Genomic DNA, 144179 nt, shown 5'->3' with positions numbered 1-144179 from the left:
AAGCCACAAAGACTGCTTGGGAGGTTTGGGAGTTGTAGTCTAGAACATTTTTTCCAGAACCTTCTCCTCAATGGTGGCCTGCAGCTTGTGCTCTGGGCAGCTGGGCTGGCAGCACCCTGGGAAGGCAGCACCCTGAGCTCACAAAATGGGGAGTGGGATAGGAGAAGGTTTGCATTCTTTTTTCCTTTAGCGGGGCCTGTTCAGGAAAAAGCCACCAATTCCAGCTCTTAGTGGAGGCTAAGAGCTCTGTCATCCCAGGAGGAAACCTCCCATCCTTTGAGATGAAACTCAAGTGTCACTTTCATGAAGCTTTTCTTTAACTCTGACCCTTGAGAATCCTCTTTTCCTCTTCTCAACACCTACCATTAACCCACTCCTCATTTTGTGTATATAACAGTGTCTAAACTGTGGATCAGTTATGTTTTGGTCTTATGTCCTTTATTGACTGTAAGTAGCTTGGGGACTGTCACGATGTCCTACTCATGTTTGTGTCCCTGATCTAGCACAGTGTCTTGCACATAGTAGGTGTTCAATTGATATTTAGTACATACGCAAGAAAGCCAGAGAAATGCTTTGTCTTGTACCTGGAAGTTGAAATTGATTTATCTTTGAGAAAGTGTTGCTAAAATTCTAAAGTCTCACTTATCCAGAATTGGGATCTCTTACCTTCTGCTTGTTCATCCATCCCTCCATCAGTCCCTCCATCCATCCAATGCTTGAGTCTACTGTGTTCCCATGCTAATCACTGGTTAGTAAGATGCGCAAGGGAACCCCTGTCTCTAGTGTGTGTCTATTGCCTAGAAGTCCAGAGTCTAAAGGGGCAGAAGATAAGGCAGAGAGTAATGACAACATACTATGAGAAGTGCTGTGAGGAGGGGTGGCAAACTCAGCTTTCTGACTCATCAAAACCCAGTGCTCTCTCACCATAGATTTTGTCTGCTGCTGTCCAGCTTCTTAAACTCTGCCCCACCAGCAAAACTTTTAAGCTTTATATTCTATAGGTTATATTATTTTAAAAATATTGCTGTGTAAAAATGTGAAATGTTCTACTACTGAATATGTTTTTTCCCAAGTGTTTACATATATCTAAAGCAAAGGTGATCAAATGGGAATTACAACACAATGTGAAAAGCAAACTATTTAGGTTGAATAACCTCACTCTACCGTTGAAACTTTTCAAAGGCTTCCCTTTGCCCTAAGAATAAAACCTGCAATGAGGTCTTGCCAGGACTAAAAGTTTCCACATGATCTGGCCCTATCTGCTTATCCTTCCCCACCGTCCTCTTTTCTCGGCTATGCTCCAACCAGGGTGGTCCCTCTGCTTGGTTCTCTTCCTCCATCCCATAGCGTGTGGGAGGCGGTGGGGTGCAGCCTACAAACTCATCAGAAAAGTCTTCCTGACCAGTTTATATAAAGGCATCTGCCCACCATTATTTTCTATCTTAGGAGCCTGATCTGACCACAACGTGCAATTATTTCATTTCATCACTTGTCTCTCTTGTTCTCTGAGCTCCACAAACTGTTCTGTTCACCAAGTTACCCGAGAAACCCACATAGTCTCTGGCACCTGGCAGACCTACTTTATAGATATGTCGTGAATACATGAATGTTAGGGCAGCTCACAGAATGTTAGGGCACCTGCTTGGGAAGGGAGGACTAACTAGGGACAAGCCGCTGCAAAACCCAGGAGTGGAACAACAGCGCCACCAAGTGATCAGTCGCCATATTACCTAAGGCATCTGTTTTCCTGAAATCTGCATTAGAGGGCTGGCTGTTTCTGGCATTTAAAGGTGAATTGTAATCTACCAAGCTTGTTTATTTCCTTTACTTAAAAAGAAAAAAAAAAACTGTTCTTACTGTCCTCAAACATCTCCCACTTCTCCCCCTGCACAGGGCGGGGCATTTGAAGGCTTTGAGGCTAGCTAGCTAGGCAGACTTTGGGAGTTGCTATGGTAACTTTTCCCTTTTTTGCTAATGGTTTGGAAACCTTACATTTTCAAATCTGCGTGCTTTGAAAAGATCTGCTTGCATCTACTTTGTTTGTCAAGCTTTGCTTTGATTTACTGTATTTAATTTGCTTCACCTTCTAATTTGTTAAATGACATGTTATTAAAATTCCCCAAGGAGTCAGCAGAAATCTGCACTGCTGAGAGACATAACTGCATTCTGGAAGCATCGGTGATTCACATCTGAGCACCCCTCGCAAGGTCTGGAAAACCCATTAGGTTGTTACTGCTGAGCTGTCGCGGACAGAATCAGCGCTGGCCTGGAGTCTGCAGCCGGCAACTCCAGTTTTTGGGTGATGCTGGACAAGCCTGCGTCACCTCTTCATTCCCTATGCCCATCACCACCTCTGCTGCTCTGCCCTCTGCGGCCAACGGTCCTCCATACGAGGAGAGCGACCCTGATTGCTCATCGCACCTGCTTGTTTTGTCTCATTAGTCACCCCGACAAGGCAGGAAAACAGAATGTTCCGTGCTCAATTAGAATGACGTGAAAATGCATCCCCGAGGTCTGTCCATCACAGATATGAGACAAACATAAGCAACAGAACATGCCATTAGGCGGTAATGGCCAGAGCAGCACCTCCATCTCAGGACTGAGGAAACAAGGCTGATTTAGAGAGGCCGTGCGGTGCAGGACGGCATCCCTGCAGTGGGCAAGGGAAGTGCTAAGTAGAGGAAATGCTGGCAAGCAATGATTACAAAAAGGCTCCTAATAGAGATGGAGCTGTGAGAGCCTCCAGGAGAAAGGCAAAAGTAAACATTTTTTTGCATTGTGAGAAAAATAAATCTCAGAACCCTCTTAAACATTAGGAAGCAGCTGTAGGGTCCGTCTTGTGCTTCGAGTAAAAAGGGAGGCGATTTCTCTGAGCAAAGACCAAAGTCCCAGTGCCCTTTCTGTTAAGTGGCGTGTGTTTCCACTACCTCCCCATTTTATTTTTCAACAGAGTATGTGGTAGTTGCGTTACCTGAAGGCGTGTTCCTTGGAAAAAGGAAGAAATCAAATAACACAGAACTGTGTGTGGGAAAAACGAAGGCTCACTCTTCGTATCCCCTTTCTACGCACCTCTATGTAGGAGGTCCTCTTACTAGTTGGAGAGTTTTCCAGATATATAGACTTACCTATACATACGTAAATATATGTGCGTATATGTGTACATATACAATCTAGGCTTAAGGACTCAGTGAGACCGTGTGCTATTTCTGGAGTGCAGTTTTAACTTGGGGTCCAGTTTGAGTGTCAGGCACAGACCTCCTTCTTTGGGTGCTCCTTTTGTCTGCCCCCCTGAACCTGGCTCTCCCACCCCCTGCCACTTCATGCTGATCTCCCTACACACCATGCTGGGTCTGTATATCCTGGACATGCTGTTTGGATTTTGTGCTCGCCTTTCTGCCACCTTCCAGGTTGTTTTTTGTTCTGTTTTGTTCTGTTTTGTTTTCTTTTGTTTTGAAATCCCAGCTCTGTTACTGACCACGATACTCCCCAGAATCATTCACTTGAGTAAGGTTCACCTGCCTTCTTTATCTTCAGGGTCACAAGAGTCTCACTGAAGCTTCCATGATGTCTCCCTATCTTCCAGTGTGACACATAATTCCAGCCGTCTTCCCTAGGGTGTGTACATGGACCCTACCCCACCTGAGCTCTCTCTTCACCAACTCTGTGATCTTCCTGCCTTGATATCCAGGCTTGGCTCTTTCAACATTAGGGTTTCCCAGATTTGGATAAATGAAGGGCACATCCATCACGTACACACAATTTACCTGGTTGGCATGTTGCATAACAGCCATTGTGGTGAAGAGTAAGATAAGGGGAAAAATTGTTTTTTTGTCAAGCTTGTCCCAGTGGCTTCACCATCAAATCATTTTGCTAGTTGCTGCTAAGTAGAATTGGGATCTCAGATGGCATTCACACCTGCCTCCCCATCCCCCACGTACCCTTCACAACACCCCCCTACTTTTTTTTTTTAATTTTTTAATTTTTTTAACCTATAATTTCTTCCACATTGATTGAGAAAGTATTCACTCAGGGCATAACCCTGTGATAGGCACTGTGAGGGATATGAAAAAGCCATGGGGCCAACTGTTTTAAAAAGGTGTTAATTGGATTTTCCCCATATAAAACCCCCCATAGCATTTTATTTCCTAACTCTGCTTCTCACAGTCAACTTCATTTGCCCATTTAATGCAATTTGCTTCTCATGATAAGATTCTATTAAGTGATTATTAAGACATTCAGAGTTACTTCAGCCAAGCACATCTATAATCATTACCTACCTCCTGGGGGTGATGCGAGGTGTAATTAGTTAAAGCTCACCATTACCTCCCAGAATCTGGAGCTACAAACAGAGACCACATCCACACAGCCAAGCCTGGAGCCCTGAACGTAGTGTAACAGCAGGACCAACACAGCCTGGTCACATTTACATATATTGCATAGATCTGGGTTTCACGACAGTAAATGACTGATCTGTGGAAATAGATAGCATACCAGAAGCTGGCCATTTCTGTTATGTCCCTGAGGGTTGATTTCTTTTGGTTACTAAACCATATTATATATTATCCTAATCTTCCTAATAATGAAGCACTGGACCAGGATCTAAGGCTAAGATGTTGAGAAAGGAAGTCACTGCCCTTAGGAATTCATAATCAGCAAACTACACATATGGCAGTCAACACTTTGGGCAAACTTTCACATTAGCTAAAAACCTAGCTGGTATTAAGGGAGAGTGGGAGGCAAAGAGAGAGGGAGAAAGAGGAAGAATTTGCCTCTAAGTGGTTTAAATACTTCATTGATGAAAGTACTTGAGACAAGTACCAAAGGCCCCAGGGCTCCTAGGCTCTCTGTTCTCTCCTGGTGAGTCCACTGGAAGATTAGAAGCATTTAATTAGAGGTGGGGGGGGGGGGGTGAGGGGGGACTGCTTCAGTAGGCACACAGACAATGATGAGAAAGGACATGGGTGAAATCCCTATAATAAGGGATCAGGATGACTAACTGAAAAAAGAAACATGAATTTGCGGAGCAGTGTGGTGCGGGCACATTTAGTATCAGGGCAAAGAGCTCCACAAACTCCAGCAGCCCCTCAGGGTTTTCTTTGCATTACAGCACAACACAATCATTTATTTCATAAGGACCCCAACACACTAAGAAAAGGTTACAACATGGCTGCCAGGAAGGGGAATAAATAATAGAAGGTGATTTTCACCAAAAATAAATAAATAAATAAATAAATAAATAAATAAATAAATAAAATAATAACACTATGTCTGGGAATTCAAATCAGTTCTTAAAATGATTAAAATCGGTTCTTCACATAATTCTTCAATAATTAAATGCAGGAGGGCAAGTTGTAGTTCAATGCAAAGAAGTGTTCTCTCAAACTATTAGCTGCCCCTCAGTGGATTGGGTGACTTTGCGAGGGGGTGAGTGTCCTATGGCTTAAAGGTGGAAGCAAAGTGGGGACAGTCACTTATGGGGAGGCTGCCAGGGGACTGCAGATGTTGGCTTTCCACATGTTTTATATTGTCTGAGAGCTAAAAAATGTCTTTTACATTTTAACATGCAAATTGTAAAAATGTCCAGAGGTCTGTTAGCTTTTCAGGGAGAACTGTTGCTACATGTTGCTTCTTGACTTGTCAAGCCTAAAATGTTTACTGTCTGGTACTTTACAGGAAAAGCATGCAGACCCCTGCTTTAAGGGATTGAAGTTCCCCCAATGCTGAGGTGCTGGGATCTGAAGCACAGCTCATTTTCTGACAAAGCCTCATCCAAGTGGCAAAACTATCTCACTGTGGAGTAGAGCGTCCCTACAGGAGACAACGGACTGTCTCTGGGACCAAACTTGGATCTAATATTAGGGAATACGTATGAGGATACACAAATACTGCATTTCCTCCTTCTCTCCTGTTTCCTGCAAATTAAATTTTATACTTTCAGATTTTATTTGTTGGCTGGGAAGAAAGGCAACTCAACGAGCTCCCCAAGACAAACGTCAGGAACAGGGCGCATCAGAAATAGAAGTAACAGAAACCAGATTTCCCCTCCCGTCAGTGGAAATGGGATACTTCCCAGGGCATCCCACATACAAGGGCTGAGGGTCCCTGCACCACCCTCCAGGGAGTTCCTCCAGGGAAGAAGGTAGAGGCCAAGGCCAGGGAGCATCATGTCATTTCTACTCTAAAAGAGAAATACCCTTTAGAAAATGTCAGTGCTCAAATTCCTCTAATTTTTTTTCCTCTTTTTTATTTTTTATTTTTTTTAACTTACGAAGATGCCATCTCCACCTGTTCTGTCTTCGCTGAGGGATTAGCAACCCTTGAAAGGCTCTGGTCTCCGGGCCTGCTGGGGGCAAGAAGAAAAGGGCTCGTCTTATGACTATCACAGGTGTGAGGTGACAGTTTCAGTAAGTCAGTAAGATTCCTGGATCTCCAGGAGGAGGAGAAACAAAGAGGGGGGAAAAAAACCTCTGACACAACCCAGTTAATCTTAGCTTAAGGTAATAAATTCCACTGCTCAGAATTTGAGCCAAGAAAACACCAGTCTTCAGGGGATTTTATCATCTCCAGGGACACATAAGTGTTTCGTGTTGGTTTTTAAAATGTGCACGCGTCTGTGCATGTTTCTTAGCATCAATGTGCCTAGACAATGGCAAGTCCCTCTGGGCACAACAGCATGCAGTCTGCGACATTTAAAATCACACATTGTAAGTATTTTTAATTGCCTCAAGCAATTGTGCGTGCGCACGCGCACACGCATGCACACGCGCGCACGCACACACACACACACACACACACACACACACACACCAGCTCGGTGCTCTGTGACTTCTACCGCTGCGTCCTCCTCTGCTGTATGTCAGATTACAGGGCCACGGAAGCAAAGCTGATTGCACAAAAAGGGCCAGACTAATGTCACAAGCCCTGCATGGATTTCTCCAGGTCTTTCATTACAGAACCCTGAGCACAAAAGGATTATTGTTATGCCACATTGAACTACACGTTAATTGTGTGGCCCCAGTCACTCCTGAAACACAGTTTTCACCCATCGCGGCTGGTTTCATTGTGACTGTTTTCATAAGCATCCGTGAGAGAGGCTGCAGATACGAAAATATCTTTGACGGAGAAACGGTGGCCAGGAGCCTACAAATCGCTTCACTCGGAGGGTCCAAGCCTCCCTGTCCCCTGCCTCCCCGCTTTCCCCTTCTCTTTCCGCCCCTGCCCTTCAGCATCTTTCCTCTCACACACACACAACCTCACGCCTCTCCTGGAGAATGGACTTGGGCCACGTACGCGATGAGTGGCAATCTGGACGAGCACATGTCCTCTGTCACAAAATCGTGTCTTCCATCCAAGCCACTCTCGTCCCCGCCCCTCCTTCCTGAGGTGCTGCTTCACAGTTAGAATTCAGCCCAGAGTGAAAAGGTGGCACTCAGCAGATGGCTGCCGGCGGTACCTTCACGCAGCCCCGACGCCCACTCCTCAGCAGAGAGAGCCAGGGAGCGCCATATGCTGGAGCTGCTAACATTGCCAGCAGAAGGGAAGCTTTGTTCTTTTGTTGGGTTTCTTTTGAAAGGGGAACATAAATAATACACACCCACTACTCCTTCCCCAGCAATCTGGGCAGAGTTTACCGGCAGTCCTGGCGGGGGCTCCAAGTGCCTAAATGGCTCCCTGAACACCGCTGGGTACGAGTGCTGGCCTCGACCAGATGGGTTAAGTCTGATTAATTGCCAGCAGTAAATAGTACCCCTATTGCTTTTCTTCTATTTAATCAGTGAATGAGCTTTTCGCTGAGACGATCATGTTCCCCTATAAAAATTAAGACCTTTGTTTTCTTCTCACAAAGTCAGTGGGAAAAATGGCCAACCCTACCGCCTTGATAAATGTGTGTGTTGCAGAGAGGGGAGAGTGAGGTGTGAGGGCAAGGAGGGGGAGGAGAGGGGAGGGGAGGTCCCAGTTATGAATGCTTGGAGGGGTGGGGAGGAGGGGAGGGCTGACAGGTGAGGGCCTGGAGGTGGGGGGAGCGGAAGGCTGAAATGTCAGGGGAGGGGGAGAGGAGGGCTGAGGAGGGCAGGGGTGGTGGAGGGGAGGCCCTAAGTGTGAGTGCTTGGAGGGTGGGGAGGAGGGAAGGGCTAAAGTGTGAGTGCATGGAGTGGAGAGAAGGGAGGTCTGAGGTATGAGTGCATGGGGGTAGAGATAGGGGAGGTATGAGAGCATGGCGGGGGTGACAAGGGGGGGTGCTGAAGTAGAAGCACACTGGGGTGGGGATGGATTTCCTCCAGGCTCTTGAGGAGTATCAAATGAAGGAGCCTGCAAGTCTGTTCTGCCATCAGCCAGCCAGGCTTGTTTCTCTTACAAAAATCCTACATGCTTCTCAAAGTCACTCATTTCAAGCTATGAAAAGTGTCTGAAAGTTCTGAGAAGGCAGCACAGCCTTGCTCAACACCTTATCCAACAGTGCCGGGCACATCAATTCTCAGTAATAGCTGTTGGATAAATGAATAAGTGGCCAATGAATGGGTACTTTGGGGGTTAAATTCTTGATAGCTTATAATGTTCTGGGTTTTTTTTTTTTGAAAGTTTCTTTCTTTCTTTTTTTAATTTTTTTTTTTAAGCAATCTCTATCCTCAACATGGGGCTCAAACTCACGACCCCAAGATCAAGAGTCCTATGCCTGCTCTTCCAACTGAGCCAGCCAGGTGCCCCTGGAAACACGTTCTGTATGTACGTATGTGTACTTGCATTTACATGCATATGTATACCAAAAGGATCTAAAATAATCTAGCCAAGGTAGTAACAGTGTTTAGTAAGATTTATTGCTAGTCTCATGTTTTTCTTGCGTTACTTTTGTTATTAGAAAAAATTAGCTTCGTGTGGAAAAGGAAGGAAAACATGTAACATTAAACAAACCAAAACAATTTCAACCACCGCCATTATCGTAATTACAGTTTACAAGAAACTTTGAGTGGGTGCCACATATCAGACACTGTTCTTGAATATCTCATATGTTACCTCACCTAATTCTCATGACCACACTATTAAGTAGGAACTATTATTAACCCCTTTTATGGAAAGGAAACCAATTAATGCAAATTATTTATGTTCTAACACAGTAGGCATAATGCAAAGATAAACAAATGAATACAAAGTACAATTTATAACACCTTCCCCAAGAGTAGCGTGTAGCTGACAACTAGGCCCTGAGGTGCGACCAAGGTAATAAAGTCCCCGTGAATCACAGACAATGCCTGCCTCGCTGGGTTTGAGAGTAATAAATGAGATCTGGAAGTCTCCAGCACTGCCCCTGGCTCTGAGCTGGGACTTAAGTGAAAGTCAACCATCAGTCCAGTCCCCCCAGCCCAGGTATCTCCTGGACCCTTTGGGGTGAACGGTATATCTTAGGCCTGAGCTGCAGCATCTGGAAACAGGAAGATAGACCAACAACAACAACAACAACAACAACAACAACAACAAAGTAAACCAGTTTGAGATGAGGCCAGGCCTGTGGTTGGTGTTTTATAGTGGTTACCTCATCTAGACAGCCTTTCTAGAAACTCTACCCCTGCAGTGGTAATTTGTAGGGACCCCATTGCCAGCACCGCGACAGCAATGGGATCTATGCAAACACCATGAGACAAGACTGTCAAGTGCCTTCGGAAGCACTGAAAATCATGTTCCGTGCCATTGTAGTGTAAAATGGATTTTATCTGAAAAAAAAAATGTCTCTTTCAAAGTCGGTAATCTATATATGGTTGTCACCTCCATTAACAACTATTTGTAGAAAGTTCACGGATCATGTACTCAGTGAATAGGAGAGACAGCTGTGAGTTTTTATAGATGGTGGAGAGGTCAGGAGACCAAGTTAATTCTGACTCTGCCGCTCACAAACGGGGTAAACCAGGGCCTCAGTCCCTCCACCACACCGCAGTGGAGGTGGCTGTGTGCAGCTGCTTCTAGTTATAACATTTTGTGAGTCTGAGCTAACAAAGCCTTCGGAAACAAAGGGGCAGCAAAGCTTCCCCTGTGGGCAGGGGCACATAAGGAACGTGCACCGTGCACTCATAAAGCCCAAGCTCTGGAATGATGGGGCTGGTCTGCACGTTGTTCAGAATAGACTTCTTAGAAAGGAAGAGCGTGAACTGGGTTTCTGTGGGAGTGGAGGGAAAGACAGCTTCCGTTCAGGTGGAAGGGGATTAGAGAGAGGAGCCTGGGAATAGGCTTTCCTGCTTGGAAAATAGCAAGATCTGCTCCGCGGGGGCAGAATGTGCAGTAGGGGTGTATGTAATAAAAAGAGGAAGACCCTACAGTGAATTAGTTCAGCAGATGTCTGTGGGGCATTAGCTGTGGGTGGGGAAGAGGCTGATTCTGACATGACAAGGGGCTTCTCCAGATCCCTGCTCTCAGGGAGCTTACAATCTGGTGGGTGAGCCTAGGGTAGAACAGGTCACCAGTAGCCTCCAGACTCATGGGAGAATGGAAGCAGGAGAGGCACTCCCACAATTCGGGAAGAGGCATCTAGATCAACGTTATCAATCCAAGAATGAGCTGACCATAGGCTTGGTAATGTCAGCAGGGAAGGAGGGAGATGACGGGATTACACCATTTCCTTTAAGATATTTGATTCCCTTCTCTGGGTCCACCCTGTGCAAACCTACCCATATGTTGCAGGAAGAATTACCTTTTTTTCTTTTTTTTAATTTTTAAAAAAATTTTGTTTTAGAGAGAGAGCATAAGTAGGGAAGAAGGGCAGAGGCAGAGAGAGAGAGAGAGAGAGAGAGAGAGAGAGAGAGAGAGAGAATCTTAAGCAGGGTCCATGCTCAGCATGGAGCCCAATGTGGAGTTCAATCCCATGACCTTGGGATCATGACCTAAGCCAAAAATCAAGAGTCGGACAGGCAATCAACTGAGCCACCCAGTCACCTCAAGAGTTACCTTTTAAAACACAGATAGCTTTGGGTCTCTCTTCACAAACCATCATCAGCTCTCATTTGCTTCAGAAAACTCCTAGTATGGCATTCAAAGCCCTTCACAGAATGACTTCAGCCTATTTTCCTAGTCGTATCTCCTACCCCATCCTCATGGGACCTGGATTATGCCAGGAGCATTCTTTTGATCCTCTTGGCTGTTTATGCTCTTGCCCCTTTCTTATGGTCTCTATTCCCTCTTTCCCTTTAAAGGGCCAACTGAAATATTATCTTTCCCAGGAAGATATTCCCTATCTTACAAATTCTCGTTAGCTCAACAAAACATCCCTTGTATCCCTTTTGCCCCAGTGCCTAGCACACTGCTCTATACACATAGGCATCCTACTGAGCTAAAGCCTCAGATTCTAAAGGGATTTGGAATGAAGTTTCTAATGGGGGGGCTAATTTGCAGACTGGAGTTTCATCTTGCGTGGCAAAACTTGTCCCCTGACGGTGCAGAGAAGGATTTTGATGCAACAGTTTGGTCTAGTAGGAAAAGTATGGTGGTTGATTACTGATGTCTGCCACTGTCACAGGAGTGGGTGGCAGCATGCATGCCATTTAAAAATTATTTCAGGGGTGCCTGGGGTCAACACCAGTTAAGCTTCTGGCTTCGGTTCAGGTCATGATCTCACGGTTCATGGGTTTGAGTCCTGAGTCGGGCTCTGTGCTGATGGCTCAGAACCTGGAGCCTGCTTCAGATTCTGTGTCTACCTCTCTCTCTCTCTCTTTGCCCCTCCCCTTCTTGTGCTCAGTCTCTTTCTTTCTCAAAAATAAACATTAAAAAAATTTTTTTTAAATAAAAATTAAAAAAAAAGATTTCACTAGAAGCTTCCAAAGGACACATACTTCTTTTTTTTATTGTTGTTAATATAACGTAATGCTGGTTGTTTATATATATTTTTTGGTCACCATAATATGTTCATGGTTGTCAGGAGCCAGCTTTTCAGCTGTTCCCTTCCAATGGACTTAATCGACATTTGGCCCCTAGATTCATGGAGGCTTCCTCTTGTATAAAAGTTTCTATCATCCATAGTTCTAGCTAAATAATGAGAAAAGGATCTTAAAAACAAAATGCAGTTGGCGTAAATACCTTCCACTGATATTTGGAATTATGAAGGCATTATTATTATTATTTGAAATCTTAGTTTTCGATATTCTGAACCTCCAATGCTGCTGGTTATCTGCATAGCCAATCCTGCCTAATGCTGTCCTCTACATTGAATTAATAATGTGTTCTGGATGCTTAACAATGAAGCATGGTCAGATTTTCATCCAGCAATTCAGAGAGCAAAATGGCTCTTGCAATAAACCAGATCTACCTCTGCCCATCCTTATCTGACTGAGTGCCCACAGCATGGGAATTTGTGCCGGAAGCTGGAGAAGAGTCCCCTTTGTTCAGACACTTCCGAATGAGGCGTCTAACCTGAGTCAGGCAGTGCATGCAGGGCCCTGTGATCACAGTCAACTCAGGTAAAACAAGGAAAACTCCAGAGCTAAGGTTGAAAGCAGGTTTAATGCATCCTGGGTATTTTGTCCACTTTCTCCATGGGCTCTGAAAGTGATTATCTTCCCAAGCAGGGAACAACCACTGCAAAGGAATGCAATCGTTGTAAAGCCCAAGGGCACACAGCTTTCTCTAACCAGAAACAGGTTTCACAATGCAGAGAGGACACCTGGGATGTCTCCACTGCCAAGGGAGAGGGGAGTGCACCGGAGGGCACCAGAAAAGGTCCAAGATGCCAACACTCTGCTGGAAGGGAGGCGGCTGCCATTTGAACTAATGCTTTTGAAAATCTCCTGCTGGGGGAGAAACAGGGAAGTGCTAATGGATGTAATGAACCAAGACTCCCAGGAAGCCAGAGAGAGATGGGGGCGGGGGGGGGGGGGGAAGAACGGTCCCAGTAGCTGAATCGTTTAAAACTAGAGCAAGGAAAACACTTTGGAAGAGAAGCACACTGGGGCACTTCAGTGTGATCCAGGAAATGGGCAGAAGCTCCGAAATCAAAAGCTTAGTTATCAGCCCTTTAGCCCTGAAAGAAGTTATTTTGTGTATTTCCAGCACAGAGACTAGAGGTGGGTGCCTGGCTCCAATCAGGAGTCTCCCACATGCTTGGGGAAAGGGTCTGGCATGGCAAGGATAATTTACAAAGGTAGCCGGCAGTGGAGGGGAGCACAGAGGGCACAGGGCAGCTGAGGCTGTGTCCTCACACAGACCCCCTCCCTGCCACATCCACGGCACCTTGTCTACGAGCATGCAGCTGGATCCTTGCTCCTGTCTTGGTTTCCTGTAGCTGCTGTAACAAACAACACAAACCAAGTGGTTTAAAACAAAACACATTCATTCTCTCACGGTTCCAGAGGTCAGATGTCCATGACGGGTCTTATCTGGCTAAAATCAACGTGTCAGCAAGGCTGCATCTCTAAGGGAGTATCCACTTCCTGTGTTTCAGCTCCTAGAAGCTGCCTCCATTCTTTGGTTCATGACCCTTTCTTCCGTCTTCAAAGACAGCAGAACGTCATCTTCTCTCTCTGAGCCTCCTCTTCCTGCACCCTTTTCCCTTATAAGGACCCTTGAGGTTATATTGGACCCACCTGAATAACCCAAGACAATCCCGCCATCTTGAGATCCTTAACTTAATCACATCTGCCAGATCCTCTTGTCAGTAAGGTAACATTCACAGGTTCCTGGGGTTAGGACTGGGTATCTCTGGGGAGTCATTATTCCGCCTACCACGTCCGCCCGCTCCCCCACCCAGCACCCAGAACGGCACAAATTCCGGGGTGAAGGTGAGCCAGGTGGGACCAGGCGATGGCATGGCTGGCCTTCTTTACCAGCCGGGCTGTGTGGCTAACATCTCTTTATTCTAGCACTTTTCCCACTGGTCCCGTCTAGTTCATGGTCACCTTGACTCCTGAGCTGCAGTTCCTGGAATAACCTGGCACTTCTGCATCTTCCAGGTAGACAATTCACAAGGAGCTTGGACCCTCCGTGCCCATACTCCTGAGCCTGCCCCCCACCCCCCAGGCTCTTCCTTGTGATGCCTCAAGTTTGTCTCCTCACCTGGGGCTTGGCAGATACAGTGAATGAGTTATTTTTCCCACTCACTCTTCCTTACCCATTTGCTAGAAGAAACCCCTGAATCACCATGGCTAAGGGGCATTTGAGTCCTGGCATACTTTTTTAGAAATTAAAATGCATTTCCCAATGAAAGCAGAATTAAAAATTATGGGGAGGAGAAATCACTGAAATTGAATGTACCTTGAGCACATTACATGCTAAGCCAGTTTGTTGGGTGGCCAAGATCTGCCCTTCACCTTAAACTTCATTTCAGTGGCAAAACTTCTGCTGAACAGCAGACATTTATTAGCCATCCCTGCTTGCGTGCCAGTTTTCTAGCTGCTGTGCTGAATTTACTGTCACCACACTGCCTGGTCCACACTCATGCCTCCACTATCGTCTGTTCACTTGCTCCCTTCCCAGGGATTTTATTATTTCAACAGTCACTTCCGTTCCATCACGATGCTGGGGAGATACTGCAGATGCCTCTTGCCTTATAGAAAGAATGGACAACATCAGACCTCAATGAAAGGCTGATGGAAAGAGCAGGGAAATACAATTAATGGGCAAAGTTATTAAACTCGATGCAGTCTTGTATAGCAGATGTGGGTGATTGAGTCTGGGCTCCAGATCAGACCTTCCTGAGTTTTAATCCCAATTCTGCCATTTCCAACTGTGTGACTAGAGCAAGTATAAGTAAAAACTCCCCACATCTTGGCTTCCTTGTCTGTAAAAAGAGGTAATGATAGCACACACCCAGCCCTGTCTTCCTTGCCTGCCTCACACAAGAGCGGAGTATAACAGACACATGTTTTCCCATCCCCCTTTGTAGCTGGAGATGATACAGTTCTGGCCAATGGGCTGAAAGTGGAAGTCTCCCAGGGAGCTTGGAAAAATAGTTTTCTCAGTAATAAAAGACATGGGAGGAGTTTCTCTTACTTTTCTCTCTTTCTGCTTTGGATGCTGTCATTTGAGAATGCGATGTTTAGGGCTGCTATACCCATGTCACCATGAAGAGAAGGTCAGGAGAACATAGAAATTCTCACCCATCACCCTGGCACCACTGAGCGGCTCGACTACCCTGGAACTGCTCACCTCTCCCCTTGTGAGACAGTTAAATGACTCTAAGGTTTAGGCCACTGAGAGCTGAATACTTGGATAGAATCCAAAGTCTTGTGACTTAAAACTTCTTGCTGATACAAATGTCTGTCTCAGGGGGATCATTGTAAAGATTAACTGAGATAGTGCGTGTCAAGTGCCTAGCACAAAACTATCATTCCATAAATAGTAATAATCAATACATGGGGGAAATTAGGATCTATAGTTATTTGCTTTTTAACTTCCTACTTTTCAATATCTCTAGCTCACTAATTTATGCTTGTGCTGAGAAATACAGTGAGGTCTCAGAGGCTCGACTACATTTGTTGAGTGGTTTATATCCTTATTTGGGCTCCTGGAATAGGAGCTCCTCAAGGGCAGGGGATGTGTCTAATTCATCATTAAGCTCCATGCCTGGCATGTAGGATGCCCTAAGTGAATGTTTTTGGGTGGATGGATGGATGGATGGATGGACAAGTAATCAAACCCCAGAGTCTTTGCAGAATACCCTCTTACCCATCATCAGGCCTGGAAGCTTCTTGTCTGTATAATACCAAAACCTGGACATCAGACTCTTATGGGAATCTGGCATTTTTTATTTTAAACTTGTAACCAGTGATGTTTTACAATCTACCCAGTGAGGTTTCTACCCGGGCTAAGAATGCAATTGAGTATTCTCCCAGCCCAGCATGAGCAAACTTGTCTATTGCTTTGATGGAACACTTAAATTTACCACAGGTCCTTTATATAATAGGACTGTTTTTTATCCAAGAGGAAAGAAATGACTTGCACGGAGGAGTCTTAAGAAAATTGCGTACTACAAAGTAAAAGTGATGATTTTTATTATACCCACAGGACTGCCCTCTTCTCCCCACCCCCCCCCCCCAAAAAAAAAAACGTTCACAATAACCAACTTCTGTTGGGACTTCAACGAGCCAAGATAATCTGATGTCTATGGCTATAGTTATTGTCTCATTTGCTAAAGAGATTGCTAAATCAGGGAATAGATGTTGAAGCAAGGATTGAGGAAAAATGTGAGATGCTCATACCATGCTTCTGATCAATTAGCCCAGACAATATCACTTTATCACTTGTTCTTCTCCTGCATAGCCTGCTATCCCTCATCTATGAAAATGAATCAGGATGTGTGTGTGTGTGTGTGTGTGTGTGTGTGTGCTTTCACTCCATTCTTACCTCCAAGGTTTTTTTCTTATGCATTGAAATTCTGCAGGTGAAGACCACCAAAGAGATTTCATCCTCTAACTTTTACATTGTGATGGTCAACAGAAGTCACCACGTTTTCCTCTAGCTCGTGTCTTTCCGTACTCCTGTATCAGTAAGGAGTTTCTATTTATTGCTAATTCTAGACTGGAAATAATGTTTAATGAATATATTGTTTGGAGGTGGGTGGTCTAGCCCTGGTTTGGTGGTTCTGTGGTGTCAGCAGGAACTGAAGCTCTTCTATGTTTCTGTTTTAGCATGTGGTTTCCACTTTGAGGCTGCCCTATGTTCCAAGATTGGTCACGACTCCAGCCATTAAGCCTGCCTTCCAGATAAAAAGCAGAGGGAAGAGAGGAAGAGAAAAGGAATGCATCTCAACTCTTTTTCCTCTTTAAGGAACCTTCCTGGAAGTTCCACCCAGTAGCGTCCATTTATATTTCATTGGCCAGAAGTTAGTCATTTGGGTATAACTGTTTGCAAGGGAAGCTGGGAAATGTAGTCTTTTGGCTGGTGTGTTGCCACCCTGCATACAACTTGAGCTCATTATTAGGGAAGTAGGAGAGGATGTATGTAGAATAGAAACAGTCAGTATATGCCTTGTCTCATCTTTACTTTGCTCTTTCACTCCCAAGATCTATCTGAGTTCCGACCTCTGATCTGTTTTGGGTTTTGTTCTCCCTTAAAACCAGTGTGGAACTTTTAATGTTTATTATCTATTCCCTGCACAGAGACGCCACTTGTGGTGTTGTTAGTAATGTATTTTTTTAAAATTTTTTTAACGTTTATTCATTTTTGAGAGACAGAGAGAGATAGAGCATGAGTTGGGGAGGAGCAGAGAGAGAGGGAGACACAGAATCTGAAGCAGGCTTCAGTCTGCGAGTGTCAGCACAGAGCCTGATGTGGGGCTGAAACTCACAAACTGTGAGATCATGACCTGGGCTGAAGTCGGACACTTAACCAACTGAGCCACCCAGGCACCCCATTAGTGATGTGTATCAATCAGAACAGACTGAGCTATTCCATTCAGCTCAATGGTACTCTCACTTAAGACAGAAGCCTAATGCCTCCGGGGTAACCTGCCATTATTGCCAACACCCCCAAAGACAGGTACAGAAAGAAGCAAACAACCTGTTAATTGAGCCGTCTTACCATGTCCCACTCGATCCTTCCAACTAACATCCCTAAGAGGTAAGTGCAATTATTAATCTTCATTTTACAGATGAGGAAATCAAGGATCAGAGAAGTTAAGTAAGTTGCACAAGATCACATAGCTCTGAGGAGAATCTGAACACAGATGTGTTTTATCCCAGAGTCTTTCCTACTGTATATTTAAATAACTTCTGCACTGTCTCCCAAAAATGAAACTAGGCCCAAACCGGAGCCTACAGATGTGTGGGGTCTTCCCCCAGAACACACCAGCCCAGCGTGATCAGGATTACTAATTTCAGAGGCTCCTTTGGTCCTTGGCCAATCTGCATGACGGAAGGAGGAGGGGCAGTGAAAAGGTTCACCACTGGTCTGGTCCTCAACCTCAGTGCTGCCAAACTTCTTTGCCATCATGGCACATGTTAAAAAGTGCTCATTTTTGTACAGCATGGGGTAACAGAGGTTGATCCAGGCCCCCTCCTACCAGAGGTGGAGGAGCCCACGTCTTGTCTGGCCCCATGTTCTTTACTTATGCCGTCTTCTCTGCTGGGAGCATGAATGTCCTTTTTCTGTTCCAGCCTCCAATCCAAGACCCCACATTGCGCATTGCACTTAGTTGGCCTGTCTTTTCAGCCTCCTGCTGTCTGTGACAGCTTCTTAGTCTTTCCTAGTCTTCCATGACCTTGATACTTCAGAGAGCACCAGGCAGTTATTTTTGCAGTGTCTCTCAAGTTGGGTTTGTTTGACATTTTCTTAGAATTAGTTTGAGGTTATGCATTTTTTATCAAGAATGCCTTAGAAGTGATATGTCCTTATAGATCAATGGAACAGAATACAGAACCCAGAAATGGACCCACAAATGCACGGCCACCTAATCTTCAAAAAAGCAGGAAAAAATATCCAATAGAAATAAAAGACAGTTTCTTCAGCAAATGGTGCTGGGAGAACTGGACAGCAACATGCAGAAGAATGAAACTGGACCACTTTCTTACACCATACACAAAAATAAATTCAAAATGGATGAAAGACTTAAATGAGCAACAGGAAACCATCAAAATCTTACAGGCGAAAATGGGCAGCAACCTCTTTGACCTTGGCTGCAGCAATTTCTTACTAGACATGTATGTCTCTGGAGGCAAGGGAAACAAAAGCAAAAATGAACTATTGGGACCTCATCAAGATTAAAAGCTTCTGCACAGCGAAGAAAGCAATCAACAAAACTAAAAGGCAACCAGTGGAATTGGAGGAGAGATTTGAAAATGACATATCAGATAAAGATTAGTATCCAAAATCTATAAAAAGAACTTATCAAACTCAACAACCAAAAAACAAATACTTCAGTAAAGAAATGGGTGGAAGACATGAACACTTTTCCAAAGAAGACATCCAGATGGCTAACAGACACATGAAGAGATACTCAACATCACTCATCATCAGGGAAATACAAATCAGAACCATAAATACCACCTCAGACCTGCCAGAATGGCTACAATTAACAACTCAGGCAGCAACAGATATTGGCAAGGATGCAGAGAAAAGGGACCCTTTTGCACTGTTGGTGGGAATGAAAACTGGTACAGCCACTTTGGAAAACAGTATGGAGGTTCCTCAAAAAATTAAAAATAGAACTACCATAGAACCCAGCAATTGACTGCTAGGTATTTTTATCCAAAGAATACAAAAATGCTCATTACATGGGGCGCCTGGGTGGCTCAGTCGGTTGAGCGTCCAACTTCAGCTCAGGTCATGATCTCACGGTTCGTGGGTTCAAGACTCGCGTTGGGCTCTGTGCTGACAGCTCAGGGCCTGAAGCCTGCTTCGGACTCTGTGTCTCCCTCTCTCTCTGCTCCTCCCCTGCTCACACTCCGTCTCTCTCTCAAAAATAAATAAAGATTAAAAAAAATTTTTTTAAATGCTCAAAGGGGCACATGCACCCCAATGTTTATAACAGCACTATCAACAATAGCCAAATTATGGAAAGAGCCCAAATGTCCATCCACTGATGAATGTATAAAGAAGATGTGGTATAATATATAATAGAATATTACTCAGTGATCAAAAAGAATGAAATCTTGCTATTTGTGCCACGTGGATGGAACTAGCGTGTATTACGCTAAGTGAAATAAGTCAGTCAGAGAAAGACAAGTAGCATATGATTTCACTCATATGTGGAATTTAAGAACCAAAACAGATGAACACAGGGAAGGAAATAAGATAAAAACAGAGAGGAAGGCAAACCATAATACACTCTTAAATACAGAGAACAAACTAAGGGTTGCTGGAGGGGAGATGGGTGGGGGGATAGGCTAAATAAGTGATGGGCACTAAGGAGGACACTTACTGGAATGAGCACTCGGTGTTATATGTAAGTGATGAATCACTGGGTTTTACTCCTGAAACCAATACTACACTGTATGTTAACTAACGTGAATTTAAATGCATGAATTCTTTTAAACAGTGATTTGTCCTTCTCAATCATACCAGGGGGCACAGGATATGGGTATGTCTTAATACTGGCGATGCTGACCATGATCCTTTGGAGAAGGTGATGTCGGCTGGATTTCCTCACTGTAAAGTTATTGTTTTCTCTTTGTAATTAATAAGTGTCTTGGCAGAGATACTTTGAGACTACTCAAATAATGTGTGTTTCCCTTCAAACTTCTGCATGGAATTCTAGCATCCACCTGTGGATCTTGCCTGTGGTGTTTTAAGGTGACTTTCTATGTCCCTCATGTCCCTCGTGTATAATTGTAATTCTTCTGCAAAGAAGATCTGTCCCTTCCCCATTTATTTATTCATCGATTTATTTATATTTGTATTGACTCATAGTTATTTCATTCTATGAGCTATAGTCTAATATTACCATTCTTTATTTTGCTCTCAAACTGTTACAGCTCTGGCTGTTGAAAACTCTTTCATGTTACTTCCTATGCCTTTTTGACATGCTATTGTCCTTTTGAGGTTACTTCCTTACTTCCCTGCGCCACCCAAATGCTCCAGATTTCTCCATTATTTTCCCTAACTCGGTTCTACAATCAACCACTCTTCCAATGGGCCCTGGTTCCTTTCATTGGAGAATGGTTTTAGAAAACAAGATCTGGATGCTCAGTAGCACTCTCATTATAAGATAATTTAGAATAGAAATATGATTCCAATTTTAGAGATAAGAAGTATGTGGATTTGTGAGGTTGCATGATTCCCAGTGTTACACAGGGCAGATCCTGTATTCTGAGCCTCTCTACTAGTGTAAATGCTTCATTTATTAAAAACATGAATTACTATTTGGGAAAAAAAGTGCAGATGTGCCAGATAAATGTGATTTCTGGTTGATGGAATGTCATATAAAGTAGGTTTATATATAAAAACAACCTTGGCATAAGTGTTTTTGGATTGACTTTGTTGAATGAATCATCATTATCATCAAATACTTCTTGGTCTCTGTGAAATATCCTATTGTTCGTGTGCTTTAATTCCTTTCCAGAAAATGGTAGGGGGTATGTAAAGTAATAAAGAACATAGAAAAAAATGCGAGGGCAGGTTCACTTTTCGGATCCCCATGGTCTTGGATGGAAACGTGATGGTGGGGTTTACCCTCTCTTTGCCATGTTGCTTTAGTAGGCCAGGAAACCAAGGCTTAGGAATAGGGACCTGGGTTTGGCAAGTGGGAGCAGAGTGGAGCTACAATTGAGGTCTTCAGGCTGGATCCCGTCTGCCTTTGAGCGTCATTATCTGAGCAGGACAGGATGACAGTATCCCCAGTGAGCCTGGGTCGGCAGGACCACAGACAAATTTTCCGTACCTTGTGGCCCAGGCCCTTGGGCCATCTGAGTGGCCTGTCTATACTGCTAGGAAGAGACCTAGCAACTCCGCTCTCTTCCTGTCCCTCCTGTGTTTAATCCTCAATATTGTAACACTTCCTGCTTCAGTCAGTAGTGGCTAAGAATCCAAGACAGCATAGGTAGAGAAAAGAAAACATGGTGGTGTGACTGAATGAGATTGATCCAGAGGTAGATCTGATCTCTAATCCCAGATTTGCACTAACTGGTTGTTTACACAGGCAAGCTCTTTTATCTCTCTGAGCTCCTCTTACCTGGTCTTAAAATGATAGGGTCGGACCAGATGACCTCTTAGGCCGCATCCTCCTTTGAAATTCTTGGAAACTATAAATTCCTTTTCAGAATTTCCCTGAAAGGTGTTTGGGCCATCCCCAGGCTCATTGGTAGAACTCTGGCGCCATCTAGTGGCCAACCCAGAGGACTCTTTCTCCTAAAATGCTTTCTGCTCTCAGGTCTCGCCTCAATTGAAGCAAGAGAACAAAGCAGGTTCTGCCCTTCTTTGCAGGAGTGCGGCAAACTGCCAGACCAAGGAGAAACACATATTTAATTTATCTCCTAGGAAGATATTTTGTGCAAACACACTGCTACTTCCTATGGCACAGGCTGCGGTGTGGTGGGCATGTGGTTACAAAGCCAGGCTCCTGATGTCAGGAACACCCAGAGAGGCGCTCTGATAAATGCAACCGGGAGGCGATGTGTTTGGGTTGCTCCCTGTGTGCTAATCTGTTACCCGCTGGTCCTTATGCTTTCGGCTGCTCCCCAGTTAACACTCATTAAGCATGCATGTAGTGCTTCCATCCTGAGCCTTGGCCCTGCTGTCAGAACCCTCCTCCAGACATCTGCAGCAGAAAGAGGATGGAAGGACCCCTTGGGTCTCCTGCTGACCTGGAACAGCAATCCTTCCCATTTGGAAGGTCCCTCTGGACTTTCCCTTTTCCTGACGTTCTCATCTAAATGAAGATCACTTCTGAAGTCAGCCTGACCCCAGGCTGAATCACCTGAGTCATCCTTGGGCTGTGGTGCACTTATCCCACACATCTTGGCATTTGCCAAATGTTGCCATTAATCCCAGAATGACAGCCACTACCTGATGGCTCATTGTTCCTCTCACGGTAACTGCAGATCACCTGGAGCCAAAAGCCCCAGATCTTTTGCTTTTAGTTTCTATATCCTGGCGAGGCAAGTACAAACAGCATTGTTGGTGCCCCTCATACGGGCAAGAAAAGCAAGGACAAAACTGTGTTACGTGACTCTCCCCACATATGCAAATAGGGAGTGGCGGGGTTACAATAAAACAAAGGAGTTCTGACTCCCTGTTCAATTCTGTTTGGAAATTCGTTTTTCATGGTCTCAATGAGGGGCCGTTGGTTCATTAATTTTCACCACAAACACTATTGCGAACCATTAACTGCCTGTACCTTAAAATTTTTTTTAACGTTTATTTATTTTTGAGACAGAGAGAGAGAGACAGAGCATGAACGGGGGAGGGTTAGAGAGAGAGGGAGACACAGAATCTGAAACAGGCTCCAGGCTCTGAGCGGTCAGCACAGAGCCTGACGCGGGGCTCGAACTCATGGAGCGCGAGATCATGACCTGAGCTGAAGTCCGACGCTTAACCGACTGAGCCACCCAGGCGCCCCTGCCTGTACCTTAAATAGCTGTGTGTGCATGTGTGTGTATCTGTGTGTTTCCTCTGCCAAGCAAGACAATGTGGTCAGTGGGTAGAGAGACCATTGGGTTGGGGACCAGAAAAGCTGGGTTTTTGATGTGGCCACTGCCAAGATGGGGGGCCTGGGAAGTCACAACCACTGAGGCTTTCATTTCCTTATCTGTGAAATAAAGAGAGCGCATTTCTGATTTGGGGTGTGTTTCAATATCTTTAACCCTGGATCTATCCAAATAAAACAATTCAGTGAGGTTACCTTTGCCTAGTAACTAAGTATCATTCACCTGGCTAGTCCAGATTGTTCAGGTGGGTTTATTGCTTTATTGATTTTTAAGTTTTTTGTTTTTCTTTTCTTCTGAGTGACCTGGCCTGTTCTTGGTACAGAATTCCATTCTCAGGTTATAAATTCCTTTAGGACAGCAATGGCTAATAGGTTTCAACTTGAGCGCCCTTCAAGTCAGTGAGCAATGGCTGTTGGGAGTTCTGTGTGAAGGTTTCTGAGACCATGTTCTAAGGCTCCATGGGATAGTGGTTGGTTAGCCATGCCTGCAGTGGGCATGGGCTGGGGAAATGGGGAGGGTGAGGGCTGTATCTGTGATAGCAGTGAGGAATTTGAGAGGGGCAAGGGGAACCATGCCCCTTGTGCCCAGAGGCACAGAGGTCCTTGGAAGTAAGAGCTGGGATGGGAATCCAGGCCTCTTCCCTTCAAGTTCAGGTACTTCCCACCTGGTTTCCCTCTTTATTGGTTGCTGGCAATCAGGTGCTTAGAAGATGCTTTTTGATGACAATGACGACGACGATGATGATGACACTAATGGCTGTGACAGCAGGTTCTCTGCCCGCACAGTTGTGTGTACTCCATAGATGTGTTTCTTCCTTTCTGCAGGAGAGAAGAGCGTAACCCTCGACAGGAGATGGGCCAGGTGCCTTTCATAAGTGTTCCAAAGGTTCATGTCCTCCTTTCTCCTCCTGGCCAGTCCCAAGAGAGACTCCTGAAAGATAATGCCTTGCACAAGTGACAGGTAGCAGGTGGAGAGGATCCGGAGGGGAGTGGAGGGCAGGGAGACAATGGGGCCAGCCTTCTTGGCCTCACAGAGGGGCATCTCAGCGAACAGCGATGGCCTGTGGCCTCCCAAATGGCAAAGGCACGGTCCCAGCGAGGTCCACTGTGGAGGGGCTCCCCGCCCAGATGGACCTTTTGTACTGTGAAGGAACATTCTGTGTTCCTTGGCTGGCAGTGAGCACTCAGCCTATCAGCCTCCCCTGACTGCACACCAAGGGCCCTGATGGCTTCCTCAGGGGCACCCTGGAACTTCTGCCTGGAGCAGATGCCTCGGCTTTCTGTTCCCACAGAGCAGCCTTTCCTGGGGTGGTCTATCAGTCTTTCTCCGCTGGGAGGCAGCCACCTGTCCTGAGCTGTGCATGGAGCCTCCTCACAGGGCCCAGGAGGGAGGATGCTGCCTGGGTGGAGGTGGTCTGGCTCCAGGCATAGGAGGCTGGGGGCCCATCCCCGGCCCTGGAGCCTGAATGCCCTTTTGTTTGCAACGAAATCAATCTACCCTTTAAAAAAGCATCCAGTGGCCAAAGTCCCAGGTAAAAAGCCGTGCTGCTGGGGTGGGGGCGGGAGGGGCAGAATTCCTCAAGCTCTGTGGGCCTCGAACCGTCTCTAGGAAAGGCCTGGGCCTGGCTGGCAGTGTAGATGGGATTCCCCCCAACACACACACCTCTCTTTGCAGGCAGGTAACTCCACAGTGAAGAATAATAACCAAAGCCATGTCTCAGAGCTTTCAGAAAAGGGGCTCTGGATCCTGGCTTCAGGTTTGGGAAAGGCCTGGGTTTCCTGGAGCAAAACGCCTTAGAGTCCACCTCCGGACATCCTCTCCTAGGATCCTCCTTAGGTCAAATGCAGGACCTACCCAGCTCCCACCTGACTCTGATCTCACAAAGTAACAGCCTTCACGGGCCCGAGGCTGACTGGCCAAGAAGTCCAACGATAAAAGAAACCCCGTGGGTACTCACACTCCAAAGTGCCTTGTCTTTCTCCTGCAAGACTATTCCTTTCTTTGCCACCATCGGTTTACATTCTTCAATCAAGGAAGCCCCAAGAGGCCAGAAGCCTGCAACACATGGTATGCTTATTTCCATAGCAGGATTATCGCCACAGCGTTAGTAACCGAACATAATTTGGGTCCTGAGGGAGTTTACTTGTCAAAGGTGAACTTGTTCTCCATCGGCGGAGACATGGCCCTAAGTTTCTGTCTCCAGGGATTCCATGGAGGTCCTTGCGCGGCAGGAGCAAACACACCATTGTTTAGGCTAAGCTGAATCCCCGCAACCTGAGCCATCCTTACTCTCAAGGATGGATATGGACATTTTTGGAAGGATTCCTGATCCAAGCGACCATGTCAGAGTTCTTTCTACACCTGGCCTTCTTTCATGCATTTCTCTGCATTTTATTGCAAGGCAGAGGCTGTCCCTGTGCCTGTAAACACTCCCTGCCATCCTCAGGAGGAAGGGTCCTCGGACAAATAAGTGAACAAGGTTTTACCGAATACTATGTTCCAGGCTCTGTGCCAGCCTCAGGGAGTCCTGTGGGTCCTCAAGAGCACTTTAGATATGGGGGCAGGGGGAATCAGTATAAAGTGTTACAGGTGACAAGTTAGAAGTAATTATTGTGTTCAGTGGGGAGGGCACAGAGTAGGAGCCAGTGTTTCCTCTGTGGGTAAGGAGATGAAGGGAAGAGGGTGGGAAAACTTCCCCCACCACCTGCAATTGTTTTCGAAATGAAAGTCACAACGTGGAGCTCTTCTGTATACTCTTAAATCCGCGTGCCAGGCTTCAGGCCTCGTGGCCCCGGATGTCTGCCTGCCCAGCCTGGTGGGGCCCAGCATCTGGGGCATGGTCAAGTTCTCCAAGTTCCAAGAAGATGGGTAGGACAAGATTGTCAGTATCCTAATTTCCCACAGTGGGAGGTCTATTTGTCCCTAAGAGAGCATAGCCGTCTGAGGAAAGGCCAGTCCTCTGGCATGGTCTTGCCCAGGAAATCCCAAACAGATGTTTTCTTCAAAAGGAGCTACGTTTATTTAAGAAATACTCTAAGTTCGGGCTACAATCAATCAATCAATCAATCAATCGAAGAAGGAACCCATCCATAGCCACAGACCTGAAAAAGGCCCAGGAAATCCAGCTAGGTTTGTCAGCGGGCCACAGAGTTGTGATTTCACATGGTATGGCTAAGGGAAAACAGCTGCCCTGAGCACTTCTGGGCCTACCTCACATTATCAGTGACAGTCTGGGTTCTCCATGCACCCAAACGCATGATTGCATTCATTCACGCACCCTATCCAGCAGAGTTACCGTAGATAGTTTCGTTATATAGCATATATATTAACATGGAGAAAAATGTCTACACCACAGACAATAACTCACAGCTAAGGACCAAAGACGGCTTCCAGAATCCTTACCTTGCCAAGCTCACTGCTCAGTGTGGATACAAAGAAGCTCAGTTCTAACACGAAGTATCGGAATTGCAAGGTCAAAGGAGTTCAAGGAGCATGCTCTCCTTTTTGCTATTTGTTATTTTATTTAACTTAGTCTTCCCTGTAGCTTAATGTCCCTGCTCTGGGCAGGCTTTGGGAAACACACATCTGCTCATTGCAATCTCCGAAAGCACTTAGAATTTAAAAGCCTTGCACTTTGGTGAAACTCCGTGCTCTTCTAAGGAGCCTCTAAATCAGTCTCCACTAGGGGTTCTGAGGTGCCTTATTATGTCCAATTCGCTCTCTATCCGGATCTTAATGGGATGTGTGAAACCTTGGTGAGGCAGTGCCGGAATGTTTAACGCTCACTGCCCCTTGGTTACTCTGGCCTCCCCTAGACAGAAACTCTTTGTTCACATAGCCCCATCATGTCTCCCCAGCAGGTGCCATCCACGGGGCCATAACATCAGGGACACAGGTTGCTACATCTCAGCAGCCACCAGGTAGAGCCAGGAGCAAAACCTGCTTTTGTTTTTGCTTACTGAAAACCGTGATCTGAGCTGTGTGCTGCATTAAAAAATAATTCGCGAGTTTAAAAGCAGTAAACTATCCATGGCCACAGGTTACTTTTAAGACATGCTCTTTTTCCTTGAGGAAGCTGCACTATCGGTAATGACTCCAGGAGGGAGAGAGGGAGGGAGAAGGGCGGGAAGCAGACCAGGGAGGGGAGCTCCCGCAGCAGTCACTTCAGGCTATAATTTCCAAGCAAAGAAAATGGCTGAGCCGGTTCAGATCCCCTCCAGCCTGGATTGCTTTGCTCTTCAGGGCCGCAGGGCTCACTGGAGCACAGCTCAGCGCCTCAGTGGGTCAGGCCTTCTCCACTCTGCTGGAGGCTTGTCCCACATAAACAACAGCGCCCGTGCCTGACATCTGGTTTTAGGCTGCATCATTATCTAGAATCCTAATCTGTTCAGAAGGGATGCATTATACTCAGCTGCCTGCATTATGCATTTACACGGTCCCCTCCACACGGCAGACACCGCTCTAGGCACCGAGACCTCAGAGGTGAACCCAACACGGTTGCCGTCATCATGGGGCTGATGTTCTTATGGAAGCAGCCAGACAAGAAGCAAATAAACACATTAATATATAATATAGCAGCTGGTAGTGATCTGTGCCATGGAAAGCATAAAGCAAAGGGGAAGGCTATGGGCTGCTCTGGGTGGGGTGGCCAGGGAATGTCTGCTGACGAGGCGGCCCTTTGAATAGGGAGTCCTGAATGGAGAGCATTTCAGAAGGAACAGCAGGTGCTCAGCAAAAGGAAGAACCTGGCAAAGAGCACGGCAGACACTAAAACCAGCTGCTACTGTTAAGTGCTTACTATGTGCGTAATCGAGCACTTTACATACACTATACACTATGTGCTGCTTTAATGCATTGTCTCATTTAATTGTCACAACAGTCCTATGACCCAGGTAGAATTATTCTATTTTACAGATAGGAAACAGAAGCTGAAGGACGACCTAATTTGCCTCAGATCACATAGTTAGGACATGGCAGAGTTGAGGCTTGAGCCTGGGTCTGGTCTCAGTCCAAACACCCATGTTCCTAACCTTTAAGATATCGTGCCCTATGCTGCTGTAGTGGAGAGCACTCCCAGACCCACAGGGCTTAGTGTGGAGGAAATACTTTTGACTGCCAGCTGCATAGAAGATGCTTTGCTCATCATGCAAACCGCTTTCTTGTATGATTGTTTTCTCTCTTACTTAGAAACATTGTCCAGACAAAGTTGCTTTTTGGGTGGTCTCTTGGGTCTTTGCTGCTTCTCTATTCTCTTTTTTAAAAAAAATTTATTTATTTATTTTTGAAAGAGACAGAGACAACATGAGCCAGGGAAGGGCAGAGAGAGAGAGAGAGAGAGGGAGGGAGGGAGGGAGGGAGGGAGGGAGGGAGAGAGAGAGAATCCCAAGCAGGCTCTGCGCTGACAGCGCAGTGGGGCTCGACGCGGGGCTTGAACCCACAAACCCGTGAGATCATGACCTGAGCCAGAATCAAGAGTCAGACGGTTAATTGACTGAGCCACCCAGTCGCCCTGCTGTTTCTCTTTTACAAGGCAAGTGTGGTTGCTACCAGGATGCCCACGAATGCCACTCTGGTTCCCACCTTTATTCCCGGGCTTCCTAGGGGTGCCACAAAGTTGCAGTGCTCTTTCAAGAACCTGGCATGTGGAGCTCAAAAGTGTAAGACTGCTTTGTTCTTACGTTAGCCCTGAGATCAGAAGTGATTATCAGAGGACAGCCATCTTGGTGAATGCCTCATCTAGCAGGACCACATGGACACAGTGCGGTTTGGTAGAAAGAATACCAATTTGGAATCAGTAACTCTGCAATTTTGCAGAGTCAGACCAAAAAAACCAAAAAACAAAAAACAAAAAACAAAAAACATCTGCCTGATCCTGAGCAGATAAATCAGTAATTTTCTCAGAGCCTCAGAGTCCTCATCTACAAAACAGGAATGATCATGCCTACTTCTTTCTACCCTTTTCAGCAGTGACAAGAGAGTATCCCCAGGAGAATATGCTTCTCGTGAAGGAGCTCCTTCATCCTTCCCCAGAAGAGAAGAGAAAACACAAACAAAGAGCTTGGTGTGGAGCTCAATTCCTGTCTCCTAGATGTGAAAAGCCTGAAGGCTATAAAATCGCCCTGGAATTCATCCACACCCAAACAGTAGTTTTGTGTGTTGGCTCTTCTACTGCCTTGGGGAGGCAAAGCAAGGCCACTGAAAGATCTCTCTCCAGGGGCGCCTGGGTGGCTCAGTCGGTTAGGCATCTGACTCTTGGTTTTGGCTCAGATCATGGTCTCACAGTTCCTGGGATTGAACTCCGCACTGACAGTGCAGAACCTGCTTGGGATCCTCTCTCTCCCTCTGTCTCTGCCCCTCCCCTGCTTGTGCTCTTTCTCACTCTCTCAAAATAAATAAATACACTTTAAAAAATCTAAAAAAAAAAAAAAGAATAACTTTTAAAAAGACAGAAGTGGAATTGAAAGCACCCTGAGTCCAGATGAGTGAGAAACCATCTCAATAAACACATTTTGGGTTTAACAAGCCCAAAATGACCCCAAATACAAATATGCATGGGGTAGCTGTGGATGTGATTAGTGGTTACGGTATGGATTTTAAGCCAATCCCTTTGAGTTCGGACGGTGGCTCGGCCACTTACTAGCTATGTGACTTCAGGTGACTTAATTGCCATCTCTGTACCTTTATTTCACCCTTTGTAAAATGGAGAATAGTAGTACCTACCCCAGATTATTATGAAATTTAATAAGCAAACGTGCACACACACACATGCGCGCGCGCGCGCACACACACACACACACACACACACACTAGTCCCTGACAAATTAAGCAACATTTAAGCTTTGGCCATTATTATGAGGAACGGACCAGGTTTAGGGAGGAAAATTCCAGGCCGTGAGAAAGATGCTATCACTTAATTATCCAGGGAACGGCATTCCCTAGGGAAAGCAATCCAAAGTGTACCAGGAAAGGCCACTCCACTCCGTGGCTGAAGATGCGTGGTGACTCCTGGTTGGGTACGGATGAAAGCGCCGCTCCGGTCCCGGAGAGTAGGAGGGATGTTAAGTGTATGCTGCATTGTTGTTAATTAATTTCTCAAGGGCTGCAGTAATCAGGAGGCTCATTAATGTGTTTCAGCCTGCCTTTCATTTAGAGAACGAACGAGCAGTAAATGTAAATGCAGTGCACTTAGAAACCTTAGAAATCGTTCCGTGCTGTAGCAGGAGGGGGGAAACCCTGCTACGTCTCTAAGGAAAAGAAAAAACCCACAAGGGCTTCTTTAATCACATGAGAGAGGAACAATTCCAACCCAACAGCAGCAGAAGCTCCCTGTGGCTTTTCAAAATATTATCATTTGGACCTGGTTGTCCCTTTGCTCTTGTACAATGTTTAAAGATGCCATGCTCTATCCATATTTATACTCTCCCCAGCAGGGCGCTTAATCCTGACAGGCAGATTCCAGGGGCCAGGGCTTGGGTGAGCCCCTGCAAAGGATCCGCCCTAAGCTCACAGGGATGCATGGCGGAAAAGGTCCCCAAAGGCCCCCCCTACTGGAGGCTTAGCTGTTGTGTCAGGTCGGGGGCACAGGCCAGTGGCTTCTCTAATTCTTCGAGGCCAACCTCAGGGTCACATGTGCCTTCTTCACTCTAATCTTGACCTCCCCTGAGGAGATGTTTGAAACTGTGCCAATTCCTTCTCTGAGTAGTGAGCATGTTTCCGAAGAGCCCTTTCACGGACCTGGACCCCTTCTTCCCCAGCTATTCCTAGTAAATAAATAATGTGCGTAGAACCGCGCCTCCCTGATAGGAAGCCCTCTGTAAGTGTTTATTATTCTCATTGTGATTCTTATTGTTAACTGCTGGCAGACAGCGAGCCACAGGATTTCGGGGATTCTGTCCCTCCATTTTTCCACACTGGGCTTCCTCATAATAACTGCTGTACAGGTGGTCACAACCCACCATAGCATCTTGGATTGTGACTTAGACCTCCGTCCTCCCTCTTTCCCCATCCTCATCTTTAATCCACTTAGGTTGGTAACACCTATTCTCATTTTTACCCTCCCCCAGTGTGCAGAAGAGGGCCGGGCCTAGGTCTACACGGCATCTCTAGAGTAGGACATGTCTCCAGTGGGCATGGAGGTTAGCCCACGGAAAGCAGAGGTTCCCATGGAAAGGGATGCCAAGTAATCTGTGACACACCACGCTCCTCCCTGGGAGTCACTTCACACCCATATAGCCCCACTTCCCCCTACCCCTATCTCTCCCAGGGGAACCTGAACATAAGACCCTCACTTGGGACCCCAACCAACCTTTCCTCTTCAGTTCAGTTCAACAAGCATCTATTGAGCACCTATTATGTGCCAACCTCTCTGCCAAGCGCTAGGGATACAAAATGAATAAGACACGTCTCTATCCTTAGGGAGCACAGAGTCTAGGGTTCAGTCACACCCAGAAACGCCACTGCAATAAATGGAAGCACAGAGGAATCTTCCTGAAGGAGATGGGGCCTGACTTGGTCATTAAGGACAAGAGTCTGAAGGAAACGGGTGATGGGTGCAGTTTTACAACTTATTTGCTCCTTCCAGTACTTGCCCAGAGGGAGCCTCCTGAGAACACTGAAGAGTCGAGCCTTTATAAAGATCATGGTTTTATACTCTGGTATTCCAAGATGTTCCCGGCCGTATGAGACTCACGTTGCTCCTTGGTTAAACGAATTCGATAACGGATATCTAATCTTGAGATATGGGGTCGAATGTTTATAGGGTGAAAATTTCAATCTCTACTTTAGTTCCTAATCTGTAAATAGAGTTTTTACTTCTCTTGAAATTCTTTCTCTACCATGAAGCTTTCCTATTAACAAGGGTTTGTTGCTGCCTCCTGCCTTTAACCCCCTATCATGCAGTGCCACAATTGGGAACATGCCCCAGCATGTCCTCGGAGGACATAGTCCTATTTATACACATATGGGTCTATATCCCAATTATGGCCTGGACCTGGGTCAGCTTCTCAGATGCAACATGAATCATGTTACAACATAAAGAAGAATCTTAGTTCCAGGCTTTGACATAAATTGGGTCAAGGCTGAAGTTCAAAATGTTTATTGCAACATCTAGTTTTAAACCCGAATCATGTTTCACTTTTAAGGTTTTTTTCCACATTTTGGGGGGCCTGGGTGGCTCAGTCAGTTAAGTGTCCGACTTCAGGCTCAGGTCATGATCTCATGGTCCGTGGGTTCAAGCCCCGTGTCAGGCTGTGTGCTGACAGCTCGGAGCCTGGAGCCTGCTTCAGATTCTGTGTCTCCCTCTCTCTCTGCCCCTCCGCTGCTTGCACTCTGTCTCTCTGTCTTCCAAAAGTAAATAAACATTAAAAAAATTTTTTAATAAATTAAGGTAGAATGTCAGGAAAAAGAATATAGGCCACAAATAAGAAATAAAAAGCAGATACTAGACTTAAATCCAAATACACTGAAAATTACATTGAATATAAAGAGTCTAAACATGCCAATTAAAATGTAGAGATTGTCAGGGCACCTTGGTGGCTCAGTCGGTTAAGTGTCATGATCTCACATTCTGTGAGTTCAAGCCCCGCATTGGGATCTGTGACGATAGCTCTTAGAGCCTGGAGCCTGCTTCAGATTCTGTGTCTCCCTCTCTCTCTCCCTGCGCCTGCTCACACTCTGTCTCTCTCTCCCTCCCAAAAATAAACATTAAAAAAAAATGTAGAGATTGTCATAGGGTGCCAGGGTGGCTCAGTCAATTAAGCACCTGACTTTGGTTCAGGTCATGATCTCACAGTCCATGGGCTCAAGCCCCGCGTTTGGCTCTGTGCTGACAGCTCTGAGCCTGGAGCCTGCTTCCAGTTCTGTGTCTCCCTCCCTCTCTGCCCCTCCTCTGCTCATGGTCTGTCTCTCTCTCAAAACTAAGTAAACATTAAAACCATAAAAAAAGATTTTTGCTACATTTTAATGATTTTTCTAAAGGTGAAATAAAACAAAGGGTAAATTGCTTACACATGCTCTACATCTGGTAAGTTCTCAGTAACGTTGCGTATGTTCATTACTATTAAGAGATAGTTCTGCTGAGGACTCAAGTCATTAATACCTCTAGAGGTGGACAGAAATTTATCTGCTATGAGAAATAAGCTTGGCGTTTTCTTTATGTATATTACGTTGGTCTCACTGAACTCTCGTATTGTTCTTTAATGTTTTGTGCTTACATCTGGGCCTCCTAATTAGACTAAAAGGAGTGTGAGGGCAGTGATCTTAGATTTCTATTTTATTTCCCTCACAGCACTTAGCACCATTCCTTGCAGATAGCAGACACCCAGTAAATATATCTCTATGCATTGATTGGCTCTACAAGGCTCTCCAAATGAATATTAAAGTACCACATATAAAATATAAAATACCATAATAGTTGGCATCATCCGCTCCATGGTCCCTTTCGTTGTCACTGCTTCTCAGCTCAGGAAAATGAGTAGGAGGAGGGTCCTGGGTGAGGTAACAAATGCAGAGGACTGTAAACTATCCCGGCTGACCGGTTCACACACCTCAGCTTCTCACTGTGTCTCTTTCTCACACTATCCACTGTCCCTGCGGGCTCCCTATCGTCGCTGACCTCCAGGCTCCCCGGCACCAGATGCGGCACCAGTTTATTGCACTAAGGTGCAAACAACTTCTTCAAAGTTCAGGAGAAACCCTGGAGAGGCGGCCTGCCTCCTAGGTCACCCGCAGCAAGCCAGGGCAAACTGGGTTGGCTCCGTCCTCCCTTTCAAATAATAGGCCATTCAGTCTTTGGGAGAGAAGTGAATCAGCAACCCCAGGGCCATTCTAGCGGCCCAAAAGGCTGCCAGCTGGACAACCCGCTTCAAACAACCAATTAGTATGAGCACCACAAGTTGATTTGAGCAAATCCAGGCAGCTCTCCGCGCAAAAACTAGAAGGGCCCACATGTCCGCATGGAAAATGAAGTTGTTTCACCTTCCCTGGCACGGTTCCACTCCAAGGAACAAGCTTTATTTCTCTCAAAACTTGGCTTCCCTTGACTTGCCAGATGAAAAATGATGTGAAGTTATTGAAATCATCTGCTAAGGGAAATGAATCCAAGCTCAGTGAAAGAGGTTTTGCTGCCAGCCTGTCTTATAAGCAAAATAGAACGGTGCCACCAGGTGAAGACAGTGATTATTTCAATGAGCAATTGTATTAGATGTAGAAGGTAATGAGGAATAAAGATGCTGGACCCAGCCCAATGGTTTGCTACATATGCTTCTCTTTCCTGTTCTAAGGTAGCAAATGAACGGAGTGAGTTCAGCTGTGGGGTGATAGAGGCTTCCCCCAATGTGGACTGACTCACAATTCATCATTCGCTGCCCAATGAAGAGACAGCACAACCCTGGGGAATCCGCAGACGTGAGATGCCAACAGTGCCTGTCCCACCCTCGATCTAATACTGCCTCTGGTACACAGTGACCCTGGAGGAAAATGGCAAGCCGTGAAGTGGGATGGTGGTTAGGGAAACGACAATTGACAGACATTTTTAACTTTGTTGCTGAAATGAAATAAGGAAATCCCAAGGATCTGGAGAATTTTTGTTCAACTTCGTCTTAGGCCATTCTTTTGATTTTAAATAAATGCATTTCTGGAATGGGAGGAAGGAAAAGAGAGGGGGTGGGACATAGAGCGACAGCAAGGGCCACCTTGTTCTGGGAAGACATCGACCAAATTGGGTTAATCTGGCAGAACAGACTGAGGCAGCTGATAGTCTTTTTGCAAATGTGGCACATTTGAAGTTTCTGCTTTGATTAGTGCCTCTCCGTGTTATCTGAAAAGCCTATCACGAAAGCAAAAACTGACAGTATTTCAAGGAGTAATTGACAATTCCTTGATTAGAGTGAGAGATTTAACACACATTTCTTAGTAATTGATAGATCAAACAGCCAAAAATATTCAGTATAGTTATAAAGATTTTGAACAACATAATTAACAAGTGTGATGTGAAGGACTTATATAGAGCACTGCACTCAACCACTGGAGAATACACTCTCTTTCCCAAAGCACATATTACATTTATGAAAACTGATGATGAATTAGGGCATAAAGCAGTACCAAATTTTCACAAATTTCAAAGAACCAGTGCCATAACATTGCAACACAATTAAGTTAGAAATCAGTAAAACTTACAACGTAAAGTCTCTACACATCTAGAAATTTAAAAGCACACTTAAAATCCAGAGATAGAAAGCAGCTTGTGGTTGCCAGGGGCTGGCAAGAGAGGGGAATGGGAAGTGACTATTTATTTAACGGGTACGGGGCTTCCTTTGGGGGTAATGAAAACGTGTTGGAACTCGATAGAAGTGGTGGTTGTTACAACACTGTGAGTGTACTAAATTGTACACTTCAAGTTGGTTATCTTTGTATGGATTTCCAAGTCAGTAAAAAAAAAAGTGCTCGTTATCTCCGTGTTTAAATCCTAACCAAAGGATACATGGGTGAGACTTTTTCAGGCTTTAAACCTATGACATGTACATTTTTCTGTACAGTATGTATATATGTTTATATTTTCTGTGTTACGCTTCAATAAAGAATTTAAGAATGAAAAACATCAACTGAATGAAATAATATTATAAAGTTTGAAAAATAAGAACTGCATGACACTATACCCAAAATTTACGGTAAGTAGTGAACTCACTCAGAGCAGGGAAATAAGATGTGGCAAAGGGTGATGATGAGGTCTCCAAAGTACACATAAAAGAAGACACACAGCTGTAAATGTTTCTTTCGAAAAAGAAGAAAGGTTTAAAATGAACAAAAAATGCATTAAATGTAAGAAGGGAGAAACTAACAGAATATTCCCAAAGAACGTAAAAAGATGGAAATAATAGCCTTAAAGAAACAGATAACAGATACAATAATGATGATCAACAAAACCAAACACTGGGTCTTGGAAGAGCCTAACCCCTGGAAAGATTGAATAAAGACACAAATAGGGGCACCTGGGTGGCTCAGTCGGTTAAACGTCTGACTTCGGCTCAGGTCATGATCTCAGTTTGTGAGTTTGAGCCCTGAGTCAGGCTCTGTGCTGACAGGTCAGAGCCTGGAGCCTGCTTTGGATTCTGTGTCATCTTGTCTCTCTGCCCCTCCCCTGCTCATGCTCTGTCTCTCTCTCTCAAAAATAAATAATAAACATTTAAATAGATATATGTAGAGAGAAGGCATATATAATATTAGGAATGAAAAAGAAGAATACACAAAGATCACAAATATAATAGAAATATAAGATAGAAAAACCTTATGCTAATAACTTTGAAAATGTACCTTTTAAATGGAAATTCCCCCCAAAATACTTACCAAACTGACTCTAAAAGAAACAGGGCGTGCCTAGGCAACTCAGTCATTTAAGCACCCGACTCTTGATTTCAGCTCAGGTCCAGATGTTACAGTTTGTGAGTTCAAATTGGGCTCTGCGCTGACAGTGAGGGAGCCTGCTTGGGAGTCTCTCTGTGCCCCACCCCTGCTCATGCTCTCTCTGGCTCACCCTCAGAAACAAACAAACAAACAAACAAACAAACATTAAAAAAAAGAGAAAGAAATAGACTGCTTACATAATCGTAGCAGAAATCTTCCCATGAAAGAAATCCTAGGCTTTGAGAGTTTTACTTGTGAGTTCTAGGAGACATTTCAATTACAGCCTCAGATTATAACCAGCACGTTAAATAAGTAGGATTCATGGGATGCAATCAAATAAGTGGTTGTCTCCTACTGTCCCTTTAAATCTTCTCAGTGAAGGTAATTCTTCCCCTGACACTGGATGAAAACTCAGGCAAGCCCCTTGACTTTTAAGGTTATTAATGAGTAATAGAAATGTCTCTAGACATCTAACAATAGAAATGCTCTGTCTCGGGGCGCCTGGGTGGCGCAGTCGGTTAAGCGGCCGACTTCAGCCAGGTCACGATCTCGCGGTCCGTGAGTTCGAGCCCCGCGTCGGGCTCTGTGCTGACAGCTCAGAGCCTGGAGCCTGTTTCCGATTCTGTGTCTCCCTCTCTCTCTGCCCCTCCCCCGTTCATGCTCTGTCTCTCTCTGTCCCAAAAATAAAAAAAAAATAAAAAAAAAAAAGAAATGCTCTGTCTCTCTCTGTCTCAAATATAAATAAACGTTAAAAAAAAAATAAAAGTTAGGGGCGCCTGGGTGGCTCAGTTGGTTAAGCGTCTGACTGCATCTCAGGTCGAAGTCTCGCGATCTGCGAGTTCGAGCCCCACGTCAGGCTCCGTGCCCATTGATCGGAGCCTGTTTCGGATTCCGTGCCCGCCGCTCTGTCTGACTCTCTCCCATGCGTTGTCTGTGCCAAAAAAGTAAATAAAGGTTAAAAAAAATTAAAAAAATAAATAAATAAAAGTTAGGATTTCTCTTCCCCCAACTCAGAGGCTGTGGCAGACTGACCACCTGTTTTGGGGGAAGGAAATGGAGTCAGCGTCTTCTCTTTTTCTCTCCCCCTTTCTCAATCACCCCCACCCCTACCCCACCACCACCACTGCACCATCTATAAGTCAGGGCCCAACAAGAGACTGAAAATATACCAGCGATTTGAGAAAAAAATTAATGTAAAAAATTAACTAAACAGAAGTCACTAACCAGGTGACTGATGAGACAAGAAGAAACTTCTAAGGTATCTTTAAGTGTCACGATTTCAACAGCAGCTACCATCCCCAGGGCTAAGGGAATGAAAGAAAGATGTTAGCATTCTTGAAACTTCAAAGCATAGACAAGGAAGCCTGCAGAGCTGAAACTCTGGACCCTGAGGAGGAAGTGATGCTTGGTTGGTGCTGGTGTGTCTGAGCTCAGAGAAGGAGCCCATGAGGCCAGACTCAAACTTTGAAGAGGATGTGGCCCTGTCCCGGGATAGAAGGGGTGGATGTGAGGAGCCTGGCCTTACAAGTCTTTTTTTTTTTTTTTTTCAACGTTTATTTATTTTGGGGACAGAGAGAGACAGAGCATGAACGGGGGAGGGGCAGAGAGAGAGGGAGACACAGAATCGGAAACAGGCTCCAGGCTCCGAGCCATCAGCCCAGAGCCTGACGCGGGGCTCGAACTCACGGACCGCGAGATCGTGACCTGGCTGAAGTCGGACGCTTAACCGACTGTGCCACCCAGGCGCCCCCTGGCCTTACAAGTCTTGTTGAAACTGTGAATGAACTGGCTGCTGCCATGGGAGGAACTGCCCCTGATGGGCTCAGAAGCTGTGACACTCACAGGGACCAGACAGGAAGGAGGCAGGGAGGAGCACAGCCCTTCTGCTCCGCCAGCCCTCCAGTCCCCCTCCGGTACCTTGAGCAGCAGAGCCCAACAGGGAAAAGCTGGCAAAGCAGGAATGTAGTTTGCGGGGCTGTGGCCCTAGCATCACAGAGCAGAGAATGAAAGGGTGGGCTTTTCCTAAATGACAGACCCCCATTCCCTGACTGCTGTTTCTGGTCCTCTGCAGGTTAAGGAGATGGAGAAGGAGGAGAAGAGAAAGTCCTTACTTAACTGGTACTGTTATCAGTGTGCTTTGCTCTTTCTGGACCTACTGGATATTTGAAGCGGATTCTCTCTCTCATGGAGGGCTTTCATGTGAACTTTGCAAAACCTTTTTTCTTACCCCATCACTGCTGATTTCCTTTGATCTAAATGAATACACTCTATTCTGGGCGTTGCTTATTAACCCCCATTTAATGCCCAAAAAAGCAGCATCCAGCTTCTCCTGTAATGAAGCCTGCTCACCTCTCCAACTGACCCAATTCTACTTGAGACCATATAAGATGACCCCGTGCCAGCTCCTTTGTGTGCATCTGGCTGTACGTGAGCCAAGGAAACATTCATGGATTCTTTGCCCAGGCAAATCTGGGGAATGCAGACTGACTCAAGCCCAGGCACACCTTTCTTTCACTCCATCAGCAAAGCAGCAGGCCAACCCCGTTGTTGCTTCCTGTGTTTCAGATGAGAGCCAGACACAGGCCCCCCAGACCTGCCTCACTGCAGAGGACTAAGGGGAACTACTGAATCCCTCTTCAGTTGTCTCAATTCATAACAGCAGTGTTTGCCAAAGAAATTTTCTTGCAAAATTTCCATCATACTCCCTCTCTCAAGCCATGCACATGCTTGAGAGGATGAGGGGTGGTTAATGTCAAGGAACTAATTCCTAGATATGTCTTTTGAAAAGGCATCTTGGCTTACCATCTCACTTTGGAAGTTCGTATCTTGAATCTTGGTGCTTCAATTACAACTGAATCTTAAATTCTTCCAATTCATCTTATGCGATTAGTATAACAGTGATCCTAAAATCAAACAAAACAGAACTAGAAAGGAAAATTATAGGTTAAACTTAATCATAAGTAAAACTGCAAAAAACAAACTATTCTAAACAACCTATTACCAATCCAGCAGAGCACAAAAAAGATGACCCATCATGCTGTTAGGTTTATCCCAGGAATGCAAAGTTGGGTTAATTTACAAAAACAATTAATTTAATGTATTACATTAACAGATCAGATGAGGAAAACATTTAATCATCTCAGTAAATGCAGGGAAAGGTATTTGAGTAAAAGCATCCTGATTTGTGACAGAAACCCTGAAGATTATTATGAGAAAGGTAACTTTTTGACAGGATAAAAGCCAAAAGCAAACACGTATAGCAGGTATGATCCTTCATGGTAAAACTTACAAGCCTTCCCTTTAAAATCAGGAACAAGTTGAAGACGCTCAATGCCCTTGTTATATTCAACATTATTCTAGTGATTTTCATGACTAAAACGTAAATAGGAAAATAAATAAAAGGTATACAAATTGGAAAAGAAGGAATAAAGCAATCGTTATTAGCAGATTGATATGGTTGCCTATAGAGAATATTCAAAAGAATCTATAACCAAATTATTAGAATTGAGGAGCTAACTTAGCAAAGTGGCTAAGTATATAAAACCAATTGCATTTCTAGACAGCAGCCATAAAAATTATAGTAATGTAATTTAAAAGATACCATTACAATAGAAACAACACTATAATAAAATAAAGGGACCTTTATGGAGAAAAACATCAAAGAAGACCAAAACTAACAGAGAGATTTACCATGTTCACAGGTAGAGAGACTCAGTATAAATATATCGACCTTCCCCAGATTCAATGCAACTCAAATCAGCATCTCAACGGTTTATCACAGACCTCATTAATCCGATTCCAAAATTTACACGGAAAAGCACAGCCCCACGAAGAGTCAAAGTACTCAGATACTCTTGAGTAAGAACAAGGTTGTGCACGCCTTTGTGTGTGTGTGTGTGTGTGTGTGTGTGTGTAAGATGGGGTAGCTCTGCCAAACAGTAAGATTGATAAATCAACTTAACTACGACAATGTGATATTAAAAATGGGATAGACAAATAGATCAAAGGAGAGAATGGTAAGCCCAGAAATGGATCCATAAATATATGAAAACTGATCTACTGGCACTCTAGAGCAGCTGGATGGCAAGGGAATGAAGTGTTCAATAAACAGTGTGGGAACAAGAGTTTATCCATATTGGAAAAAAGAGATATTGGATTCCTCTCTCACATCATATATAAACTATAATCCAGGTGAAATGAAGATTTAAATGTGGAAAGAAAAACCTTAAAAATTTCATGTGTCGGGCACCTGGGTGGATCAGTCGGTTAAGCATCCAATTCTTGGTTCTGGCTCAGGTCATAATCTCACGGGTGGTGGGATCAAGCCCTGTGTCACACTCTGTGCTGACAGCGCAGAGCCTGCTTGGGGTTCTCTCTCTCCCTTTCTCTCTGCTCCTCCCCCGCTTGCATTCTCTCTCTCAAAATAATTAAATAAACTTAAAAAAAATTAGGGGCGCCTGGGTGGTGCAGTCGGTTAAGCGTCCGACTTCAGCCAGGTCACGATCTCGCGGTCCGTGAGTTCGAGCCCCGCGTCAGGCTCTGGGCTGATGCCTCGGAGCCTGGAGCCTGTTTCCGATTCTGTGTCTCCCTCTCTCTCTACCCCTCCCCCGTTCATGCTCTGTCTCTCTCTGTCCCAAAAATAAATAAAAAACGTTGAAAAAAAATTAAAAAAAAATTTATGTGTGGGGGCGCCTGGGTGGCTCAGTCGGTTAAGCGTCCGACTTCAGGTCAGGTCACGATCTCGCGGTCCGTGAGTTCGAGCCCCGCGTCGGGCTCTGGGCTTCTGGCTTAGAGCCTGGAGCCTACTTCCGATTCTGTGTCTCCCTCTCTCTGCCCCTCCCCCGTTCATGCTCTGTCTCTCTCTGTCTCAAAAATAAACGTTAAAAAAATTTGTGTCAATATAGAAAAATATACTTTTTAATGTTTATTTTGAGTGAGAGCATGTGCATGTGAGCAGAGGGAGGGGCAGAGAGAGGAGAGAGAGAGAGAATCCCAAGCTGGCCCCACACTGTCAGCACAGCCTGATGTGGGGCTCAATCCCATGAACCATGACCTGAGCCAAAAACAAGAGTTAGACGACGCTTAACCAACTGAGCCACCCAGGTGCCCCAGAAAAATATTTTGACTTTAGGTAAGGAAGTATTTTCTAAACAAGACCCAGAAAATACAAACCATAAAGGAAAAGATTGATAAATTAGAGAAAACCAAATTATAAATTTCCTTTTATCAAAAAACACTGGAAAGAGAGTAAAAAGGCAAACTAAAAATTGAGAAGGTATATTTGTCATGCATAGAATTAACTAAAAATTAGTATACAGGATCCAGGAAGAAGACCTAAAAATCAGCAAAAACCCCACAAAGAACCCAGGAGAAAATGAGCAACAGGAATGAAAAGCTTTTCACAGGAGAGGAAACATGAATGGCCAATCAATATACGAAATGTAGCTTAATTTCATTAGTAATCAAGGAAAAGCAAAATGAAATCACAGCGAGAGACATTTTTATAGCTACCAGACTGGATAAAGCCTGAAGATTTTAAGTAGTGCAATGCGGTCTTCAAAATACTTGTACTGGGTGATACAATCACTTTGAGGAAAACACTTACATCTAGTGTAGTTGTGACAGCCTGTGTCCTCTGATTCCTAGGACTATGCCTTAGAGGAACGTCTGTGCATGAGCATCAGATGATATGTTTGAGCCAGCACAGTGTATAGTAGCAAAAAACTGAACACAACTCAACAGGAGAAAGGACAAATCCACTGTGGTAGATTCAGAAAATGGTTGTAACAGTAAAAAGGAAGCAACTGCATAACTGAATTTCAGAAATAGAATGTTGAGAGGAAAAGAATACATGAAAGATGGCATTTTAATACACTTGGAAAACAAGCAAAGCAATATTTTGTTTAGGGATACATATACATATGTATATGGTAAGCTATAAACTCTATAGCAAAGGGATGATAAAGCCAAATTGAAAAGCAATGATTATCTGTCAGGGAAGGGACATGGGGCTGTGACTGGCAAGATAGTGTTGCCAGATAAAAAGAGGGGGGCTCAGGTAACTTTGAATTTAAATAATGAATAATGTTTTTAGTATAATTATACCCCAGATATTGCATGGGACATGCTTCTACTAAAAATTATTTATTGTTTATCTGCAATGTAAAGCTAATAGGGTGTATTTTGTTGTTGTTGCTTGTTTGTGGCTAAATCTGGCAACCCTACTCAGAGGGAGCTTCAATGACATTGATAACATTCTATTGCTTAGGTTGTGTGGTGGGTTCATGGCTGCTCAAGTTATGGTTTGGTTTTTTTTTTTTAATTTTTTTTTTTTAACGCTTATTTATTTTTGAGACAGAGAAAGACAGAGCATGAACAGGGGAAGGGCAGAGAGAGAGGGAGACACAGAATCCGAAACAGCCTCCAGGCTCTGAGCTGTCAGCACAGAGCCCGATGCGGGGCTCGAACTCACGGACCGTGAGATCATGACCTGAGCCGAAGTTGGCCGCTTAACCGACTGAGCCACCCAGGCGCCCCATATGGTTTGGTTTTTTAAAAGCAGACAACAAACTTTAAAGCAAGGCTGCCGCTGTTCACAATCCCACTTGGTGGATCCAAAGCTTTTGCTAAAAAATCAGCAATAGCGAGACCGAGGTGTCGAGGTGCTGGTCCTCCGTGACCACCTGAAGATACATCGAACTTCTTATGGCTGGGCTTTCTCCTTACTGCTCACCATGCTCCTGTTGGTCATTACTTCACCCCCACGCTGCCACTAAATAGAGCTGTTTGGCTCAGTTAGGTAGGGTATCCTACTATCTTCTTTCCATAGTGTCCATAAGTGCGGGGTGTTACGCAATGCATGACCCACTTTAAGCTCATGCTCCAAGCAATAAAAGAGTTTTTAACCATCAAAGGGCCTTCTTATCTCCCCAGTTCCTCAGAGAAAACATCAGAAAAGAGATCACAGAGAATATCCAGATTAAAGAGGCTATTAGTTGCAAAATCACTTGCCTAGTCCCATGGGGAGAAGCTTACTGGAGGGAGAAGAACCTTACACAGAATTTAATTGATGAAGACTCAATATGTGAAGACTCTTCTTGAAGCAAGTGCATAAGCAAAGGGTAAAGACTGCAAAGAAGACTAAAGACCCCCAAATAAAAGTAGAACACGCCAGCACAGCACAAACAGCAAGGGTGCAGGGTGGGGGTGGGGTGCTCAAAACATACAAAAGAGATTCCAACTGGATGTGTCATTAATGAGCCCCAGGACCGTGAGCAGCTGTTGACTCACTGTTGTATTCCAAGTGCTTAACCCAAAGACTGGCATAGAGCTGTCCTCAATAAATGTTTGTGGGTGGAATATATGAATGCATAATGAATGAAAGAAGTAGCAAGGGGAGCATTAAAGATTATTATCAGATTCGTAGAAAGGAGGAATTAAAAAGTCACCTCAGAATCTGCTGATTCTCATATATTTCTTACACAGGCACACCTCAGAGATATTGCAGGTTTGGTTCCAGACCACTGCAATGAAGTGAATTTTGCAATAAAGCAAGTCACATAATTTCTTTGCTTTTCTAGTGCACACAAAAGTTATGTTGACACCATCCTACAGTCTATTAAGTGTGCAGTAGCATTATGTCCAAAACAACAATGTGCATGTCTGAATTAAAAAATATTTTATTGCCTAAAAAATGCTAACCATCATCCGCGCTTTCAGTTGAGTTGTCACCACTGATTACAGATCACCGTAACGAAGAAAGTAATAATGAAAACGTTTGAAACATTGCGAGAATTACCAAAATGTGACACCGGGACACGAAGGGAGCAAATGCTCTTGGAAAATTAGCGCTGACAGACCTGCTCAACACAGGGTTGCCGCAAACCTTCAATTTGTAAGCAGAGAAATTACAGTATCTGCAAAGCTCAAGAAAGCCAAGTACAATAAAATGAGGTGTGCCTACAGATAGGCATGTAAACCGCTTATGGCTCTCGACACAAAGTGTAGATTCATAAAACCTGAATAAAAGAACTGATTGAAACCCACATATCTATCCCGGTCAAAAATCTAGTGTCTGCAGTAGGCAGAACCAGAAAGCAGTTACCAACAGAAGCTCCCTTGACTAGGCCTGTTCCTGTCTGGGTTTGCTTAGTCACCCTGACACCATGGTTTTGTACATCTCTGGTTCCTTCTGGCTGACCCTGAGGGACGGTGGCCAAACTGCTGATACTTTTCCTACTGCCATCAGGTGCTGATATACGGTCCTTCTCCATCAGTTCTTGCAATGAACCATTCATGCAATAAACATTTATAAAGTATGAACCAGGTGCTGTACTAAGCCCTGGAGGCTTAGAGGTGGTATTTAATGAGCACTTACTAAGACAGTCACTGTGTTAATAACATTGCTTAAATTATCGAACTTGCAGCCCTACGTAGTAGGTACTGTTATTACCCTATTTTATAGATGAGGAAGCTCAGAGGTGAATAAGACAATGTCCATGGCTTCAGGAGGGAAGACGGACATTTGCCCTCCACCATTCTGAGCTTTTTCCAAAGCGCCATGGGAACATAGTGTATAGGTGACCCGAGCTGCTGTCCCTAACCCTCTGTATTAGCTATCTAGTGCTGCATAACAATATCACCACCCAATGAGCAGCTTCAAACGACACCCATTTATTTTCTCACATCTGCGGAATCGGGGTCCGGGCACAGCGTAGCTGGATCGATCCTCTGCTTCCAGGTCTCTCGCGAGGCTGCGGTCGGGCCAACAGCCAGGGCTGGGTTCTCATCTGAAGACTTCCAAGCTCCTGTAGTTGTTGACAGCATTCAGCTCCTTGTGGCCTGTCACACTGAAGGCCTCAGGGTCTTGCCGGCTGTCAGCTGTTACCTGCCTGCAAGTCCCTGCCAGTTGCCCTCTCCGTAGGGAAGCTCGTAGCAGGCAGCCTGCTGCCTCAAAGCCGGCCAAGGAGAGGCACTCCTAGCAACAGGGGCATTCTAGTCTATGTAACAATCTAGAAGGGACATCCTATCACCTTTGCTGACTTATATTAGCTAAAATGAAGTCACAGGTCTGGCCACAGACCTGGGTGGAAGGGGCTTACAGAAAGATGTGAACACAGGAACCGCCGTGGCGTCTTCCTGCCTTTTGTTCTTCCTCATCCGCCCAGATTAGCGGCCCCTCCTATCTGCCTCCAGAGCTACCACAGGTGGCTGTGCCTTCACCTGACTGCAATGTGAAAGGCACCCTACCCCCCTCCAGGGTTGTGCAGTGCACGCCTTGCATGACGATACGCAGAAGCCCTGCCGCTTCCATGAAATTGTGTTTCTTTTTTACTCTGTTGGTGATCTGTTTATTTTTCTCTCGCTTGACTCTACTAAAAGCTTCTTGATCTGAGACTAAACCTTTTATTTTTATGTCCCCAGTATAGCAAGTGCCAAACCAGTGTTTGTCAAATCAATGGAAGAAAGATGGCAGCAAAACTAGCTCACGTGGGGGAGCCAGGAGGAGGCATGGGGAAGACTTCACAGAGAAGTCACATGTGTCCTCTTCCCCATCACTCAGCTAGAACTGGACACTGAACTTTTCAAAAGAGACTTCACGGACAACTTCCAACGAGATGTCATAAAAACCCTGGTTTACTGTGCTTTGATTTCCGACCAAGTCATGTCCATGGAGATGAAAACAAAAACACCCTGCTGATTCAACCCAATAAAAACCAGCGTTCTTGTTCTCTTACTACGGTAGTGGAAGGTGGCAAGTGGGATGTTTCTTATTTTTCTAGAACTGGCAAGTAGAGTCCAGAGAAGAAAAAGAGTGCTAAGCTTTCTGCGGTCCAGGTCAAGACAGCATCCAGCGCTGGGGAACACCTGTCTGCAGGGCTTGCTGAGTGATGCCAGCTTGGCAATGTGAGCCCCAGGTTCCTCCCACCACCTTGCTTCCTCCACCTTGCTGTCCTCTACAAGTCCCCGGAGCAGCCCAAGAGCTTTGAAGTGAATATAAGATAGAAGTGGATAGGGGCGCCTGGATGGCTCAGTCGGTTGAGCATCCGACTTCGGCTCAGGTCATGATTTCGCGGTCCGTGAGTTCGAGCCCCGAGCCAGGCTCTGTGCTGATGGCTCAGAGCCTGGAGCCTGTTTCAGATTCTGTGTCTCCCTCTCTCTCTGACCCTCCCCCGTTCATGCTCCGTCTCTCTCTGTCTCAAAAATAAACGTTAAAAAAAAAAAAAGAGGTGGACAGAACTAAGGATAGTCTTAAAACTGGTTATACATTTAAGGCCATTATCAAGTCCCCTTTCAGTTTCTTCATACAAAATCATTTCTGTTTCTTTATGGTTTCCACATTACAGGACTTCAGTCACCCACTGTGATTCTTCAGACTACCGATAAAGCGAAGACCAACACCCTGTATTGCGGTTCACGACAGCACGTGCTCAGGGCCATACCTCTCGGACCTGACCAAAGGCCCAACGTGGAAGCAGATGGAAATGTTAGGACCAGCAGCCACATGTAAGGAAACCAATGATACATGCAGCAATGAGGGAGTGTTTAAGTACATTAAGTACTACACCCAGAAATGGCTACCATTTCAACATGATCATTCTAGAGATTTCTCTGCAGGGACAGAGTTGGTTCCTCAAATTAAACTAATAAAGAAAGATAACATCGAATGCTTGCCTGAACGCCACACTCACTGCACTGTCTTGGGGAGGAGAGGCAGGGATGAGTTGTGTCGAGCTTTGATGGAACTCACATTATCTGTTCAGTCACTAGAGGCCTTTGGACCTGATGTTCCTCCGCGTGTCAAGGAACACTTTGAGTCAGAACAAAGGCACCCACCAGCGAAGTTCACGGCCTTCTGCTGTTCCCACCAGAGCACAGATCACCTTCACACTGTCCAGACACTGATTCACTCCTGCTGGCTGCCTCCCGTGGCCCTGTTCCTGAAGGATGACACAGTTAGAAAGTTTCTTTTATGTTGCTTCTATTAAATGTGAGCTTTTTGGTGCCCTCGAGCGGTTCTGAGGCAGTAAAAACTATTCAGAGGTTAACATTGTTTTTAAAAATTAATATTCAATTTATTAAGGTTACAGATTAAAAAAAACTAATTTTTCCTGAAGCTTTTAAGTTCTGCATCAAATCTGACTGTTCTCTGTATAGTATATATAGCCTGTCATATATATTTAAACTATGTTAAAGGCCTTTGAATAATATGTGATCCTATTTCTAAGCTAACACCTTCAAACATTTTAAATTGCATTTATAAATCAATGCATTCTATTTTTTTATTACTTCAATGTTTTGATTGAACTAATATAACTTTCTGAGTGCTCAAATAACACAGAACACTAATAAGTCAAACTTACAAGGAAGGCTAACCTTAATTTCTTTTTTTTTTTTATTTAAAAAAATTTTTTTTAATGTTTATTTATTTTTGAGAGACAGAGAGACAGAGCATGAGTGGGGGAGGGGCAGAGAGAGAGAGGGAGACACAGAATCAGAAGCAGGCTCCAGGCTCTGAGCTGTCAGCACAGAGCCCGACGCAGGGCTCGAACTCACAAACTGCGAGATCTTGACCTGAGCCAAAGCCGGATGCTTAACCGACTGAGCCACCCAGGCGCCCCCTTAATTTCTTTTATTTCAATACTGTATGTATAAACTTAGTAAAAGTATAACTTAAAAATCTAAAGCAATTATTCATATGTTATAGAGTAGAGTTTAAGTTCTCTTCATTTTAATAGTAGGTGAAATTTTCTTAAACATTATGGGCACATTATATACCAAATGTATGCTTCTCCCTCACACAAAATATTTACAATGTGTTGACTTCCTTAAACACACCCATACTTACATCTAAACCAGCCTGGAGTTGAGTGATACTTAAGCATTTTACCGGTTCCCTAGGGCTGCTGTGACAAATTACTACAAACTGGGTGGCTTAAAACAACAGAAGCTTATTCTCCCTCAATCTGGAGGCTGAAAGTCTGAAATCAAGGTGTCAGCAGGGCCTTGCTGCCTCTTGAGGCCTGAAAGGAGAATCCCTCCCTGCCCCTTCCACATTGGGTGGCTCCAGGCATTGTCTTCCTTGGCTTATGGAAGCCAAGCCACTCCAACCTCTGCTTCTAGCCTCACATGACCTTCTCTGTGTGTCTTCTCTTCTATCTCTCATTAGGACATTCATCACTGGATTTAGGGCCCACTGGGGGAAGGTCTTCTTTCAAGATCTTTAATTTTATTACATCTGCAAAGATCTTTTTTCCAAAGAAGGGAACATAGACAGATTCCAGGGATTTGGATGTGGACACATTTGGGGGAGGGGGGCACCATTCAACCCATTCTATACACAAAGAGGCTGCCATTCCAGTGAATCCTGGGAACACCCAGACGTGGTAACTGAGTGTCTCTCTGGGAACAGCACTACTGGGACAGAGTAGTTCTATTTAAAGCAAGGTTACAAGTGCCTTTCAGCCGAGCTCGTCTCATCATTCGCAGCCCTGCGTTCACATTCTGTGTTACTGGATTTCTTTACCTTCTCCCAGAATTCTGCACTAACCCTCCTCCCACCCAGACTACACACTTTAGTTGATTATGTTTTGCATTATTGACTCTTAACATATATAAATATATTGTCAGTTTATCTCTGAAGACATTTATACTTGGTAGAATCCTGGATTCTTTTCATATCCTTCCAATCTGTTAGAATCATCAGTATCAAGGGTTATTAAAACAGTATCCAAATGAGCCTTGTGTCTGTCTTATGGCTCTGTCTGGCTAGTTGGTCATACTTCTCAGATCTTTCCACTGCCAGTTTCAAACAATAGGTTAGGGATTCTCTTAGGACTTTGAACAAACTGTTGAAAAATGAATCTCAAAGAACCAGTTCGACATTAAGTCTTTACTTAAAGGAGGTGGCCTTGTAGAGTGGTAAAGAAACTCTTCTTCGTGTGAGCTGGGTGGCTTGGGAAAACTCCTTAGTCCTTTTGAGCCGGTGCGCCCCTGATATAAAATGGAGGTAACATCATTCCAAGTTACTTCACTGGGCTGTGAGTGCTAAAAGAGATGGTGCGTGTAGAGTATTTCTCACAGGGTCCAGTTTATAACAAACACACCAAAAGTGTTAGTGATTGGAATACTAGAACTTGTGTGTCTGATAACTGTTTAGAAGAGTGTTTCCATGTTCCCTTAGGGACTATTTGAACACAAATTTGGTATCTGGTATAGATAGGAATACTCCTTAAAAGGAGGTTCCTTCCTGTGTATTATATATTCATTCATTTTTATTTATATCCAAATAATTGTTGAGCACTTACTACTTGCCAGGCACTGTTCTAAGTGCTTGGGATGATGACTGAACAAGACAGGCAATAATTCCTGTTTCATGGAGCTTAAGTTCTAGTGGGGGGGAACCTTATGGAGCAAGGAAAGGGGTCAGGGCCGTGCCAGGAGTGGGGTAGGTTGAAAACTGGATAGGGTGGTCAGGGAGGATCTCGTGAAGAAGGAGACATTGGAGTAGAGACTTGAAGGAGATGAGGGTGTAAGCTATACGCAGATAAATGCGAGGCAGCATTTCAGGCAGAGGAAGCAACAATGCAAAGGCCCTGAGGTGGGAGCATCGCTGACATGTTCAAGGACAAGCAAGACAACAGTGTAACTGGAGTGCTGTGAGTGAGCCAGGGAGTGGAAGGGGAAAAGATAGAAAGGTGACAGGACTAGATAATGAAGGTCACTGGCATCACTTTAATAAGGCAGGAGGCCATTGCCAGGCCAAGAGCAGAGGGATAATGTGATTTGACCTGAATTTTAAAAGGATCACTCTGGCTACAGTGTGAATAGATAGTAAGAGGGGAAAGGGGAGGAGCAGGGAGACTAATCAGCGGGTCTGTAGGAATCCAGACAAAAGACCAGGACATAGTACTGGGGGTGGTAAGAAGTGGTCAGATTTTGCTTTTATGCTGAAAAGCACGATTTGTTGATATATTAGGTGTGGGTGGCGAGGAACAGAGAGGTGACAGAAGACGCTAAGATTTTTGACCTGAGCAACCCGAAGGACTGTGTTACTATCAACTGAGATGGGGAAGGCTATGCGTAGAGCAAGCTTGGGGTCGGAAGAAATGACTACTAGACATTGAAGGGGTATTTTCCATATGAGTTTAGAGCTGGAGAGAGACAGAGACAGAGACAGAGGTCCTGGGTATAGATATATATTTGGGAGTTGCCAGTATATAGATGGTTACTCAGAGCCATGTAGCTTGATGATATGACCAAGGGTGAAGGGAGAAGGAAAAGAGAGCTGGACCAGTGGTGGACCCTGCCATGATTAAGATGCCAGGGAGAAAAGTGAAACCAGCAAAAGAGATGGAGAAGGGGCAATCAAGAGAACATGCTGCCTTGGAAGCGAAGGAGCCGTGTCCTGCACGGTGCTCCAGTTTGTATTCAACGCTGGGAATGTCCTTCGTGTGATGACAGTGAGCCCCTTAGCAGTCTAGGTTACATCTGTTGCAGCTCTCCCAGTTTCCCCTGACTCTTCCTCTCTAGCCAAACATCTTTTGCCTTTCTGCGTAGACTTCCACAGGAGAATCAAATGGATTTTAAAAATTAAAAAATAGTAAAGGAAACAAAAATCAAGAAATACACCTCAGGATAGTAATGATAATTTTTGTAAAGTGTGCCTATAACTCACTTACATAAGCTACACAAAATATACACATCACATGCAAATGCTCTTGCATTCATTGGTTCTTAGGAAAATCCTGTTGGTTCCATGGCAGTAATGGATTTTGTACCGTACCCTGCCAGCTGTACAAAGGCAACCCAAATGGCGCTTTGAATAGTCATAACTCTGGTCATACGTTTTGGACAGTGATGGCAACCCCTTCCTTGTCCCATGATTATCTATTGGAAGAGCCTTAGTCACTAGTGTAAGCTGTTTTTGAACTCAGGGTCCATCGTATTTCCCTTGACATCTTTCTCAATACCCAGAACGCTGTCTGGCTCACAGTAGATACTCTACAAAAGTTTGCTCAGAGAATCAATGAATCAAGTGCTTGCTGTACTGATGAACAACTTGAACCAAATGGACTTTTTTGGTCAGCAACTGAAACGCAGACAAGCATAGCAATTATATGTAGAAGTTGCCTTTTTTGGTGAGTGGCATATTTTTTATTGGATCATTGATATTTCTTCTTTTTTTCCCCTATAACATAAAAAAAACCCCTCAAAAGTGTAGGCTTTCTACCCCAGGACAGGGAAGACACTTGCCACCTTATTTGAACCACATGTAGCTCCAAGAAGAATACTAAGCAGAAAGGGGGTAGCTTCTGCTTTTTAATTAGCAGTATTGTTGAGGACAGATGCTATTCTATTTTTCATCTCTCTCTCTCTCTCTCTCTTGCTACCATTTCATGAATTATGATTTTCCATATTCTCAAAGTAAAAAAAAAAATTGCTGACAGAAGGCAAGCAAACCAATGTCATCAGTGAATATACCACACAAGTGTATATGAGAAGCTATATCACTGGCCAAAGGGGCATAAAACCGAGTTAGTCTGCAAACCAATCAAAAGGATCATTTCCATGAGCAGCTGCCTTATTAGATGCATAATCAACAGTCTACCCAGGGCGTCTTTCCATGGGAGAAGCCGGGGAGATAAAGATTCATTTTGTCAGCGTGTTCTAGTTTTTCATATGATTCTTTGCTGTCTCCAGAAGTTTTTTTCAGCCCTCAAACAGACAGCTATAAAATTGATTGGCTTGAAAGCCAAATAAAATAAAACACAGTAGCCTACTTTATCATTTACTACTAGCTATTTATTATGAGCAGTGCTGTGTTGGGATATCGACCCTGAGATTAAAGCTAGAGAAATATAGATTCTGAGATTCTGCGGACACATAAAGCTCCCCAGCCATGGTGACAGATGATAATGAGATTATACTCAGAGGCCATCTTTTATCTCAATGGAGCCCAACAGCTATCATTTTTTAAAAATAATGAATTGTACAAACAATGCAGGGAACATTTGCTTAGCAATTCTGCGATGCAGCTTCCTTGGGCCCCAAGTACATTGGCAGCCTGCCCAGCTGTCTGGCCACTGAGGACAGACACTCCCCCAACTTATTTATCTGCTGGTTGGTGGAATCATTTGTTCTCTTATTTACTTCAACCCACCTGCCGCAGGAGGCGTTGTCTCCCTGAATATCTCTTGTATTCAGCATGTTCTTTCTTGCCTTCAGGTCTTTTTTCTCAGAGTGTCCCTCCAGCTGGGAAGCCCTCTTGCACATCCAAAATCAAAATGCTCCTACTACTTGAACGCACAGCTTAAGTCGCACATCTTTCACAAAATCTTGAGCAACAACTTGGGAGCAAATTGGTCCAGATCCAAATCCTGGCTCTTACTGCTTATTAGCAGGGGAGCTGAGGGCAACTCACATCACCTGTCTGAGTTTCAGCTCATTTACTATAAAGCAGAGGCTAAAATTCTTACCTCCAAGATTCTTATCTAATTCGTATCTTTTTCAGGACCAAGCGTGTGAAGCGCACAGCACAATTTCTACCCCATTGTAGCCACTCACTGTTAGTTCCCCCTCTTGGGCTCCTTTTCTCAGTTAAGTTTTCAGCCCACACTTAAATAATTAAACAGACACTGAATTTTTCACAGCAGGATGTCCTGGATCTCAGGTTCTTCTGTGAACCTTCCCATTACCTTTTTGCTTTAACCCATGGTTCTGAACCCTGGCTGCACAGGGCAATCACTTCACATACGTGCCATGGTTGGGTCCAAGCCCCAGAGATTCTGATTTAATTGGTTGGGATGAAGCCCAGACATTGCTTGACAGACAGTTCAGCTCTCTGCAGCTGAGCCGAAAGACAGGCCAAAGGGAAATACATGAACTCTCTGAATGGTCTTAAATCTGGGCTCACTAGCATCACTAGGTGGGCTTGGTCTGGCAGTCCTACTGAGCTCCCTGGTCCACTCACTGTCCCACTCCCCTCAACAGGGACGTCTCACTTCCTCTTCTCCCCTCAACCCCCCTCAACGCCTCTTGCCTTATCATTGCCCTCTGCTAAGGATCTGGAGCATTCACTGATTAGATAGGAAGAAAACCGTGAACGCACCCCATCAGCACATGTCCCAACTCCTTGCATGCATACCCTGCTTTCTCTCCTCTTACTGTGAATGGAATGTCCCTGTTGCTGTGAAAGACCAGATCCTCCACTTAGATCCTGGAGCTCATTCCTTCCAGCAATCATCACCACAACGCTCCCGAATCATCACGGATTCCCTCTCTACTGGATCATCCCCACCTGCAACTACACGCTGTAATAATTCCCATCTTAAAATAAGTTCCCCCATCACCGCCCATGTCCCTTCAGGGACTGCCCCGCTTTGCTGGTCCCTTTTTAGGAAAAGAGCAACAATTTGAAACTAGCTAGTCCTCGCTTGTCTCCAGTGCTTTCTTCTCAGGCTCCCTTGGACTCCCTTCAGGCAGGCTTTCATCCCCCCCACTGCACTGAAACACCTCTGTCAAGGTGACCAAAACCTCCAACGCCAAAACCTCACGTTGCAGCATCTGACATGACTGATCACTCCGGTCTTCACTGTCACTTCGCTCTCTTCCTACATGACTGGCTGCTCCTTCTGTCTTCTTAACAGACTCTTCATTTCTCTGAAATGAACATTGCAAATCCCTAAGAGTCAGTTCTCAGACCTTTTATTAGCTTTATCCATATTCACTGTCTATGTGATTTAGTTTAACCCCATACATCTAAGTGCCATTCATATACTGGTGACTCCAAGATTACCATCTCCAGCCTGGACTGGTTTGTTTCTCCAGCTGCCTTCCCAACACGTCCACCTGGTTTTGTCTTGGCATCATCAAATGTCACTCTACAACTGAATTCCTGATTCCCACCTATCCCCATATCTTCTGTTCCTACCAACTTCTCCATCTCAGTAAAAACAAATTCTACTTTTGGAGGCTGTGGATAGGTCTACTCCTCGTGCCTCAGACCCCTTGCCTGAACGCTTTGCTGGGTGGTAGCTGGGGGGTCGGTCGGCGTTGGTTGAAAATCATCTGCGACTTTGGCTGCTGGGATACTCACCTCACTGCCCACTAGTCACCATGAAGAATGTGAAACCCAGGCCTCAACACTCGCCACTCTGCGTGTGCGTGTGTTTGGCCGCTGACCCCCAACCCGTGTTCTGCCTGTAGGACTCGTATGTGGACCCTGGGCCCACGTGGCCAGGACTGACTGGGAGGGAAGGGAGCTCTGCTCCCAACTCTCAATAAAACTGTTGTCTAAAAAGAAATAAAATGGGGCACCTGGGTGGCTCAGTCGGTTAAACATCCAAATTCGTCTCAGGTCATGATTTTGCGGTTTGCAGGTTTGAGCCCACATCAGGCTCTGTGCTGACAGCTTGGAGCCTGGAGCCTGCTTGGGATTGTGTGTCTCCCTCTGTCTTTGCCCTTCCCCCACTCACGCTCTGTCTCTGCCTCTCTCAAAAATAAATAAACATTAAAAAAAATTTTTTTTAAGAAATTCTACTCTTGTAGTGTTCAGACCCAAACACTAGAAGTCTCTTTAAGATGCATCTCTTGTTACCATATCCAGTCCATCGGCAAATCACCATCATACATGTTTTTCAATATTAGATAAACGAAACTGATAATTTAAAATGTGTTAATTTATTGGGGCACCTGGATGTCTCAGTTGGTGAGTGTCCCAGTCTTGATTTCAGCTCAGGTCCTGATTCTAGGCTCCAGATCGAGCCCTGCCTCGGGCTCTGTGCTGAGTGTGGAGCCTGAGATTCTCTCCCTCTCCCTTTGCTCCTCTCCCCCACTCACTCATGCACACGCTGTCTCCTCTCTAAAAAAGAAAAAAAGAGGGGCGCCTGGGTGGCTCAGTCGGTTAAGCGTCCGACTTCAGCTCAGGTCACGATCTCGCGGTCCGCGAGTTCAAGCCCCGCGTTGGGCTCTGGGCTGATGGCTCAGAGCCTGGAGCCTGCTTCTGATTCTGTGTCTCCCTCTCTCTCTCTCTGCCCCTCCCCTGTTCATGCTCTGTCTCTCTCTGTCTCAAAAATAAATAAACGTTAAAAAAAAATTAAAAAAAATTAAAAAAAAAGAAAAAAGAATGTTAAATAGCATTGCATACATAACAATAAATACACATACACAGTGCCAGGCACTATGTTAAATATTTGACGTATAACTTCTTTCATCTCCATAACAAGCCTATGATGGGTGGAATTGCCCAAAGAGGATCTTGGCCAAAAGTCACATAGCTAGCAAGTGAAAAAGCTGAGATATGTAGGCAATAGGATTCCAGAATCCATGCACTTGACCACAATGCTTTACATTTACTATTTAAAATGTTTAGAACTTTCCAGTGTTGTAAATGTTGTTTTGACCACCTTTGTGCACAAAGCCTTTTCTTAATTTAGAGCCATTCTTTAGCATGCATTCTCAGAAGCTGAATTGCTCAAAGAGCATAAACATTCTTAAGCCCTAAAATGGCTAACCCATTATTAATTAACATTGGCTCTTTGATTCTGAAGTCATATACAGTTATTAAGCAATGTTTTCAGAATAGAGAAGAAAAGCTGAGGAAGAACTTTAAATAGCTAAGTTGGATCCTTGATTTGGTCACTGTGTATCTTACATACTCATTCAATCTTGTGGTCTTCAGTTTCCCCTCATTTGTAAGATCAAGATAATCCCTAGGTTATACCTTTCTCACAAAGATGCCTATATCGGGCCCTTATTTCTGTCAAAAGAAGAAAATTTGGTGTTACTTTCCACCAGGCAAACCACAGACTCTGAAGCAGATCTAGGACTGCTCTAGTCCAGAAAGGGGTTGATCTCTTGCCATTGGTTCGGACACTGAGTTCTGACTTTGAAATGACCTCACAAATCTGAGTCTTACACCTACTTTGGCCTGTTTCAAGATCCTCTTCTATTCACACCGTCTGGACCTGAAGGAGAGATTAAATAGAGCTATCTTTGTTGTGTTTGTATATCAACTCTGACACCAATATTTTCTTTCTCATGTTCTCATCTTAACTTTGATAGCATAGGTTTGGATAATGAAGAGCCAATAATAGGTGAACTCTGCTTTTATGGGTTTTTTTTTTGGGGGGGGGGTCTCATTCCCATTCAGTCTTCAGAAGATCCATATACTATAACGTGGAACCTGTAAATTATATGTACCAACAATATGTTTTAGTGAATTTTCACCTCTTAGTCCAGAACTAACTATATTATTATCTTCTACCCTTAATCAACAAAAACCAAAGGACCCATATTGTAGAAAGGGGGAATTCTCAGAAGCTAAGAAGCCCCCTCTCCTTCCTTTTTCCTGGATTGGCAGTTTGCAAATCTTTTTCTGACTGAAAATCTCATCTATCTCCCCTGAATGTGAAAGGTTGGAAGCCTGGGAACTATACTTCCCAGAATACAAAGCCAGCGAATACCCTAATCTAGATTCTGCCAGTGCCAGAAGTTTATGAGAGATGAGGAAGGCAGAAGGGAAGCTGAAGCCATATTCTTCCTCTAGCAGCAGCAGTAGATTTTGCAGTGGCCTCTGTGTGTCACAAATTACCTGCCTCAGGGGGCATGTCCAAAAGTTTGAGCCCCCCATGTGTGGCAGCAATTCCCAGAAAGTTAGCTGCCGACCTGAGAGCCAGTTATGGGCTTGGCTTCCCTTCCCTTTTCTCCTCTAGCCCTTCCAACTGTTTTATAAGTACCTAACTGCCTATTTTAAATACCTTCCTGTTATAAGTACCCAGAATGGTTTCTGGTTTCCTAACCGAAGGCTGACTGATATGTCCCATCTCCCAATTTATATAAACCCGTGATAGGGCATTCACCTAAGAGAAACACAAGTCTAATTTAGATTACCAGTACCAGATCCCTAACCCACAAACTGTAAACTGATTTTAACCCCAAAAGTAGCCCCTTTATGTGATTTCCTTTTCTTCCCCCAGGTCTTGGGGAATTCTACATCAAGAATTATACAACAGGGGCCCCTGGGTGGCTCAGTCGGTTAAGCGTCCGACTCTTGGTTTCACTCAGGTCACATCTCACGGTTCGTGAGTTCCCGCCCCGCATCAGGTTCCACACTGACAGTGTGGAGCCTGCCTGGGATTCTCTCTCTCCCTCAATCTCTCTCTCTCTCTGCCCCTCCTCTGTGCTCTGTCTCTCAAAATAAATAAACTTGAAAAAAATTTTAAAAGAATTATACAACAGAGTCAAGATCTTAAAAATATAACATCAACATCACCAGTGTTTCAGAGTGATACCTTGAGGATGGCTACATCCATTCATGTCTCTCTTTAGCATTTTCACCTCCCTCTCACTTGATTTCTCTTGGATTATTTGCATATATGTTTATGATTTTCTCAATTCTTTTTTTTAAAGTTTATTTATTTTGAGAGAGAGAGAAAGAATGTGAGCAGGGGAGGGGCAGAGAGGGAGGGAAAGAATCCCAAACAGGCTCCACACTGTCAGCACAGAGCCTGATGGGGGGCCTGAACTTGTGAACCAAGAGATCATGACCAGAGCTGAAATCGAGAGTCGGACACTTATACACACACAATGGAATATTATTCAACCAGAAAAAAGAAAATCCTGCCTTTTGCAACAACATGGATGAACCTTGGGAGCATTATGCTAAGTGACATAAGTCAGGCAGAGAAGGACAAATACTATATGACCTCACTTATATGTAGAACCTAAAAATGCTGAATTCATAGAAACAGAGAGTAGAATAGTGGTTCCCTGGGGCAGGAGGTGGGGGAAATGAAGAGATATTGGTCTAAAGTTACACATGTCAGATGAGTAAGTTCTAGGGATCTAGCATACAATAGGAACGGTGACTATAGTTAACTACTATATTGTTGGGGCACCTGGGTGGCTCAGTTAAGCATCTGACTCTTGACTTTGGCTCAGATTATGATCTCACTTGTGAGTTCAAGCCCTGTGTCGGGCTCTGCACTGACAGCATGGAGCCTGCTTGGATTCCCTCTCTCTCTCTCTGCACCTCACCCACTTGCACTCTCTCTCAAAACAAATAAACATGCAAAAAATACTATATTGTATATTTGAAAGTTGCTGGAAGTTGATCTTCAATATTCTCACCACATTTACAAAAAAAGTAACTGTGAGGTGATAGACGTGTTAACTCACCTTATTGTAGTAATCATTTCACCATAAATACGTTTATCAAATAAAAAAAAAAGTCGGACACTTAACCGACTGAGCCACTCAGGCACCCCTGATTTTGTTAATTCTTTTAAGGGTAGGACTTTTTGTTCCCTAGCATCTAGGAAATGTTCAAAGATGTTGGTTAAATGTAAAAATAAATGTGTGGGTTTCTATTTGCCTTGGAGTAAACACCAGCTCACACATTTCACATTTAAGTTTCACTTTAGCACACATAAGCAGGCCTTCAGGTCTCTAAGGTTCTCCATTTTGGTGAGCAGTTTTATTCCAGAAATCCTTTCCCCCCATATTAATAGATTTACAATTACACATTTCACACCTACCTTCATCTCATCTACACCTAATTGTAAATGGTCTCCCTAGGTGACTCTTACGTACACTAAAGCTTGAGAACCATTGTAATAAATGAAAGCACAGTTCCTTCTCTTTGAAATACCCACACCAGGAGTGAAATTCAAAGAATCCAAAGACTTAGGGTTCTTTCCATGATTCATATCTGGGAGGTGATGTATAGAATAATAGAATTTTGGAGCTAAAAATGTCCCTATGGATCATTTAAGCCCCTCATTTGGTAAATTGGCAATCCTACATAGAGTTTCATTGGCCATTTAGGGTAGAGCAGAAATGAGAACCCAGGTATTCTGAATTTCAATCTAGCGCTTTCTTTAAGATGGCTGTCATGTACATTTGCATGGGTGGTGAACTGAAGAACTCTAAGTGTGCCAACCATACTGTGGACATGCATATACATTAGTACAGTTTCCTGATAGTAGTACAGTTCTAACAAAATTAGGGTATCAGATGCTTTTCCAACAGATGCAAGTTGAGTATCGTAAGGAAGGGATAGCAGTTTTCCCTACTTTTTTCAATATAACCGTATACTAATATAGAATGTACAGGCTCTAATCTCAGTAACAAATACAACACAGATGGTTTATGCAAATTTGAATTGTGCAAACTTGAAGTTGCTGATATAGAAAATTTTTATAAAGTTTTGCTGTACAAAATTGCAACTCTCTAAAAAGCTGGCAAGAACTGCATATCCCAAGACTGGCTGACCCCAGTGAATCGCAAACTGTGCTCATGGATTGGCATGCAAAGGCACTGCATTGTATACAGTGACCCACACTCTTACCGATGTCCCCTGGAACCTCCACGTGTGATTTTGGTGACCATTATGCAATTGCTTGCACTATCAAACCTTTAGCTCAGAAGTAATCTATGATAAAACACTCTGAACTCGTAATCATTGCCATTAATAGTTTGCCATCTGTTAATTTAGGAGCAAGCACACTCTAAAAGGCACTGGTGAGGATGCTGTAAAAATAAAATACAGCATTAGGGCCCCAAAAAACCCAACCCCCACAGCAACAGCATCTCCCATTCTAACACTATTCTGTGAAAACTGGTCTTAAATTATGAGTGTTTTACGTTAAGTGATGTGTTCAGGAGAGCATCACTCACACGAAATGCAGTTTCCCTTAAAAAAAATTTCAGGTCTTTAAGTGATTTTAACCCCTATGCCTATGCCTGAAAGACAGTGTGTAAAATTGGAAGGAGCCCTGGGGTTTCCAATTTAATATCACATTTAAGTGATCCACCAACGGGATATAATTCTTTGACAAGCATCCCAGAAGTCAGATCTGTGTTTTCGAGTTTTAAATTCTTTTTAGTTCACCATGAGATGGATCATCATGTAGAATAACACCTTGGTTATTTTTATTCCAGGTTCTAATAGGGCTTGAGATTTTCGTTAAGTCACGTTCACGGTGTCTTCACAGGCTTAACATCATTATGGTTATTCAATCAATTAAAAGAGGGCCAAGCATTCTTCTCCCCCACCCTGAATGATTAAAGAATTAATGGGCTAATAAGCACAAAATACTTTCAACCTTGTGAAATTAGTCTACAGACTTGGGGCATGACATGCCCTATAGCGTGTGGGGTGGCATCAGAAGAACACAGCTGTACCACCTGCCTCCATGTCTCCCCTACCCCCCACTACCTGATGCTGATACAATTGACTTCACCTCATCCTGGATCCTGAGTCATCCGATCATGGGCTGTGCACATGATCAGTATGCCTGGTAAAACAGGGGCAGCGAAATTTCTAAATTTTGATTGTCAGTGTTTATTAAAAGCATCAAAGGGCTGATTGTGAGGGCAATTAGAGCTCTGTTAGAGGTTTACATTTATTCTGTGGTTCAGTACTGTTTGTATTTGGAATTACACAAATGGAGGCCATAATCATGGCCCAAGTCTACCACTCCAAAAAATATTTCACCAAAAAATTTCACCAATTTATTTCCAAAAATTCTCTCTTTCCAAGCAGGCAGTCTTCACAAAGAACCAAATCCTCTCACCAACACAGAGATATGTGAACACCTTGGGCAGTGCTACAAATCTAAGGAAATTGAATCCTGTTTGGCTAGGGAGGAACCCAAGCTTTGAGTCAAGGGTTGGTCTGAAAAGGTCTAGGTCGAACTTTTAGAACCATCATCTCAATGACTTGCAGGTAAGCTTGGGGTCCTAGGCTTGAGGGAAAAGGCGTTCGTTCTTCGTTTTTTTCTCCAACTAAGAGATGCACTTGCCATGCTCTAGGGGAGCCCTGTGACCCTTGCCACTTGTCAATTCCAAATATACATGACCTCTCTACTCTTGAACCATCACTGAGATATGAGTGTGCACATAAAAACAAAAGCTGTATATTTCCATCATGAATTTCCCACACTTGGATCCCCTCCAGACACTATTCTGAACACATTCTGCTGCAGGGTACTAAAAACAGTGCTTTCCTCAAAATAAAACCTTTCAAGATCCCTTAGTAGCTATTCAGGGACTGGGATTCAATTTCAATCCTCCACCCTTTGGCCAGCTGTAGATTCGAGATGCTTACATAAAACATTGAGAGTATGTACTTCACGGCAAATTTGATTTTTCTTCTGCAATAGATATGTGTGTTATAGTTACCACAGACTATATTTTTACTTAGAAAATACACAAAGCAATAATGCACCTCAACAAGAGAGAACAAATTCTTTATTTAATTTTATAGGTGTTCTTGATATAAGCTTCAGATATACTCCACTTACTACATGGAGTTTGTGACATCTACACCTTCAAATCATAATACTCTCTATTTTAGGCCATTATATCTAAAAGCATGACTTTTCAAATCCTTTTATTACAAGTAGTTCTTGCACATAAATGTTACATCACAATAGCAAAAAAAAATGTAAACTTCTTTTGCAAACTACATAAATATTATAATATCTGCCTTGAAGTTATTCTTATTTTAAAATCAGAATATATTCTAAATGCTTTATATAAAAAACTTTGGTCAGTAGCCTGTGTGTCTGAAGCTTTTTATTTTTCTTACTGACTTGCCTTTCATGTTGCTTACGTATTTGAAGGTGAAAATTTTAAAAGAGAACTCAGATCAAAATTCAGTCCATATGTAAGACAAGTACCAGAAACATGTCAATAACTGTAAGCAAAATATGAAATGTGAAAATTATTCCATATACTAAAATCCGACAAGCCACCAGTGGTATGGAGTTAACTGAAAATAAGGACTCAAGTCAAGCTCATATATGGTCCTATATGAAAGGAATTCAGGCCCACTTATCAATATACCTTTTACTTTGCTGTATGTCTGTTTGCAAATGAATCACCTCTTTTTCTTTTCTTTTAGAGCACAACAGGTCATTTCTACAGCTATAGTTCTAGACTGAAAAGCCTAGATGGCCAGTGAATTTATTTCACTACCACTGTCCTTGAGGTCTGTAACTACAAATTAGAAATGTATAAACACACAGATGTGTATACACACCCATGCACACTTCGGCGATCACATCAAGGCCTTTTTTTCTGCTCTAAGTTTCTAACATTTACCTTTTTTTTTTGTTTCTAAGTAAATCTTCTTCCTCAGAATGTTCTTTCATTTAAAAATCAAGTCTAATCTGGAGCCCTTACTGATTTGTTTTTCTGAGATTCCTATTGAACACCTAGCTACTGGCCACGGTTTCTTTGAGGAAACAAATATAGCTGAAGCATTTAAAACATTTTAAATGCATGCAGAAAGAACTACATAGGCTTTCCAAGCAGCTACAGCAAGTGGCTCAAGTAACATCGTTATTTATCTTGGTCTAAGCCCTTTAACAACATCCTTTTAAAGCACAAAGAGAATGGCTACAAGATGGCGGCAGGGCCCAGAATGGTCCTCTGAGTGGTTCACAGGACATCACTCAGGAATCTGCTGTGCTGTCTTCCCTCTTTTGTGCATTTTCTCTAAATGCGCTGTGTCCCCTCTTTACTGCTCATGCTTTTAAACTATGTAAAGTGATTTTTAAAAAATCTGCCAGTGATTAATTTAGACCTCAAATAACACTGTAGGTGGGTGTTGTCAGAGACAGGCAGCCGTTCTTAACAGCTCCTCTCCCAGAGGAGGCCTGGGTGGGCACAGGGACACCCACAGCTTAGGAACTGCTCTTGTTGCAGACCGTGCCTTGACTGATACTGTCTTCCTTATACTGGCTGCTCGTGTCGCTCCTGCTGAGGATGGTGGAGGGGATGCGGGAGGGGCGTCTCTCCGGGTTCTTCTCCTGAGAGAAGCAGCAGATCATCTTCTTCATGGTGCTGTACATGTCCTCGTCTTTGTAGGAGTAGATGATGGGGTTCATGACGGAGTTGAGCAGCGCCAGCAGCAGGAACCACCTTTTCACGTGCTGCACGCCACACTGCGTGCAGTTGAGGCCATCCAGCAGCAGAACCACCAGGCCCGGGGTCCAGCACACGACGAAGGCCCCTGCAGTGACAGAAAAGGAAGCCGGGCTGCTTATTTAGATTTCTTCTCACCCGGCCTTCAGTCAGCGGCATCAAGGGACCTTAAGGATTTGTTTTGACAACTGCAAAGCAAACTTCCACCCTTCCTCTGAGCACTTGAGACCTGGGCTCGTTAGAGGCAAACAGCTGGGCACGTCCTTGCCTATTAACCATGTTCTCTTTCAACTCCTTATTGGCTTACCCGGGGCTCCTAATTAGGGGCTCACATTTACCTCCCTCCTGCTAAGCACTACTCCTACCTTCTCTCCGTCAGTTCTCTGAACCACACTAGAAGGCTGCTGAGTCATGACACACACTTTGCAGAGGAGAAAACGCGGCTGAATTCCAGGAGTCTGTGTGGGGAGGCCTCACACCTCTGCTGTTCGCTGGATCAGATGTTCTGGGGTGCCTCGGTGGCTCAGTAGGAGAAGTATCCGACTTCGGCTCAGGTCATGATCTCGCCACTCGTGAGTTCGAGCCCTGATTCAGGCTCTACGCTGACAGCTCAGAGCCTGGAGCCTGCTTCGGATTCTGTGTCTACCCCTCAATCTGCTTCTCCCCCACTCACGTGCTCTCTCAAAAATTAATAAACATTAGGAATTTAAATCAGGTGTTCTGAATGTTTTCCTGACAATAAGACACACTGCATCTGTGGCATTCTCCTGGTCTCTTAAGTCACCTGTTCACAAATTGTATTCTTTATAAAACTATGTTGACAGAAAGCACTGTCTGCTTTTTGATATATTCATAGGCCATCTACTTAATACTCTGCTCTGGATTAGGTTTTTGTTCTTGTTGTTGTCAGAAAGAAATCTGTTTCATGATGACATAGAAATGTGCTTGTAGCCAATTTATTTAGCACAATTTTAGCACCAAGTGCACACGAAGGGTAATCTCTTCTGAGTCGCCAGATATCTGATCATACTTAGCTTACCACTAAGCTTTCTTTTTTTTTTTTTTTTTTTTAATTTTTTTAACGTTTATTTTTGAGACAGAGAGAGACAGAGCATGAATGGGGGAGGGTCAGAGAGAGGGAGACACAGAATCTGAAACGGGCTCCAGGCTCTGAGCTGTCAGCACAGAGCCCGACGCGGGGCTCGAACTCACAGACTGCGAGATCATGACCTGAGCCGAAGTCGGCCGCTTAACCGACTGAGCCACCCAGGCGCCCCACCACTAAGCTTTCTGACATGTTTTTCCTAAAATATGAGACATAGGTTCAAAATTCCCTTAGTTGCCATAACCTCAGATAACAGTGACAGCTCACATTTATACAATGCTTACTATGAGTGAGGTGCTGGTGTAAATGCTTTTCCTCTATTAATTCACAGAACCACACTGTGAGGTAGACACTGTTATCATCCCCAGGAAACTGAGGCACAAGAGAAGTAACCAGCTCACCATCAGATAGCTTATAAGTAAGTAGGTCACCATCAAACATCTAATTTTGAACCTTGGCAGTTATTCTCCATATGGTTTCTTTTCCCCGAAGTCCTTATCATTTCTAAATGTTCTTGCTTATCCATTCGATAAACATTCATTGTGAGCTAACAATGTGCCAGGAACTCTACTAGGCACTGAATGAGGCAAGGACTATGCATCCGGGAGCTAAAGTGCTACTGAGGAGACAGAATAAACAAGCAAGTCTGTAATCATATCACCAACTAGTTATTCCTACTGGTTAGAATTAGTCCTAGACGGTATCCCTCTTGTCCCTTTATCTTCATTCTGAGAGATACAATAGGCAAGTCAAGTCAAGAGTTGTAAAAAGGCCGGGTGAGGCTGTGAAATGCCAGGGACTTTGGGGTCAGAAAGGTGTGCCCAGCTCCTCACTTTATGAACTCCATGAATGAGGCAAATCACTGTGCTTCTCTGGGCCATTCCCTCGTGTACAAAAGAAGGGTAACACTCCTGACTGTGCGGGTGGTTGTGAGGGGTCAGAAGTAATGGAAAGTGGTTCCTAACATGGAGTTGGGTTCACCAAGTAGTGATTATCATCAGATGCTTTGTCAAAGACATCTGCCAAATTAGATGTTTAGGAGTTATCAGGAGGGTTTAATTCCCCATTTCCTAATTCCAGCTCACCAAGGCTTCCCTTTTCATTCCCTCCTGTATCATTTTTGGTCTGGCTGACATATGTGAATAAAGACCTTGGAGATAAGAGATCAGAGACTGGCTCCTAACATTCACTTACTGTACGACTCTGGGAGACCCATGTCATTTGGCTGGGGTTCGGTTTCCTAAGCCATAAATTGAGGACTGTAGGCAAGTTTTGGGCTTTTCAAATTTAGGGCCAGGACATCTTCGTGGGCATGCAATCAATTTAATGGATTTGGACAAGTTTGGGGATTTTTAAATGAAAGAATGGAATGGAATAGCTCAGAGTGTATGTACAGACCAAGGGAAGTTCTGTTTCATGCAATGTTTCAGTTTTACATACTATGTTTTATGTGTGTATTGCTTATGAAGTAAACTATATTATTTCTGACTGTTGGGCTTTGTCAGAAAGTTTGAAAAATGTTAGTGTAGATAATCTTTAAGGCCCCATCCAGCTCCAACGGTCTCTATTTCCCATAACGGTAACATTTTTTGTTCTCTGCTATTCCCAAGAGAGCATTACTATGTTGTCAAGAGACAAGAACTAAAAACACCAGACATCAAAAGCTGTAGCTGCCAATTTTGATGTGAAGACTCCTTTCTGTGTGAAATTGCATGATTCCAAAGAAATCCCGGTAGGAGGGTTCCAAGATCCTTGTGTTAATGGGAAAGAGGGGAAAATATTGATTAACTTTATACTTTGTTAAATACGCATGTCAAAATTTAATAGAGTATATAATTTCCAAACCAATGGCAGGGGAAGAATGGAACCAAAGGAAAGGAAAAAAAAAAAAAAAGATCTCAATAAAAAAAAAAGTGGGGGGGGGGGAGTGGATAGGTCAAACATAGCAAAGTAGGACAAATAAAGAACAAAAGAAGATACTGGAAATGAATCTAAAACACTGATAATCAAACTCAATGTTAATTGTGGTATTGTTTTTTTTTAAAAACAGGCGAACCTAAACAATTTGATGTCGAATATTACATCCATATGTGGTAAAACCAAAAGGGAAAGCAAGACAATTAACATGAAATTTAGGATACGGTTATTTCTATAGGAGAGAGGGTCACTGGGGTAGGACACATAGGCCACGCTAAAGATATTGGTAACGTTCTATTACACTGGGTGGCAAGTACACAGGTATTCTTTAAGTTTTTTTTTTTTTATTCTTTTAAGTGTTATTCTTTGTACTGTAGATATATCTTATATAATTTTGTCTGAATGATATATTTCACACAAACACATACACATGTCAAAAAAGGATAAAAGTAAATTGCCAACATCTTTCCCTAAAAACTGTTTTTTTACATTTTTTCCCTAATGTTTATTTATTTTTGAGAGAGAGACAGAGAGAGAGAGAATGAGCACAAGAGGGGCAGAGAGAGGGAGACACGAAATTAGAAACAGGCTCCAGGCTCTGAGCTGTCACAGCACAGAGCCTGATGTGGGGTTCGAACCTACCAGCCGTGAGATCATGAAACTAGCTGAAGTAGGACGTTTACCACTAAGCCGCCCAGGTACCCTTGAAAACAGTTTTTAAAATGGGATTTTTTTTTTTAAATCATAAAAGTTTTTTGTTTTTTTCCCCCAGCATGAAACTCTGGTTTAGATTAGTCAGGGGACCTAAAGACTTTAAATAAATCTCCAAAGTGATGCCTTGTTTGTCATAATGCAGTGACTCCTATATATTCTCCCTTTGTATTGAATTGCATAAAACAATTCATTCAATCAACACTTGCCAAACCTTTCATTGAGCGATGATTATAAGAATTTTATATGTTCTAAGAATTTTGTATGAATTAACCATTTACTCTTCATGACAACCTAATTAGTATTATTAACACTATCTAAAAATACCAATGCTACTCTCATTTCAAACCTAAGGAAACTGGAGCATAGGGAAGCAAGGTAAAATGTTCAAAGCCACACTGCTCATAAATGGAAGAGCCAGGATTTAAACCCAGGCATCCTGTTACCAGAGCCTGTGCTCTTGTCCACATGCTAGGCTGTTCAGCAATGGACACAGAATCTTATTACTAGAGTGATGGGGAAGGCAGAAGGGTAGTTTTAGCCTGTGAAGCTCCATTTATGGTATGTCATGTCTGACTGTGAAGCTGCATATGTCATGATTAAGTCATTCTTTGGTTTGCTAGCATAAAGATTTCCTGGCGGGTGGGCAGGCAGGCAGGCAGGCAGGGAGGCAGGGAGGAAGGAAGGAAGGCAGAGAGGAAGAGAGGGAGGGAGAAAGGAAGGAAGGGAGGATGGAGGAAAGGATGGAAGGAAGAGAGAGAGGGAAGAAGGGAGGAAGGAAAGTAGGGAAGAAGGGAAGGAGGGAAGAAAGAAGGAATGGAGGAAGGGACGCGAGGAAAGAAGGGAGAAAGAATTCCAACAAAAATACAGGCTGGCCGCAGGAGTAAGAAGAAACAAAAATCTGCTGACCTTTTCTTTATACTGTTTCCAAGAACAACAGAACGCAAGCCTTCTTTGACGGAGCAGCCGAAACACCCTGAGCTGCCAGAGAACCCGTGCTTCGGCATGCCATCTGAGGTGATGGCTGCACACAGGGCAATAAGCCTGGGAAACACGCCGCTTCCTGACTCCTCCACTCGGCAGCCAAGTTCTCCCACCAAACACATCTCAGGGTAGATGCACGGTTTACCTAGCAGTTCGTTCTTTGGTGGGGGAGGCGGTTAATGTAGGTCGACAGCTAGTTATGGGGCCTCCAAAACAATTTAAAAGGAGAAGAACATGTTGGGAACGGTTTTGGCCTTGGGAATCTGTCATCTTGGAGAATTCCTACAGAATGAAGGAGATGTCAAAAACAAACAGATGGGCAACTGGCCTATTCCTTAAAAAGGGGACAGATGATGGACCCTGGGAAATATAGATCAGTCAGTCCCCTATCAAGTTCCAAAAAGTTTTGGAAGAAAAAGCTAACACAAATGTTTTTTGAGTATTTAAACTCAATGCTCAGACCATGCCAGCTGGGAATAAGCAGAGTTTTCAAAGAGAGGTCAGGACAAGTCCTAAACACTTTTTTTTTTTTTTTTTTTTTTAGGTCAGGCATTAACAAATAGGAATGGATCCAAGGTGCCTATTTGGGAACCAGTGGAAAGAAAATCCCTATTTGGGAACCAGTGGAAAGTATGTTCCCCTTGGAGAAGAAAAGGCTTAGGAAAGACATGATGTGCTAACCACCTCAAAAGCCTGAAAGACCATCATGTAGAAAAAGAAAGTGCAGGGGCGCCTGGGTGGCTCAGTCGGTTAAGCGTCCGACTTTGGCTCAGGTCATGATCTCACAGTTTGTGGGTTCGAGCCCTGTGTCGGGCTCTGGGCTAACAGCTCAGAGCCCGGAGTCTGCTTCAGATTCTGTGTCTCCCTCTCTCTCTACCCCTCCCCAGCTTGCACTCTGTCTCTCTCTCTCTCTGAAAAGTAAATAAAACATTTAAAAAGAAAAGAAAAAGAAAGTGCAGACTTATCCTGCGCCATGGCAAAAGGTCACCCCGAAACAGAGGGAAAAGTACAAAGGGGCAAAATTTGGATGTAATAGTTTTTTCTAAGTAATGAAGCTATTTAGCAGGGGAACCGGTTCTTCAGTGAGCAGAGAGCCTTCCCTCAGCTGACTACCTCCTTTGCCTAGACCATCCTGAGATGTACAAAGTTAAGGGATTTTTCCTAACTGAGAGAGATGGTTAAGTGGCTTCTGAACTCTTTTCCAAGTAGAAAATTGCCACATTCTACGAGACTAGGAATTTCAACCTCTCATAAAATTCAAACAAATTTGACTTGTTTGTTTCCTGGACACAATGATCAGACAGTATGGCTAAAAACTATGGAGATGAATACTTTGAGCTAACTGTTCCCAAACCCAACTGGTCATCCAAATTACCAGGGCAGGTTTTTGGTAATGCAGATTCCCTAGTCCCACATCAGACCCAACAGTCAGAACGTCGGGGGTGGGATGTGGAAATCTGTAGGACTCAAAAGTTCCCTGGGGGGTAATTGTGCACAGCCGGTTTTGCAAACCATTTCTCTATGCTGACTCAAAGAGTTTAATCAAGCCGACCCCGTGAGCAAAACTGTAGACTCCACAGATACATAGCAAAAAGTAACTGAAAAGAGAGAGGGGGGGCAGATTTCTTTAAAATAAGCAAATAAGCACCTCTACACATGAATATCTTCAGCTTCCACTTGGAAAAATGAGCACATCCTATACGTAAATAAACGTACAAACACTAGCAGCAAAGCTGGACTGCAGGCAAGGCGTGCACAGTCCTCCTCTGGCCTCTATGGGCCCTCTGGTTTGCCCTGCCGGGAATGCCTTCCTGCCTCCTAATCCACGGTCTACTTTTCTTTCTAAGCTTAGCTCAATTTCTGCCTCCTCCATGGACCTCCACCTTCATCCAGCCCGCAGTGATCCTTCCTTCTTCTCAGCTCCCGTGGCACTTTCACCGACAACATCCACGTGGCACTGAGCTCGCTGCCTGCCTCATTCACTCTAACATTTCCCGAGAGCTCTGGGCCAGGCAGCGTGCTCAAGGCTTTACACACACCGGTCATTTAACACTCACAGCCCTGTGAGGTTGCCACTCTTACCGTTATCCCAAGCTTACGTATGGTGATTTGAAGTTCAGAGTGGCTCAAGAATTTGTCCTGGGTCCAGAAGCCAACAAATAGAAGAGTCATAATTTGAACCTGGGGCGAACTCCCTCATGCAAACCCCTGGGCACTGGGCTATCCTGGAGGTAGGTTTTTTTTTTTTTTTTAATTTTTTTTTTTAACGTTTATTTATTTTTGAGACAGAGAGAGACAGAGCATGAATGGGGGGGGGGGGGGTCAGAGAGAGGGAGACACAGAATCCGAAACAGGCTCCAGGCTCTGAGCTGTCAGCACAGAGCCCGACGCCGGGCTTGAACCCACGGACCGCGAGATCATGACCTGAGCCGAAGTCCGGCCGCTTAACCGACTGAGCCACCCAGGCGCCCCTGAAGGTAGTTTTTAATACACATGCCCTCTTTCTCAGGCCTGTTGTAAGCTCCCTAAGCATGTGGATCTGCTCATCACAGTCTGTATTCTCAGGACTAAGTATGAAGCCCCACACTCAGCAGTTGAGAGGAGTCAGTTGAAGGTGACTGAAATTTAGTAAGAGCCCTCCCAGGGCCAGGTACTGCATGAGCTGTTAACATCTGCTGTTGTGAACGGTTGTACAGTCCTGCCCTTCACAGGCTGACAGGCAGGGAACCTGGATGCTATGTGTGATGATTTTGACTGTTGTCACGGAAAGTCTCAGGCGAAGTGGCAGCCAGTTGAGCTGGGTGTTGAAGGTCAAGACCAGCAGTGCAGAGGTGAGAACAGCATGATGCATTGGGAGAGTTCCAAATAGTTCAGAATGGTTTTAACCCAGAGCTGTGACTGAGGAAGTATGGGTAAAGTCTGACAGATGACACAGGCCAGACCCATGTTGCCGATTCACTGTCATCTTCATACCACACCCCCCACCCCAATACATATACACACACCAGGCACCTCTGAGCAAGGGCCCTGTGGGAAACACTCAGGAGTTGGGATTTATTGTAAAGATCAGACCCCATAAGCCTTTGCCCTCAGGTGTCCATTGTAGTAATGAACTAATTTCTCTCCCAAGTGTCTAGCATGGTATGAGTCATATATCATCCTTGGGAAGATTAGAAATATCTCTACTTTCTGTGGTTCATAAAGGAATCCCATTGAGAAAGCTTAGATCAGAGGTGTTTCAGACTCCATTGCAACTCATTAACGAGCTGTGAAATCAACTTAGTGGGCTATACCCAGCAATTTTCTAAAAGATGAAATGGCACAGAACAGAAAACATCAGAGTGCAGCAAGTATAGTAAGGGTATGTTTCATGAAACTTGTTTCAGTTACACACAAAAATGTGTGTGTGAACTGGGCCATAATATAGAATGCACACTATTTCTTATTGTGGGTCCTGATTTAAAAAAAAAAAAAAAAAGGAAAACCCACTTCTATAGATCAGTGGTTTTTTTCAAGTCAGACTTCCCAAAGGAAACCTCTTGTCAAAGTTCAAAATCCAAACTCCTCTGACTCAAGACAGAGATGGGCAGCAGGGGGTGAGAAGGAGTTGAGTAAAGCCCTTCACAGCAGAACCCATGTACCTCTTCACACTACGACCCCCACTCCACACATGTACACACACTGAGGCACCCCTGGGAGCCCCACTGACTGCTGTTTGAAAACGACTGCTGCAGAATGGTAGTTCCTTTAAGGTTTTTGATCAGGGGCATGGATACGTCTTAAATTTTAGAGTGAAGCTTTCAGTGCTGGGGATGGACAAGTGGAGCTCAAAGTCTGCATCCGAACCACCTGGCAGGGGTAGGGGCTCTTCAAAGTTCAGATTTCCGGGCCCTCCCCAGACCTACCAAGTGAGAAACTGATGAAAGTAAGATCTGGGCATCTTCAGGTTGAGCCGGCTCCCTGGGGAATGCTTCCCTGTAACAAGCATGAGACCCACTGGCCTGGCCTGGAGACTCCCCTGAAGACTGGCTACAATTCAGGCGAGAATGGTAAGGATGGGAAGAGCAGTGCTGGCGGAGATGGACAGAAGCAGAAGGTTATCAGCAGACGGTAAGGAGGACTGGATGTGAGAACAGAGGGAGAGGAAAGAATCTGGGTGACTGGGTGATATGTGGCTCTGATAACCAGTCAGAGGGGGCAGCAGAGGGACAGGTTTAGAAGGAGACAGGGTCCGGTTTTATATGCATCTGGTGTGTGGACTACCCGTGGCTCCTCCAGCCAGAGACGTGTAGAAGGCAGTCGGCAGCTTGAGAGCTCCAAATTGAAATGTTGACTTGGGAGTCACCAGCAGTGGGTGGCAACTTTGGCCATATGTCCTTCCATTAATAAATATTTACTAAGCAATCACCTACCATGTGCCAGCTACTAAGAGTGAACATTTTCATGATGATTACATTTGCATAACAAATCTAATTTCCTTCTATTGCCGAGTGACAGGTCAGTTACGTTGACAAGAAGCAATTAGGTTTTATTTTAATGAGGCACTATGTTCCTTCAGTACCTGTTTAAGAGACTCGCTAATTGTCCAATTAGACTATAAATGAGCTTTCCTCTGGTAATTAAATAAACTAGTTTCAGTGCCATACTCAAAAACCAGTATCATGAGTTCAATGTTAATTTTTAAAGTACAGTGAATCATATACTAGAATATGCAATTACAGTGCTGAAATGATATTTAATGACTGCAATTTAAGGTAATCAGAAATATCAAATTAAGGAATGTCTAACACTTAGGAAGATAGAAGTACAAATGAAAATATTGGTGACAAGTGAAATAAAAGATCTTCCCAAGTCCCTAATCAATATCATGTTAGACAGTCTATAACAGCCCTCCTCTCTTCTTTGGAAGTTTTCAAAATACCTCAAAAAACCTTCTGGTTAATACTTCACCCCCACATTACACAGGACATCGGAAGGAAGAACACCAGTCCATCTAAGAAGAAGGGTCCCTCACGGGACTATACTTAAGATAGTTCAACATTCTTGGGGTTTTCGTGGGATGTGCAGAAGACAAAGACTTCAAGTTGCATGAAACCTGTTCTTCAGGACTCATAGTTTTTTCTATTCCGCTAGTCACCCTTGTAGCTATATTTTCCTCTGTTTAAAAATTCACACGTGCAGGGGCGCCTGGGTGGCTCAGTCGGTTAAGCATCTGACTTTGGCTCAGGTCATGATCTCATGGTTTGGGAGTTTGTGCCCCTCGTCGGGCTCTGTGCTGACAACTCAGAGCCTGGAGCCTGCTTTGGATTCTGTGTCTCCCTCTCTCTCTCTGCCCCTCCCCCGCTGGTGCTCTGTCTCTCTCTCCCCCTCTCTTTCTCAAAAATAAACAAACATTAAAAATTAAAAAAAAAATCACACATGCCATTAAAAAAAAATCCTGACATGTGAGCGGCACACAAATAAAACATCTATACCAATTAAAGCAATCACTCACACCGAATTGTTGCGCTTTGGCACAGGGACTACTCATTTCATCACACAGGAGGATGTATTTTAAATATGTTCAGTCTGTTATTCTTTGTTTTCAGTCCAGGAAAAAGTGGCAGGGCACAGGCAATAATGCTAACCTAGTAAGCCACAGGGCTGTCTGATTTACTAAAATAGAAAATTACAACTCTACGTAAAAGGTTGCGAACCTCATCCAAGGGAGGCTCTCCTCTTATTTGAAAAGAAATTTTAAAAGTAAAAACTTTAAGGTAAAAAGCTATTCTTGGTCAGAAGTGTTATAATGTTCAAGTCACACATTAACAGAGTATTTAAGTGGGAATGCTCTTGTGGCATCAGGTAATTTGTTCAGTGATTTCAAACTAACACTACCAGATGTGGTTTGACTCTAAATTCATATTCGTTTTGCCACAGTGTTTCAGAAATCCAATAATTCAGAAAATAGATTGTCACATATGTGAAAGGAATGAAAATATATACTTTCAGTAAACCTATTTTTACTACAGAAAGCAAGAAAACGCTAAGACACTTCAAATAGAAGATGAGCAGTTAAGCATTCCACAAATGATTCATTTAACACTATTGTCACTTCTGCTTGGCCTTTTGACTCTAACAACTGGTTTTAGACACTTGCTTTAAATTTGTGGCCAGCTTTGGAAAACTGAAAATCTCAGTGCCCAGGGGTGACGAGATAAAATTTAAAGGAGAGACATAGCAGCTAGAACCACAGCCTAGACCTAATTCTAGTGTTTAACTCTGGGCCACAGCTGGAAATCATAAACTGAATAAGTAAGAAACACCATCTCCACCTCCAGACTCCTCTTTAAGCATAATATGTATGGACTAACAATACCTCAGTACCTCACTAGTATATCAAGAACTCTCTAGCATCTAAGAAAAGGTGTGAGGTCAGCTGTGTGTATTGAGAGAGTGACAGCTATTTGCTTGGTATGATTTGAAAGATGGAGAGATCCCAACTAGTCTGCCCAAGGATCTGAAATTCTTGCTGGAGTCATTCCTTCAGATTAGAAAGGTCTCTGTTGCACCCCACCTAAAAATGTTAACATTATTAAGCTACAGGCATAGAATATTTTATCACACAAACTGTCATTAGCACGGAGCGGGGTTCTGAGAGGACGTTAAAGGAGTATCTTTGATGGGGTTGAACATTTTCAAAACGAGGGTTGAACATTTTCTAAAGTATGGGACACTGCATAGAAAAGTTGACTTGCATAGAATATGAGATTCTGGATGAAATACCAGATGGCAAAAATACCATTCTGAATTCAGAGGAAGGGAACAGGAATTAGTAGGAGCAGCACTTGACTTAGAGAAAGTTGGACCCGGAAGAGCAACAGCATGTTATAGCTTAGGACTTACAACGTCATGACGCAAGAGCCGTCACCCTCCTTCCTATGCCCCTGGCTGCCATCATTAATCCACCACAATACCTGCTTCTGAATCCACATATGGCCTCCAATCCTTCCTTCACAGCACAGCTCTAAGCTGCCTCTAGCAATCAGATGGAATTTGCCTTTGGGAGGAAACCCACTTAACCATCCTGTTATAGTAAAAAGAGGATAGGCTGGAGATTAAGCAGACACTGAGTTGACTACGGGCGAATCCATTCACCTCCCTGGGCCTCCTACCAGTTTCTAAGCTATGGAATGATACTGATTTGACAGGATTTTTGTGAAAATTTCATGAGATCATGCATGGAGTGTCCAACACAGAAACTCCCCAGAAAATGGTAGTTCTGACTACTCAGTGTTGCTTATTTCCCCTGCTGTGCTTCCTAAGGCAATTCATAAACACAATCCGGTAGAACACTTCAGTCGCTGTTGTGCACGCGCATGCACGCGTACTCACACACACACGATTTATGATGCTCGGTCCTATTCGCATCTGGCTGCCCTGCTAGCCCGATCCTCAAGATCCCTTTTGTGTCTTATTCAACTTGGGATACCCAGTGCTTAGCCAAGCACCATATATACAGTACTTACCAAAAGCTCGCTACATGAAGGAGTAAGGGATCTCAATCCGAATCCAGACCCTAGAGTATGCTTCTTAAAAGGTCGTCATGTTTCTCTGCTCCCAATTTCTTTACCTGTATACTAATGGAATTGGACTAGAATGACCTGCAAGGTTCCTTTTGGCCCTCACATTTGATAGTCTGAGTTGCACGCAGAGCTTCCTTCAGTCATGGCCAATGTGTAGTCCCAAGTAACTGAACAGAAAAGCAAACACGGATGCTCTCTACGGTGCCAAGTGAGAGAGAGAATTTTATGGTAAACCTAAGGTGCATGTTACATGATTCCAGCAGAAACTGGTGTCTAGGTGGGGACGCCCAGAATGCTCTCAGATACCAATGTTTATTCAATTAATATATGGTGAGCACTTAAGTGTCATGTGCTATGCTAATCACTATGCTAGCACTATGCTAATCACTGGGAATAGCAAGACAAAGGAGACAGAGGAGTAACTGATTACCAAGCAGGGTGTGCACAAGAAACTGTAAGAGCATACTGCCTGACGGTCTTCACAAGAGTTGAAGTTGACCCTGTTCTCTACAGGGTCACCATGGACTGAGTTTTTAAAGTGACAGAAATGTTAAGAATACCCCATGGCAGTGTAGCTATTATTACCTTGTTTTCAACATAAACAATATTTTTGATATATTAAAAACAATCTTGTTGAAACACTGAAAGAGTTGAAAATAATATTGATATAAACAATAACAGTACTGAAAATAATACTACCAATGTAGAAGATGTTCATAATGTATTGTTGAATTTACAAAAAAAAAAAAAGCAGGTTACAAAACACTATGGGTATAGTAGGAATTCATTCTGATTAAAAAGAAGTTAAGCATGCATTGTGTATGAACATGTGTGCACTTAGAAAAAACCACAAAATATACAGTATTTCCAAATACCCTAGCAAAGATAATCTCCAGGCAGCATGAGCCAAGTGCTATTTACCTTCTTCCTTATATCTTTCATTATCGTCTTTATTTCTTCGCTAGGAGCATACCTTTTGTTACAAAAAGCTCTCACTAAAGCTATTTTTGTTTCTATTTTGGGTACAAATATATCTACATGCACTAGATTTCTACTGCGAGAAATGCCATCAGACTGATCCTATGTAGCTGAAAAACAAGAAGGTCAAGACTGCCTCTCCTAACAAATCTCTTAATAGGAGTTTCACTCCATGTTACCTTCAGACAGTTTACTAAATAGAAAAAAGCACAGTAAGAGTCTGAGAAAATCATGAAATGGTAAAACCGTGTCATAACCCTTGAAGGAGAACCAATAAAAGTGAATTCTGTAAAATGTGAGGTTTATTATTGCAGTGTTAATTAAAAAACATTTTCCACTAGTTTTACATTAATCGCAAGAGGAACAGGTAAAAGGAGGACATACTATACTCACTGAGCCAAAAGGTCCCAAATGATCACTTCTCCTCCCCACAAGAGCATGTGTGTGTGTATATATATATAACATATACATATATATGTGTGTGTGTATATGTGTGTGTGTGTGTGTGTGTGTGTGTGTGTATCATCCAACAAAAATTTATTGAGCCCCAAGAGGAGCCAATGTTAGTGCTAATTACCCAGGACACAGAAGTAAACAAGATGGACACGAACTCTTTCCCTGGTCCTGACTTCACCAGCTCCTTCTCATTGTTTAGTTCTCAGCTCCAAGTATGCCCTTTGGAGAAGTCTTCCTTTGTGACAAATAAAGTTGTGCCCAGTCCAGCCATTCCCTAAAATATTGGTTTCCTTGTATCACTCTCTGCACTGATCTTTATTTGTTGGCTGGTTGACTGACGGATTTACTAACTGCCCATCACCCCAACTGGAAAGTAAACATGAAAGTGGGGCCTTTGCCCACTGAATTCATCTGCAGGCATATTCCATGTATACGGCACTTTCTAGTTCCTTTATGGAGGTTCTGATTCTAAGTCTGGAGTGGGGTCCAAAGACCTGAATGTTTAACAAATACTCCAAGAGACTCTCATACTCAGGGCAAATGTGCAAAGTGCCAGATTTTATACAAACCCAAGTCTTAATTTTCATCCACTAATCCAAAAATCTGATGACCATCCACTAAGAGAATGGCTTCTTAGGGATCCTTCTGTTGGAAAGGAAAAGTCTTTAATTCTGATAGACTCTGTAGAGTCATGTGAAATGTAATTTGGTAATACCGAATGGGATAGACCTATAGGAAATTATGAAAAACCATTACCAGTCAGGCTTCTATTCAAGAAAAAATATTTGGTAAAGTACAACCTAATAACTTATTATAATGGATCAACTGTGCCATCAGAAAAAGAAAAAAAAAATATTTGGAAACATATTCCTAGTCAGCATTGAGCAAATCTGCAAAGTTTGATAGAAGGAATACGAGGAAATGGGTGGCTTATGTATACAGCAAAGTAAAGTAGGAGGACCTACGTAGAATATGTGTAAAAGATAACACTGGAAGGATGGAATGCAAGCTGGTGCAGCCACTGTGGAAAACAGTATGGAGGTTCCTCAAAAAACTAAAAATAGAACTACCCTACAACCGACCCAGCAATTGCACTACTAGGTATTTATCCAAGGGACACAGGTGTGCTGTTTCGAAGCGGCACATGCACCCTAATATTTATAGCAGCACTATCAACAACAGCTAAAGTATGGAAAGAGCCCAAATGTTCATCGATGGATGAATGGATAAAGAAGGTGTGGTATATATATATATAATGGAGTATTACTCGGCAATCAAAAAGAATGAAATCTTGCCATTTGCAACTATGTGGATGGAACCGGAGGGTATTACGCTAAGCGAAATTAGAGAAAAACCAATATCATATGACTTCACTCATATGAGGACTTTAAGACACAGAACAGATGCACACAAGGGAAGGGAAGCAAAAAGAATATAAAAACAGGGAGGGGAACAAAACACAAAAGACTCTTAAATACAGAGAACAAACAGAGGGTTGCTGGAGGGGTTGTGGGGGGGGGGGAATGGGCTAAATGCGTAAGGGGCATTAAGGAATCTACTCCTGAAATCATTGTTACACTATATGCTAACTAACTTGGATGTAAATTAAAAAATAAATAATTTTTTTTAAATGTTGGGAAATCCCTTAAAGGGAACAAAGTCACTAGTAAATGCCAAATGGGAACAGAAAAAAAAAAAAAAGATAACACTGAAAGGAAAGACAGACACTGTAAGAAGTACACGCAGATGTCATTAAGGTATCCTGTAAGAATCTGGAAATGAGAGAAAAATACTTGCTCTTGGAGTTAAGCCCTAAACCAAAGTCACCTTAAAGAGATAATACGGTCCTTGGACCTGCAACACCTTTACTGAAATCTGACTGAAAGTGGTAACATCTCAGGAGAAAGAATGTCGCCAGAGCCAGGGATGTCCAGAAGTACCTTATGCAATTCCTAGGCAGAAAAGTTCCTGGTCAAGCTCAGTCTGTTCTTGTGGCTGGGAGGTCTCTAATGTTCTGATTCTGTGCAAAAGGCAACCTCTGAGTGTAACTGGACTTGCCAGGTATTAAGTATCTGAACCTCTTGGTAATTAAAAGAGAGGACCGACCACAGGGGGCAAGGAAGGAAGCAATCAGTAGTGACACTTATGCTTTGTTCATATTCTTGCCTCTGTCACCTTTACTGCCTGTTGACCTCCTCCTTATTCTTTCAAGTCCAGCTCATTTGTCACCTGCTCTTCACAGCTTTCCCCAGACACTCCCCACAGGCTGAGTCAGATGTTCCCCATTCCATGTTTCCATGGTACTTTCCACATGCTTATTGTCAAATCAGACACCATGAACGGTTTGTCCCTCCATGGCCAGCTAGACTGAGAGCACCTGAAGGGCAGAAATGCTGCCACGGTCACCTTGGATTTCCGACACCTGATCGGGACTGGATGCTTAGTAGGTGCTCAATTTTCAAGCAAGCAAGCAAGGAGAGTTGGAATGTCACAGACAGTAACCAGAGGTGACATAAGAGAAAATTAAATATTCTCTCTGCTGGGTTTTCACTTAGAATGACTCAGCCCCATGTACTGGTTTCAGACAGAACATATCTCAGGCAATCAGCCCTGATCACGTTTCTGTGCCATCAAGGTAAGCTCAAGGTTACAGCACCTCAGGAGACCCTCCTTATGAATTTACTCAATAGCCTTTTCCCAAACTGTGCAAGTTTGTTGGCTGGAATTGATAATAAACTTTGCCAGGAGCACAACTGATATATGTGGCTTTGAATTACTCTTAAAAGCCCATTTCACCCATATATAGTTGGTTACTTTGTAGGTAATTATTACTAGGCTTACTGCAATTTGATTTGCAGTGATGTTTCATTGATTCATTCTTGACCAGTTATACCCTTTTTACCCTTGCTAATGTGTGAAATGACTCCCAATAGTCTCCACCCAAAGTGTGAGCCTTGCCTTGCCTAAGGCCCCCCCAATTCCCACAAAGGGGGTTAGAGGTGCATCTGTCTCCTCTGGTTATTTCTTCAAGACGCTTCCTTCACTCCTTTCCCACAATTCCATATACCTCTTACACTCTGTGTTTGAAAATAAACTAAGTTAAACCTTAAAACATAGAATTTCTTACTCTATTTACCCTGTATAAGGTATGTACACAGACGTATGCGTATACATGCACACTTTAAGTACATACACTTGTTTTATGTTATATATGAATATTTAATTTAGAGTTGGTAAGATAAAAATCTTTTTTGCTGGTAAAAATTTCCTTTAGAGAAAGACTGAACATTCCAGGCCATTGGGTGGGAACAGAGTTCCCTCTTAAGACAGTGAAAATTAGACTTAGTTTATATAACTTTATCCTGGAAAGCAAGCAGCAAACTTAAATGTGAGGACCGTCTATGCTAACAATGCAGTATCACCTAACCAGTCTTCACACTCTCCTATGGACAAGGATGATGATCGTGGTTCCAATCTGTGTTGCCAATCATAAATGTGCTTCCTCCCCATCTAAGAATACTTATACAAGATGCTAATGTTCTTTTTTTTTTTTTTTCAGGGTAAAACAGAAAAAAAAAAGATTTGTGTAGGGCATGGCTATAACTTTATATAGGATTTTTGAGACGCCGTCTTTAATAGCTCTTCTCTTTCCTTTCTTGTGTCTTCCTGTAATCATTAACACGTTTATTCATTTCAGCAGTAAGAGTTAAGCAAATAAGATGCAGTTCCTGCTCTTGAAGTGTTTGCTCTCTAGTATGGCAAAAAGGGCACGCAGATAAAAATAATTACCATTAAGGCAGTAAATGACACACAGCAAATGAATGGAATGGGGAGATGATACAGGAACTCAGAGAAGAAATCCCCACATGTTAGGGTGATTGAAGACCTGATGGAGAGAAGAGGACTCAAGGGGTGCATCATGGAAATGCAGGAATTATTAGAGAGGAAGAACACTCTTCATTTGTCCCCCAGCCCCTGGCTAAATGCCTAGTATATAAATACACCAAACACCTTTTGAGATCAGGCACCTTGGTGCTGTTAAGAACAGAAAGCTGAGACAACTCCCAGTGTGCATCTCACCGAAAGGAACTGTAAGCCATGTTATCATCACAGGTACCTGGAAAGCTAAGGACTCCTTTTCTGAATTGGGATGGTTTATTATAACCTAGAACAGAGGAATCTGCGGCTCTTCTTATAGTTCATGTTTTTCCGCATTTGGGTTGATCCAACTCATAGAAGTCACATAAGCCACATTACGTCATTGTTGAAAGAATCCTCTGTTTAAAAAGCTACTTTTACTATCCTAGTAATCAAATGAGATTAGTAAGTCGAAATGTGTAAACAACAATCAATAATTTATAAACTGTTAATCAGTGAAGAAGAAACATCTAAATCACATATAGATAATGAGAAAGATCGCTCAAAGTTTAGAGGACTCCTTGAATTAGACCGTCTCTTTACAAACCAAACACCCTAAATTCAATAAAGGGCAAATAAAAAAGTCCAGAATACCGTCTCACTCCAGCTATGGAACTAAAAGCATCAAGATATTCAAATAACACAAATGCCATTTTTATCCCTTAGTCACCCCCAGGAAAAACATTAAATGCTTCCTCTTTCAACATACCTTTTTATTTTACTGAAACAAATGTGTTTATTATTGTGTACAATGACTACCCGGTATTGTTACCTAATGATACACATATACTGAAGGATTTAGTAGTTTGGTAAACTTGGATAATCTACTTAAACTTAAGCCTTGCTTCCTCATCTGTAAAACAGAGGCAATAAAATCCCCATCATGATGTTGGTGAGGCCCAAGTGAAAGAACGAATATAAGGCCTTTCGGTGCAGCATTTAGCACAGGGTCGTTGTCATGATCATTATCTCTTATTATTGCTCTAGGAAAGACCTTTTGGGATCTAATATTTGGAAAATCCACAATGGCACTGGTCAGAGGGATAATATGAATGTGTTTTCACAGCTTGGCCTCTAGAGACAGACTGCTGGGTTCAAATCCAAGACCTACCGCTTGCTTTTAGGTACCCTTGGGCACTTGTCATGAAACTTATTTAACCCACTTATACCTTAGCTCCCTTACCTGTAACAAAGATAATAAGAATACCACCTCCTTGCCTTGGGTTGCCCTAAGGGCCAAATGACTGATTACACATGAAGTATACAGGTAAGTGCTTGGCATAGAGTGAGACTCGATGTGCTGGCCATCCTTGTACCGACCCTCTTCTCCAGGTTTAAAGATGGTCAAAATCAAACTCAAGAGTCTCAGAAGAGTGAAAAAGATACTAAGGTAGCAGAGTTATAGGAGATGCAAAAGTCCTGTTCTTCCCTAAGTAATCCCAGAGGATTTTAAAATAAAGAGAGTCTTGGGGTGCCTGGGTGGCTCAGGCAGTTGGGCATCTGACTTCGGCTCAGGTCATGATCTCATGGTCTGTGATTTCGAGCCCCATGTTGGACTGTGTGCTGTTTAGCTCAGAGCCTGGAGCTGCTTCAGATTCTGTGTTTCCCTCTCTCTCTGCCTCCGCTTTCAAAAATAATCATTAAGAAAATAAATAAGGATGTGGGGCACCTGGGTGGCTCAGTTGGTTGAATGTCCGACTTCAGCTCAGATCATGACCTCACGGTCTGTGGGTTCGAGCCCTACATCGGGCTCTGTGCCGACAGCTCAGAGCCTGGAGCCTGCTTTGGATTGTGTCTCCCTCTCTCTCTGCCCCTCCCCTGCTCATGCTCTCTCTCTCTCTCTCTCTCTCTCTCAAAAATAAGTAAATATTTAAAAATAAATAAATATAAATAAATAAATACATTAATTAATTAACTGTCTGATGACTTTGGCTTAGGTCATGATCTCAGGGTATGTGATCCCACATCAGGCTTTGTGCTGACAGCTCAAAGCCTAGAGCCTGCTTCAGATTCTGTGTCTCCCTTCTCTCTCTGCCCCTGCTCCACTCATGCTCTGTCTCTCTCTGTCTCAAAAATAAACATTAAAAAAATAATAAAATATAAAAGGTTTAAAAAAATAAAAAATTAATTAACTAATTAAATAAAGTGAGTTCTTTAGAACATAGCTGTACAGAAAGAACCAAGTGAAAAAGACGTGAATGGCAGGAGTAGCATGCTGAGCCCTAACTATTCAGCATATTTCTATTATGGCACCAGCAATGCTGCAAATATTTGTTTTCATTTTCATGCCCATTGTCTTTACTGGACTATATATTTAAGCCAATTTACTTTTGTGTCCCTAGTTCTTAGCAGAGTGCCTGACGTGAAGTGGGCACTGAGTATTTATTAATGAGTGAATGATCAAATAAGTGGATACAAGAATGGTGTAAACATACATGTGGATATTTGCCCAAGTAGAAGAAGACGACCTTTTTTTTCTTTATTTTTTTTTTTTGACTTGGGTATAGGTGACACAAAATATTCCATTAGTTTCATGTGTACAACACAGTCCTTCTAAAATCGAAGACAAGAAGCAACAAGTGTTGGTGAGGATGTGGAGACAAAGGAACCCTCGTGTGCTGCTGGTGGGAATGTAAATTGGTAGAGCCACTCTGGAAAACAGTACGGAGGTTCCTCACGAAGACTTTTCAATACAAAAAGAGCCAAACTGGACTCCTAGATCACTAAGAGGGAGCCAATAGCAAGTGAGAAGATAAATGAACAGGAGTAACGTTCCCGTATCCTGGAACCGCAATTTCACCGTTCCTAGTTTTGACTGTAATGGAGGTTTTATTATGAATCATCTTGTTTGCTTGGCGATTCTAATTAGCCCATCCTGAGATAATGGATTTCATAGACCCTTTGGCAAGATGGTTTTGTTTTTTTGCAAATGATACATATCCATCCAAGTAAAGTAGTTAATGCTTGTGCGTACTTCAAATGAGATCAAGTTATTCTCCCATACTTACGAAAAAATCTCATCAGTAGGTAAACCTAATAAAAATTTTTCGTAGAGTCACAGACTCTGAGACTTGCAAGAATTCTTAAAGTGGGTCTATCTAGCTTCCTATGTTGTGAAAGACTCCCTAAGTAACACCAGACATGAGGGTCACCTAATATTTACCTAACACTTCCAACAAGAGGGAGCTCGCCTCAGTGCACTAGACAGCCAGCTCCATTGGAGAACCGCTCGAATTTTTATAATGTTCCTCCAAAAATAAGTTAAAATATCCTTTTTGTAACTTTTACCCTTGACCCTAGCTTAACTTCCAAACCTCTGAAATATAATTTTGTTTCCAGCTAACAATTCTTAAAATATTTTAAGATAACAGTTCTGTCCCCCTTGCTTCTCTTTATTTGATGACACTCCCCCAATTCCTTCATCTGTTATGGATCCTTCAAAACCCCAGTCACCTCCTACAGGTGGGACTACACTGACAATAGTCCTCTCCAAATGTGATGTCTTAGACTGGCATTATGGCACCCCCATGGACTTACTTGTATCCAGAGAAAGCATACAATTTCTTCTCTAACTGGATTTGTCACATTCGATTAATATGCCTATGGCCATATTCCCCTTTGGGCAACCACACAGCGTGACGTCCTCTACATGACGGCATTTCTGGTCAGTAAAAACCCTTGGGTCTTTTTCCTTTTTTCCCCAAACATGCCCTATTTTTTTTAAAGGAGGTCTTCCTTACCTCTGTGGCTGTGTAGTTGCAAACAATGTGTGCATGTATGTGTTTTATTTAAACCTAATGACCAGATCTATTCTTATAAAATGTTGTTCTTGCTTGTTTGGGCGTATCATTCTACTCTGCTGACAGCTATTTAAATCTGGAATCTCTTCCCTAACATATTAGTTATTCTTCCCTCTTTTTGCCAGGTATGCAAGTAATGTTTTTTTTATATCTTCTCTAAGTCATTGCTACTTTGCTAGGGATACATAGACCAAGTGCAAGAATTCTGGCAGTCCTTGAGATCCTTGCCAGGTTGATATCAATCCTGACTTTTAATCCCCAGGCTTGAAGGCCTTCTTGACATCCACATACATACCACCTACAACATTCTCTTTATCTACTCACCTGGCAACCTTCTTACAAAATGTACATTGGGTTAATTTGTTATTTAATTTATGTGGATCTTATGAATACTACTTTTTTTTTTCCCTTAAAAATCCATTCTACAATTTGCTGGGCATATGATTCTTCATCAAACAGTACAACAGTCAAGCAATATAAATTCATGACTTATTTTCTGAATTCATGCAAAATCACTCACATTTATAAAATATTAAAAAATCTCCAACCATGGTCCAAAAATGAAATTTAAAGTTCACAACTGTTGTATCTTTTTTTTTTTACATATACATTGCATCCTGGGAATTAATAATAACATTTCATTTTCAATCACCATAATAGCTTACATGGTACTTTATTTTTCTTAAAGTAATCTCTACACCCAGTATAGGGCTTGAACCCACAACCCCAAGGTCAAGAGTCGTGTACTCCACCTACTAAGCCAACCCGGCACCACACTTACATGGTACTTTAAAACCACACATCTCAAAATTAACAGCCATTTCTGTGCTTTCTAATGGCCTCATTTTATAGATGAGAAAACTGAAACACAGATAGGTTAAGTAAATCTTATTAGCAAATAATATAATTAAGGCTCACCTACCCTGCAAATTAAAATACCTATATTCTTAAGAAAAAGGTAATCCTAGGGGCGCCTGGGTGGCTCAGTCAGTTAAGCATCTGACTTCGGCTCAGGTCATGATCTTGCGGTTTGTGGGTTCGAGCCCTGCATCTGGCTCTGTGCTGACAGCTCAGAGCCTGGAGCCTGCTTCGGATTCTGTGTCTCCCTCTCTCTCTCTGCCCCTCCCCAACTTGTGCTCTCTCTCTGTCTCTCAAAAATAAATAAATATTAAAAAAAAATAAAAAGATAATTCTATCACTGAAAGAAAAACACTCTATCAGTTATTAATTTAAAAACTCACTTTAGGGGCACCTGGGTGGCTCAGCCGGTTAAGTGTCCGACTTCAGCTCAGGTCATGATCTCATAGTTTGTGAGTTCAAGCCCCATGTCGGGCTCTGTGCTGACAGCTCAGAACCTGGAGCCTGCTGCGAATTCTGTGTCCCCCTCTCCCTCTGCCCCTCCCCCACTCATGCTCTGTCTCCCTCTCTCTCTCAAAAAGAAATAAACATCAAAAAAAATTTTAACTCACTTTATATGAACACAGCACTTCAGTTATTTAAAGAAAGACAGAAAATTCCCCTAGGTTGATTTAGTCAGCAGATGTGCTTCCCTGAAGATTCTGAGCTAGGTTAGGGCCAGCAAAGAGAACCTGGGGTCCTTTCCCATTCTAGGAAAAAAACAAGGTGACATTAATTCTGATGGAGTCAACAGAAAATATGTGAAATGCCAAACTTAGGCAGGAGTTTGTCACTGTGAAACATGGCAATATGATTCATTAGTAAAGTCGCTATTACATATATATTACACACACACACACACACACACACACCTCATATTAGTCAATTGTCATGGAAAAGGGGATACTAACAGTTGTAATCAGATATGGAAACAGGAGGGTAGTGAGGCTTTACATACCACATTTTTGCTGGGCCACAGTAAAATCGAAGGTTAGAAACTTGCATTCCTATTTGCACAAGAACTAGGATGAAAAGAATATTATTTGGAGCTAGAAGAAAAATGATTCAGAAATGGTATCCTTACAATACATGTAATTTTGTGCTATCATGTTTCTTTGTGAAATACCATCCTGGGATGGGTGAACAAGATGGCCTCTAAGGTCCCCCCTGATATGATGTGATTTTGTAAAATCTCCCTAGAACACCAGAGCTCTGTAAAACACAGGTCTAATACATACTGGGGTATAAAGAGCATCAGGCCAACTCCCGGAGAAAAAAGTTGTACTCATCTCCCTCCAGTGCAGACTCTGGAGGCCAGGGGACAAGATGGGGATCCTTGGAGCAAAAGGGATCTCTGGATAAGGATCACTGTTGCCACCAAACCTGTGCCAACGGTCTGGTTATTAGCCTCTCTGCAGGAATGCTAAGAAATCTGTGCCACCCAGTGTTGACGTCAGGTCTCCCATGGATTCCTCTGTAGATCACCTTCTTTCACTGTAAATTCCACCATCTCTTGTGGTCCCATTCTCAATGATTCCAGACTCTGTGCTCATATATACAGGTTACATGATCCGAGCTACAGGTAACAGGATCGCTTTCCTCTCGGTTGTCCAGGACAGAAATTTGGGTGTCATCCCTGACTTCCCTCTCTCATAGAACACATGGCAACAGTCACCAAGTATTGTCAATTCTGCCTCATTCATGTCCCTTATTCCATTAATTTCTTTCCAAACATCCAACCTGCCTCTTAGATCACCATCATCTGTAGCTTGGATTAATATAATAACCTTCCAAATGGCCTTCCAGTCTTTACCCCCTCTAATTCATTCTCCAAAATGTGGTCAGCAATCTGAATATAATGCAAGTCTGATGAAGCCACTCCCTGCTTAAAAGTCTTCAGGACAAGTCCAAAGTACATAGCCTGACACGTAGGTCCTTCATGACCTCACCCTGACTGACCTCCCACACTCCTTGCTCCTCTGACCCTTTACTCTGCCCTCTGTGTTATTTGCAGTGCCCTGAGCTGGCCATGCTGTCTTTCATTTCTGGGTCTTTGTCCTCGCAGCTTCCCCTGCCTTCAACACACTTCACAGATCCACAGCCCAGTTCTTCACAAAATTCCACAGCTTCCAGCACTTGGCTTACTAAAAATAGCAGCTTACATTCAATGTGAGGGGTTCTGTTCAAAACATTTTTATGCATTTAGTTATTTAATCTTCGCATCAACCTTCTGAGGTAGGTATTATCATGTTCCCCTTTTATAGAGCTTGCACGATCTCTCAAAGCTGTGTTATGTACTTCTAAGTGCTCCCCGAGCCCCCTGCATTGATCATAAAACTTACTATTATGTATTTCCCCAATTTTCTGTACCACAGACTACAGGTCCTAAAGGAAAAAGACACGTCTGATTTTTAGTGGTCTCCTAGATGAAGCTCAATAAATGTCTGCCAAACTAATAAATGATGACAATCCTCGGCAATATGGTATATGGGTTGGGAATACATTCTAGAAGCAACTTGCCTGCATTCAAATTTCAGCTCTTACAATTACTAACTGTGTGACCTTGAGTAAGTTGTTTAACTGCTCTGTCTAGAATGGGGATAATGATAACATATACTTCATATAAGAGTTAAATAAGTTAATATCTGTAGAGTGCTTCGATGAGTTCCTGGCACATGTAATGATTATATAAGTGTTTGCCATTATTAGCATTCATGTTAATGAAGGGCCTAAAACCACTTGTAAAATGGAATGAATATCATTAGCTCAATTTTCCAGGCAAGAGGAGCTGACTAAGATCAAGTGACAATCCTCAAATATATGCTAGCTCTAAACTTAAATATCATCATCCAAAGACTTGTTACAATGCGTCAGAGACACCGAGCTGAAGGATTCCTTACAAAACAAACCATCAGGAGGCTTTTAAAAAACAGTAATGACAACAGTACATGAGTGAGTATTCTCCTAACCAAGTCTAAAGAGAAAATGATCCAGAACTTTCAGAGCATACCACTTTATTATAGAAAGGATAAACTCCTACATGGGAGGGCCAAATCTAGAAGAAAGTTACAAGGAAATGTTTCATAAGACTAACAGGACCGTCTCAGATTTGTGAGAATGTTTAGGACCAAAGAAACTCTGTTTTATGGAGAAAATTCCCTGAACAAATTACTTGCTGACAGTGAAAAAACTTGCATCCTCAGACTTTGACTTTGGGATTTAGCTGTGTGCTCTTAAAAGAAAAGCCGATGTCTTTTTAAAACAAAAAATTCTAAGAAAAGATAGAACCAAAGGAATACACATCGTGACAGGATTTTGTGAAACAGTTAGAGTATTGCATTCCTTGTTAGGAACATTGTCTCTGTTCCGAGATTACTGAAATGAAGGCCCCATTTGCTGAAAACAGTGGCTAGTTTTCACCAAAGGAGACACAGAAATGGAGAAAAGTTTTATTTAGAGTTGGCCCTTTGCTGAGCAATCCAAAGCCTCGGTCCCCACGTCTGTAACCCATTTAAACGCTCACAGGAATTTCCTAGTGAAGAAACAGCAACCAGAACTTTTACTCTAACGTTATCCCCTAGTTCTGAGCAGCAATCCACCCTTTGGCAAAGATTGGCAATGAAAATAGTAAAGTATTCATTGAAGTTCATTATCTTTTCTTTCTAAATCACATGTGAAAAGTGAATTCCTAAAACTCCATTTCCCATATTTGTGACAGACATTAAATCCAACTTAAAAAACAGCAAAATCATGAACACTTTTATTTGCCTGAGAGGTTTCCAAGAACAGTCAATGGTACCTCATGACAAATGTTTGTTTTACTTATTGGTTTAATTTTTAAATGTTTGAGACAACAAAACCCCATTACGACTAAAAATCTGGAGAACCCCTGGATTTCACTGAAGAGGAATTTGTCCTTTAGTGGAAAAGAAAAATAGATGAAGCCACAATGAGATTCTAGAAAATTTTCAATGCCTCTGTCAATCTCCAAGCTTACACCTCTACACTATGATGTCATTGGGTGTGCATGGCTTCATGCTGTGGGATTAAAATGGACACCAGTAAGCAGATTCCCTCTGTTCTGGTGACTGCTTCTGGCTACACACCCCTCTCAATTATTCTCTTGGTCTCTCTCTATTTAAGTATCACATCCGTTGTCTCTCACTGTCTTTGTCTGTCTCTCTGTCATACACACTCACCCTCCAGCCACATGGCTCTGCAGGTGAGGCTCCTGGAATATCTGATTCTACTCTGGACCAAAATTAGTTCCTCTGAAGCACCAGATCCATAAAGGGCCAATTAAAATCCCCTTCCTAGACAGCATCTTCTGGCCAGAGGTGAATGGTCTAAAGGTTGGCATCTGATTCCAGGCTGGGCCACTGAGTCCCTTCCTAGAAAATTTGTAAAGGCGATTAAGACAGTGACCTTGACATATACATGGCTGCCATGTTTTGTACGTTATAAACAGAAGTAGCGGCAGGGGTGGGGTAAAGAAAAGCAGTTTGCAGAAGGAGGTGAGACTAAAATCAACACGTAGGAGAAACTAAGATGAAAAATGAATAGACTTTCCTGGATAGCACAGGGCTTTTCAACCTCTGGTTCCAGGCTTTTCCTTGAGCATGTTTATCTACACACCCTAGGGTTCTATGACCTTTTGTTCTTCTTTTTCACCTAAACGACAAGAGTTGGTTCCTGTTTTTATAATCAAAAGTATAGTTAATACACGAATGGAACTCCAAATTTAAGTACAGGGCCCCAAACTGAAAAAGATATAGTTTCTTCCAGATATGTCACAGCCACCACCATCAGATCAATCGTTTGCTGTAATTTTAGAGTCTTAGACAAAAGAAGTACAATCCACGGTCAAAAGCCAAAAAGTTCCCAGAGAGTTTAGAAACAGAAAAACAAAAAACAGAAACAAAAACATAGTGTGTGGCTACTCATGTGCTTTTAATGGCATAAATGAATTAGAAATCATTTGCCTTACATCTCCTTTAGCTTCATAAATTAGAACTTTGAAGAGATATATTAAAGAAATACACTTAAGTAGATGAGTTTTCACTTTGATAAAATGTACAATATTCATGCAGATTGTAAACCTCATCAGTCTGTTTATTCATAGCCCTCCTAAAAATTGTCATTAACAAAAATTATCTGTTGAAGTACTTATGACTCAGCACATTTTTTTCCTTATGTAGGTAAATGAGGGTAGATTTGGGAGTTCCTTTAGAAGCAGAAGATAATAATAACAGTCCTATGTTTGAATTTCAAGTTCAGTATCATATTTGGCATGGATTTCAAAGTCTTCCAGGGGTGCTGTTTTGTTCACAAGGAGGTTTTTCTTGTTTGAGTCCTCTTGCATAAGACTCTTGGAGGAGAGCAAAGAAAAAAAGATTCACTACATGTTGAGACATGAAGAAATTAGTGCACAGGAAATGTAAAACACCCAAGAAGCAACGCTTCAGTCTCTGTAAGCTGAACAGCAAGGCAGTTTTGTCCTTTCCTTACAAGATGAGGTCAAAAAGGGGGGACCAAGTGCTGAGGAGAACATAAACTCCCATCTTGGGTCTTCACGCTGTGGAAATTAAGCCAAGCCTGGGTGGATGACAGGACCGAGCCCAAAGTTCAGTGCCTATGGAGGCCCTAGCCTGTAGAAAATTCTAACTATTTTTTCTGCCCTCACATTTAAAACCGTCTTCTTTTATCATGTCCTCTCTTCCCCTCCACACAGCTACTCCTCAGTCCCCTGGCCACTGCTCTCAGCCAATGCTGGGGTCCCTGAGTGGGAAGGAAGGTGGGTGGGGATCCACCCTGAGACACAGGAGGGAGCGGACACTTCTCTCTGTGACTGCCTTCCAACTAACTTAGTTTTAAATTATGATTTTTCTCTTCAGTTGCGTTAAGACACATTTAATAGTGAGCTGGGTTCTTAGGAAGCAAAGATGTAGGAAGAAGGACCCGTCAATCATGAGCGTGCTGGCCTAAGCTTCTCCACGCTGGAGGTGCTGTGGGCCTGGGTCATATGTTAATCAGTTTCACACAGGCGGTCTTCTTGCTAGGGAAAGAGGCTGTGTGGAGCTCCACATCTGCTAGACACTGGCAGAGACTTCGAAGGCTTTCAGGGGTTAAATTCTAGTCCACACTAACAGCACCACCCTCCTAAAGACATGTAAGCATTTCACCAGCTCATTCACTTGAACCTGGCCTTCTGCAAAGAAAGTAAGTAGCCCAGTTATCCTCTGGGGGCAGATCAAAAGTCAGTGAGGCTTGAGGCCATGGAATCTGCCAAATGACTCCTCTGTCAGGGCGTCTGCTCTTGCTGTCACCAGCCCTGCCTACGTGGAACTGTCCCCCATCATCACTGGGCTCACTGCATGTGGGTTTCGATTCAGGTGTCACATCAGCAGAGAAACTTCTAGGACCACCCAGCCTAAAGTAGCCTACCCTTCCCCTGTCTCTGCCCTGCCACTCTTTATCCCTTCCCCTGCTTTATTTTTCATCAGAGATCTTAACACTATTTGACATTACATTCTAATTCATCTGCTTATGGTTCACCCACATGAGCATGTAAACTCATGAAGGCAGGGACTTCGTCTTATTCATCTCTCTGTTCCCAGAACCTGAATGGAACCTGGCCCAAAACAGCCCTCAGTAAACACTATTTGAATGAAAGAATGAACGAATGGGAACGGAATATCTCAATTTCTAGCTTAATATATGTTCATCTCCCCGTCAGCTTTCATTTAGTCCCCTATGCTTTCTGTGCTTGGTTTCCTGACAAGGGTTGATGGATGGAGAGCTTCACCCTTTCAAATGTCTTGTGCTAAAGCAGAAATGCTTCATTTGAAGGTATATGAGTTATAAAAACCTGGTATTGACAGAAAGCATAAGGAAAAAGACACCGCACTATGTGGGGGGGGGGGGTGTGGACTGAGATAATCTATTGGAGGACAATTGAGAAATATCTGACAAAATTTTAAAAGAGCCTTTTCTTGATTTACTAATTCTCGAATAATATAGTCCACAAAAACAGTATAGATGTACCCATAAGGATGCTCACTGCAGCATTAGTTGTGAGAATGGAAAATCAGAATAGACCATAAAATAATCAATAATTTGGTATGGAATACTATATACTCTTATACACTTGATGAAGGGAATTAGATATGTTGATACTGACATGAAAAAAAAAATCCAAGATATATTGTCAAATGAAAAAAGCAAGCTGGCAAACTATTATAAATATTAACACATTTCTGTACATAAATCATGATTATGTGTGTGAGTACACACACACACACACACACACACACACACACTTATTTGCCAGGAAAGGGTCTATAACAAAACGACACATCAAAACTGTTAACAGTGGTTCTGACCTTCCTAAAAGAGAGGACTGAGGGCAACTTTTACCTTCTAAATCATAAGTTTCTATAATGTGTAAATTTCAGCAACCAGCAAGGACTACTTTCATTATCACAAAAATAATAAAGGCTTTAAACATATTTAAATTCTGGAGCCAAAGCACTTTAATATTTATAAAACTATTTACATTCTGAGCTCCAGTCTCGACATTCAGATTAACATGTTCTGTCACCTCTCTAGGCTTTATTTATTCCTGAGCCATAAAACGAGGCTAGGAATTTCTGTCCTGCCTGCTGCTTGGGGTTATTGGGTAGCTAAATCAAATTCACAGGGTGAGTTTTGAGAACATTTTGAAATTACCAAGTCAATTCAAGCAGCCGCTATGTATATTATTGTTGAAGCTCCTTGTTAGCATTGTTTTTCATTTACTCCTAAGAATACACTCTAGGAGGGATTTGTGTTAGGACTTTTACAGGTAAGGAAATTGGTAGAAAGAAATGAAATTTCTCCCTCGGACAGCCACCTTTAAACCTTCACTCTATCCCAGGAATTACCCAGACAGGAGATAGAGGAAAGGGCTCTGCAAACCATGATCCCTCCCAGATGAAAGGGACCGGAACAGTCAGGAGCAGGAACAGGCACCCCTGGAAACTACAAAATGAAATAAAACTGCCGTGAAAAAAACTGTATGCTCCTTATCCTGCAAATGTTTTGGTTCAAGGCCAATTAATCCCTTTAATTATGCTCCAGTAAATGCTTTTATATACCCCCAGCCATAATAGTTTAGGAAAACCTCTTCAAAATAAATAGTCAAGATTTTTAAAAAGAAGAAGAGAAAATGTAGGCTTTGCTAAAACAAACATGCCTTCACTTGGAGGAAAAATGAGGCTTTTAGAAAAAAGCAGGGATAGTGACTTTACCAAACTACAGAAAAAGATACTTCATTCACTAGGAAGTTTCTAAAAGTTTGCTTGTTATGGCCATGCTACCATTATATACAAACAAGCAGGCAGGACAACATATTCTACCAGTGCCATGCAGCCTTGGGTCTAAAAGTTATTTATTATCCTTGCCAAGGCTTCAAATAAGAGGGCTCATTTCTAAATAAGGTGGGTGGGACCCAATTTCCTCAGCCTCAAGCAAGCAAACTAAAAAAAAAAAAAATTAATGGTCATTTATTTTTGAGAGAGACAGAGTGCAAGCAGGGAGGGGCAGAGAGGGAGGGAGACACAGAATCTGAAGCAGGCTCCGGGCTCTGAGCTGTCAGCACAGAGCCTGACACGAGGCTCGAACTCAGGAACCATGAGATCATGACCTGAGCCGAAGTCATATGCTCAACCAACTGAGCCACCCGGGCACCCCTTGGCAAGTAAATTTTAGTTCATCATCACAAAGTTCTATCAATTCCCCAGCACTAGCATGCATCTAGTAATATAATAAACAAATTCAAGATAGTAGGTTCACTGATCATCAAAGATTGTCAAAAAACATTCCCAGATAAATGTTCCTGTTTAAAAAAAAAAAAAAAGGCATTTTAAAGACGTTTCAGCTACATAACTGAACACTAGAATACTGATTACATTCTAGGTATTATTTTTTAAAATAATAGTAATTCTTCTCTCTTCCTTGGAAACATCTAGAGATGTTTCACAGCAATAAAGACTTCTTTGCTTATCACTTGAGTCCTACTATGTGCAATGCCTCGTGCAATATAAACACAAATGAGTTGTAGCTGTCCCTGCTCTAAAATGAGTCGCCTAACACAGAGAACTAAGGTTAGAAAAGCTATGCCTTGTCTGCACTTCTTTGAAAGTTCCAGTCTTATTAGAGCATCTCAAAACATAATATGAACCCCGTGCAATCTTTCTTTTCAAGATACTGCCGCAACAGATTCCTGTGCCCGATTCCAACACTGATATTGAAGATGTGTCGCTGGAGCTAGTAAACCTTGTCATCAGGTTAATGTTAGAAGTCCTGTCTCCCCTCTCGTTTATAGCTACTTTTCTCTTCCTTCCTTCCTTCCTTCCTTCCTTCCTTCCTTCCTTCCTTCCTTCCTTCCTTCCTTCCTTCCTTCCTTCCTTCTTTTCCTTCCTTCTTTTCCTTCCTTTCTTCCTCTTCCCTTTCTCTCTCTCTTCCTTTTTCCCCACTCCTTTCTTCCTTCCTTCTTTCCTCCCTCCTCCCTCTCCTTTCCTCCTTCCTTCCTTCCCTTTCCTTTTCTTTCTTTCTCCCTTACTCGCTCCCCCTCCTTTCTTCCTTCTTTCTTTCCTCCCCCTCCTCCCCCTCTCCCCCTCCCTCCTCCCTCTCCTTTCCTTCCTCCCTCCCTCCTTCCTTTCTTCCTCCCTCTCCCCCTTCCTTCCTTTCTTTCATGATTTTCTCACATGAAGCACCCTCTAAAACATTTTTGGGCAAGATTTCATTCCATGCTTCCTCAGGAGTGCAATAATATTGGAAGCACAGTTTGCAGGTCATTCTGGGAGGTCAGTGAGAAGTCTCCTGGTGTTAATAGCTTGAGTAATATTGTTTTCTCCTTCAGACCACACCAGTAAATTGTTTTCATTACCCACAAAGGGATTGTTTGTGTCAGAGCAAATGAGATCTGATACAAATTCAAACTGGCTAATTTCAACCTAACAAAATAGTTTATTCCTAATAACTAAGAGAACAAGACAATGATAAAAAAATTTGTTTTTTCTTTATGATATAGAGGCAGGAGAGAGTATTAAATAGATGGGTCCCCTCAGAGCAAATTATGCCACTACAGTGTGCTATCTGCAAATTTGAGGGAATACCCTGTAGTTTATTCTCCTAGAGACTGGGGCTTGGGGGTATTTTTCAAACGTTTTCTAAAAATGCTATTTTATGTTCTCTAGGAATATCAGAGATTCTGCTTTGGGTCTATTTCATTGAACTTCTTTTGTTTATGAACCACCCTTTTTTGTTGCTGTTGTTCTTTGGGTCATTCAAGTGTAAAGCTCTGAAGCTGGGTTCATCCGTTTTGCTGTTCCCCTCATGCCTGATATGCCTCACCTTCCTGAGCCATCTATCCTTTTAATGTGCTTATTTAAATCTATTTTTCCTGTTTTCTCACTGCCACCATAGTTACCGTTGCCTGTGAAGTGTTTCTGCACGGGACCTGGGTAGTTTCTTCCAAAACATGCAGGTCAAGGCTTCACCAGCAGACCACTAAGGCAGAAACCGATGCACGTGTGCAGGAGGAGAGGGAGAGCTTGTGTATGTGTTGAAAACATTGTCCGGGTGATCCTGCTACAACGCACCACACTACCTCCTGAAACCTCATTTCTAGAATAGTCTGGGCCCTCTCTCTGCAGCCCTCCAAACCAAGCACTGGGAACCAGTTAGAGCCTACCTCTGATCAGGAAGACTCTGAGGAGCCCCCAGTCTCAGTTCGGCCACATTCCTGGTCTCTGCTTTATACTCTAGTCCCCTTAATTAGGTCTCCAAGGTAACTTGACCAGTACTCCAGATCTTCTGAGGCTAGGTCTCTCCCTGACTCCTCTCAGTCTCCCAGGGACCTGTGTCCCTCCAGAGGATGCATCCGCACCCATCCTGGCCCCCAGCCCGGTCCAGGTCAATGACCAGGTTCCCATTACCTGCAGTCAAGCTTCCCTGACTTCCAACCGCTGATTTCAAGGTGGCTTCCTATAGCCGGTTGTTGGAGAAAGTGGCACCTGTTGTCTCCAGCTCTCTTGCCTGGATCCCAACCCTTCCTTGGTGGCTGCTGGCACTATTTTAGGGTGCTATTGTGCTGTCATATAGGACCTGCCACTTTACCCTGATTTGTCTGTGGCACTCCCTCAGCAATGCCTTTAACGGGAGGCACAGACCTTTGTGACCCTGCCCAGATCCAGCCAGGTCCTTGCCTCTCCTGCACCATCCGACAGCCCTGGCCTCAGCCTGGCAGCCACCCCAGCCTTTCACCTGCCGCAGAGCTTGGACCAGTGCCAGCCTGAAGGGAATACGTGCTTTCCATGCAAATGTGGCAGCTCCCACCTGTACTACTTTCTGTCACCACCTTGTGACCCTTTCCTGGTCTGCAGGTGTTGGAGAAGCTCCATCCAGGGGACCGAGGGACCAGTGGGCCAGCTGTCCCCTTAGGTCTCCGCGTATCTATTTCCCATGTGAAGTGAATACCCAGAGAGCTCTCTAGGAAACTCAAGAGGAGCCCAGGGATGCTAGAGACCTTTATCTCCTGTGGAGACATTAGTGCTGTGAGCTTTGCATCCAAGCTTTCTCTTTCACTGGATAAAGGGTTGTCTCAGCCTACTGCTCCCCTGACCGATAACTATGGAACATCATTAATATACTCCGATATGGGGCGCCTGGGTGGCTCAGTCGGTTGGGCGTCTGACTTCGGCTCAGGTCATGATCTCGCGGTCCGTGGGTTCGAGCCCCGCGTCGGGCTCTGGGCTGATGGCTTGGAGCCTGGAGCCTGCTTCTGATTCTGTGTCTCCCTCTCTCTCTGCCCCTCCCCCGTTCATGCTCTGTCTCTGTCTGTCTCAAAAATAAATAAAATGTTAAAAAAAAAAAAGTTAAAAAAAATAATATACTCCGATATGTCTTCAAAGGACCTTAAGAGAATGAAGACTCTCTCACAGAACCCTTGGACCCTAGTCTACTCTCTTTTCTGTTGTCCAAGGCTGCCTCTGGCTCATGAGCCCCACATGTACTGACTCAGTTGTATTCTCTGAACGTCCAGTGTCTGGTCACACCAGTCTCTGAATGATCCAAGATGGCTGCTCTCTCCTGAGGCCCTGAAGCCTCTTGAGGTCCCTAAGTCCCCAGGGGGTAGCCCAAGGTGCTTCAGAGGGGCTGCAGAGCCAAGTCCAGAGAATGCCTCAGCTCAGGAGCCCCAAGTTTCTGTGTGGATCCTGAAGACCACAGTCCCTCTACCCCACAATCACTGAGACCCCTATGTTACCTCCCCTTCCTAAACTCAAGAGAATTCAAAAAAGCCCTCAACTTAAGAACTTCCATACTGCTCCTGCGGGACCCTCAGGCTAGCACTGTCCTCCCCCTCAATGATATAAGTCCAGAATCAAGTGGCTGGTCCTTGGCATTGTCCCCCTTTGACCACATCCTGAGACTCCCCCAGTCAGAAGGGTCTATACAATCCCTTATTATATAAAGGCCAGCAAAGAAGAATCAGGAAGCCTAAAGATTCTCTAGGCTCATGTCAATGCTACCTCTCTAAAGTACAAGCTGCCTTAAAACAAAGGAACCAGGGGTACCTGCGTGGCTCATTCGGTTAAGCATCTGACTTCAGCTCAGGTCATGGTATCATGGCTCATGAGTTTGAGCTCTGAGCTGTCAGCACACAGCCTGGAGCCTGCTTCAGATTCTGTGTCTCCCTCTTTGCCCCTCTCCTGCTCACACTATGTCTCTCTCTCCTTCAAAAATAAATAAACATTTTTCAAAAAAAGGAACAATATTTCCTTCCAAGTTAGAGCAAATGGAGGAGAGTCCAGTTATCACCCCATAAGTGAGCACTAGCCTCTTGTAGGACCACCTCTATGTCCTTCTGAGGTTCCATTCCATGCTACTGAAGAGAGAGTCTTAGCTTCTAAGCCACAGAGACTCAATTCGAGCCCACAATCACTTGCTTCTGCTATGCCGCCTCAGCATCCAGTAATGCCCCAGCCGCAGAGGACAGCACTGAACTCCTCTCAGAGGGCTTCACAAGTTTGCTGTGTGTCCCTGGAGTCATAGCAGGACATCCAAGTGGCCACACAGCTACCAGAACTTTGCCACATGTTTCCAGCCAAAGTAAACTCAGTATTGGAGCCCAGAGCCCCCAAGAGAACATCAGGCCTAACCATAAGGAGTCCCAGGACCCAGGAGCTTGGAACACATCCTGGGAAGGAAAACACTGATATTCCACGTTGTTCAAGTCACACAAAAAGTTCTGACCTTTCACATGAGGCCCATTTGTGGTGTTCTTAAGTGAGTCCAGTCATGAAGGGGACTGTTCTGGATAAAACACTTAACAGGTCTTGTCTTGGACCCAGCTGACAACAGACACAGGTGGGTCCTTGCTTCACTGGTGAGTCTAGTTCTGAGAGCCCAGGAACATATGAGCTGTACATGCGAGCTCCTGGGACTGTCTCAGCCACACAGCCCGTCTACCTCCCTGTCGGTGCTGCAAGCTGGTGATAAGGAGCCTTGCCCTGGAAACAGGCACCTGACAAGGAAGCTTCTAAGAAAACACCTCTCACAGTTGAGGAGATGGATCGAGACAACACACAAGGCTGGCCCTCATAATCCTGGGGGAGGATAAATTCAATGAGACCTAAGTCTCTGCAAGTGGTCCTGGGCTAGTTAAGGTCGGGAGGTTATAGTCAGCAGCCGCGCTAGCCTGGTACGTGTGCGGCCTGCACAGTCACACACAGCCTGCGTTCACCAGGGCCCTGAGCTCTGTTTCAAGATCTGCTGTCTCCATCTTGAAATCCTTAGTAAGCTCACCTTTGAACTTGTTGTTTGTAAGTGACATTTGACAGGACAATAGAACATGAGTGTGAGCAGAGACGTCCAGAAGAAAGGAAAGAGCTTGAGATCTTAGTGCCCTTAAGGGGTACTTTTTTCCTGCCTTTTTAAAATAAGGGGCCCACGAATCGTGTAGCCAGTCCTGTCAGCAACCCTGAAGTAACAGCCTCCCAAGTCACCAGCTAACCCTCAAGGGACAGAATTAAAGCCATAATGACCATGTAGCTCTCTGGAGACTTCTCCACCTCTAATCCCATTTCTACCAAAGAAATCTCATTTCAGGCCTTGAGTCACTCACTTAAGGTTTACTTGGTACCCTCTTCAAATGCCCCCAGCTCAAAAAGACCATTGGTAAGAACTAGGACACCAGGCGCCTGCATTCCAGAAAGCAAATCATGTCATGATACCACAGGATAAGAAGCATCCTAAGCAGCAGTAGGACCATCCCTCTGGTTATGACTAGGACAAGGACAGAGGCTGGGGCACCTGCTCAGGTCCTGTCCTAGGACCATCTGGTGAATATGTTTGTTAGATCACTATATAAACATTTGTTGAGTATCTACTGTGCACCAGGCACAACAGAAATGGAGATAGACACAGTCCTATCTTTGACAAGCTGAATCTAGTAAGAGATACGGGCATTCAGCAAATAAATTATAATGAAATGGGCTAAATATTTTTACACATATAAATAGTAGGCTGTAGAAGCACTGGATAATCAACTCTGAAAGAGTCAGAGAGTGTCCCAGAGGAGGATCTCAAAAGATAGACAGGAGTTTGCCATGCTAAAAATACCCAAGAGGGGCACCTCACTGGCTCAGCTGGTAAAGCATATGAGTCTTGATCTCAAGGTCATGGGTTTGAGCCCCATGTTGGGGGTAGAGATTACTTTAAAAATAAAAAGAAGGGAGGGTACCTGGGTGGCCAGTCCGTTAAAGCATCCAATTTTGGCTCAGGTCATGATCTCGCATTTGTAAGTTCAAGCCCCGCATTGAGCTCTGTACTGACAGCTCGGAGCCTGGAGCCAGCTTCAGATTCTGTGTCTCCCTCTCTCTCGGCCCCTCCCCTGCTCGTGCTCGCTTACTCTTTCTCTCAAAAATAAATAATCATTTAAAATAATAATAAATAAATAAATAAATAATAAAATAAAAAAGAATTAAAAAAACAGAGGGGGGGTCTATCTCTAGCACCCATATCTAAAAAAAAAAAAAAAAAAAAAAAAAAAAAGAAATATTACCCAAAAGGAGCATCAAGCAGACCTGTCCACCTGCAGAATGGTGAGAAGCTGGGCACAACAGAAGCCTGGGCTGTATGGGAGGGGGATGTTCAGAAAAGAAGGCTGGGACCAGAATTGTGAAAGTGGCCTCACAATTCCAGCCCAGGAATTTGGGCTTTATCTGGAATTTAAGAAGGGCCAAGAAAAGATTAAACAGAGTTCATTGTGCTTTTTTAGGATGATGCCTCAGCTGGTGGTATGTAGGAAGGCCTGGGGCAGGCAAAGCTGGGAGGAGGGAATCCTGGTAAGCAGGATGGTGAGGCTTAGTTTAAGGGGATGTAATAAGATCTGAGATACCACTCAGGCTGATTTGGTGACTAATGGGATCTAGATGGTGGGAAAGATGACCATACTAAGTGTTCCTGGTTGGAAGGCAAGGCAGATGGGACCTCCACCATAGACACGCAATACAACCCACGGAGCAGGTTTAGAGGGGAATGTGAAGTCTGAAGTGCCTATGGGGCATCTGGGCGTGTGTGCGTGACCGGCAGCTGGAGACAGAGATTTGGATCTCCTGACAGAGGCCCCAAGGATGGAGACACAGCTTTGGGCAACATTCATGGAGAGGCGTTGGCCCATGCCACAGGAGGAAGGTCACCTTAAGAGAACTTGGGCAGCCACAGGGGACAGGAACAAGGGCATTTCAGGGATGGCCAAAGATTCCCATCTTTGGGACTGGCAAGAGACAGAGAAGGAACTGAAGGGGGAAGAAACCATCAACAGGTGGCATGAATCAGCTGTGCAATAAGGAGTTCCAGTCAGATCACTGAAACAGGCAGTTAGGAGGGCAATGGTGGCTTCATTGGCACAATCTTAATAGGGGCAAAGCTAGATTACCATAGTTTGAGGCAGTAAGAAAATTAGATAAGAAATGGAAGAAGAGAGGCAGTACAGTAGTTAAAAAGGACATGTAAGGTCAGGGGCTATAATGTAATGGTCAAATACACAGGAGAGCAAGAATTATGAGAATAGGCTCCTGGGGAGGCTGGGAGTAATGGGCTCTCGTAGAGAGCTAGAAGGTAAGAATGGAGGCCTTTGCACGTTGGCTAAGACGGTGGAAGGAGGGGTAATAGGAGCATCTGTGTCAGGTGACTTCTATCTTCTTGGTTAGAGCCAGCAAGGAAGGTGAGGTCGGCTGGGAGCTGAGGAAGGGCAATGCTCAAAGGCTTTAAGAAGTCTTAGTTTCCAGGATGAATTCCTGCCCCTGAATCTTGGTTTCCAGGATGGATCTCTGCTTCCTGCTTCCAAGTTTCTCTGACCTTGGCCATCTGCTTATTGGATCTCTGCCTCTTGCCAGATTTCCGCAAGCTCATGTTCCACTGGTCTGCTCCCCGTCTGCTCTCCTTGTTGGGCTTCTCCGGCTGTTCTTCCTGGCCGGTGTGCACTTACGTGGCTTGCTGCGGACAGCTGAACCATCCTACTCTGGAAGGGGCCAGCTCTGCCTTCCCTGTGGCTTCTGAGCTATACCACCCACAGAGCCTTCGGCCAATTCCAGCAATCTCCTAAATGATCTCTCCCTCTTCAACCCTCTCCTATCTTTCTAAAACTCTGCATTTGGCAACTCCTACCTTCCTCTCAACCCATCAATGCCTTCAAGCCTCTTCAAGGGCTCTCCATTGCCAGATAAGGCAGTTTAGCTGTGGCCCGGGCCACAAATATAATTTGGCTTGTGGAGTCCTTTAACAAAAGTTGAAGTTGTCCCATTAGTCACAGGTGTCACCCCTCCCTAATGCCTTGTACCTACCCCAGGCCCAATCCATGGACCAAAATCATCTTCCTGGCCTCTGTAGACATTTGACAATAAAGTCCACACCATCTTAAGATTCAAGGCCTTCTACTCTGACCCCAGTATGCCTCTCAAACCAGACTGTCATTACTATGCAAACCCCTTTTTCCAGAAATCAGTCTGCCCTGCTCTCCTTCCCACTCTTGGCCCCAGTATGGTTTCCCTGGAGACAAATATAGATATAGATATAGATATAGATATAGATATAGATATAGATATAGATATAGAGATATGCCTATCTTCTATCCTGTCATTCCACTTATCTGCAATGCTTCACCCTCTCTTCTCCACCTGCCATACTGAGAGCTGGCTCAAAGCCTGCCTCTACAAGGAAGCCTCCACAGACCATCCAAACCCACATCATTTTTTGCCTGGGCTCCCTCATTTGGCCCTTTTGTATGTTTCTTTGTTCCTTAAGTTATCCTATTAGTTATCTTTTCTGGGGGTAACCTTCCTGTTTCCCCAGATCAGCCTATAAACAGGGTTCCCCTTAAGTCTTACATACAAAAGCCAACAGAGCAGATCTGCCTCTGTGTAATTTATCTTACACATGACCCAACTGTTGATTCATAAACCCTGGTCGCCTCCTGACAACCATAAAATATCAGAGCAGGCACAAATTCGTAGTGCCTTTAGGGTAGAGGCCACGTTTTATAGTAGTATACTGCCTAAAACCCAGTAGGTACTTGGTAAATGTTCACAACGAGGAAATATAAAAACCAGAAATCTCTTCCTGTTCAGAAAATCAAAGGATAAAACAGGCCCTGTATTGGGCCATGAACTCTCTGACTTGATGAAAACAAACAACTCTTGGCATATATCATGGTAACACAGGCATCCAAGGACAGGTATATTTCACCAAGGCAAGAAGGGAGACCCATCAGAAGAAGCAGGAACTAGGAAGTCTAGAGCTCTGGCCATAATACTAGCAATGATTTATAAGGTGAACTTGGACATCTCTCAACAGACACTGATTCTTCAAGGTAACAGGGTCTTTCCTTGTCACACTCTGCAGTTATACCGACAATCTGGTGGTGAGGGAGAGTGGGTGGCTGGAACAGAGGGACAGCTGTCAGAGCAGATGGACGCGCTGCTCACCTGTGGTGTCCCCCAGCCAATACTTCTGGTTCACCTGCCCTTTATCCCAGCTTCTGTGTGGCTCCCAAGGTCTGAGAGGCCATGATTCCAGCAAGTACCTTTACTCCTAATTCCCACCCAACCAGTTTGCTTTGGCTACGCACCGAATGCAGTGGCCCCCAGCTGAAATTCTAAAGATACAATGTTAACATGCACTTGATAAAATTCTACCATGGGTCAGTACCTACCATGCTACTCCAGGTGTCAGCCCAGTGATGTGACCTACTGGTATAGGTATGACATTCAGTGGTCTGAATAACATGCCATGGCCACACTCTCCTTTGGCAGAAATTGAGGCCCTAAGGAAGGTATTACTGAGATCTGGAAGTCTAAACCTTCTAGGAGGCTGGCTGGGTGTTGGCCGGAGCGCTGGATGTAGTTGGGTAGTGGAACATCTCTGCTAAGTGAAATAAGCCAGACAGAGAAAGACAAACACTGCATGCTATCGCTTATATGTGGAATCTTAAGAAAAAAAAAAAAAAAAAAAAAAAACCCAAGGAGAGGAGGAAAGAAAGCTTATTTCGTAGAAACAGAGACTAGAATGGTGTTTATCAGGGGGGAGGGGAAATGGGGAGGCGTAGGTCAAAGGTCACAAGTATTCAGTTATAAGAATTGTAAATTCTAAGCACAGCATGACAACCACAGTTAATAATTCGATATTGCGTACTTGAAAGTTGCTGAGAGTAGATCTTAAGCATTCTCACTGCAAAAAAAAAAAAAAAAAAAAAAAAAAATCTCACTCTATGAGGAGATGGATGTGCAAATTATCTTGGTAATTATTCCACAATGTGTATGAATACCAAGTCATCATGTCAGATACTTTAAACATATCCAGCTTTGTCAATTACCCCTCAATAAAAGCTGGAGGAAAACACAAAGGTAGAATTTGAGAGGTGTTTCTGTACCTTGCACTCAGGAAATATTTAATAATTGTTTGTTCCAGCTGAAGAGGAAGGTCTCAGGTTTCTTTAAAAAAAAAAAAAAAAAAAAACACGCCAGAAAAACAGTTGTGAATGAGGAAGTCTGATTGGGGAATATAAGAAACGGAGTGAACTTAGCGTCACAGAACCGAAGGGGTGTATGGAAGAAATGGAAGAAAGAAGGCAGGGCACTGATTATACTGGAAATGAGAACATTGATTTGGAAAAAATGACTTTTGATCTGACTGCAGAGGGAGGCATCTGAAGCAGTCAAGCGGGAGGTTAAAAAAAAGAACCAAGAGCCAGACTGGAGACAACAAACAGCTACATAGACAGAGGCAGAGGGGAGGAAAAGACCCCTAAACATGTCTCAGGGGGAGGGGTCTTAAGAAATGAAGGCAATGTGGGGCGCTTGGGTGGCTCAGTCGGTTGAGCGTCCAACTTCGGCTCAGGTCATGTTCTCACGGTTTGTAAGTTCAGGCCCCGCATCGGGCTCACTGCTGACAGCTCAGAGACTGGAGCCCGCTTCAGATTCTGTCTCCCTCACTCTCTTCCCCTCCCCCACTTGTGTGTGTGTGTGTGTGTGTGTGTGTGTGTGTGTGTGTGTGTGTGCGCGCGCGCGCGCGCTCTCTCTCTCTCTCCCTCCCTCCCTCAAAAATAAATGTTAATTAAAAAGAGCCTGATTTAAAGAAAAGAAAAAAGAAATGAAGGCAATCTGAAAAGATGGGATGCAGTGGGATTCAGTAGCATACAAGGATGGGGTTTAACTTGAAGCTGTCTTCCCTGTAACATCAGACAGTGAGGTCTTCCTGATCACCATGTCCCCGCTCAGTATGCAGGGAGTGGGTCAAACGGTATTGTGGGAGGGCAACAACCAAGAGCTACTTGATCACTTACAGCTTGCCCTGGAATCAAACGCCTCTCTCCCCCAAGGCACCTGTTGCAATACCATGAAACACATAAAGTCTCTGCAAAAGAGGCACTCCTTTGATTAGCTGTTTTAAAACAAAAGTTTGAACACCCCTGGACTCAATGTACTAAGTATTGGTGCCTGGATGGCTTGACTCTGAAAAGAATTGGTCATTCTCTGTCTGATATGACTGCACAGCAACAAGAGGGCTCCTGCATGCCAACCATCTGATCGTTTCAGCATTTCTTAAAGCAAAGGTTTAACTTTTTTTTTTTTCAACAGGTATCTGATAACTCAGGCATGCAAGGCAGCGAAACATTGAGAGCAGGCTTCTGCGATGCAGAAGCCATGGCAAGGCTACTAATGCTGACAACAAATATTTTAGAATTTCCTGGGATTCTATTAGCTCTTCTCGACTCCTGGCCTCTGTGTGTGTGCGTGTGCTTGTGCGTGTATGCACGTGTGTACACTTTTTAAAAAAATTTTATTTACTTTTGAGAGAGAGGGAGAGAGAGAGTATGAGCAGGAAAGGAGCAGATACACTTTTTTTTTTTTAATTGAGCAAGGATATTTCACTGATGAAACCTACAAATAATATCAAAAGGCCTAGCTTCTGGTCTCAGCTCTTTTCAGACGAAGAACAAACTTCCCAGCACTAGTATAGGTGGGAACAGTACTTGACTAAGAAAGCATTCTGGTAGGATTCATTAGCAAGACGGGACAGTTTCTTATGAGGAATGTCTTCTAGATCACACACAAAGATGTTGGTGCTGTATTACAGGATTCTTATTAAGCTAACACTTAATGGTCAGGGTCTCACTTAGGATGTTTTATTCATAAATGTTGCAAAAGTGAAATGAATTATTAATGCAAAGATCATCTGTCAGAGACAGGAATCATTAACAGCATTTCATGGTGGGGGTCAGTGTTTACAGAGACCAGTAATGCAAACTCAGAGCCTTTCCGTTCTGTGGTGACCACACGTTTAGGTTGGCCTCGGTCTCCGGGAACTGAGCTGGCTATTTGCCAGCTGTCAGGCAGTCTCTGGGAAGAAACATACCCAGTCAACTTCCTCCCGACCACTTGTCCACATTACAAAACTGCTATCATGAGGGCACCAACAGTAGGCCTCCAGGCTCCCTCTCCACAGTACCTGTGTCATTACTGGGGAAAAGGGCACTGTGCTTAAATGCAGGGCCAGGCTCTTCAGAGTCAAACTAAAGCCAATATAGCCAATATTTACTGAGCACGTACTATGTGCCAAGCACTATACTAGGTGCTTGTATGTGTATTATCTCACTGCATCCTCAAAACCTTGCCATGCCAGAGGCACTGATATCATCCCCATGTGTAAGAAGCCAAGTCACAGATGTTGTGTAAATTGCTCAGGGTCACATAACTTGGAGTGGCAAAGCCAGGATTTAAATCTGGTTCCCTCCCTATTCCCAGGCACCTGGTGTTGCCATCTACACCTTGCATAAAGTTTCAAGAGCATGTGGCTGTCATTCCCTGCAGAGAGATAGTCGTAACTGTCACTGCCATACTGCAAAATCTTTAGAACAAATCAAGAGTCAGCTAAATGTTGAGAATTCAAGTGACTTTACAGACATAAACAGAAATCAAGGGAGACACAAGTTATAAACCTCATGAATAGGGTTGATGTTATTCTATCCCTATCACTTACGTGAAGCTAATTAACCTTGAAGAGTGGGGTCCTAGAGCCAATCTGCTTGAACTTGACTCTCAGCTCTGCTACTAATTTTAGGCAAGCAACTGAACTTCCTGGGCCTCAGTTTCTTCAATTAGTAATAATAACAGGACTTCCCTCAAAGAGCTGTCATGAAGATTAAATGGAACAGAATGTGCCAAGGGCTCAGAACCACATATAGTACATCCTGAATGTTAACTGTTATTATTTTTGCCAATATGGGTCTATGGGCAAGACGCTTAAGTCCATCCAAATTTCCTTATCAACAAAACAGATCTGCACAGCACTGTTACGAGGGGTAAGTGAAATCAAATCCCCAAAGCATGTAACACGCAGACTTCCTAATGGTAGGAGCTCAAAAAGTATTCATTTGTTTTTCTCTTCTCAAGACAGCACTACCACTCACCCTTCTAAGACCTCTGTTTCCCATATTCTAAAATGGGAGACCCATCCATTCCTTGGCCACTCACAGGCACATCACGGCCATAGCCTGCTAAAGGCCAGGCTGGATGTGAGGAAACCTGGTTTCTATTTTTAGTTGTAGCTCTTGAGAAGCCACTTAACTTCCCTTAACTTCAATCTCCTCATTAATTCACTCATTCTACTATAGTTTTTTTTTAAATGTTTACTTATTTTTGAGAGAGCGAGAGAGGCAGAGAGAGACTGAGACACAAAATCCAGAGCAGGCTCCAGGCTCTGAGTTGTCAGCACAGAGCCTGACGCGGAGCTCAAACTCAAGAGCCGTGAGATCATGACCTGAGCCAAAGGCAGAGACTCAACAGACTGAGCCACCCAGGCGCCCTCACTCATTCTATTATAATCTCAACAAAGATGTTCCAGTCAGTGTGCTACACGTTTGATATGCAAAGGTAGATAAATAAGGTACAATCCCCGACTGCAAAGCAGGCACACTCTAGTTTGAGATGAAGGCATGGAACATGGAACAATTAAATGGATTGGCTGAAGTATGGACAAAATAGAGATGGCCCAAAGGCGGTAGTAAGCAGATTTACCTAGGTAGGACAGGGAAAGATTCAGAGAAGACAGGCCCCTGAGTCGAGTCTTACAAGATGAAAGGGAGCTTCCCAGACAGAATAAGGGGGAAGGTATTTCACCATGCACAAGGCTTAGGATCCCAAACAAACAAACAAAACCATAAATAATTATAGCTGAGTATAAGGCATATCTAAGGGAGGCAGAAAAATAGAATAATAATATCTTCCCCGCTTATCTTGTAGGATTTCCCTGAGACTGAATGAGAACATGTATTAAAATGCTGAAAAAGGGGCACCTTGGGTGGCTCAGTTGGTTGAGTGTCAGGTCATAATCTCAAGGTTCATGAGTTTGAGCCCTACATCGGCTCACGGCTGTCAGTGCAGAGCCTGCTTTGGATCCTCTCTCTCCCTCTCTCTGTTCCCCTCCCCCTTTTGCTCTCTCTCCAGAATAAATAAACATTAAAAAAATAAATAAATCCCTGAAAAAGACACAGTGCTGCAGAAACATCATGTATGCTTATTACTAGTACTCTAGCAAGGCTCATGATGGACTGAATTTTCACCTATTTCCTCCCAGCATGAGAACCCCCAGCACTGTTTCTTTACCACCTTCGCCTCTTTCCTCTCTCCCCTGAGAGAAAGCAAGAGGAATTTAGCACTGACCTAAGTGGAGAGGTAGGAGGGAGAAATGACAAGAAAAACACGCAGCTCTTTGTTTCAGTTACCACAACCTTTTTCAAGGTCCTTTAGCCATAATGTTTCTTGTATTTTTTTTAATTTTTAAATGTTTATTTAATTTTGAGATACACACACTCACAGAGAGAGAGAGAGAGAGAGAGAGAGAGAGAGAGAGGGAGGGAGCATGGGAGGGGCAGAGAGAGAGGGAGACACAGAATCAGAAGCAGGCTTCAGGCTCTGAGCCATCAGCACAGAGCCTGATATGGGGCTCAAGCTCACGAACTGGGAGATCATGACCGGAACCAAAGTCAGAGGCTTAACCGACTGAGTCACCCAGGTGCCCCCATCATGTTTCTTATATTTTAAAAGATGTCAGTCATTATTGGCTGGAAAAGAAACCTCAACCATGGCTTTCCAAGCAGACTTGACCATAACCCATGTTAAGAAATACATTCTAGGGGCGCCTGGGTGGCTCAGCCTGTTAAGCATCCAACTCTTGATTTCAGCTCAGGCCATGATCTCAAGGTTCACGGGATCGAAGCCCGTGTTGGGCTCTGTGCTGCCAGCACAAAGCTGGGATTTGGGATTCTCTCTCTCCCTCTCTCTCCGTCCCTACCCTGCTTGTGCTCTCTCTCTCTCAAAAATAAATAAACTTAAAAAAAAGAAAATACATTTTATATTACAATCCTGTACACACACAAAAAGTATTAGTTACAATCTCCTAATTGATTTCATTACAGGTCACAACCTGAGGTTTGAAAACCACCACCTTAAGAGACAAAGTTTATGGAAGATTTCAAAAGTATGGTTCACAATACCCTCAGACTTCTTTCCTTTTCACTTTTTAAGACTTTGCAAAATAGAAGAAAATCCAGCCCATTTCCCAGGAAACATAACATCCTTGTATTCACAGTTCACATGGCGTATTGTCTGACAATAAATGAGAGGTTTTCATGGGGGGCTTCTTGTGCATTTGTCTGGTTGCTACAGCCAATGAGCCTTGTTAACAAGTAGGATTTCAAAATACATGACCCTCTCTTAGGCAAGGCCTTGGTGCCCTGTGGAAAGCAGGGATCATGTGTCCGCAATGTCTTTTCCATGAGAACATTCAATAAGCAACTTCTTCCATGTAAAGGGCTCATCACACATTATGACCCTGAAATGAGCAAGCATTCTGCCTCTGGGCTGCTAAAATGGGCACACAATGCCTAGATGCCTTTCCACTCATATACAGATTTAAAATTCACACTATCATCACATTCCTCAACAAGGAAAAAAATCTGCTCCCTAACCAGCTCTGTATGCTTTGTATGCAACCAAAATACTAAATTAAAGCTGGAAAGACACATAAAGGTCATCTGGTCTACCTCTCTCCTTCCAAAGAGGATGGCCAACTAAATTTCCTGACTCACGGTTGAGCTATTTTCTGTTGTACCACAACATGCATCAGTGTTCCACCAGGCCTTCCTTGTGGTACTACTCAAGCTTTAGATGTTTCTACTATCCTTTTGATTTTGTTACTTCTCTTACTTAAAATCCCTTGCCCACTCAAATCCCACCCATCCTTCCAGATCACATCCCGAGCCCTCCGAGAAGCCATCCCCAAACTCCACCTGTCCATCCCATCTTCCTTCTCTGAAATGAGATTCAGCTCACTGAATTCATGCAACTCTTTGCCTTTTAGATGCTGTTCAACAGACAGTTAATATATATTAATTGACTGACTTTGTAATGTTTAAAAGAGGGTATATTGAAAAGAAACTCCAATCTTATATTAATCTTTCCCACAACATATATATCAATGCAAGCAGAAAAGTCCAAATGATTAAATCAGATAATCATTACAGAAATAAGTAGTAAGCTACTAATTTGCACATACATAGAACTAGTGACTACAATGATGATAGATGCTACCACTGCTGATTTTTCAGAGATGCTATTATTTGGGAGACACTTGTGTTAGGCAACTGAATTCTTACATGTATCTTCCTCCCTGAGGAGATACTATGATAGATGCTTTCATGGAAAAAGACTGTGCTTGACTTTGGTCACTTACTGTTATAACAAGATCATTGGATTTATAACTTGCAAAGAATTTAAAGATCATCTAATCCACCTCACATGATGAAATTTAACCAGGAAAAAGTGAGCTAATAATATGCTTTGTATCACTCTTGTAGGAAATGACAGAGTTGTGGCTAAAACCATATCTTCTGCAATCCAAAGAAATCAGGATCTCCAAGTCTAAAAACCTCATACTACCCAGCTCTTCAGTTTCATTTCCTCTGTCCCCAAACTTCTCATCTTCCACCAGATCCCTCTGTCTCACCACTAAGGAACTTCCCCAGGTCCTCGCCACCAAACTGTCTTCCCGCCGTTAACCAATTCCCCCACATTGTTCCATCTCCGTGCCACAACTTCTCTTATCCTACTTAGCAATTTCACAGTTTATTCTGTTTTTTTCCCTTATCGAACACCACACCTGCCAAAACTACATAGCTTCTGTATTTTACCCTTCCATAACTGTTCCAGACAAAGTTACATTCAAACCTGAAGCTAGTGACCATCACTATCCTACAGAGTCCCGTTCTCCCCACCTAGGATTACAGACTGTATATGATATATAATAAGCTGAAAAAAGAAAGCTTTCTCTTTAATCAGGCAGGTAACCTCTCAAGACAAATAGCCAAACAAACAATGATGCTTGCAAATCCAGAAGGGAAAATAGCAGAATTCACTGACAATCCCAACAAATACTGAACATCACTCTTTACCAAAAACATCAATACCCTATCTAGTTCAAGGGTGGAAAAACTGATTAATGTGACTCCTTCCTTTTCTTACTTTTAGTCTACATTCTTATCAAGGGGTGAAATGAAGAATGAGGGGGTGAAAGCAGAAGACAGAATAAAGAGAAAACCAGTAAAAAGTCCAAATAAATCAAAACTGGCTGGAGAGTACAGTGTTACACATGTGGGCTCTGAAGGCCAATCACACGGTGAGTGCTGGTGACACTATCCATCACTGAGTGGCCTTGGGCATATAGCTCTGTTCAGTTTCTCCATCTGGTAAATGGGGATAACAGTGGCACCTGTATCACAAGATCGCCATGAGGATTAAACAGGATGGTATCTACAACACACTTGGGACAATGCTTAACACATAGTAAGTACTATATAAATATTTGTTAACGAAAACAAACCCTCAGTTTGAAATCATTTTAACCATCACGCTATGTATCTGCTGACTTCCATATCTTACTAGCAATTTCAGGACCCAGAGGCAGCATGATGCCTCCCATACCATACGACAGATTCCCTACATCCTCTAATATGAATTGTTTCCCAAGAATTCATTTCATAATTCCTTCGTACTGGGACTTGACAGGAACATACTCCAGGGTCTCTCTCAACAACAGTCCTCACTGCTGCAGCCACCACACATGGTGAGAAATGGCCTCTCTGACAGAAGACAAGGCCTGTGAGCCCACACAGCACCAGTTCCACCTATAACCCGGACTAGAATGACAGGGCAGCCGACCAGACTGACAACAAAACAAAAGGAAAATTCTTTGCACCCGAACACCTCTTCTAGGGACAGGGCTCGCAGTGCAAAGCCAAAGTCCTCAGAGCTGTTCAAATTTGCTGTCCTAAAGCCTCTTCTCCCTTTCTTCATTTTGTTCTGATCAGGCTATACCAGATTTGATCTTCTCAAAGTCACCTAAAAACTACTAGGTTTGCTGGGGCTCCTCGGTGGCTCAGGCGGTTAAGTGTCCAACTTCAGCTCAAGTCATGACCTCGTGATTTGTGAGTTCAAGTCCCACAACAGATTCTGTGCTGATCACTCAGAGCCTGGAGCCTGCTTTGGATTCTGTGTCTCCTTCTCTCTCTGCCTCTCCCCTGCTCACATTCTTTCTCTCTTTCTCAAATAAACATTAAAAAAAAAATTTTTTTTTTTCTTAAACTACTAGTTTGCTAAGCTAAGCCTAGTAAGACCTTATCTAACTCTACTTCCCAAGACTACTCACATTGCAGATACTCCCTTTCCTTGATGGCTCTGTTCTCACAGCTTCTAGGCCACCATATTCTCCTGGGTTTTCTGGCTACTCCTTGGAGGGCTCTTTTGTTGGTTGTTCCTTGCCTCCCCACCCTCCCTACACTGGAGGGCCCCCAGGCTCGTTCTTTGGTCCTCTTCTGCATGTTCACCATCCACATTCACCCCACTATGGTGAGCTTATCCACTCTTCTGGTTTAAAATACCATCTCTTCCCTCAATGACTCTCAGTGAATCTCCAGTCCAGACTTAATCCCTGAACTCCTGATTCAATAACTCACTTGGATGTCTAATACGATTCTAAAAACCAAACTCCCGATCTTCCCCCCAAACCTCCTCCTCCACAGCCTCCCCATCTCAATGAATGACATGCCCCACCCTCTCTCCTCCTGTCACCATGCTTCACACCTTATCCATCAGCAAATCCTGTCACCCCGATCTTTACAAGACATCCAGAATCTGACAAGGCACTACCTCCCAACTGCCCTCTCGTCCCTGTCACTATCACCTCTGTGAGTACTGAAATGCCTGCCCTCTTATATTTTCTTGCCTTTGCCCTTGCCCCTCACAAAACAGCATCTAAAGAGGTACCATTAAAATGCAGGTCCAATCATGTTACCTCCTTCTTCAAAACCTTCCCATGGCTTCTCATCTCACTCAGAAAAACCAAAGTCCTTATGATAACTACACAGCCCTATGTGATCTGAGTGGCCCTAGCACCTCTCATCAGCTCCCGGACCTCCTCTCTTTCCACTCTCCCCACTTGCTCTACTCCAGCCACACTGGCCTCCTTGCTGTTCCGGGTTCCTATCCTTACTGCATCTCCTGCCCAGATGGCCTCCCCCAGACACACACACAGCTCGCTTCCTCACCACCTTCACGTCTGCTCAAAAGTCATCTTCAGCGGAAGCTAGAACTGCAAACTAGACCTGCTTAGCCTCCTTATTTTCCTGCCCTGCTTTATTTTTCCCAATGAGACTCATCAACTTATTTAATAATTTTTTAATTATAAATATAATATAATTTAATTATATATAATTTTATATTATATACATATATAATATGTTTAATTTAATTAATAATTATATATAATATATATTAATATAAATCATAATATAATATAATATAATATAATATAATATATTTATATTAAAATGTATTACAAAATTATTTTCCTTGTCCCCATTACAATACTTGACTTGTTTTCCCCTGCAAGAGTGTAAACACCAAGCACGTTGGGGATTTATGACTGTTCTTGTTCACTACTGCATTCACTTAGCAAGCACCTTGTATACACTAGGCTCTCAATAAATATTTGCTGAATGAATGGGAATAATGGCTCCCTTGGTTCCTCTTACCTAAGACAGTCATCACCGTCTTCATTAGCTTCATGGGTGTCCTTCGGCGGGTGATGGACCCACTTGTATGTGGAGACAAAACGTTGGTTTTCCTCTTGACATACATGTAGATTCGCAGGTACACCACAACCATGATGAAGAAGGCCACAAGGTTGGACACAGTCCAGAAAATGAGGTAACTCCTGCTGTAAATGGGGGCCAGGGAAGAGCAGGCAGAGATGTCACAGAGGCAATTCCAGCCCAGTGTGGGGACCGCCCCCATAAAGATGGCAATGGCCCAGACAAACAAAATGAGCAGCGTCACCCTCTTTTTCGTCAGGTTGCTGTGGATCCGCATCCTCATGATTGACATGTGCCTCTCCACAGCAATAACCAACAAATTGGTCAGAGAGGCGGTCAAGCTAGTGTCCAGGAGCCCCTGGCGGAGAAACCAGCGGTTGACGGTCAAAGTTTTTGAAACAGGGCCAGTGTTAAACATCAGGAATACATAGGCAATTCCAGCAAAGAAATCTGCAGCAGCTAGGTTAGCCAACAGGTAGTAGAAGGGGAAATGAAACTTTCTGTTTTTGATCACTGCTGCGATGACTAGAGAATTAGAAAAAAAAATAAACAGGCAGAAAAATGTTCCAACACACAAAACAATCACAAGCTTCGTTCCTGTCCACTCATCGGCAGTGTCTGTGTTGCTCCTATTATAAAAAAAGTCCATCCGCTTATCATAGTAACACTCATTCATTGTGGAGAAGAACCGAACATCCTAGAAAGAAATTTAAAGAAGAAACAAACATCACTCTTTGCAAATTCAGTCGCTAAACCACCAATTGCCACTGCTAAGCCCCGTGTTCTAGCCAACTTCTGTTAATCCTTCAGATCCCGGTGTAAATATCCCTTGCTCCAGGACTCTGGCCCCTGACCTCCTATCACAACATTTATCTTGCATTAGTAATTGTTTGTTTCCCAGGCTACGTCCAAGCTCAGTGAGGGATGGTCTACGGCTGTTTCGTTCACCATTAAAATCTCAAGACCCACGTCCTGGCTCCCTCATGACCGGTACTTCCTGAATGGCTGGCTGGTTGAATGAATGATCATGGATCAGCAACAGATCAGACATTCTGAGCCCTGCAATATCCACTCTGCACCAGTAACAATGACAACACAGCATGTAAATCCTTTCTCCTGGTGGTTTCCAGTTCATTCCTTACTCATGGATTCTGTTCACTAGGCAACGGCAAGTTGGTAAGGCCAGGCACATTCTCACCAAGATAATGAGTACTGAGATACTCTTCTCACGACCAAATGGAGTCCCCAAGAGATCGGTCTTGTACCACTTCTGATTCTACTCCTGATCCTCCTTTTGCCATCTTTTCGTCTCAAGCTGTAATAACAACGCTCACTTATTAAGCATGTGATGCAGGGCTGAAGACTTTGTTCTCAGTACTCCTCCTTACTTTTTTTGTTCACTTCTTCCTTATTGTCCTAATTCAAATTATACCAGTGGGGATCTGCTTACTGGATTTCCAGACTCAATCAGTTTAAATCACTTTCCTTCCCTGGGCTTTCAACGCAGCGGGTGGTGTGAGCTCTGGAGGTTAGGCAGACTTCCAAGGATGTAAGAACATACCTGCCAAGTGAGGGTGAGTCCTCAGGACAATATGTCTGAAAGTAGACCCCAAACTGGGGCATCAGGCAGGCAGAGAAGACGCTGATCTCAGGACAAGATCTCTTGGACACCAAAACTAAGGGATTCTGGCCAAGGAGGGGTTGAGAGGAGCCTAAGGATGCCTATCCATCTATGCTTGGTGGAGAGAGAACAGGTGTTCTGCCTCACAGTGGTCTGGCCACAGCCTCAATGAAGGGTCCCATCAAAGGAAGCTGGAGTTGAAAGCCAGGAAACCGAGAGCTACGATGACTATGGGCTCCCTTTCAAGGACTGAGGCTGCAATGTATTAGCTGGAAAACCAGAGATCCAGTAGGCCCAGGCACTAGCAGTCCACTGGTGTGAATGATGTGGCTCTAACAGTACGAGCTTGACAGAAATCCCTAGCTTTTAAGATTCTTATAAATGCTGTAATCCAATACCATATCCAGAATCAGGATAAGCAGAGCAGATATCAGTTTGAAATTGCACAAAATAGAAATATATCTTAGACTGTCTTTTTTTGTTTTTAGTTTTTATTTATTTATTTTGAAGAGGGGAGGGGCGGGGGGGGGGGTAGAGAATTCCATGCTCAGCGCAGAGCCTGACACAGGGCTCAATCTTACAACCGTGAGAACATGACCTGAGTAGAAATCAAGAGTCAGACACTTAACCAACTGAGACACTCAGGCACCCCCCTGGGTTTCCTTTTTAATTTATATTTTAATGGTGTAATGATACTTTAACATGAGTTAGGTACCTACTTCTCTGTCATAGTAAATACGAAGTAAAATATCATTTTATATGCTTAAAATAAACAAACTGGCAATGGTCTCAAGAGGCAAATGGTTCTAGTGTTTTTCAATTACAAGGAAAGGGGACTCAATTTTAATCACAAAAGAAAAACTACTCTCTTTGGCAGACATTCACCAACGTTTAACTGCCAACAGCAGACAACTCCATCAACAGGCCAACATACCTATGCTGTATCATGATAATTTTCCCCAATTAAAAATATATAATTTGAATAGCTTCATGAGGTTCCAGTATATGAACATGACACACTTTATTTAACTAATCCCTACATGTTGGACATTTCAGTTGTCTGTAATATTTAGCCTCTATAAGCAAAGCTGCACTTTTGTACATTAATCTCTACATACTTAGCCAACTATTTGCTTAGGATTTCTTTCTTTAAAGAAAAGGACCAAACCCTTGTTTATTTATTTTATAAAGGCACCCCCACAGTCGGGGTTGAAGGTCCCCTCTGGATGGAAGCAGCCCAACTGACCCACCACCAACAGGCAGTTTGCCCAAGAGGATCGCTTAGGATTCATCCACAGATTTCAACTTCATGAAGTAAAGGGTATAAGTTTATTTAAAGGTTTCCGATAAATATTGTCAAACTCATCGTATTTCTAATCCCACCAGTTGCATATGAGAGTTGAAGACACTAATCTAGTGTAATTCAATTCAAATATTCAAGGAGAAAATTCAGCTTTCAACAGTATTAACAGTATATAGAAATTCAAGACAAACCATTCAAGAACATGAAGAATCTTAATGGTACAATTATTATGTGTTCTTTCACTAATAAAAAATAACTTATGTACTTTATTTTGCTATATACTCTAGATAGCTAAGAGAAACATATTTATTTTTTATATATATAATTTTTTAAATGTTTCTTTATTTTTGAGAGAGAGAGACAGAGACAGAGAGAGAGACAGAGCATGAGTGGAGGAGGGGCAGAGGGTGAGGGAGACAGAATCCGAAGCAGGTTCCAGGCTCTGAGCTGTTAGCACAGCGCCTGATGTGGGACTCGAACTCAGGAACCACAAGATCATGACCTGAGCCCAAGTCAGATGCTTAACCAACTGAGCCATCCAGGTGCCCCAAGAGAAACACACTTCTAATTTAAAAGTTATGTTATCCTTGACTAACTCATCAGCAATATCAATTAATAGGTCAGAAAGACACTGGGATAAAGATACCACCAAGAACACTTTAAATTTCCTGAATTTCCTCTTGAAGGGGTCTTAACATTTTAGTTTTGGTTCATAAATATGGTGGAATTTGTAATTATATGATACCCTAAAACCTCAATGATTTTTACTTGAAAAATCTTCAAATTCAACTTTCCCTCCATCAAACCCCAAATGGCACATTCTTAGAACATATTTCAACAAAAATCGTCCTGAGACTGAGAAGTAGTTTTGTCTTACCACGTTGAGGGAGAAACCACAGAAAAAAACATGGTTAACCAGAACTCTCACCAAACAGCTCCCTACCTCCCAGCCTCAAACCCTACTTTTGGGAGAAACCAACAATGAGAGCAAATAAAGTTCACACAGGGAAACTATGAAAAAGATTCCCTAGGATGGAATATTGTACAGCCACTGAAAATTGTATTTACCATGAAGTTGTATTTACCATGAGAAAAAGCACACACATGCCATCATCTTAATTGTAAATAATTATATAAGTATGTACGCACATGCATACATATATATTCATATATATGCACACACATACATTTCTTTTTTTTTTCTTTTTTTTGGAAATAAAAAGACTTACTCATTTTAAAAGCCCACTACAGAAAAATGTACACATCTACATTTCTCAAACTTTACACACATATATTTCTTGACTTATCCTTTAAAGATACAGAAAAATAGAAGGAAAAAAATCTCAAAGTGCAAATAGTTCATTAAGGATGGTAGAATTGGGAATCATTTAAAAAATTTCTTTCCTGGGGTTCCTGGGTGGCTCAGCTGGTTAAGTGTCCGACTTTGACTCAGGTCATGATCTCACCGTTAGTGAGTTCGAGCCCCACATGGGGCTCTCTGCTGTCAGTGCAGCGCCCGCTTCAGATCCTCTGTCCTCCTCTCTTTCTGTCTCCCCTGCCAGCACTCTCTCTCAAAAATAAACACTTAGAAAAAATTCTTCCCAGTTTTTTCTCTGGTCTACATTTTCTGTAATAAATAAGTAAAGAGACTTTTAAATGCTAGTTTAATTCTGCCTTGGGACCATACATTCCACTTAATGTATCCTACCTTTCTTTGACAAATATGGCTCTGAAAAATCAAAATTCACGTTCAAAGGAAAAGCCTCAAGGATTCGCTATGTTCATTACTGCTACTCTCACCAGCACAGCACACTTGAGAGTTTTTCAGTGATAATGAAAATAAAATGGTTTCCTGCCTCAAATGTCAGATAACTGTAAAACCTCAGACACTGACAACTAATCAAATCAGGACATCCCTTTCCCCAGCTCTCCTGTAAAACATTTCCTAATGCAATCACCCCAGAGCTTCAAAAATGAATAACTAGAAGGGGTGCCTGGGTGGCTCAATTGGTTAAGCATCGACTTCGGCTCAGGTCATGATCTCACGGTTTGTGAGTTCAAGCCCCGCATCCGGCTCTGTGCTGACAGCTCAGAGCCTGGGGCTTGCTTCGGATTCTGTGTCTCCCTCTTTCTCTGCCCCTCCCCTGCTCATGCTCTGTCACTTTCTGTCTCAAAAATAAATAAAACATTTAAAAAATTTTTTTTAATTGAATAACTGGAAGTTTTGTGAATTAGTGCTTTTGATTTTTTTTCCTCCCCCCGTCATATGCTGCAAACTTATTGATGGTCCCTAGTACATACTAATGACAGATCATCATATTTTCTCAGTTGGAAATTACCAAAAAATTTAATGAGCTCATAACAAATTATCAATTTATTATCTCTTGAACTCTCTCAAACCCTTAAAATAGGATTCTGTGATCTGGGCCTAAACATCTCCTCCGCAGAGACACCTTCTCTGAAAACTACAAAGTAACCACAGAGCCCTGTTCTATCTTCACCACGGCATCTATCATTTGTTATATATTTTCTTCCGTGTCTATGCATCATTTATGGTCCATCTCCCACCCCTGGACTGTTCTGCTCCAGGAGAACAGGGATCTTGCCAATTCTGACCACATCTGTGGCATCAGCATTTGTGGGAGGAACGAATAAATCTCGGTCCTACACTCTCTCTTCTCCCACTAACACGAAAGGGTCAAGCACCATTGCTGACCTCCGTATCATGCACTAAATGTGTCCATTAGAGAACTACTTACCTCTGTTCTTGGGTTAGTTAACTTCCTATGTCCATGTCATTACTACTATTCCTAACTGCTAATATTTGAGTGATTACTTTGTGCCTGGTGGGTCATCTCATTTAATCCTCCCAACAGTGACGCCCATACTATCACATCCATCTGGCAGGTGAGGAAACTTAAGCGCCCTTCCCTAAGGTCATACAACTAGTAAGAGACAACCCTGGATTCTGTTCAGGCAGCTGTGTTCCCAGGCCTGCACGCCTATGGACGCCACTCCACTTTGTCTCCACGGGCAAACAAAACACCCAACAACTACAGTCACACTTACAATCACTACAGAATTACCAAAACAGAATGATCCAATCAAGACACATTCAAAGACTGTCCTGTACCATAAAAAAATCTAGGCGTTATAAATAGCCTGGGTTTCTTTGTTTTGCTTTAACAGCCCTGAGAAGCACAGAAAAGGCACTTTTCTGAAAATTTGTTTTCAAATTTTATGGGAAGTGGGCCACACAACATGGTCAATTTCAAGACTAATATTGCGAAGCTTTAATTCTGCCAAATCCCCAGCTGCTTTTTTTTTTCCTTCCCCCCCACCCCTTTCTTCTTCTCTTTTATACCAAAGGTTTAGAGGATTTGGCTAGTTCCGACCGACCCCCCAAACAAAAGATGTTAAACTTTGGAGCTATTACCACAACTTCAAACTTCAGTAATTTAAGACTTCATAAAATGATGGCTTAGGAAGTCTATATGTGGAATCCAAATGAAAACTTCATGAGCAAAGCTTTCATTTAGACTCTCCCAAACTTGATTCTCTGAAAAAATGTTCAGCTAGCCCATAATGTGGAAACAATTATGAAAATTAAGACATTTGAAAACCACTCAAGCAGCTTTTATTTCTGGCTACATCTCATAAGACATGGTGCTGCTGGCCTTTTAGCTGGCTTTCAATAATGCTCCCCCTTCCTCCTAGGACACAACAGGGGGCATCCTGAACGAGGTCAGTGGGTGCTGTGCATATTTCCTTTTCCTGAGGCCTGCAAATGTGGAATAGTCCGCTCCCCTCTGGAAACCCCAGCCAGATGGGAGTTGGAGGTTAGGTCAGTTGCTGTGCTAATGGCCAGAAACGAGACCACTTCTGCATAAGCAATCACGTTTGCTCACTGAATTCTTTTTAATAATTCATGTTAATAGTAAAATCAGGATAGCATGGGAGATTTAAGTCCACATGTGATCCCTGAGGTTCATTTTAGCCATTAGTTTCAAAGCCTTTGGACTTTGCTATTCCCTCTGCCCAGAAGCCTCTTCCCCCACATACGCACAGGCTCATTTCCCCACTTCATTCCTGCTCAAATGTCACTGCATCAGACAGCCCTCCTCTGCCACTCTCTAAAGGAGCACCTCACACCACCCTGCTGAGCTTTCGCCCTCTGTCCTGCCTCATTCTTCTTTGCAGCATTTCTGACTACCTGTCACCATCTACTGGGGTTATGGTCTACCTCTCATGAGAAGGAAGTCAAGGACATTGTGTTGTTAGGGTGTGTCATCCCCAGTACCTGGAACAGTGCGCAGCACACAGTAGGCACTCAGTAAAACACTTGTTAAACATAGAACTAAATGCAATCCTTGTGCATACATGTCCGCGTCCCCTTAACTGTTTACCCAATCCGAGCGTTATTACTTTCTTCTTCTGTGTACCCTCTAATTTGGATCTCACAACTCTCTCATTTTCTCCACGGACTTGGCTCCAAACCCCAGTGGTTGAGAGGTGTGAGGAGTAGAGTTCACCACCCTTGAACAGGGTGGTCTGAAGGGCAGTCCCACAATTGAGACCTCTCCCTTGTGTGTATGGATATCAGAAACTATGACTCCTCTTTGAACATAACTTCAAAAGAGAGGGCAACCCAGTGGCCAAAGCTAGAACAATTTGAGCAACAAAACAAAACAGCATTGGACTATAAACCAGTGTATAAAATAAACACTCTTAATGCATACTGATGTGAGTAAATGACTGAATAACAAATGAAAAAGAGGAGATAAATTTCCCATGCAGAAGAATTCCAAATAAATTATACAGACATTCTACTCTAAAAGAGGGGAACATAACTCCTCCCAGAGGACAGCAGGGAAAGGGCAGGGGGTGGGGAGGGGTGAATCACTTTTCAGTGGAGAAGCTTGACAAATGACTTTACGGAGGTGACCAAGGTCAACAGCCACAGTGATAAGTGATGTTGCCAATCTGTACTCTTGATATATGTTAAGAATGGCACTCTACTGTTTCCCAAACCCACAACTACAGTCTCATCACGAGAAAACTCTCAGACAAATCCCAATTGGGTGACATTCTGCAAAATTCCTGATCAGGACTCCTCAAAAACTGTCAAGGTCAAGAAAAATAAGGAGAATCTGAGAAACTGTCACAGTGAAGACATAAGGAGACATAACATCTAAATACAATACGTGTCTTGGATCCTAGAATGGAAAAGGGACATTAGGGTAAAAACGAAGAAAATCTGAATAAAATACGGACTTAGGTGATAATGCTATATCCATATCGGTTCACTAATTATAACAAATGTACCACATTGATGAGATGCAAATAATAGAAAGAACAGTGTACGGGAGTAGAAGTATAACAAGGGGACTCTATACTATCTGCTCAATTTTTCTGTAAATACAAAAAAGGGAACCTGCCTGGGTAGTTCAGTCAGTTAAGCACCCAACTTCAGTTCAGGTCATGATCTCACGGTCCATGAGTTCAAGCCCAACGTCAGGCTCTGCACTGACAGCTCAGAGCCTGGAGCCTGTTTCAGAATCTGTGTCTCCCTCTCTCTCTCTCTGCCCCTCCCTCGCTTATGCTCTCTCTCTCTCTCTCTCTCTCTCTCTCTCTCTCAAAAGCAAACATTAAAAAAAATTAAAACACTCACATTTAAAAATAAAATAGATTTTAAAAAAGAGAGCAGAGGATGTTATCAACCTCACTATACTTCAGTCATTTCAAGATAAATAAAGCTCACGTTTCAACAGTTGCTGTACTCTGTTAGGGTAAAACACACTGAGGAGAAGCAATTTGTTTGAGATTCAATTTAAATGGATACTGTCTGTGATTGAGTATCTCTTAAGAAGGAATAGTAAAGTCGGGCATACAAAATTGTTCTGATTTAGACCCTCCGTCTCCACACAACAAGGCCTCCACAATGCACCCAGGGCCTCTACTGGTGGTAAAGTTCCCAGGCAGTGGCCACACAGAGGAGGGGCAGACACACACGGGGTGCACTTGGGAAATGACAAACTTCCGTGGCTCCGGTCGGTCGTGCTCGGCCCAGCGGTGGTGACCTGCGGGGGAGAGCTGCAGCTGGAGCCTGGCAGAATAAACATGTCCCTCTGCCACTGCACGCTTCTGAGCCCTTTAGGTAAGGAGGACCGTCTGCTGTATGGCAGCTGGTTCAACCCCTGCTCTCTCTCTCCACCGAGTGGGCGGATTCATAAGAGGCCACGGTATATACACACTGCTTCTATCTACGACTTGTTTACTAAACAACTGTGAGTGAATGTATTGTTCCCCAGATGTCGCTGATGACTGAAGTCTGTCTTAAACCTCTCGATTAAACAGGAAAGCAAAACATGCAGAACTAAACCAAAGAAGTGAGACGTGGGTTTTATGTGATCAGCAGATTCCCTGACTTAACCTGTCCAAATAGAATGTGAATGTTTCATTGTGTTTGCTTTATCTATTATGCGATTTTAGTGCCATCTAATCCACGAGGCTAGAAAGATGACAGACACTTTGTCCTCTGACCCTCTCAAAAGGAAAGATGCTAAGCGTAATGCTTAAAATGAATGTTCACACATAATATGACATGTTCTATCACACAGCAAATAATCCTTAGACCATTATGTAATCACATGCTTTACTGTTTGGAGGAGGAAAGTGCCATAATTTAAAGTGTAGACATTTATAGCTAAAAGAAGTATCTTGTACAAAGAACTCTGTCACTGTGAAAATATATTTTGAGAAACTTAAATGTTCCTGCTTATAGCAAAGACTTTCCACAAGAAGAAAATTAGGTTTCTGAGGGGCGCCTGGGTGGCTCAGTTGGTTAAGCTATCGACTTCGGCTCAGGTCATGATCTCGCAGTTTGTGAGTTTGAGCCCCGTGTCGGGCTCTGAGCTGTCAGCACAGAGCCTGCTTCAGATTCTATGTCTCCCCCTCTCTCTACCCCTCCCCTGACCATGCTCTGTGTCTCTGTCTCTCAATAATAAATAGACGTTAAAAGAAGAAGGAGAAGGAGGAAAAGAAGAAGATGATTAGGTTTCTTTAGATGTAAAACCCACAACAGACAAAATTTTGGTCCAAACCGTTTGTCTCAACCTAACTGCAATACTACATTCCCTTGCTCACTCCTTTGCATGGCCCTGTCCCTTGCCTCCAGTCCTAAAATGGATCTTCAAGAGTCTCTTGCTTTATACAGTTTGTTCCAAATACTCCCCCACTGTCACCAGCGATGGGTCCATAGCGATCTGCAGTGTGGCCTCTCTGTGCCTCTGGAGATGACGCCAGCCCAGGTTAGTGCCTGACTGAATTCTAAAACTCTGTATAGAAAGGAAAATCATATTTTCAAAGCATGTGGCTATAGTAGGTAAGAGTTGTTTTATTCAAGGCTTTGGAGGTTCTTTTTTTTTTTTTTTTAATGTTTATTTATTTTTGAGAGAGACAGAGTGCAGGTGGGCTAAGGGCAGAGAGAGAGGGAGACACAGAATCCGAAGCAGGCTCCAGGCTCTGAGCTGTCAGCACAGATCCCGACACAGAGCTCGAACTCATGAGCCCCAAGATCATGACCTGAGCCAAAGTTGGACACTTAACCGACTGAGCCACCAGGTGCCCCAAAGATTCGGAGATTCTAAAAGAGAGCACCACTACTGCTAAACCAATAAGCCAGAGGGTCTCCTGCAGGGATTCTACGCCCTGGTCAGGGAGCAGCACTCGTCACTCAAGTGGGAATCTCACAGCCTTCCCCATCCTGCCTCCCTCTCCCACCCCGCAGGGCCTGTCTGGTAGTTAGAGCACAAAGGTGGCTGGTTATGGAAATGCATACAAAAGGCATCTGGGTGATATGCCTGATCTCATCTGTGGGCCTCCCTAACCCCCGCTCCAGCCTTCTCCTTGTGCTCTTTACCCTGCAGGACTCCATCAGCAGCTCCCCTGCCCTCCAGCTCCAGCCAACGAAGAGGCACAGCAAGAGACTGTGAGGCTGTGAGACGGGAGAAGGCAGAGTTGAGACACTGACGGTCCCTGCTCCTTCCCCGCCGGGCTGCCATGGACTGGCCTGGTTAGCTGCTGTCAGGCAGCCTCCCCCTCCCCTTGGCTTTCAGGTTGAGGAGCCTTGACCGCTCCTTGCTGCTTCCAGCTCTCGGTTGGCACCGCACCATCTCTTGTTGGTTTCCGTGAACTCTGCCCTCTGCCAGTTACCAAGTGACCGTTTCCCCTGTTCCAATTACCAGTGTGACTGTATCATCTGTTTCTTGTGGAACGCTGATGATACAGATGTCATTTAAAGTACACTGTAGCATGACAAAAAAAGGTTATTTTCAAGCTTTTAATATGTTATGGAGCTTCTTAAATCTTTTAGTAATATTTAGTAATATTAACATTTCTTAACATTGTGAATCCAACAAACAACTCCCAGAGAAGGAAAGAGGGATAAATCATATTCCCGAGGGCATGGACCAGCATCACAACTCTTTTGATGCCCTCAGTGTCCCATTACATGCATCAGAACCCTACTAAGTTTCTCCACGCACAGGGACTTAATAAATGAGTGATTTACCCACGGCAATAGGGGTTATAGAAAACACAGGTGATGGCACTGGATTCCAGGGGATCCCTGCATTTTGGAGTCTACCTCACAGATGTCCTTCAGTGTAATCCAGGACCCATCCCAGCTCTACCTGTGTTGCTGGTCTTACACACCATGGAAATAGATGACATGGATCAGTGTGAAGTTGGGCTAAGGATTAGCCAGATTTGAAACCAGATGCTGCAGAGAAGGGATCAGTAGACTTTCCCTTACAATCAGTAGAGGGCAGGGGAGGGTAATGACAACCTGAGCCAAGGGGGCACTGCTGCCTGATGCGAGGCAAAGGCAATGCAGACATATGACAAGGGTGACACATGGGTGGGCACCACCGATCCATCCCCCAGTGGCAGGGCCAGCTGCGGGGAATCCTGGGGAAGTGCTGCTCTCCCAGAAGCTCTATGGCCTGCAGCCTTGGTGGAAATGCTACACTGGTAGACGATCTTTACGTGCATTCAGTTTTGAGAGAGAGAAAGAGAGAACAGAGAGGTGGCACAAGCAGGGGAGGGAAGAGAGACACACAGAATTCCAAGCAGGCTCCAGGCTCCGGGCTGTCAGCTCAGAGCCTGATGCAGGGCTCGAACTCACAAACTGTGAGACCATGACTTGACCCAAAATTGGGCACTTGACCGACTGAACCACCAGGTGCTCCTGATGATCTTCAGACTCTGGAGACACCAGCCTAACATAGTCCCTGACTAGGCACAGAAGCTTGGAGGCTCAAAAGCACTGAGAGTCGTCCCTATTCTAGAATTCTTCTCCTCTCTCTCACTCTTCCACCTGCTCCCTCCAATACGAATACAAACACGGCTGGGGGAGATGAGAAGCAATCCTTGCTTCCGGAACTTAAGACAAACCCATACTACTGGAACTTTCCTACACATACACACTGATTTTCCTGAACTGACTTTTTATTCACTAGATTCTGACTCCTTTTAGCCACTGTTAGGAAGGACTCCTAGGGTGACACTGTAGGCGTGTCCTCTACCCCAGAGTGAGCCTTTCCCACCAGACAGTGAGCTTCTCAAGGGCTGCAACAGTTTCTTACTTAAATTTGCGCACCGGACGCACAATACAGGGGCATGGAGCAGATACACAACAAATGTTTGGCTCATGGGTTGGTCAGTTTCAGTCAGCTGGTGGGAAGCAGAGGAGGTGGAAACTTGATCACATTATGTTGATTAATGCTCAGGAGATACAGGAGTGAAAAGAAAGTACAGGTATTCTCCCAAGAAATTTAGCGGAGAAATACTAGGTACCTCTTCGATGGCATTCAACACACTTTATTACAATTTATTTGTCTTAACGTCACTTCCAAACCTGTTGGGAGCAGAGCTGGTATCCTGCCTCCCTGTTCTTCGAGACACAAACAAGTATTTGCTTATAATCAGCACAAAATAAAAATGTGTTCAGTTTTAGTAATTCCCCAATCCTCTCCTTCCCGTCCTCTTTCCCTTTGGTCCACTGTGGAAGTTGACAAATAGTCATCCCCTTCTTTTTTTTTTTTTTTTTTAATTTTTTAATGTTTATTTATTATTGACAGAGAGAGAGACAGAACATGAGTGGGGGAGGGGAAGAGAGAGAGAGAGACACATAATCCGAAACAGGCTCCAGGCTCTGAGCTGTCAGCACAGAGCCCGACTCGGGACTCAAACTCACAGACAGTGAGATCATGACCTGAGCCGAAGTCGGACGCTCAACCGACTGAGCCACCCAGGTGCCCCAGTCATCCCCTTCTTGATACTCCCCACCTGAGCCTCTGTGACCCCATTCTTTCCTGGTGTTTTCTCCTAGCCCTCTGTATCGCTGCCCCGTTTTTCCATCAGTCCTGCAGTATACGTACTCCTAGACTTGTTCTCAGCCTCCCCTTCTCTTCCCTTTAAACTTTCTCCCGCCCGAACTACTACTACTTAAATGATCTTCTCTATGTGGATGACTCCTGAACAATGATCTCAAGCCCCGACACCTCTCACACAGTCTCATTCTAAGCTCCCAAACTGCCTTCAAGATAAACAAGAAGAAAGTTGGCATGAAGACAGCACGTATGTAGGTTGGAACTCTCATCTTCCTTTCAGCTCTTGGAGATAACGGGACCACAGTGAAAAATACAGCTGCAAGTTTAAACAGCAGGGTTTTAGTGCCGGGAGATAGAATGATGGTGGTCTCAGGCCTCACAAGTTGTCCGTGGTGCAGCACACAGAAGTTGGCAGAGAGGTTTGTAATCAGACAGACTTTGTCCCACTCACACCGGCCAGGCCCTTGTATGTTCTCTCTCTTGGATGTTTTGCTGAGGCTCAGGGTAGACTAGCAGGGCCACCTTTTCCCTGATGCCCCACTGGGTCCCAACTACTGCAGTGTTCTGGGCTCTCAACTTGCTCCTGCTCCAGCACTTGGGATATAGCCTTGGGGATTCTAATTCTAACTCGGCTGCAAACCTGAGTCTATGCTGGCTGGGCTTCCCCCAGAGAATGGTTCTCAGCCTCTTCTCCAGTGAACTTCCCCTTATTAACCTTACCATACAGCAGGGCTCTGACCCTCAGGCTGCAAAGAAGGACTGGCCGGACCCTAGATTCCATTTCTAAGAAGTCCTGTTCTGTGTGGTAGGACACTAGACTCATTCTTCTAGCTCCTTTGCCCATAGTGTATACTGCCCTGAGACTGCTCTCATGACTTTATTTCATTTTTTTTAATTTCTCATTTGAGAGAGAGAGACAGAAAGAGAGAGAATGAATCTCAAGCAAGCTCTATGCCCAGTGCAGAGCCTGATGTGGGCTTGATCCCAGAACCCTGGTATCATGACCTGAGCCAGAATCAACAGTTGGTTGCTCAACCGCCTGAGCCACCAGGCGCCCGTGATTATTATTATTATTATTATTATTATTATTATTATTATTTTTGTATCGGTATTTAGCTTACGCTCTATGGCTCAGACTGCTAAGTTGTTTTCCAGTTGGAAAGAACTCCATTCCCCGCCTCCTTGCAGCCAGGCTGGCCACATGACTAAGTTCTCGCAATGGAATGTGAACATAAGTGAAGTGAGCTACTTCCAGGTTAGCCCTAAAACATGCCATGTGTGCTCCTCCGTGCTCTTTCACTTTCCTGCAAACGGGAACACAGTCAGCTCTGTGATTCAGCACTAAGCATTGAGACCAGGGCAGAGCGCTAAAGGAGCATGATTCAACAGAGTGCAAGGACAAGTTTCTATCAATAAGGAGATAAGTACAGAAATCACAAATAAACACCTGGAAATGTTTACAGCACTTTGACATTACTGTGAAATACAAAGTGCGTGATCAGTGGCTCACAAAACACAACTATTGGTTTTTGCTGTATTGGAAAGAAAGAAAACCAGCCTTTCAACAAAGAGAGTTTGAGAAGCATTGCCCTAGTGGATGGTGGGAAAACAAGAAGAAAGGGACCCTTCAAACCCTAAGCACTCACCTCAGGACTGTCAACAAGAGAGAAAAATAAACTTCTGTCTTCTTCAAGGCACTGTGTATTGAAACTCTGCCCAAAAAGCCCGCAGCTCTAGGTGAAGGTGCTGGAATGAAATAGAACGTGAACATGCATTGGCTGTTCCTTCCTTGCAGCTTTTAGCAAAGCATTACAAGAAAGAGATGAGCTCAGGCAAGAATTGTTTGTAAGTAGGTGTACAGGAATGGACACCATCTTGAAACTGGGGGATTAGAAAAGTTAACTGCTTCTGTGACCCCAGAGAGCAAAAAGATGGTATCACCACTCAGAGCCTTTCTTGAAGGTCTGTCAATAAGACGTTCCAGTGAAGCAAAGGAAGACAGGCCTACAGTAAAGATCAGAGTAAAGGTGCACCATCCTGCCCATGGCTATGTTTTAGAGGATCTCAAGGTAGAGACCAAAGAAGGGGGAAGACAGAGGTGGGCCAAGCACAGAAGGTAGGAAATAAGGCAAGCTTAAGAACCTGGTCAAGAACCAAGCGGATGTGGTAACTGGTTAATGGAACAGACCAGAAAGCCAGGGAACTTTTGAAGGTATTTCCAGGCCCACAGCTGGGCCTGGAAAGGCCCCTGTTCACTCTTCCCCAAGAAGCACACTCTCCCACACCCATTTCAGATACGGCCACAGATGGACAAGGAAGAAACTTCACAGGAAACAAAGTCAAAGTCAGGGTCCTTGTGAGGCCTTTCCTGGAAAGCAAACACAGGGACCACCCACAGAATTACCCCACCACCAGGGCGGAGAGCTTTTATTCCTGCCCAGCACGGCTTCATTATTTTTATGCACCTGTGACTGCTGCGTGTCTCCTGTTCTTCTGAATGGGAGCTTGTTTTATTTTTAGGTGGTTTTCTTGTCCCTCCTCCTCCATCATATACCACATGTTGGTCAGTCAGAATAAAGAAAGAAAGGAACATTCTATGACGAGTATATAGAACAGAGATTAGATAAGAAAAGGCCACACCAGGGACGTCTGATAAACTAAACCCTTTCAAGGAAAGCATGGGGGGCCATGTCACATAGGAGGGGCTGGGTAATAATGGGGAAGGAGCGGAAGCTTCAGCATCAGCTGGACCTGAGTCAGATGTAGACTCGTCACACTCACAAATGGCTCTAACCCGGCACACCGATGATGCAGTCAGAGCCTTTTCCTTTCTCTATAAAAATGGCACCATAACTACAGTGACTGTATGGGGTTGGTGAAGGATTAAATTAAAGCAATGTTTACAAAGTGATTGGCAAGATGCCTAGCACATAGGAAGTAATACAATGGCAAACAGTACTTCCTAAGAAAGTCAGATAACTCAAACTTTCTTAAAAAAATCAATGGAATATACAGCCAGCATTCTGGAAGTTTAACTGTTTGTGCTCTAACATCTCAATTTAACAATGAGTGATGACAAAGTCATCCTACATCTACCCTAAAATAACTACAGGCCAGGAACGAAGTTCTCCCTGCCTGAGAATGTGCCCAGTGCTGCGGTGACTAGGCTTCAGGCACTGCCACCTCCTTCTGCTGCTGCCCGAGACAGAGCAGGGAGGCAGGGATGGAAAAGGAGGTAGAGGAGGGAGACCAGAGACACCACGGTGTGGTAAAAGAACCCAGACTTCACGTCTGGGTTCAAACACCAACAGGTGAGCAGGTGAGCACATTGGACAAAGAGCGTGGCTCCCATTACAAACATCATACTCAGCAGTGGGAAACTGAGAGCCTTTCCTCTAAGATCAGGAACAAGACAAGTAGCCTCTGGCCACTTCTTCTCAACACAGTACTGGAAGTCGCAGCCAGGGCAATTAGGCAAGACAAAGATATGAAAGGCATCCACATGAGAAAAGGAGAGTAAAATTGTGTCCATTCACAGATGACATGATCTTATACACAGAAAACCCTAAAGGTTGCACGCAAACACAAACACACACAAAAATGTCGGGACTAATAAGTGAATTCAGAAAAATTGCAGGATACAAAATTAACACACAAAAATCAATTGCCTTTCTATACACTAACAATGAACAATTCGAAAAGGTAGTTAAGAAAACATTCCCATTTACAACATCAAAAAGAGTAAAATACTGAGCAATAAACTTAACTAAAGAGGTAAAAGACTTATACACTGAAAAGTACAAAACATCAATAAAAGAAATAAGAGACACAAATAAATGGAAAGACATGCTATGTTAACAGAAAGGAAGCCTCAATATTGTCAAAATGTCCATACTATCCAAAGTGATTTAAAGATTCAGAACTATCCCTATCAAAATCTCAGTGGCATTTTTTTTAAATCCTAAAATTAATATAAAACACAAAGGACCTCAAATAACCAAAACAATCTGGAGAAAGAAGAGCAAATTTGGAGGCTGCATACTTTCTGATTTCAAAAAATATTACCAAGCTATAGTAATTAAAACAGTATGGTACCAGCAAAAAGACAGACATCTAGACCAACAGAACAAAATAGAGAGCCCAGAAATAAATCCATGCGTGTATGGTCAACTGACCTTCAATAAGGGTGCCAAGAATACACAATGGGGAAAAGACAGTCTCTTCCACAAATGGTGTTGGGGAAGCTAGATGTCCACATGCAAAGGAGCATGGCTTCTGGAGCTACATGGCCTGAGTCTGAAGTCTTGTTCACCAGCAAGCTAATTAAGGGATTTCCTCATCTGTAAAATAGGGATAATAATAGTATCTAATTTCTAAGACTGTTGGCAGATTTAAATCTGACACCTAGGATTCATTCCTTTACAGCCATTATCAATAGGGCCTTGGGAAAGTTACTTAACCTCTCTGACCCTCCATTTCCTCTGGTGTAAAAGGGAGACAAGCTCTACCTTGTTGGGCCACTGGGTGATTAGGACAAAGTGAATGAAATAGCCAGTGGAAAGACCTCAGCCCACTTCCAGGTCCAGAAGAAGTGTTCAAAGTGAGTTCGCATCTCTTCCCATTTGATCCTGTGGTGAGATGGGCAGGGTAGCATTCTCCACGTTCCAGAGAAGAAAACTAAAACTGGGACAGACTGATTCTCTCTCACCAGCGCTCATCCTTCTGGCCCAGGGTTCTTGGACCACACTGACTAATGGAGCCCTTTTTCGGTACTTAATTCTATGCCCCCATGAAAAATGAAATATTCAGGTTTGCTCTCCATACTGACATTAATGCCTTTTGCAAACATTTACTGATTCTAGAAGAAACAGAATATGATTATGGTAAACAGCAACAAAATTTGTAAGCATACCTCTACTTATAAGTTTTGACAAAAGCTTATGGGTAACAGTCCATACCATGAAATGAAAATGACAGAATAAAACTCTAAATACATAACAAAAAATAGCAATGATTAGTCAGTTTGCCTGTTTCAGAGAAAGTTCAGAAAAACAAGCAACTGGATTTACCTCTAACACCCTGAATGATCTAACTTAAGAAACACCTTCTCCAACGGCATTGTACTTTCCCCATCAACACAATAGAGTCTACCATTTGAACTAGACCACAGAATTCAATCATCTGACTTGTAAGAAATTAGACGGGAAATTAACTGAGAAAGACCAGTAATGACCTAGTCCTGTGGACATTCATTTTCTTTTCCCTCTGTTAGATATTCATGGAATTCGCATACATGGAGAGTTACAAACATGTAATGGGTAAGTTCCACTGTCCTATCATAGTGAATTCTACCCAACCATTGAGTCCTCTCATCCCTGTCCAGTTAACATTTCCTCAGTGGTCATTATATGCAGAAGACAGGCAAAGATGTACAAACACGTACAAGGATGTCAAATGGGAGCGCCTGGGTGGCTCAGTCAGTTAAGCATCTGACTCTTGATTTCAGCTCAGGTCATGATCCCATGGTTCATGAGATCAAGCCCCATATTGGGCTCTGCGCCTGACATGAATCCTGCTTAAGATTCTCTCTCCCTCTCTCTCTCTGCCCCTCCCCAACTTGCATGTTCTCTCTCTCTCTCTCTCTCCCTCAAAAAATAACTTAAAATTATTTAAAAAGAAAAAAAGAGGTCAAATACCCGCAGGAAGCTCGTAATCTAGAGCAGTGGGTGCCTTAACCAGGGCTAATCCTCCATACACCCCTGCCCCAGGACATCTCCCAATACCTGCAGACATTTATATGGCAGACGCAACTGGGAGTGCTAACTAGCATCTAGGGATGCTGCTACACAGGCTACAAAGTACAGAACAGCCCCCACAACGATGAATTGTGCAGCTAAAATGTCAGCGGTGCCAAGGTTGAGAAACCCCAATCTAAAGGGTGAGATGAGAACTGGACGTGTAGTACTTCCATGAGTTGAATATGGTGTGAGCTATAACAGAGACAAAAGTGAAGGGCTCTCAGATTGACGTTTAAATAGGCAAACAAAACTCAGTGTTGGCAAAGGTGTAGGGAAAATGGCATGTCCTTAACATACTGGCGAGAATGTAAATTGATCCAACTTCTGGGGAGTGCGATTTGGCAATATGTTAGCAAAAGCTTTGTTGATACTATTTCGATCTTTGCTTTCATTCCCATCTTCTTCACGCTTCCTTTGCTTTCTCTTTTCTCTTCCTTCCCCAGAACGGAGGGGTCAGCTTGTGAGGGAGAATGCAAAAGGATGAGAGGCAGTTTGGGGAGTGGCACCGAGGCATGGGCAACATGTTAGGGAGCAACAGAGACTGGTGAGCAAAGGGGCTGGAGGCTGATAACAAAGCTGCTTAGGCGCATGGGTTAGCAGGCCTGGCAGCCAAGGACAAGAGGCCGTGGGGACAGAGTCAGGCACAGAGGAGGCAGCATGGCCTTTGTGGTTGGGCCATGGGCAACTAAGAGTAAAATACTGTAAAAACAAGTAAAATGTAAGTAAAAATAATGAAGATAAGCTTCAGTAGAAGCTAGACACAAGTTTCTAACCGCCAGAGAATATACGTACAAAGATATAAAGGGGTAAAAGTAGAAAGATCCCTGGGTGTTGGATTGGAGTTGGAGTATTTGTTATGAATTCATGATTTTATAACATATGGCCTAATGTAGACAAATTGACGAATGTATATGCGTGCATATGTATATACATATACTTCCTAGCTCTGTCCAAGAGGTCTAAAACAATGACACTCCAGTAACAATGGGCACATCAATCTTCCATATCTTAGTTTTTAAATACCATTCTTTGCCAAAAGGGAGACTAACTAGGTCAGGGAAAGTACAAAGTAAGCCTGGAATATCTTGTGGTACCAGAACATTTTAAAATGCTCGGTGAGGGACGCCTGGGTGGCTCAGTCGGTTAAGCGGCCGACTTCGGCTCAGGTCATGATATCGCGGGCCGTGAGTTCGAGCCCCGCGTCGGGCTCTGTGCTCACAGCTCAGAGCCTGGAGCCTGTTTCAGATTCTGTGTCTCCCTCTCTCTGACCCGTTCATGCTCTGTCTCTCTGTCTCAAAAATAAATAAACGTTAAAAAAAAAAATGCTCGGTGACTAATGGGGAGATCAAAAGGACACAGGAGCCAGCTTCGAGGGGCTTCCACTGGTCAAATGAGGACCATTTGAGCATCAAAATAAATAATGATGGTAACAGATGTCAACATTTTGGATACAAAGGGAATCCATGAACGCTTTCTAACATAAATGAGTAAATACAGGAGGGAGAAAGAAAATTCTTCCTTACAGTATAATGCCAATGAATAAACGTGGGAGTGATGGAAATACAGAATCACCATGTGGCAACTTTCACAGAGGTGGCTGATTCAGGCAGAAGTCATCAATGACTGGTTATGCCGTAGGTGGAGGTTTAATGAGGAACAGGCTATTAACATAACCTCAGAGTACTTCCCCACAAACACCAATAAATCTCAAAGAAAGAAGTGGTGAATTTAAGGTGAGGAGAGCAGGCAGACACCAACATAAGCAGGTGCTCAAGGCCAATGTTCCAGCAGCGAGAGTTTGACATGGTGTACCTTCCTTTTTTTTTTTTCCTTTATTTATTTTTGAGCGGCAGAGAGAGAACGAGCAGGGAAGAGCACGGAGAAGGAGGGAGAGAGAGAGGAAGAGAGGGAGAAAGAGAGAGAATCCCAAGCAGGTTCTGCACCATCAGCACAGAGCGCGATGCAGGGCTCAAACCCACGAACTGTGAGATCATGACCTGAGGGAAGTCAGAAACTTAACCGACTGAGCCACCCAGGTGCCCCAACATTGTGTCCCTAATGTGATGCACCAAGAAGAGCAAAGTCCTGCCAAGGTCACATGACCTGAGTCTGGTTCTGAAGAAACACGTGCTAGACCCAGCTGGAGAATCATCCTACAGCATGTAAGACCTGTACAAATGCAAGGATCTTAGGAACAGATTAAGTCTGAGGAACTATTCCAGAGGAGACATGACAAATAAATGTAATGTGTATCCTAGATAAAGCAAGAAAAGAGTGATCTGGGGGATGGCTGAAGAAATATGAGTGGGCTCTGTAGACTGGATGGTAGAGTTGTACCAACATCAATTTCCTGATTTGGTGTTACAATGATTAATTTTGCGTGTCACCATAACTGGGTTAAGGGATGCACAGATAGCTGATAAAATATTAATTGGGTGTGTCCCTGAGGGTGTTTCCGGAAGAGATTAGCACTTGAATTGGTGAACTAAGATCGCCATCACCCAATGTGAGTACATGTCATCTTCCATTGACAGAAGAAGGGGGAATCTTCCCTGTTGCTTGAACTGGGACTTGTATCTTCTCCTGTCCCTGGACATCAGTGCTTCTGATTCTCAGGCCTTCAGACTCAGACTGAGTTACACGACCAGCTTTCCTGGTTCTCCAGATTGCAGGTGGCACGTTACGGGACTTTTCGGCGTCTAGGACCCTATGAGCCAATTCTTATAATAAACATCCTCACTTACATCTATTTATATCCTATTGGTTCTGTTTCTTTGGAGAACTCTAACCAATTCAAATGCCATGGGGATATAGGATATGATTATACTTATTTTCTCTTTGTCAGACCCATGTGACCCCAGGGAAAGGGGCCCCCATTGAAAGGACTAACCTACTAAAAATCAACCAGGGCAGGAGGCACGTGAGTCAGTGAGTTCTGTAAGTGGTCTCGTTTTGGTCTTCAATAACCAGTTACCGGCAAGGGCTTAACTTTGGATTTCTTTAGCTCTCCTTGGGGAGTGAATGCCTCTGACTGACTCCACTGCCCACCTTTGACTTAGATGATCTGAGTCGATCTGGGAGCAGCTCCAGAATTTCTGTAGAGGAGGGGCTTTGGGGCAGCTTATCTGTAACGGGAGACCAAGGAAGCCTCAAAGCTTCATTTACAAAGCAAGCACACTGCTTTTGTGTAGATTGCTTGTTTGTTTGGAGGGCCTTTGGGCAAATGGGTGGCACTTACACAGAGACTAAGGTGCCCTCCAACCCAGCCCTGCTACCTGCCAAGCCATCCCTGATGATGTCACAGAATCTGCACAGGGCTAAGTCAAGGCCAGGGCCAGGAGCACCTCCTGGAGGTGAAGACACAGGACTAGTTGATGAGTATTTAGGGGGGCTGACTAACATCTTTAGAAAGGGGTGGGGCAGGCTGTACTGGGCAGGTTGTTTTCCAGAGTGACACCTAGTCTGGCCCAGCTTAAGGTGTATGAATGATTCACACCTAAGGAGAGGAGGCAAGGTCCATGGGAGCTGGGTGATGTCAGGGGTCACAGGCAAGGAAGGAGTTTAATGTACCAGGCGGCAGAACAGGAGGAGAGGGGTCAAGTGCTGCAGAGGCAGGGCCAGCAGATGAAGGGAGAAGAGGAATAAGGAGAAGGACATCAGCCTCAAGAGTGAAGAGGGACAGGCGCAACCCAGGAAATCAGGACCCTCCTTTCGTTGGGCCTGGCCTGGCCCACCAGGCAGATCAGGCAGAGCACCACACGTCTTTCAGAATGAATTCAATAATTAGCTTGTCTGTGGGGTGGAAATGCCCTGAGTTGGTTCAGTGCTTTGCAGAGCGAACCGCAGAGACCTAAGTTAGCAAGAAGGCACATGCCAGTGAGGATGGCATCAGGCACCCCAAGTCCATGTCTGGTGATTGCGTGGCCATGCTCTTCTGACTCACTGGCTGGTTAGCTAGCTCTGTGTTTTTGTCTACCAAGAACTGAGATGAGCAGACCGTACAGGTAATACTAAGAGGGAATTACTGCTTCTTCGGAACTTTGCCCTGTGCCTTCGATCACACAGTGTTAAGTCATCTCAGTCCTGAAATTTGCGTTCCCCATAGCACAGTTTCGCAACCTCTGGCAGGATTTCGTCCGTGAAGTCTCATTCGACGTGGGAGGGCAGGAGAGAAGGCTCTGGAGGGACTGCAGCAATGAGCACTTAGCACACCCAACACCCGTATGGAGACCCTACCACCCCCATGCAACCTGCCTAGGGTGTCCCACATCTGGAGGCCCTGCCTCTTTAATTCCAACGTTTATGTGGTCCTCACAGGCACAAAGCTCTTTCACAGAGACGACTTAACGGCACCCACAACACACGCACGTAGGTACAAAAGGAATTATTATCCCTGTTATGTAAATGAGAAAACTGATTCAAGGATGACAGGCGATTTATCCAAGGTCACAAGACCTCACAAAGTGGAGCTGGGACTAGAACCAAACCCATGTTCTCCAACTGCCTAACTCGGTCAACTCTCAGGGCTTCTGCAGACAGCACCCCGCCCCTCACCTCCACCTCTCCCATCCTTGGCAGGACTAAGTTCCAGGGGACTCCTCCACATACATGCAGAATCCAGGATGAGGAACAAATGATCAGCAAGGCCAAAGAGGAGGAGGCTCAGTGCCTGCAGGAGGAATGATGGAAAGAAGAACAAAGGACCCAGGAAGGAAGGAAGCAAGCAAGGAAGTGGGTGGAACATCTCTAAGTCACCTACAGCTCGGGAATCTCTGTTGGCACTCTCGCCAGAACAACATGCATTTGCACCCATGTTTAGACAAATATCAGTCTTGGAGGAAAAGATGGCAACCAGCATTTAAGGAGCACTTCCTGTATATCAGGCACTCTGCTGAGTGCTTTCTCTTCTAATTTTCGGAGGTGGACATAATCTTCACTTTTACAGACAAGGAAATTAAGGCTTAGAGAAGTGAAGCAAGTATCCAAGGTCACAAAGCCTGGCCAGGAACAAAGGCTGGTCTGACGACAAAGCCCTGCTCTTTTCCTTACACCACATTAATAATGCCTTGGGCCCCCGGCTCTGCCATTTAGAAGCTTGCAATCAGACTTAACCACTCTGTTGGGTATAATCACAGACCAGAAAGCATTCTGAACTAATGTACACTCCAAGGAGAATGGCTAATAGGTAATTTGAGTTATAGTAATTCCCATTTGAGTTACAGCAATTCCCCCTGCCCCACCCCAAAGAAATAAGAGGTTGGACTTAAGTTATGGTGATTTCTGCCCCCTCATCAAAAAGATGGAAAACATGGGGGCAAAGCAGTCAGCCTTGGGCATGTGTGCAAGACTTTGAGCAGGATGTGCCTCGACTGCTGCCTGGCTACACTTCTGTGTGCATTTGTCCTGTGTGTGGGTTTTGGAAAAATGAGGGAAAGCATGAACATGTTATAGACTCTCAGGTTCATGACAGAAACAATCACATGTTTTTATGTCTTCTGAGATCAGTCTTCATTCATAGAAACCACAGGCATATCTGTTCTACCAAACATCCTATGCAACAACCAGATACCTAAAATAGATCTGCCGTAACATACAGGGGCTGGCAGCTGATTTATGCATTTGTCAGATTTAGAAGACAGGATGTGTCATTTATATTGAAATCAAAGCCACAAAGTTTTAAATGTGAAAGATGAAAAAAGAAAACAAAAAATGTGCCCAAATGATCTACATTTCTAGTTACGCAGTAGTGACGGTCAATAGAAGATATGGCCAGCAGCTTACAAGTCCAGATCTAACATGTCCTAGTACACGATACTAGCTCCATACAGTCTCAAGGCACAAGAGACAACTCTGGAAGCTTATCTCAAGTACATAAACCTCACTGGCAGGATTTGTTTGCTGGTCTTTTTAGAATGGTCCTGTTTGTTTAGATAAGCATGATGTTAACAGAGCCAAAGTTGTGTGTTTCTAACTGTATAACTTCTAGTTGAAAAAATTCTAACTCACTGGACTCAGACCACACAAAATTGGGCCCCAAGTCTCAGGGAAAGCAGGGTTAGCAACTACTGATAGATAGTTCACCAGAAAGTGCAACAACTCTCCTTAACAATAAAAAAGTCCATGCATTGATGAAACGCCATGCAATGCATAGACTGATAACTCGCTGGTAAAGAAGAGATCATCTGTTTGTAGCTGGCATTTACTTCATCATCCAACTCATTAAAAAAAAAAAAAACATAAGTAGTTACCCTAAGAAGCTAAGTGGCCCTTAACTTTTAAAGTAACATTCCAAGACCAGGTAATACTCTGGGCAGCAAAGGAGTGAGGAGGGAGAAATGTGTTGCAATGACAATAACAAATGACAGGGACATATTTTGTGGAAATTACTCAGTTAAAAATTGCTTTTGAGGCCCGTTTTAATGATTACTTTATAAGACTAAATTGTGTGCCAATATTCAGTCACTACTCCAATTACAAGTTGAGAAACTTCTAAGCAATTTTGGGTAGTCACAACTTGCTCAGGGAAAGCAATAAAGTAACATTGCTACAGAACAAAGCACTTTTGTCTTCCGTTGGTGAGGGGGATCACGGGGACCTTCATTAACTCACCAAGCACCCCCTCCCACCCCCACCCCCAGTGTTACCAGTTTGTTAATAGTAACGATTGCACGAATCTTTATGCCTTGCAGACTTCGAGCTTTATCCTGCCACACCGTCGTCCCGGGCGTTAACCCGAGGCTGAAAAAGGTTAAATCCCTGGGCTCCACGGGAAAAACTCAGTTCACCATCAAGGGCTGTGAGGCCGGGCTTGGAAAAGCAGCACCTGTGCCAAGGCAGAGCGAAGCCTGCGTCGCGCTCCCGGCGCCCAGCCCACCAGCCCACAGCACATGCAACGCGGATCCTGCATCCCGGTTGCTTTTCACCCCCAAGACAAAAAGTGGGGGCGGGCAAGATGCGCCACCCGGAGTTTGTCCCAGGTGCTTGGAGTACGTTCGGGACCCGGCTGGACGCCAGGCAAACCCGAAAAGCCGCGTGCTGGGCCCGGTGGAGGTGCGCCTCGGCCTCCCCAAGCGCGCCCCCGCCGCCCCGGCTCCGGGAACCCTCCCCGCGCCCGGCGCCTGCACTCACCGCTCACGCTCGCCCGCCGCCGAGCCCGGGAGCGGGGGCCCTTGCGGCTGCTGCATGCCCTCGGGGCCGAGCGCAACGAGGCGACCGGGTGCCGGGCTCCGGCCGGGAGCGGGGAGCAGTGAAGGTTTAGACGGGCCGGCCGCGGCGCCCCTCCTCTCCAGCGGCAGCTGCTACACGCCCGGAGCCCGAGGAAAGTTTGGCGGAGCAAGGGGTGGCGCCGAGGGGGCGGAGGGGCCGCGTCCCCGCCCTGCCCCGTCCTGCCCCCGGCGTCCGACTGTTCCCACGAGAGAGCGCCCCCCACCGGCGAGGCACGGATCGGCGCACAGGGGCTCTCCTACAGATGCCCTCCTGCCTGGGACTGGTTCCCAGGAGGGTGGCCGGCCTGGAGGAGTGATGGTGCCCACTAGAAGTCCGCTAGGACCCACAGGGCTTACAGAGCCATACCTCGGAGCCCGGTATTAAAGCGCTGTCCCTCTGTCTCTCCTCGCTCGTCGGGGAGAGATATGTTTGGAGTGGCTCTGGGTAAGTGTAGCCCACACCCACCTTCCCAGGGGAGGCAGGCTCACTGCCAGGCCAAATGCTTGCTCTAAAACTTGAACCTCAAAGCTACCCCAGGGTGCGGGCAGCCCCCAGAGGCCCAGGATGTTCGTGTGCATCTGGCCTGGAGCCTTTCCTAGGCACCTTTTTGTTGAAACAGGAAATTAAAAAAAAAAAACAACAACAACAACAACTTAAAGTTCTTATAAGAGGGTTCTTAACCTCCTGGGGTAAATAGTCCTGGGTACTTTGTTTTTCAAAGCTGAAATATAAAGCCACCACTGACCCACCTTTGGTAAAGAAAGATGCAAAGTAAAACAATGTCCTCAAGACTTTGTTCTCTCTGCACTCTGCAAAGTAAAACAAAGTTACAGACTTGATGAAAGTTGGACCTTCCTGGTGACCTCACCAGAGAGAAATACTGTGAGGTTCTTCCTACTCATGCTTCAGAACCTTGGGAAACACTGACAGCATGTGCCCAGATATCTTCTTGTAGCCCTTAGCCATTCATTCATTCGTTGTTCATTCAACGTTGATATTGGGACTTCCTGTATGTCAACTAGGAACCATATCCTAGAAGACAAACTATATGGTAACCTGCCCCCTACCATCAAAGAAATTCTTTCTCTGAAGATAATGTTTTGTTTGTTATGGGATGAACCTCATCCCACTGGTCATGACATCCTCTATACCTCAAATCTTCACAGGGATATGGCTAAATTTTGGTTGACATGTGCAGAGTACTGTTGCTTCACTTGGGTGTTCAGAAAATTCCTGTGTTGCCTTGCAGATGAATGGTATAGGGAGGGCTACAACTTGCAAAGCTAGTGTTAAGAAAGATCCTGTTTACTGGAATAAGCAAAAACGTGGCAGATGATATATGAGAACAAGGTCAGGGGAGTGAACAGCTCAACTCCAACAGCACAGAGCTGAAAGGGCAACCACCAGCACCTAGTAAATGCTAATGTGTCGTGTGTTGAGTGAGTAAGCCGTTGTAACCCTAAACTGGCAACTGTAAACACCAGTTAAAGCCTTCTTTTACTGGAAATTTTTTCCAAGTTCCAAACAATTTAATTAGCAAAGGCACCGGGGAAACATAAATTATGTTGTAACTTGGGAACTTCCTGAACTTGAGCATTGGAAAGGAGAACAGGGATTCTGTAAAGCCATATGTGATTACCTTTAATGCATGAGTCCTAAAAAAAAAAAAAAAAAAGGAGAAGGGATTATGGTTAGCTGTTTTTGCAAAAGGAACCAGACATTCTAGCTAGATGATTTTTTTTTTTTTTTTTTTTTTTTTAGAAATGTGGGTCAGGTCTGAGGGGAAGGCAAGAAAGTGAGCCAGAAAAGAAATGCAGAGGGAAAGAGGCTGGGAGAACATCCAGCTTGTAGACCTATGGGCATGAACAGGACAAAAATGGGACAAGAGGCAAAGGACAAGTAAAAAGAGATGTGTGGCCCCAAATTCTCATTTTTAGATAGAAGCCAGAACCTTCTTTAAGTCTTTGTAGGGTCTATGATATCTCACTTCTCTACCAAAATGTTTTTATTAGTAAAACTAAAGCTGACGTCAAAAATGACAAACGTCAAGCCTGAGGGTATACTTGGCCTTAAAGATCACAGACTAGAAAGTCATTCAAAACTTTTTCAACAAACATTTGCTAATCAGCTTCCTATGTTCAGAGTGTTGTGTTTTGTGTTCCTGGAGATACAAAAATGTATAACATTGTTTCTATAAGGGGAAGAGAGGTGCACTCCACAGTGCTTGATGGAAAGGAATTGTGATGGCTGAAGGAACAATTATTGCCTTGGAGAAGCTATGTCCACCAGCGTCTCCTTGGCAGGGAATAAATGCTGCAAAATAAATACATGAACAAATAAAACTAAAAACCCAGCCTGCCCCCTCGTATAGTGAGAAGCAACACCACAAGACTCAGGCAAGACTTCTCCCCCTCCGGTTTTATGGAAAGAGGCCCATGTTCCTCTGCCCCCTACTTGCTTTGGACCTCTGATTGCATGGGCAGGAATTCACAGACTGTCCTTCTCAACTTTTTTTTTTTTTTTTTTTTTAACAGTCTGAACTGAATCTGTGTTAAATTTTGCTCATCTGTACTAATTAGCAATGAAGCTGCCTACAGCAGATGAATAATGTGAGAAAGTGAAGGGCAACTATAACGTGAGAGATGTAAGTGGTACCTGAAATAACAGTTAGCTAGAAGGTTCTGAGGAAAGCCTGTGCAAAAGCAAGGTGATTGCCCTGTAGAGTACTCATCAATTACATGTAACTCCAAGTGGAAAGCAATAAAGAGTCACAGAAATAGTCAACAACTACCGAAAAATTAAAAATCAAACTCATTTAAATTGGGCAAACCATCTCATATAACTTATGTGAATCATTCAAAAATAATCCTTTAGATTTTCATCTCATCGCTACTGAGTTCTGCATATTTTTATGCTTCAGAAAAGAGTAACCAATTTTGAAAACAAAAGTCATGATGGGAATCTTGTAGCAAAAATGAAAACATATTATAAAAACATAACAACTAGGGTGCCCCTGGACCCAGATTTCTTTCTTTTCTTTTCTTTTTTTTACTTTCTCTTTATTATTTTTTAATTTACATCCAAGTTAGGTAGCATACAGTGCAACAATGATTTCAGGAGTAGATTCCCTAATGCCCCCTACCCATTTAGCCCATCCCCCCTCCCACACCCTCTCCAGTAACTCTCTGTTTGTTCTCCATATTTAAGAGTCTCTTATGTGTTGTGTCCCCCCTCTCCTGTTTTTGTATTATTTTTGTTTCCCTTCCCTTATGTTCATCTGTTTTGTGTCTTAAAGCCCTCATATGAGTGGTCATATGATATTTGCCTTTCTCTGACTGACTAATTTCGCTTAGCAACTGACTAATTTTGCTTAGCATGTGGACCCAGATT

At 43.7% G+C, this 144179-nt stretch overlaps 1 protein-coding gene across 4 annotated transcripts; it reads right to left on the bottom strand.

Moving 5' to 3' along the window:
- Window positions 1-61686: 61686 nt before the first annotated feature.
- Window positions 61687-140952, bottom strand: LPAR3 (lysophosphatidic acid receptor 3). Of its 4 annotated transcripts, XM_058716776.1 has the most exons (4): window positions 130251-130407; window positions 129432-129531; window positions 114408-115164; window positions 61687-63474 (listed from the first exon to the last, which is right to left on the bottom strand). In XM_058716776.1, the coding sequence occupies exons 3-4, from the start codon at window positions 115141-115143 to the stop codon at window positions 63146-63148; spliced, it is 1065 nt and encodes a 354-aa protein (XP_058572759.1). In that variant the 5' UTR covers window positions 115144-115164; window positions 129432-129531; window positions 130251-130407; the 3' UTR covers window positions 61687-63145. The 4 variants fall into 4 exon arrangements, with proteins under 4 accessions (XP_058572759.1, XP_058572758.1, XP_058572761.1 ...); XM_058716775.1 differs by lacking the exons at window positions 129432-129531; window positions 130251-130407 and adding an exon at window positions 140712-140952; XM_058716778.1 differs by lacking the exons at window positions 129432-129531; window positions 130251-130407 and adding an exon at window positions 140228-140323.
- Window positions 140953-144179: the final 3227 nt, after the last annotated feature.

This window comes from Neofelis nebulosa, chromosome 2 (genome assembly GCF_028018385.1).
Source record: "Neofelis nebulosa isolate mNeoNeb1 chromosome 2, mNeoNeb1.pri, whole genome shotgun sequence".
Taxonomy (NCBI): Eukaryota; Metazoa; Chordata; class Mammalia; order Carnivora; family Felidae; genus Neofelis; species Neofelis nebulosa.
The sequence above is the reverse complement of the archived record's forward strand: the minus strand, read 5'-3'. Positions and strand labels throughout refer to the sequence as shown.

Excerpts from the sequence above, each read along its gene's own strand:
- LPAR3 (XM_058716775.1), bottom strand. The coding sequence starts at position 115,143 with ATGAATGAGTGTTACTATGATAAGCGGATGGACTTTTTTTATAATAGG. Across the intron at positions 63,475-114,407 it reads GACGGTGATGACTGTCTTAG|GGGCCTTCGTCGTGTGCTGG; the intron begins GTAAGAGGAACC and ends CTGTCACTGCAG.